Below are 124,573 nucleotides of genomic sequence, written 5' to 3' on the forward strand. Positions count from 1 at the left end.
CCAGGAAAATACCAGAGCAATCTTAGAGCATTGAGAGAATGCCAGCGGGTGCAAAGGTGGCACAAAATCGGGATCCTCTTCGCAGGCCTGTTTCTGAGTGTGAAGTATGGTTGATTACCAGCTAACTGCCCTCACCGAGAGAAAGGGGCTAGGTTGTTCCGGTTCAGGCCCGCTACAGAAACCACTGGAGAAAACAGAAACACCAGTTTCTTTCTTTTTCAGTTAAAAAAAAAAATGCAAGAAGCGTGAACCATACCCAGAAATGCTTCTGTCAGTGCAGCTAAAAGGAGGACAAGTTGGGCAGAGTTCATGCATCATATGAGTGTAAATCTGCATGTGTACACATACACAAAAGTACGCACAGTCTTGAAATCCACGAGTGTGTAAGCAGACCTAGTCTCCTGCAGTTCAAGCCCGAATGACCGCGAACGGCCTCTTCTGCGCCTGCGCAATAAATGCGTTTCCCCTCCTCCGGCTCGCGCCCCTCCCCGGAGTTCATTCAGCCCCGCCCACTTCCCCTCCCGTTCCCCAGCCCGGCCGCCCGCGCAAAGCATTGTGGGACACAAACAAAGTGCCCCCAAACAGGCTGGAGTGAGCGGAGCGGCAACGGCGGCGGCGCCGGCCCGCACGCGCGCGCGGCGGCGGCTCCCTCCCAACCTCCCCCTCCCCTCCCCTCACTCCCCTTCCCCTTCCCCACCCCGCCCCGCCGGGAAAACGCGAGCCGTCGCCGCGCTCCCTAAACCACCGCCTGTCTCCGGCCAACCGCCCCCAACGGCCGTCCCCTCGCTCCTCCCCTCGGGCTCCTCGGAGCGCCGCGGGCGCTTTCCTCCCGCCGCTTCGCACTCTCTGGCCTCGCGGGCACGCTGCTGCTGTGTGCCGCCATGCCCCAGCCACGGGCCGTCCACGGGCCTAGGCGCGGCGGCCCGAGATAGGGTCTCCTCAGCCTCCCGGGGGAGGAGAGAGGCAGCGAGCTGCGCGCTCCGCCCCCTCCCCCTGGGCTGTTGCCGCCGCCGCCACCTCGCCGCCTCAGCCTGGCGGGGAGGAGGAGGAGGAGCACCAGGCCTCCGGGCCCGGACACCGCCGCCCGCAGGTAATGAGGGAGGGTGGGGGGGGGGCGAACGGGCAGCCCGGCCAGATCCGGAGCATTGGCCAGCGGCTGCTCGCCGCCTGTGCCCTCGGGGTGCGCCCGCGCAGGAGCTGACACTGCGTGTCCCCCATCTGGGCGCTGGACGGGAAGGAAAGCTTGGTCTGGTCACCTCACCCGCCTCGGGAGACACCCCACAGAGTCCCTTCAGTGGCATTTAATTCTTCGGGGAGGAGACTGGTCTTGGAGTCACAGTTCAGGAGAAATTACCCCGATCTTCCAGGATGTGCTTCCCGTCGTTTGCATGCCCGTTTGCCCAACACCCTAACCCAAAGAAGACAGGTTTTACCTCCGCTCACCTGGGCGAGGCGGGGAGCCCGAGACCCCACTGTTTTTTTCCCTCTAGTGCCCTGCTTTTTATTTCCCCTCTGATATTGGGGAAAAAGAAGGATGGCACTTATTTAAAAAAAAAAAAAAAATCACCTCTTTTTTATCCCTATCTGAGGATCACTCAGCATCTAGTCATTTTTTTGCTGGCCTAACCCAAAAATGATTACCTGAAGTGAGATTGACAAGTACATTAGAACTGAGGAAAGGAAATTACATCCCGTGTTATATTACTCTTAACCAGAATTTAGAATAAAGCCCAATAATTGTGTACTTTATTGGAACTTGTTTATAAAAATGAAGGCAAAATTTTTTTTTCAAACAGGTAGATAAGTAGATCTGTTGCGTTCAGGAAAAAAAATAACTTCCACTTATTTTCTTGCTGTTTTATTTGGATATAGGCTAATACCAAAAGTAAACTTCATAATTCGATAGATGGCAAATAGTTTGGATAGGTAAGATATTTTTATGGTTTCCTTTTGCCTAGGGTTTCAGTTGGAATTATTGGATTTTAAAAAATTTTATACAAATCCTCATTTTCTCCATTCACGTTGACTGCCAATGGATATTTAATTTTACCTAATGTAGTTTCTTTATCATGGAAAGTGAAAATAATGAAAGGAATGTGTTCCTGTAGTCTTGTATTTTAGGATGGTTACATTAATTATAGAAACCAGATTTACTTATTTTGTGCAACATCGGTAGGCATTTTACAGTGTACTTACTTCTCAGAACATCCTAATGACTTAGATATTATTTCTTGAGTTTTATAGATGAGACAGAACTTGTGATATTAAGTAACTTGCCTTAAGCCACACAACTAGTTAAGTAATAGAGGTGAGATTAATACCCAGATATAATTCCAGTGTTGGTGTATTTTCTACTGGACCCCTCAGTACAGTTTTTTTTTTTTAACTTTATTATAAAAATTTCAATCTTAATGGAACTTGAGAAAAAAAATGAATACTGCCACAACCTAGAGTCAGTGATTAACATTTTTGTCTTATTGTTCCCCCTCTTTTCTCCCTTTTCTGTCTCTCAGTGTGTAACCATTTGAAAGTAAGTTGCAAACATCATGCATGCATTCTCTAAAAACAATCCGTATTCTCCTAACCCCAATTATCAACATATGCAAATTTCCTCAGTATTCCAAAATCTCTTTAGGATACCTTACCCTCTCCCCTAGCTTAATTCAGTCAAGAGTCATGCATTTCATTTGATGATTATGCCTTTAGTCTTTAAAAAAAAAGTATCTATCTCCTTTTTTTCTGGCAGTTGACCAAATTAGTTGTCTTACAGAATACTCCCACGTTTTGGATTTGTCTGTTTCCCTATAGTGCCATTTAATTTATTCCTCTGTACCTCCCCCCCCCCCCCCAAATTTCCTGTTACTGCAAGTCAGGTCTAAAGAAAAGCTTAATTAGCTTAAAGTTAAACTTTTGTTGGCAAGAATGTTTAATATATGATGTCGTGTACTTCCTTTTGCATGATATGTCAGCTAGCCACACTATTAATGATGTTAAATGTGACCACTTGATTAAAGTGACTACCAGATATATTACAGAGGTGTAGTTTACCTTTTTGTGATATGTATGTAATCTGGGGGTAGTACTTGAACACCAAGCGAATATCCTGTTTCTGACTTTTGCTTAGTGATTTTGGCACCCACAGGTGACTCACATCAGTTATTTTACTGGAGATTTTCTGTAAAGAAGATTTCCTTTATTAACTAGAGGTGAACTAAAGTTTCTCCTATAAATGCAGAGCAAATGTTTAATTTCTTCTCTTTAATTGTCAATATTCAGAGTAAAGAGCTGGGGAAATAGTCACCCCCAGTTGTGGCAAATGAGATTTTTTTGTTTTCTTTTTAATGGAGATATTACTATGAGCTCATGAGCTCTTTCAAGCAGACTCCTGTTTCTTTTTAATACTCCTGCTCTCCATTAGTCTTAAGAGTGCTTTTTGGCATAAATTATCCTTAGCTTACCTTGTTACTTTCTTTGTTCTAGATCTGTTTATCTAAGGAGTCTTGGTGAGAAATGGTATAGAAACTAAGATCTGGGTGTTTGGCATATTCATTGCTGCCGGAATGGCATTGCTTTTAGGCCCTTTCAGAGGGAAGAACTACTAAACTTGGTGTGTTAACTTGTTTGAATTTATGAATCATAAGTTCATAGTGATATATCCAGTTCACATTTAACATAACAGACTTTCTCTTGACCTCTTTAATTATCTAATTTTCTCTCTGTCTTAGATGAAATTCTTGGTACCTAATAAAATTAACATACTTTATCCTATGTATACATAAAATCATTTCAAAATTGATATTACTACTCACAGTAAACTTCTGAGTAAAGTTAAAGATATATATATTATTTATTATTATTTTTTGCATTTTTCTCCTTAGAATATATTACATGAAAGATGTATAACCAGAGTACTTAATAGTGTTCAGAAGTCACTTGAAATACTTTTCTCTATTTGGTTATGCTACCAGTTTGATATGGTTCGTTGGTTTCATTTTTTTATTTTAGGGTTTTCTTTTTTCAGTGTTATTTTTGAATATGTAAAATATATACATGGTTCAAAAGTCTAAATAATGTTTTTAAAGTATGCTTAAAGAAGCCTCACTCAAATTAATTTCTAAGGTAAAGTATTCTTTACCTTTGCCATACCTTTTAATAGCTATTATATTCTCATATATCTTAACTACAGAAAGATTAGCAGTGACCAAAGTGTGTTACTTATTTGAAGCAATATAGGAATACTGCTTTTACATTTTGCAATTAGATTTTGATTCCTCCAGCCAAAAAAAAAAAAAAACACTAAGACTTTAGAGATAAGCAGAGAAGTAGATTTCAAGCTTGATTTTGCAAGTTTTTCTTGAAAATCATTTCTTTAAAGAGGCATGTAGTTGGTAGTTTTATGAATCCACCTACTTGTATGCACAACGAAACTAACATATATATGCAATCTGCAAATCTAAAAGGAATTTGGACATCAGTAAAAGCACATTTTTGGATTGGCAAAATTTAATAGAAATTATATTTATGTCTTTAAATAAGAATTTAAGAGGGGTCAGTGGTTGTCTAAAATAACAGCACAGTAAGGATCAGCCAGGTGCCGAAAAACGAATGTGTTTTTATGTGTACACCACCACTGCCTTTAGTAAAATAAAGGGCATCTGTTTTCTTTAGAAAGTGGAGTGGGAAAAAGGAGAATATGTGTGCTTCGGATCCATTCACCCTCATTCTGTCTTTATCTCAGTAGACTGCCCAAGATTCTTAGAACACATAAAGTGATGAAAAAAAGGCCACAGATAGTAGCATAGATATGTATAACCGCAAAGCAGCTAGAGCCTGTTGTGTTAGATTGAATGAAATAATAATGATGGTGAGGATCGTACTAACTTTCGTTGAAACCTTTGATAAATCAAGCACAGTGCTAAACATTTTATCCATCATCTCATTTAAATCTCACATTAACCCATAGATACCGCTGCTGGTGTCTTATTTAGCAAGTAAGGAGCATGCTCAGTATCTAGGTTTTAAACTCGGGTCTGTTGGTCTTCAGAGTTTAGTGCTGAACTACTTTGCTACAGCTGACAACTAAATGTAACATGTTATAAAATTCAATATATTTTTATTCACCTTGAATTAAAGGAACTACATGACTGATTTTTGTCCTGTAGCAACACTGAAGATTGCCAAGAGCCCTGTGTGCTTGTCATGTGTAGTACAAATCCTTAGTGTATCAGATCTTGCTTCAGAAACTGCATTAAATACCATTTTAATAGGTATTTTAAAGTAGAGCATCAAAAATCATTTTGAATTGATGGATTGATATATGATAAAACAAGTATAGTAGAACATTAATGGTAGACTCTAGGTCTAGCTCTTCGGGCATTAACCTGTAAAATTCTTTAAATTTGCTGTATCTGAAATTTTTTATAATAAAACATTGGAATGACTAAAATATATCATTATAAAACATTCACAGTTGTATAAAAAACAATAACTTGCTATGCCCTCTATGTTTACAATGGTTTTTTTATTCAACTTTTAGTAAGTCGTCTTGACCTTGTGAAGGATAAAACTTTTGTCACTGAAAATGGTAAAGCATCTAAGACTATTGTAAAGGAGTTTTCTTTATTAGTTAGATGGCTCCTAATTAATTAGGTTCCTTCCAACTATAATTTTTAAATATGTTTAAATATTTCATATATTAAATACATATGTGTATATATGTTTTCCCCCTGTTGTTTCTTGTATTTTGCTGACTACTATTGTGCATGCTCTTTATATAAGCTTTATGGACTGTTTTCACTTTAAATGCCAACACATTCATGACTGAAACAGATAGTTCTTCATGTACCTCAGAATGATTGCTTAAAATTTATTTCCTGTTAACGCTGAAAGCAACATTAATTTTTCTTTGTTCTTTAAAAACATTAAAAATACTTCACCCCATTTTAGGCAACTAGCTAGAAATCTCTTGATTCTTAGTGACAGGATCTAAAATAATAATTGTATATATGCCTTTAAAAAGATAAAGATGCATTAGGTTTGTATTATACTCTTGCTTGAAGGGCACATTGAGTATTAACATTAATTTCTTCTCTAACATTTATTATTAGTGCCTGGGATGACCTTAGCTAGCACATTTTTACATAACTGATCCTGAAGTAAATCACTGACTTGTATCGCCGTATTTCACATTGATAATTCTATCTTATATGAGCGAAAATTGGTGGATGAAACTTACTAATGTCTCATTCTTCTTGGAGAACATTTTCCTTATCTCTACATTGAATATTCTTCCGTTTTAATAATTTTATTATAGCTTTAAAAGAAAACCTTAAAATTACAAGTGTTTGATACCCAGTTTGCCATTTCAATATTCTATTGCGCTATCCTTCTATAAATGTTAAATGGTATATTTCTTTATGTTGACATGATTTGCTATTCATTTGGTTTTGATAGTTTTTGATGTGTTTATCATAACTACAAACATCTTTGGGTAGCATATAACCAAGACTATAAATCTCTGGAATCAAGATTTTGTGAAACTGCTACCTTCTGGCTTCTTGAAGCAATTTTAATTCCTTTTAAAAATAATTTTCTTTCTTAACCTGCCAAGTATCTGATCCTAGCCTACTCTTATCAAGCAAACATATTCATTACTACCCTTTATTAAATATTTTATTTATGCTTCTTGATAAAATTAGGGAAATCTTTGGTCCAAAGAAAGAAAAAAAAAATGTAAGAGTTTTTAGAGATACAGATATACTTGCTTTGCTTCCATTTTTCTCTTTTACTGGTGCATGTCATATGTGTTTTCTTCCACTTTTACCTTTTTCTCCTTTTTACATGTCGACTCTCTGGGTTTTACCTTTTCCTTGGCTCTTTGCTTTTCTCTCTTACTGCTCTAGGTCTTCCAGCACTGCTCATTTACTTTTTATAGCTTTCCATTGCTGTATGAGGACAATTTCTTTTATCTTTGGTGCCTTTTACACACAATATAAAACTACAAATCATACTTCTATGAGAGTTATTTCTACTTACTGGTATCACTGTCTCTGTTTTTAGCCTACGTGGTATGGTTTCTTCCTCATTTCTTTCAGTTTTCTTCAACTAGGTTTACTTAGCTTTACTTTGAGAGGCAGTACAGCATAGTATTAAGAGGACAAACTAAGCAGCCACCTAGGGTCAAATCTTGACACTGATACTTACTAATTGTGTTGCCTTGGGTTAATTCTTTAACTTCTCTGTGTTTCATTTTCCTTACTGATAAAATACAGATACTAAGTAATACCAATTTCTAAAGGTTGTGTGAAAATTAAATTATTTAATATGTAAAAAGTACTTTAAAAAATGTCTGGTATGTATTAAGTACTGTGTAAGTATTAACTATTAACTAATGATTATTGTAATTACTTTTTTAGAAACTGATTCAAAGCTATAGATTGTTGCCACTACAGATTTGTGGTCTCCAGTTTCATTTGGGTCTTCAGTGCCTCCTAGTTATCCTTCTTTTTCTTTTTTCCACATATTGCTCATTTTTCATTTTTCTCAAAATTCTACTTTAACTCTTCTCATTTGAACAGAGTGCCTCTACCTATAACTTCAAAAAGAAATAAAAGTCAAAGCTATCAGACAAGAACTTGTACTGCTTCTAACTATCCATCTATAAACTTAACGCTAATTTGACACTTTCTTTCCTCTTTTTTGCTGTCACTGGGTTTCCATCTGTTTAATGCTAATTTTTTCATTCATGCACTGAATCCAGTTCCTTTCTACATATCCAGAGACCTGATGATATCTGCTGTCACCTGTTCATGTATCTTTAACTTTTTCTTCTTTGAGTCTTTTTCCAACAACAATCAAAACATTCTCTGTATATTTTACTATAATTAAAAAGTATATCTGGGGGGAAATTTGTCTAGTTTCTCCCATTGTACAAAAATACCAGTATCTTCCCTTAAACACTTATTTCTCTCTTACTCTATCTTTAGAACCAAACTTCTTAAGATTGAATCGTCTATACTCACAATTTTCACTTCCTCATTATCTTTGTCTATTGCAATCTAGCATCTAACTCTGCTACCTCTTTTTTATGTGTTTTTATAAGGTCATCAGTGACTCCTTGTGACTAAATTGAATAAACTTTGGTCTATATCTTCTTTGACCTTTCAGCAGTATTTGACACTGTCAACCACTCTTCCTTGAAATACTTTACATCCTTGTAATTTGGAACTTCCCACCATCCTGATCTTCTGTATATCTCTCTTCTGGAGTCCCACCCCCTTTTTCCTCCTCTTTTTTACCTTGCTAAGTCTAGCTAAAGATTTATCAATTTTGGTTATCTCTTTAGGGAACCAAGTTCTGGGTTTAATTTTTTTCCTATGGCTTGTCCATTTTCTATGTCATTTATCTTTGCACTTTATTTCCTTCTATTTATTTTGGGTTTGTCTTCCTCTTTTTGTAGAATCTTATCAATTTTGCTTATCTCTTCAGAGAACCAAGTTTTGGCTTTAATTTGTTTCCTGTGGCTTGTCTATTTTCTGTTTCATTTATGTTTGTACTTTATTTCCTTCTCTTTATTTTGGGTTTGTCTTCCTCTTTTTGTGGCTTCTTAAGGTAGAAGACTTGGTCATATTTTTTTAATTGTAATGAAATACACATTAAAAACTTAACACTAACCATTTTTAAGTGTGCAGTTCAGTGGCATAAAGTACATTCACTTTGTTAGGCAGCCTCACCACCATGCATCTCCAAAACTCTTCATTTTGCAAAACTGTAATCTTATCCATTAAATAATAACTCCTCATTCCCCTTTCCCCCCAGCCCCTGCCAACCACTCTTCTTTCTGTCTCTGAATTTGACTACTCTAGAGATCTCATATAATTGGAATCAGACATTATTTGTCTTTTTGTGAGTGGCTTATTTCACTTAGCATAATGTTCTCAAGATTTATCCTTATTGAAGCACATATCAGAAGTATTGACATTTACTTCCTTTTTAAGGCTAAATAATATTACTTTGTGTATATATACCACATTTTGTTTATCCACTTATCTGTCAATGGCTATTATGAATAATTCTCCTGTGAACATTTGTGTACAAATAGAAGTTCATGCGCCTACTTCCTACTTTCAGTTCTTTGGGATATATACCCAGAAGTAGAATTGCTGGATTATATGTTAATTCTATTTTTAATTTTGTGAGGAACCAGCCCACTGTTTTCCATAGTTTCTACACTTATATTCCCATGAACAATGCACAAGGCTTTCATTTCTCTGTATCCTTGCTGTAATGCTTGTTATTTCCTGGGTTTTTTGTTTTGTCTTTATTTTGATAGTAGCCATCCTAATGGGTTTGAGGTGGTAGAGTGTGTGGTGGCAGGCCAGTAATTTTTAGACCTTTTTATTCATAGATAGTACTATAAATTTTATTCTAAGTACTACTTTAGCTGTATTCCCCAAATGTTGATAATATTGTATTTTCAATACGACTCAGTTAAAAATACTTTCCAGTATCTCTTGTTGATTCTTTGATCAGCCTATGGCTTACTTAGAAGTATATCATATTTCAAATATTTGGAGTTTTCTTGATAACTCATCAATTTCTAATTTTTTTTATTGTGATAAAATATATTCTGTATACATTGATTCCTTCAAAATTTATTAAGATTTGTCTTACGGCCCATCATATTGTCTATCTTGGTGAACATACCATGTTGCTCTTGAAAGTAATGTATATTCTGCATCATAAATATTAGTTAGGTCTAGGTGGTTAATATTGTTCAGATCTTTTATGTCTTTAATTTTTTTCTTTGTCCAGTTCTGTCAGTTACCAAGAGGAGTATTAAAATTACCAACTATTATTTTCAACTGTCTTTCTTCTTAATTCTGCCAATGTTTGTTTCTTATATTTTGAAGCTTTGTTATTAAGTACATGCCCATTTTTTATTGTTATACATCTCTCTATTTGTGGTGCTATTTTTTTTGTCTTGAAGTCAAACTGATATTACAAATAGCCAACTCCAGCCTTCTTCTACTTATTGTTTGCATGGTGTGTCTTCTGACATACCTAACCAAAGTGTCTTTTTTTAGTTAAAGTGGGCTTTTTTTTATACCGTTAATACAATTTTATTTTTTTAATTTTTAAATTTTTTCAATTGCAGTTGATATCCAATATTTTATGTTAATTTCAGAAACAGATAGATACAGAGAACAAACTGATGGTTGCCAAATGAGAAGGGTTTAGGGGGCTGGGCGAAAATGGTGAAGGGATTAAGAAGTACAAATTAGTAGTTACAGAATAATCATGAAGTATAGAATAGTGAAAATAGTATTATAATGACTATGGATAGTGCTGGGTGGGTACTAAACTAATCAGAAGAAATCACTTTGTAAATTATATAAATGACTAACTATAATGCTGTAAAAGTGGGTTTCTTATAAAGAGCATATAGTTGGGCTTGCTTGTTTAATCCCAGAGTCCCTTTTGGTTGAAATGTTTAGTCCATTAAAATTAAGGCTGTTAAATTTTACATTATTTTGAAAAGCAGATGCATTAGTTTGCTAGGGCTACTGTGACAGAGTACCACAAACTGAGTGGTTGGCTTAAAGAGAAATTGCTAGTCTCACAGTTCTGGAGGCTAAGAGTCTGAAATCAGGGTTTGGCAGGATTGGTTCCTTATGAGGGAAGGATTTGTTCTAGATCCATTTTCTTGCTTCTCAAGAGTGCCTTGGGTTGTGGCAGCATAACTCCAGTCTTCACATGGTGTTCTCCCTGTGTACAAGTCTGGCTTTGAATTTCTCCTTTGTATAAGGACATCCTAATTACCTCAGTTTAACTTGATTACATTAATAAGGAGCCTGTCTTCAAATTAACCTTCTGTTTCTTCATTTATAATTGGATTTTTAAAATCTTTTTTTTCTAGAATTGTGAGTCCAGAGTGACATAAAGGCAATCGGTGGGAGTTAATATATATTCTTCCCTTATATAGAAATTAACAATCAGCATATGCAACTGTGGCTACCAGTGGGAAGAAATTCTAATGATTTAACATTATTGGTTTAATTGAGTTATCATTTAACTCCAAGTAAATCTCAATCCTTCTCAAAAATCTAAACTAGAAAGGACTTATTTATGTAGTAAAATAATTAAAATCTTTATTTGATTAAAAAATAGCTTGTTATATAAGTTAAATGAATAAATGTCTAACCTGCAACTAATGTAAAATAATATCAAATGTCAACAGTAATTGAATTTTTTTAATTTAAAAAATAAATTTAAACGATTTATTTTTTAAATAAATCAGATACATTAACCCATTTGGAATTCTTCCTGAAAACTTAATCAACACTTAAGGAAGACCCTTGGGAAATAAGCCATGGTCAAATAAAGATCATGTGCATTTTTATTAGTGTTAAGAGTAAGTAAAAGCATATTCTCAAATATGAGTACTTAGTGTGAATCCATCTACAAACTGGTTCCTTTCTTGAACAAATATCAAAATTTGTTTTTGCTTAATTGACAATGGAGTGACAAGTTTTATTAAAACATAATTTAAAATACAAGGTACTGTATGTTTGTAAAGAAAACAATAGTGAAAATCATCTTACTTTAACAGCAGCTTTCTAGAGAAGTAGTTAAGTTGTTGTTTTCACTGTTCAACTCATAAATTTTCTGTATATAATTTTAGCATGAAGTTTTTACTTTGAGTCAGGTCTCTTCCTTTCTTAAACCTGCTATGTTAACTGGTTTTCTATAAAACGTTTGCATGTTATATATGTTAAACTCTTTAAAATATTTCATATATTTTGTCTCATGTTTTATTTTGTTCATCCCTTGCTGTTGTACTTTTATTAATGATGTGATCAAACATTAAAAGAATATATTTATTCCAAAAATAAGCACCATAAACTACAAACATTTATTCAGCATTTTTTAAATGCCCTCTCTTTGTTAGGCAGTTATAGAATACACACAGGCTCAGTCTCTTCCTTCAAGTGGCATATAAAAATGGATATATAGGAAAGCAAGATCTGTAAATGACTAATTGATCACCTATTGTCCATAAAATACTCTAATGAATAATAGAGCAGTGATGTTTTTGTGGCCAAAAAGGGATGCCCAGTTAAGAATCACTGCACTATAATAATCAGTGTTACTGTTAAGAGTATAACACTTGTAAATGGTGTAGAAATAGCAATGATTAAGAACCTCTGCTGATGTATCCACATGAAGATTTATACACTCATGTTCATAGCAGCTTTAGTTACAATAGCCTTAAACTGGAAACAAAAGTCCATCCATCCATGGTTAAATGGTAAACATATTAGGTATGTCCATACAATATAATAGCACTCAACAATAAGAAACAAAAAATTCTTGAGCCTAACAACACAAATGAATCTCAGAAATAATTACATCAATGAAATAAGCTAGATCAGAATGAAAATATGTATTGTACAATTCCATTTACATAAAATTCTAGAAAAATGAACCTAATCTAAAGTGAAAAGCAAATCAGCGGCTCCTGGAAAGAGGCAAGAGGGAAAAAAAAACGTATAGGGGTCATGGAAATGTTCTTTATCTTGATAGTGGTGATAATATATATGTCAAAACTTATCAAATTGTACATTTTAAATATATGCATCAATTATATCTCATCCACACAAATGATTTTTAAAGAACCAAGTATTATAGATTCCAAAAATATATTGGAATTATCCTTGTAAAGACAGGGTACATACTCTGGTAAACATAAATTGATTTTATATCAAATGCCAGATCAGTAGTCAAGACAAAAAAATATTACAGGAGTTCAGTGGAGGGAAAGGCAGCATAGTGTAATAATAAAATGAGGACAGGATTTAATTAAAGTCAGAGTCCCTGATTTTGAGCCCCTATTAGGTCATTTATTTTCTGTGATCTTTATGTTCCTTGATCTTTAAAGAGTTTCCTTATCTACTTTGTAAAAACCCAAAGAAAATATATTTAAAAACACAGTGTAATCTGAAAAGTGACATCAAATGGAAGGTATTGCTGACATCTAGGGTGGAAGAACAAAATAGAGTAGCATTTGACCTGCTGAGAACAATAAGGAGTAGGTCCCAAAAGGGACCAGAGTGAGGAAGTGTAAATCTCTATGGTATATTCAGAAAATGAGCCAAAATCATTTTGACTGGGACAGCACCCTAAAGCGGAAAGAATATGAGATATATAGCAAGAAAGCTTAGCATCAGGATGTAAATTGCTATTTACTAGCTTTATGATCTCGGGTAAGTCATTTATTCTCTGAGTTTCAATTTCCGTATCAGTCATGAAAGGATAACAGCCTGCCTGCCTTATCTCAAGGATTTTATGTATATAAAAGTGCTGAAAAGAACAAAGTGCTATTAAGAGTTTTTCAGTATGATAACAAAGGCATAAGGTAATTAGCTGGACTCAGATGATTGTGTTTTAGAGGATATTTGAATAATTCAGGATTTATTCAAAGCTGGTGACACTAAAGGCAAGAAAACCATACAGGATGCTGTTTAAGTAGTCTTAGTGGCTAATGGAGAAAACAGGATGGATTAGAGAAAGGTCTTAGTGTCTAAGTGTGTTGGGGAAAAAAGGGAAAGATAGAAATTATATTAGTTTCCTGTGACTGTTGTAATAAATTATCATAAACTGATTGGCTTAAAACAACAAATTTATTCTCTTACAGTTCTGGAGGTCAGAAGTTCAAAATCGGTATCTCTAGGTTGAAATCATTGTGTTGGCAGGTACCCACACCCTCTGAAGGCTCTAGGAAAAAATGCATTTCTTGTTTCTCCCAGTTTCTGGTGGCTGTGGGCATTCTATGGCTTGTGGCCAAATCACTCCAATTTCTGCCCATGTCTTCTCTGATATGTAGGTCAAATCTCCTTCTGCCCATCTCTTCTAAGGATGCTAATGGTTATATTTAGAGCTCACCTGGATAATCTGGGCTAATCTCCCCATCTCATGATACTTAATCACACCTGCAAAGTCTTTGTCATTAAACATTTCACAAATATTAATGTAAAACAGTAAAATCCAGGGATTTGAACGGGGACGTATTTTGGGGAAGTGACCTTTTGTAGTCTACCACAGCAGTCAGAGATGACACCCAGGTTTTATACTTTTTGAAATGATGTCATCATTGGCCAGAGAACTTGAAGAGAAAGAGTACATTTGTAAGAAATGATAAGGAATTCATTTGAACCTGCTTAATTACCTATGGGATGTCTGTATGTGGGTACTCATTTTATGTATCAGAAAATCTTGAATCAAGTGGCTTAAACACTAAGGACATTTATTCAAATAACAGAACAGTGAATCCTGGAGTAAGACAGCTTCAGACTTTGGTTATTCAGCAATTCAGTGACATCATCAAGGAGACCTGCGTTCTCAACTTTTTGCTTTGCCATACTTAAGCTAGTTTTCCTTATGATTCCAAGATGCCCCCCACAATTTTAGGGCTTAAATCCAGGGATAAAAACACCTAGGTAGCTTGTTTAGTGTGACCTGTTTTATCAGCAAGGGGACCTAACCCTAATCCCTGAAGCTCCCTAGCAGGCTCTCTTCCTCTTGGCCAGATAAACATTTAAAACATTTTCTTCACTACCTTTTACCTAAATAGACCTGTTACATCTACACTGCCAATTTGTTAAGGTAGGTAACCCCCCAATCCACCCCCCACCCCCCACACACACATACACACACTATATAGATACTCATCTTTTAAGATTTTTTTAAGTGATAAGTGGATTTTAGTACTCTTTGATGTGCACATTTGAAGATAGGAAACCAACTTTTTCTGGCCTGGGTAGAAGTTTAAATAGCAGCTTTCTTTAAGTTCTTGTCTACAAAGTCCTAACCATCTCCTGATTTAACATTAAAGCAGTGGTTTAGTGTGGTGTGGGGACTCTCCTGGGGATTCCTGGAACCTTTCAGAGGGTCCAAGGGATCAAAACAGTTTCATAACAGTATTAAGATATTATTTGTCATTTCCATTCTTATTAAAATATTTGGTAGAGTTTTCCAAAGGCTACTTGAATGTAATATCACAACAGACTCAATGCAGATGCAGATAAGTGAATTCAGCTGATCTAATAAACCAGACTTTAAGATATTTGAAAAAATCAGTGCCATTTTTTCCAAGAAAATGTAGTTCTTTAAAAAATACGTTGTGATAGTGTAATAACTGTGTATAGTGCCATAGGCTTATTGAGGGGATCACTTTATAAATTATATAAATGTATAACCAATATACTATATACCTGAAACTAATGTAAAATAATATTGAATGTCAACTCTAATTGAAAAATTAAAAATGTGCTCACATCTAATGGGCTTATTTTTAAATACATAAATTTTTACATTTCTAAATTTTAACTTATAACTGTTCGTAGATATAGTTCACATAAGCAAAAGCTCTTTGAGATTTTTGGTAAAATTTAAGAGTATAAAAGGATCCTGACTAAAGAGTTTGAAGTTTTGCCATCTAGTGTTGATGCTACTCTAACCACATACTCTAAAGTTTTTCCATTTCCCCATTTTTCCTTGTCACTTGCTGATTATCATCAATTATGTAACCAATAACAGCATCTCGTAACATTTGTTGTGGGTACTCTAGAATCATTCATACTACTCAATGATTTGTCCCATTCATGGGGGCAGCATACTTTCTCACTCTTTAACATATTTAGCTCTTCATTTTATTTCCACCATAATCACATACCTCTGTTTATTAACACTTTCAGCTTTTTGCACTTATTAACTATGCTGGATTTAGTCATATCCATAACTACCTCAAAACTAAGCAGAGATTGAGCACACTAATGAAGACTAGAGGGCAAAGATTAAATGACCTTGCAAGACCATTATCATCATCTCTTGGTTGTGAGCATAATTAACTCTCTTACTCTGGAGAATGACTTCGATTTATCAATAAACATTCCTAAATAGTAGAGTATCTAATATTTCTAGATTTACCTCTGAAAGGAGAGTATTTGAGGATAGATTTCCAAGTTTTGACAGGAGGCAGGAGGTGGTGAATCAAAAATGAGTAGTAGATTTTAAGTTCTGTGTGACTGGGCAATTGAGAGCATCCATTATTAACAATTAGAAATTCTTCAGTGGAGTATCAGTTGAGGAAGAATTTATGAGTTCACTTTCAGATGGTGAATTTGAAAGATAGCAAAGACATTCAGATGGAATTGTCTAGCATTCTAGCTGGTTATTAGATGCCCAGAATTGAAGTTTAGGAAAGATGATGGGGTTAGAGATTTGAGATGAGTTGATATGAGTCAGAGAAGACAGTACAGTTAAGAGTGTGGCAATTATGAATTATTGAAGTATTTGTCATTAGAGTTACTTCATTTTCATTTAATTCATAAACATTTATGAGGGATGAGTAAGCAAAATGAATTATATATTCATTGTCTATAAGCAAGAATGATAATGAAAAAATTTGCAGTAACATATAATGTAATTATATAAATTTTATCTACATATTTGTTGCCTTTTAGTAAATGTGGGGTAGAGAGTCAGAAAAAAAAAATCCAGATATGCTCACTTGGGCAGCACATATACTAAAACTGGAACAATACAGAAGATTAATTAGCATGGTCCTGTGCAAGGATGATACACAAATTCATGAAGTGTTCCATATTTTTTTACTCAAGATTACTTCTCAGCATCAAAGCTTAATTTTTAAAAGTGAGATTGAACACAATTATTTTCCTGATATAAAAATGAAAATCTTTAATATATTTAGATGGATGAACAAATTTCTTATATACTTAGTAAAACCCTTTAGGGAATAGGAAGCCAAAATAAAGTCTGATGCTATTTGCATTTGTTCCCTGAAGTTCTTTTGAGTGTTGTCAAAATCTGGCCTTGTCAAAGAAAAAGTTTTGGAAAGAGGTAATGGTACTGGTTGCACAACAGTGTGAGTGTATTTAATGGCACTGAACTGTACACTTAAAAATGGTTAGGCCGGCAAATTTTATGTTAAATATATTTTATACAGTTTTTTCTTTTTCAAGTGGCCTTGCCAGGGTGTTTGGTATAGTGGTTAGCCTTCTAAAGTGGCCTCGCCCATAGAGGTGTATCAACACATATGAACATCTGTCATGTGTCATGGCTAAATAAATTAAAATACTGATAATTTCCAACTTGGAAAAGAGAAATGTGAACAGTTTAAAGTGGTAACCACCCATATTCAAAATGGTAACTGTGAAATGCCAGAATTTTATGGTTATGATAACTTCCATCAAATAATTTAAGTATTCGAAGGCTGCGAAACCAGACGACCTCCAATATTCCTCTCTTCCTGGAGATTCTTTGAATTTGTCAATAAACCTTGCTTTCATTAGTTTAAGTAGGGGGTTGAAAACCTGTGGAAACAACCCAAATGTCCAACAACAGATGAATAGATATATACACAATGGGATATTATGCAGCCTTTTAAAAGGAAGAAAATTCTAATACATGCGAAAACATGGACCTTGAAGACACACGCCAAGTAAGCCAGTCACAAAGGGTCAGATATTGGATGATTTTACTTATATGAGGTACCTAGTGTAGTAAAATTCATAGAGACAGAAAATAGTGTGGTTACCAGAGGCTGGGAGTATTCCACTTTTTTTTACTTCTCAAAATCATCTTATGTTTATTATATATGTTATATACATAGCACTTAACTATGCTAATGGGAGAAATAGAAGTATATTTTATCTTGGCTCAGAATCAAAAGTCTCTTGCCCATTTTTTCATTGAGTTTTCTTACCATTTAGTTGTAAGAGTTTTTTTTACATATTCTGGATACAATTTATTTGACATGTGTAATTTGCAAATTTCTTTTAATGTAATGTTTTCACAGAGCGTAATTTTTTTTTAAATTTTGATGAAGTCCAGTTTGTCATTTTTTTCTTCTGATTGTGCTTTTGCTTTAATGTCTACAAACTCTTTTCCTAACCCTTTACCCATTGCCCAGTCATAAAGGTTTTTTTCTATCTTTTATAAATGTTTTGTAGTTTTAGCTTTACATTCAGATCTGTGATCCATTTTGAATTAATTTTTAGATAGGTTTCAGTCAAGGTGTTTTTTGTTTGGGAGGGAGGGTGTATATAGACGTTCATTTGTTGCAATATTTATTGAAATGGCTATCTTTGTTGCATGGCTTTTGCACCTTAGTAAAAAATCAGCCATGTTTGCGTGGATATATTTTTGAACTCTGTTCTGTTGCATTGATCTCTGTGTCTATGCTCTGGCCAATACCACTCTGGATTACTGTAGCTTTATATAATAAGTCTTTAACTTAGTGTGATTGTTGTAATTTTTCCATTTTCAAAACTGTCTTGTCTATTCTAGTTCCTTTGCCTTTCTGTATAAATTTAAGAATCAGCCCATCTATATCTACAAAAAATCCTGCTGTAATTGTAACCATGTTAACTCTCTAGATCAATTTGAGTAGAATTGACATCTCTACTATATTGTATCTTCAATACATGAACATGTCTCTTCATTTACTCAGTATCACACCCTCTAAACCCTTATTTTTGCTGCATCTCATAAATTTTGATGTGTTGTTTTTGTTCAGTTCAACATACTGTCTAACGTCCCTTGAGTCTTGCTCTATGATATATTATTTAAAAGTGTGTTGTTTAATTTCCAAGTGTTTGGGATGTTTTGTTGTTGTTAGCTTCCTGTTATTGTTTTTTGTTTAATTTCAAGATTAGAGAACATACTTTGGAGACTATGTTAATTCTGTTAGTGGATGGAATGTTTTATAAATGTCACTTTTATCCAGTTGGTTGATGGTGTTCAATTCTATATCCATCCTAATTTTCTGTGTACCTGTTCTATCCATAGCCGAGACAGGAGTGTTTTATCCAGATAAAATTGGGAACTTGTATTTCTCTTTTAATTACTGTCAGTTTTTGCTTCCTGTATTTTGAAGCTCTCTTTTAAAGAATATGCACATTTAGAACTGTTTTACTTCTAACTCAATTGACTGATTCAACCTTTCTTTTGATTAGTGTTTGCATAGTGTATGTTTTATCCAGCCTCTTCCTTTTAACCCACCTAAAATATATTTGAATTGAGTTTCTTCTAGGCATAATATGTTTGAAAGATGGTTTCTCTCTCTCTCAAATCCACTCTGACAGTCTCTGTCTTTTAAGTAGTATGTTTAAGTCATTTACATTGAATGTTACAGTGAGTATGGTTGACAGGTAGGGGCTCCCCTTCTTTCACTTATCCCCCAGTTACGGAACCTTGGACACAACATATTGAAAATACTGGGACCTTATTTATCCTTGTTGCAGCTCACAAAGTGGTGATTTCATCCAGGTAAGTCAAGCCTAGAAGGCCTCTAGCTGCTGTCCCCACTTCATCAAGCAGTAAGTTCCTAGAGCAGGGGGATTTCTGACAGAGAAGCTTGCTGTTATTTCCATCTCTGACTGCAAACCTCTATCTCTGATTTTGCCCTGAGGGAGAAGCAAACAATAAAACAGATAGCTCCTAATCTCTTCCCAAAACAGCATAGTGTATAGAACTTCAGGGCTACAGTTGGTGTCAGGAACAGTTTGTGTTGAAAGGCAACTGGGAGAAGATTGAGGATTTAATAAATATATAGCCTAGACAGTATGCTGGTTAGTCTGCAGGAAGATCCAGAGAATGAGACAGCTGGGAAGAGACTTCCTGTGGTCAGAACAGATATCAAAGAGGGTTCTCAGAAACTAGTCCTTCAGAGAAGCCACAATTTGAGTACTTTGTGGAGCAATTTGTGTCCCAGGGCATTGTCAAAAAACAATAGAGCAATTAGTGGAATTTAACACTTAGGTGTGTTTAGAGAAAGAGAATGAGCCCTGCCAGTATCACTGTAAATCCAGGGTAACTGAAGATGCACCTCTCTGAGGAACAGCTGGTACCTAAAAAATAAACTAGCAAATGTCAATGACATCCTGAGAAGTAAGGTGTGGGTACAGTAACTGGAGTTGCTATAATACATTATTGAATACATTTAGTTTCCCAAAAAAGTATGAAGCATGCAGAGAAACAAGAAAGTATGATCCATACACTGGGGAAAAAAGCAGGCAACACAAAAATTGCCTGTATGAGAGAGACCAGACAACAGATTTAACAGAAAAGAATTTCAAAGTAGCCATTATAAGTATGTTCACAGAACTAAAGGAAAGCATGATTAATAAAGGAAGATAAAATGACAATTTCACATAAAATAGTATCAGTAGTAAATAGAAATTCTGGAATTGAAAAGTACAATAACATTTAAAAATTCACTAGAGGGACTTGACAGTAGGTTTGACTTGGCAGAAGAAAGATTTAGCAGACTTGATCAGAGCTCAATAAAGATTATGCAAACCAAATATGGGAAAAAAGGATAAAGAAAAATGAACAGTCTCAAGAAAATGTGGACCACCATCCAGGACCCCAACAAAAATATAATGGGAGTACTAGACAGAAGAGATAGACATAGAAAAAATATCTGAGGAAACAACAGGAAACTTCCCAAATTTCTTCACAAATAATAACCTATACATCGAGAAAACCCTATGAATTCCAAATAAGAAAAATGCTAAGAGATTTACAAACATACACATCATAGTAAAAATGTTGAAAGGCAAAGACAAGGAGAAAATTTTGAAAGCAGCAAAAGAAAAACAGCTTGTCATTTAAAATGGAATCCCCCTCCCCAAGTAAGAGTAACAACTGACTTTTAGAAATAAGAGAAGCCAGAAAGCAGTGGGAAAACATATTCAAAATACTCAAAGGGGGAAAAAAACTCAAACAAGAATCCTATACTATCTTTCTAAAATTAAAGCAAAGATTTTCCCAGATAAATAAATTAGTTTCTTGCTAGCAGACCCACCTTACCAGAAATACTAAGAGAAGTTTTTAAGGCTGAAAGCAAATGATCCCCTAGATAGTAATTCAAATGCATACACATAACCAAACAGAACACTGGTATAGGTAAATAGGTAATTATACCAAATGGTAGAAATTAGTATATTTTCTTTCTCTTCATAACTGATTTAAAAAGCAACTTACAAAAATATGTGCCTTATGTAATGTTGGGACTATAACATAGACATGTAATGGATATGTAATATATTTGCCAATAATGCCATAAATACAGAAGGTGGGAGCAAAGCTGTACTGAGCTACACAAATGACTACAACTGGTAAAATGATCATTGTAACAAAGTATTATTGTGTTTGTAGCATTAATATATATAGTATAGTACATATATATATATATGTATAGTACTAAAAAGGAGGAAGGTGTAGAGCCATATAAGAGTAATGTTTCTAAGATTAGGATGGTAAACTTGAGCAACCACTGAAAATATGACTCAAGAAAAATGGAAAAAATATTAAAATGATAAATTAGAAAATTCTCACTGGCTGGATTCAAGATGCCAGTGTAGGAAGATTCTGAACTCAACCTCCTCCCATGGACATACCAAATATAGAGAGCTACATATGGATTGGCTCCCTCTGGAAAAGAAAACTAGCTGAACAGCTCCTCCACAACAAAGGGTAAAAGGACCACATTGAGACTAGTAAGAGTGTCAGAGGCATGGTCTCACAAAAATCCCACCCCCATCATGATGACCCACAGTTGGGAGGGATCTCACAAATACAGAGCTTCTTCCTGAGGAGCAAGGAGTTTGTGTCCCACGTTAGGCACCCCAGTTCTTGGAACCTGCACTAGAGAGATAAGCTCGCTATCTGGCTTGTAAATCAACAGGGCTTATGTCTAGGATACTCAAAAGGCTGTGAAGAATAGACAGTCTGCTCTTAAAGAGCTTATTCACAAACTCAGTTATCCTGGGACCCAGCACAAAAGTAGCAGTTTGAAAAGGGTCTAGACCATATGTGAAGGAGATTCATTAACTAATCTTAAAGCATTCACTGGAGGCACAGGGGCCTACTGGGTCTTCCTTTAAGGATGGAGACACTAGTGGGCACCATTTTTGTGCTCTCACTCCACCTTGCTGGTACTGACACTGGTGGGTGCCATTTTTACACTCCTACCTTGGTAAGGCCAGCTGGCGTGCCTAGCTTCAGATCCAGCCTGTGGAAGTCACTGGATGCACACAATCCACACAGGGGATGCCCCTTGAACACCTGGCTCTGGTGGTCAGAGGGGCGTCGTTGCTCGGCCCCAAGGTACTGAAACAATCAGCCAGTTCTTAGCAAGCTGCCACCGCAGGGTATGGTAAAGACAACAGACTGAAACTTATCCTCATTCTACCTATGAAAAAAGGCCTATTTGCTTATTTCGGAGCTTTAGCCTGAGGGGCAGGCTTCAGGTCTACCACACACCTAAAGGCTATGGAGAATCTCCCAGGGAAAATAGACCAAAAGACACCATATTTGCACCGTCTCTTGGCCATGCAGCACCTTTTTAGAACCTCCCTAAAAAGAGTTTATACATTTGTCTGGAACCCTGATTTTTACAACCGTATTAAGGGGACACCTTCCAATGTGCAGGTCTATAGATGAGCAGGATTATGACTGTATTCTAACAGGACTGTATAAATTCACATGCTTTAAAAGCTGCTACATGAGAATTTAGCTTCCAGTGAGCCCGAAACTAATTACTGACTGAGATCCCTCCCTTTGGAATACTGACAGGGCTTGGCACAGCATCAACAACTAGGACCTATTAAGAATAAATCAGGCTGCTTAGACAATCAGAAAGGTTCCAGATTCAACCTAGCACTAGGGTAAGATTGGACAATAAGGTTCAATGACTTCACAAGGCCACTTCAAGACTGGGAGAGGTAGCTCCCAGAGAAACATAGGGAGTGAGGCATAATGAGGAATCAAAGGAATGTGTTCGAAACAAAAGAGCAAACTAATCCCCCCCCCCCCAGGTGTGGGGGGGCAGGGAACTTAATGAAACAGAGAAGTAATTTTACCTGATAAAGAGTTCAAAGTAAGGGACATAAAGATGCTCAGTGAACTCCGGGAGAATGTATGAACAAAGTGAGAACTTCAACAAGGAGAGAAAATTTGAGAAATTACCAGACAGAAGTCCCAGAGTTGAAGAATACAATAACTGAACTGAAAATACATTACAATATCAAATGAGATGATACAGAAGAACAGATCAGTGATCTGGAAGACAGGGCAGTGGAACTCAGCCAAACAGAGTAGAAAAAAGAAAAAAAATAATGTTTAAAAAAAAAATAGCTTAAGAGACCTATGGGACAACCTCAAGTGGAATAATATTCTCATTATAAGGGTCCCAGAGGGAGAAGAGAAAGGGGCAGAAAACTTATTTGAAGAAATAATGGCTGAAAACTTCCCTAACCTGGAGAAGTAAACAGACATCCAGGTCTAGGAAGCTTAGGGATTTCCAAATAAGATAAACCCAAAGAGATCCACACCAAGACAAATTATAATTAAAATATCAAAAGTTAAAGAATCTTAAAAGCAGCAAGAGAAAAACAACATATTACATGCAAGGGAACCCTCATAAGACAATAAGCTGATTTTTCCAACAAAAATTTTGCAGGCCAGAAGGAGTAGCATGATTTAACCGGAGTACTGAAAGGAGAAAGCTTACAACCAGGATACTCTTATCACACAGAAAAATTTTCAGTTCTGTCTAGAATTGAAAAAATTGTTATTCAGATAAGCAAGAGCTAAAGGCGTTCATCACTGTTAAACCAGCCTTATATGAAATGTTAAAGATACTTCTGTAAGCTGAAAAGGGCACTAACTAGTAACAAGAAATGTATAAAAGTAAAAACCTCACTGGTGAAGGCAAACAGTAAAGGTAGTGGATTTGCCACCTATAAAATTAAGCTTAAAAGATAGAAGTACTGCCATGCAGTGCTTAATAATAACAAATAAGTTCCGAAAAATACATCATTAGGCAATTTTGTCATTGTGCAAACATTACAGTGTGCGCTTTTGCAAACCTGGGTAGTATGACCTGCTACTGTAATTGTATATGCTATACTTTTATATGAGTGGCAGTGCAGTAGGTTTGTTTACCCCAGCATTAACTTCAAACATGTGAGTAATGCATTGCACTGCAACATTTACAGTGGCTACAGTGTCACTAGGCAGGAGGAACTTTTCAGCTCCAATATAATTTTATGAAAGTACCATTGTATATGAGGTCCATCATTGACAGAAATGTCACTAATAAAATTAACTATTAAGGTATACATAAAATAAAAAGATGTAAACTATGACATCTAAAACATGGTAAAAATAAAGAGTTTTTAGAATGTATTCAAACTTAAATTGTTATAAAAAAACTTCTATATATAGGCTGTTATATCTGAACTTCATAGTAGCTACAAAGAAAGAGAGTAAACATAATGCTAAAGTAAGTTATAAAACCACAAGAGAAGAGAGGAATTACGAAAACAGTCATAAAAATAATTAACATAGTGTCAGTAAGTACATACCTAGCAATAATTACTTTAATTGTAAAGGGACCGAATTCTCCAATCAAAAGATTATGGTGGCTGAATAGATTTTAAAAAGAAAAGAAAAAGATTCATCTATATGTTGCCTACAAGAGACTTCAGATCTAAGGATACATGTAGACTGAAAGTGAAGGGATGGAAAAAGGTAATCCAAGCAAATGGAAACAAAAAGATAGTAGGTGTAGCTATACTTTCATCAGACCAAATAAACTTTAAAGCAAAGACTAATATAAAAGACAAGGGTATTACATAATGATAAAGGATCAATCCAACATGATATATTATTTGCAGGTATTCCCAACATAGGAATACCTGAGTATATAAGGTAAATATTAATAGACCTAAAGAGAAAAGTAGCAGTACACAGATAGTAGGGGCCTTTAATATTCCACTTACATCAATGGATACATCATGCAGACAGAAAATCGGTAAGGTAAGCATTGGCCTTAAATGACACATTTGACTATATGGACTTAATGGTTATATACAGAACATTCCATCCAAAAGTGGCATATGGAGCATTCTCTAGGCTAGATCACATATTAGGCCACAAAACAAGTCTTAATAAATTTAAGAAGATTGAAATCATGTCAAGCATCTTTGACTACGGTGGTATGAAACTAGAAATCAATTACAAAAAGAAAACTGAATATCACAAATACGTGGCGATTAAACAGTGTGCTCCTGAACAACCAATGGATCAGCCAAGAAATCAAAGGAAAAATCAAAATACCTGAGACACATGAAAACTGAATTACAGCATTCCAAAATTATGGAATGCAACACAAGCATTTCTAGAAAAGTTCATAACAATACAGGCCTACCTTGAGAAACCAAATCTCAAACAATCCAACTTTACAACTAAAGGAAATGTTCGAGAGAAGGACAAATGAAGCCCAAAGTTAATAGAAGGAAGGAAATAGTAGAGACGAGGGCAAAAATAAATGAACTAGAGACTAGAAAAACAATAGAAAAGATAATGAAACTTAGAACTGTTTCTTTGAAAAGATAAACAAACCTTTAGCTAGACTCACCAAGAAAAAAAAAAGGCTTAAAAAAGTAAAATTAGATTATGAAGAAATTATAACTGATACCAAAGAAATACAAAGAATTATAAGAGACTACCATGAATAATTACATGCCCACAAATTGAACAATTTATAAGAAATGGATAAATTCCTAGTAACATACCATCTTCCAAGACTGAATGAACCATGATGAAAAACATCTGAATAGTCATGGTTCTAGAAAAGGCATTGAATCATTTATCAAAAAACAACAAATAAAAGTCCAGGACCTGATGGCTTCACTGGTGAATTCTACCAGGCATTCAAAGAAGAATTAATACCTATCCCTTTCAAACTCTTCCAAAACAATTGAAGACAACACTTCCAAACTCATTTTACATTCCCCTGATGCCAAAACTAGAAAAGCACACCACACAAAAAAGAGAATTACAGGCCAATATCCTTGATGAACATTGATGCAGAAATCCTCAACAAAATATTAGCAAACTGAATTCAACAATATTAAAAAGGATCATTCACCATGATCAAATGAGATTTATTCCAGAATGAAAAGATGATTCAACATCCACAGATCAGTCAACATGATACACCACATTAACAACGAAAAAAAATCATGATTATTCAGTAGATACAGGAAAGGCATTTGAAAAAATTGAGCATTCATGATGCTCTCAAGAAAGTGGATATAGAAGGACTATACCTCAATATAATAAAGGCTGTATATGACAGACCCACAGGTAACATCTACTCAACAGTGAAAAGCTGAAAGCTTTACCGCTTAAGATCAGGAATAAAACAATAATGCCCTCTACTTTTATTCAATGTAGTATTAGAAAGTCCTACTCATAGTAATTAAACAAGAAAAAGAAATAAAAAGGATCCAAATTGGAAAGGAAGCGGTAAAACTGTTTGCAGATGGCATGATACTTTATGTAGAAAACCCTAAAGATTCTACCAATAACCTGTTAGAACTAATAAATGAATTCAGTCAAGTTGCAGGATATAAAAGTCAGTATACAGAAATTAGTAGTGTTTCTCTACAATAATAACTGTCAGAAAGAGAAATTAAGAACATCTCACAGTTGCATCAAAAAGAGTAAAATACCTAAATAAATTTAACCAAGGAGGTGAAAGACTTGTACACTGAAAACTATAGCACATTAATGAAAGAAATTGGAAAAGACAAATAAATGGAAAGATATCGTGTTCGTGGATTGGAAGAATTAATACCATTAAAGTGTCTGTATTGTCCAAAGCAATCTACAGATTGAGTGCAATTTCTATCAAAATTCTAATAGCATTTTGCATAGAACTAAAACAAAGAATCTGAAAATTTATACGGAACCACAAAAAGCCATGAATAGCCAAAGCAATCTTGTAAAAGAACAGAGTCGGAGGTATTATGCTCTCTGATATCACACTCTGCTACAAAACTATTGTGCTCAAAACAGTATGGTACTTGCACAAAAAAAGACACAGATCAGTGATGGAACAGAATAGACGAATATATTTAACAATGTGATCAATTTACAAAAAAAGAATATACAATGAGGAAAGAAGAATCTCTGAGATAAATGGTGTTGGAAAAACTGAACAGTTACATGCAAAAGAATTAAACTAGACCACTATCTTAGAACATACACAAAAATTAACTGAAAATTAACTAAAGACTTGAGTGTAATAAAACCTGAAACCATAAAACTCCTAGAAGAAAACGCAGTAAGCTCTTTGCTATTAATCTAGGTTTGACGTTTGGAATATGACTCCAAAAGTAAAAAATAAACAAGTGGGACTACGACAAACTAAAAATCTTCTGCACAGTAAAATAAGACATCGACAAAATGAAAAGGCAGCCTGAATGGTGGAAAATATTTGTAAATTATCTGTATAATGAGTTTAACATCCAAAATATTTAAAGAGCTTAAAACAACTTAATAGCAAAAACAAACATACTTCTAAATAGTGGGTCAGAAAAGAAATCAAATAGGAAATCAGAAAACATTCTGAGGTGATTGAAAATGGTATGTACAGTATACCAAAATTTATGACATCCAGCTTTAGCAGTGCTTAATTAGAAATGTATGTCTGTAAATGCCTATATTAACCAAAAATAAAGACCTCAGATCAACCTTCCACCTTAAGACACGGTAAAAAGAACAATCTAAATCTATAGAAACAGATGGAAGGGAATGATAAGGATTATAAAAGAATACAGTGAACAATGAACCATTGAAAATGAAATTAGGAATACAGTTCCATTCACAATAGCACTAAAAAGAAATAGGAATAAATTTGACAGGAAGTTTAACACATACTCTAGACACTGCAAAATATTGTTTAAGGGAATTAAAGACAGTCTAAGTAATGGAAAACCACCCCTTGTTCATGAGCTGGAAAACTCAACATTGTGAAGTGGCAGTTCTCCCCAGTCTAATCTATAAACTGAGCACAATCTCTACCAAAATCCCCACTGACTTTATAGAGATTGACAACCTGATTCTAAAATTCATATAGAGTTGCAAGGAACCCAGAATATTCAAAACAGTACTGAAAAAAGGATATGGAGAAAATCAGAATTTTCATACATTTTTGGGGCAATGCAAAGGTACAGCCACTTTGGAAAACAGCTTGGCAGTTTCTCAAGAAAGAGTTACCACAGGATTCAGTTCCACTCCATACATATATGTGCAAGAAAATTGCAAAAGTATGTCCACACAAGAACTTGTATATGTTTATAGCAGCATTATTCATAATAGCCCAAAGGTAGAAGCAACCCAAATGTCCAACCGATGAATGGATAAAAAAAATGTACTATACCCATAAAACGGAGTACTATTCGTCCAGGAAAATTAATGAAGACTGATAACATGCTACAACTTGGATGAGTCTTGAAAGCATTATGCTAAGGGAACAAAGCCAGCTCTAGTCACAAATTATATTCTATCCATATGAAAGTCCTGAATAAGGAAAGTTAAGACAACAAAAAGTAGATTAGAAGGGTGAGGTGTGTTGGGGAAGGGGAGTTGATAGCTAATGTGTACAAGGTTTCCTTTTTAGATGATGAAAGTGTCCTAAAATTGATTGATGATTATTGCACATATCTGAATATACTAAAAAACGTTTGAATTGAACATTTTAAAAGGATGGCTTGTTTCGGATGTGAGTTATCTTAATAAACATGTTTTATAAAATACATAGCCCTGTTATCACATTAAGAATTAACAATACTTTTTTGACATTCTGAAATGGTCAGAAACAAATTTCCAATTAACTCACATTTACTTTTTATACATTGATTTTTTCAAATAACATGCACACAGTCTTACTGGTTCATAAAATCTTTTGCTTTTTTAATCTACATGTTCCCTATTTTAGTTCCCCATTTATCCTTTTTTTTGCCTTGCTGTTTATTAGTAGGAAAAACCAAGTCTTGTTCTGTAGAGTTTCTCACTGTCTAGATTTTGTTGTTTGCATTGCAGTGGTGTAGCTTAACATATTTCTGTCACCTCTATTTCCTGTGGATTGGTGGTTAGGTCTGGAGATTTGAGCAGATTTTGTTCTTTTGAATGTCTTATTGCTGCTCTCTTTTTGTGAAGTTATGTCATTGAAGATCAATGCCTCTTCATAGTAGGAAGAGTGCAAAATGGTGATCCATTAATTCTGATTCTTCTTCGTTTATTAGCTGGACTAATTCTATGAGCTACCTCTTTCATATTTCGATTACCTAGAAATGACATTTGTATCGGAAATTTTTTATTTCTCCTTTTTTAAGAGCAGTTTTCAAGATAATTTAGTTCAGAAGTATCTTTTAAAGGTGATAGATTGGCTTTGTCTTCATTTCTAGTGTGATATGAACTCATGAATCTTAAACATTTTGTGTATTTCAGTTTATTATTCCGTTTTTGGCCCTTGAGACCCTCCTCAAATTGACTTGAGTTTTGACTAACCCCCCGGTATCTTTGATAGCTACCTTGCTCTTTGGTAAGATGTTCCAGGTGGACATTTAGTGACTCAGAAGTATAATCAGCCATTTCTCTAAGGTGCCATGGTTTCTTTTAATGGGAAAAATGGAATTTGGAAGCCAGTCTGGGTTCTGGGGATATTCATTCCTGAGGATTAACTACATTATGAGTTCATGCTGATGCTTTTAATTCAAATTCAAGACTGTAAGGTCAAATTGCAACTTTTCACCTTTTAACCACTGATTATAAATGTAGGCACTTTAAATAGCCAGATCAGATAGAAATTTCATGACATATTTATCCATTCACATATTACATTGCCTCTTTTGTGTGTATTCTAAATACCAGACAGGATCAAAAGATAAATTAGGCACCATAAAATGTTTTCACTGAATCCTTTTGCTCTTCCTGCACTAAGCTTACAACTTGCATTTCTGCCCTCTTATTTCTGCCCTCTTCTCCACACATTCTTCAGATGTCTTCAGCTCCTACATTCAACAGAATGAAATTTATAAGTGACTTACATAAAATGCAGTATTTAGGTCCAGCTCTAACCTCTTCCCTGAACTCTAGACCAGAATGGACAACTTCATATATAAAGTTACACTCCGGTATTTCTCTCTGAAGTATTTTCAGATTTAGCATGACTAAAAATATTTATTCATTATTAATCTCTACCAAAACTAGTCCTTTCCCTCATTCTCTGTCTTTGGTTAAAATACTATGTACTCAATCATCCATGCTGGAGACCCAGGGTCAGATTCTTCTAGCTACTCCCCTACCATATCCTCAGTAGACTCATGCCCAGATGGCTTTACCTCCTAAATATTCTTAGGGGTATTTTCTCCTCATTGACACTTGATTTGGTTCAATTTTATCATATACTTGCACTGCTGTAATAGACACCATTAAATCTACCCTTTATATTGCCACCAGGATAATCTTTTCAAATTTTAGATATAACTATACTATTCCCCAATGGCTACCTATAAGGTCCTTAGTATGACATAAACATAAGTGAGTGATCTTGAACAAAGTAATATTCTGAGTCTCAATTTCCTCCACAAAATTAGAATATTATTCATCTTACCTCAGGTTAGATACTATCTAAAGCTAGTGTTATGTCTGCTACATAGTAGACAGTCAACTAGTACAGACAACTTCATATATAAATTTCTATGTGGATATACCTTTTATAACACTATATTTTTCTCCTTAGCCTTTTCTGTCCTTGATTGGTTTTAATTAGAATATACAGTGGGAATGACATTATCTAGGTTCAGTTTTAGGGTAATTCAAATCTTGTCTCATTTGTAAACATCCAGTTTCGAGATGTGGCTGGGTACTTAAACATACAAATTATTATTAAATATCATGTTTTCCCATCCAAAATTACTTTCAAGGTTAGCAGTTTCTCATTACTTTCTCTTTAATTATTTTAGGCAGCCACGTCACTTTATATGCTGAGAGTTACTACTCCATTTTAATCGCAGATCCTCTGATAATTCTTCCCATGAACTAATCTTTATAGCAAAATGTACATAATTAAGATGTGCTCTGTCATATAAGAAATAGAGTAGACATTTTGAAATTCGATCTCCATTTTTATTCACATCTTTTCTAGGGTAATAATAGTAGCTAACATTGAATGGTTACCTTGTACTAGGAATTGTGCAATTTAATCCTCTTGATTGTCTTGAAAATATAATTTTCCATTATTCCTGTTTTACATATGAGTAAACTAAAGCAAATGAAGGTAAATTAACTTGACTAAAATTTAATGCCTGACCAGTAAATAGAAGTATTGGAATTCAAAAAGTAAGATTTATGTAACTGATATCATTATCTTTTAACTAGGCTTATACCTTATTTAGCAAAAAATTTTCAACCCAATTACAAAAAAAAATCATAGGTTTTTTTTTTTTTCTCCTTCAAGTTTATATTATTAGCAATTACCTCTTTCATAAGCATATGTAATATCCCATCAATAATTTGGAATCAGAGGAGGAATGGGAAGAAAACTATTTCTGAATTATTAGTTCGAATTACAAACTATTACACAAATATATTTATGTCACTCTTAAATGTTGCATAACCTCTGCACTAGTAATTGGATTTAAGTAATATTTATCTTCTCAGTAGTTTTAAATGAGCTCCAAATATATAACTACACACATGCATATTCATCTACACACATGGAGAGAAATGAGATATTTCTTTAACAGTTATCTAATTTATAAAAATTTCAGGTTATCCTTTCTGGCTTCTGAATGATCCATATTATGTATGACTTTTTAAAATAGTGTAGTTTATCCCAGACTTTGCCTCAATATGTGATATTGCATTATTTTCAAGTTATATTTGTCTAGTTTCCACAGATGTGTGTTGGAAAATTCATGTAATAAATACATAGCATGCAAGGCATTTTCCAGTCTATTCTTCATCTTTCTCTCATCCCATACCTCCAGCTATATCAGACTTTTATATGTGTAACCATTCCATTGAACAAGTTTGACTTACAGAAGGTACTCAGAGTCCATTTAGTTTTTGTCTTCCACTGTCCATTTCAGTTTATTCTACAGTGTTAGTTCTCCCTCCAGCTCCTTGAAAGACACGTCTTAATAACTTTGCTGGTCACTTTCAGGAAACATTACTTTCAAGAACTAATAAATGTAACTCAGAGTCAAAGTTTTCTCACCGCAGGCCTGAAAGTAGAAGTGAGGTTGTTTGACTTCTTTTTTCTTTCTCCCCCCCCCCTTTTTGCCCTTTTACTCCTCCTCTTTGCTGACTATAATTTCTGACCCCTCCAGAATTGAGAGAGGCAAGATTTGAGTAAGAACAAAAGGTCTTTAATAGTTGTAATAGCAGCAGCAGGAGCAGCCAGTGTTTATTTAGGATTAATTTTGTGTTTGGTCCTATTACAAGCACTGTATATATGAAGCCAATTAATCCTCAGAACTCTCTGAGATAGGTTCTCTTCTTTATTGTACTGCTGGAGAAATTAAGATACAGTTTAGTGACCTGCCGAAGGTCACAGGTATAAATGGCAGAACCAGGATGCAAACCTTCTCAGTCACTGCACTATTTTGCTTTTATATACTGTCGGGAAATGGTAAGCAGTCTTCCTAGTCTAAGCCAGAATTTAAATCAGACTCATACCTTTCAGATTTTTTAAAAATGTGGCACATTTTCCATAGACCTGAGACAAATAGCAAACATGCCTCAACCCTTTTCCTGGCAGTCACTCTCTGCAAAAATTCTTTTCTAATGTTTAACTCTTTGAATGTTGAAAGTAGTGTGACTCAAGGTTGAAAAATAGTTTTCCACCAAATCCTTGAATAAGTGGCCTTGCACTTCACTTTGTAATATGGTATCCGTTGTTTGGGGCCTCTACCCAAACGAAGATTGAAATGGTTTATTTTAACACCCTGTTGCACATATTCTCCAGATATGTTGTTTAATTTCTTGCCTTTATACCTTTGTTCATACTTAAGGTCCCTAGATTAAGACTGTCACTTGCCCTGAAGGCATGTTTCCTCTTTGAACCATATCATCCTAGTTAAACTAAGCACTCTTGATGGCCAGACTTATTTAAAGACACAGGTTTATTGGAATGCAGCGAATGAACACAAAACTTTATAGCCTTTCCATTTTCTTCCTCTTCATCTCATTTTTATGAGAGAGAAATCAGCAAATACATTAAATGGTGCTTGGTTTGCTTAGATCAATTCTAAATGTCTACTGTTAGTTGTGATTACTTTGGGGAGAAAGTATATGAAGCAACTTTATATTTGAATTTTTAGCTCTCGTTATAGTCAAGATAACTTTCAGAGACCTTGCCTGGCTGTCTTAGCACAGGCTATTATTCCTTTTATCCTTTCTATCATGTGTTTCAGACAGGGAAGAGTCCCAGATTGATCATTTTGTCTTCTCATATTAGAATATTCAGTGACCTTTGTACATTGATTCAGCTGGAAATCTTTAGGGGTTTCTTTTCATTTTCTCCTTCACATATACATTTACCTGCATAGAACATTTGAAGGGACATTTGTGTAATGGATTGTTTGATGCTTGAACTGACATTGCCTTAGAATATCTTATAGTGCCTGTTTACGACAAGTTATTGGTACAGCACACACATTGTACGAGGAGGCACATCAGAATGGAGCCCTCACTGAGATCCTGTATCATCCCATGGTAGCCTGGGACTCACTTCGGCTTCATCACCTGGCAAAATTTTACTTTCATTATGCCTTGCCCTCTTCCACCTTGCACACTGAGAATTAAATATTTCATTCGTTGCTTTCACATAACACTGCAGCACACCTCTTGTAGTCTTAGACACTTATGTCTTCATAAATACTGTCAGCTTATTGAGGTCAAGGACAATATTCTATTTGTACTTGTGTTCTTCCCTTCACATAATAGAGTGCCTCACATCTAGTAAGTCAGTTATTGATGATGTAAACAAAATCGTTGATATGATTTGTGTCAGAATACCTAATTTAGAGGATAGGGGGTGGAGGAGGGGAAGAAGTACACAGGGAAAGGGAGTCAATTTAGGGGATGGAGGAGGGTGAAGTGGGTAAAGGGGATCAAATATATGGTAGCTGGAGGAAACTAGGCTTTGGATGGTAATCACACAATAGAATATATAGATATCAAATTATAATGTACATCTGAAAATATATAATTATATTAATCAGTGTTACCCCAATAAACTTAAAAGATAAATTTTTTTAAAGAATGCCTGACTTAGTCTTAATAATATTTGTGTCCAGAACAGGGAGGTAAAAGTACTGAAGTATGCTCAGTTATAATCTTACTATACCTATTATATTGTGTGGAACCAGTTATAAAGGAGTATTGAAAAGTGGAGATTGTTCACAGCAGAGCAACCTGGATAGCAAGGATATGAATCAAAATTTTTTTCCCTGGCTTTATTGAGATATGATAGACAATAAATTGCTCGTATTTACATTGTACAATTCAGTGAGGTTATTTCAGTTATAGTTGGCATGCAATAATATATTAGTTTCAGTTATATAGCATATTGATTAGAGATCTGTATAACTTACAAAGTGATCACCACACTAAATCCGGTACTCCTCTTTTTCCTTACATATTTATTACAACATTATTAACTATTTTCCTTATGTTACACTCTATAGCTCCATGTCTATTTTGTAACTATCCATTTGTACTTCTTAATCCCTTTGCCCTTTTCGTTATCCCTCACAATTCCCCTCCTATCTAGTAGCCCTCAAAATATTCTATCTATACGTCTATTCTGTTCTTTAGATTCCACGTGTACATGAAATCATGATATTTGTCTTTATCTGACTTATTTCATTCAGCGTAATACCCTCTAGGTCCATCAGGGCATTATCTTTTTTCCATCCCCTTTTTTTTAGTCTGTGTGTCTTTTAATCTGAAATGAGTTTCTTGTAGACATCGTATATAGGGGTCTTGTTTTCTTATCCATTCAGCTGCTGTATCTTTCCTTGGAGCACTTAATTCTTTTCTGTTTGAGGTGCTTGGTGATAGGAATGTAGTGATTAACCATTCTTTATTCTTGTTTTTGATACATATTTTTTCTCAAAGAAGTCCCTCTTAACTGAATCAAACTTTAAGGTACACTAAAAGGGATTAGAGTTATTTAGTTTAAAGAAGAGAAACCTTAGGAAAGAGGGGAATGTGATTACCATATTCAGTTTTTGAAACCCTTTTCAGGGGGAAAGAAAAAGTAGACCTACTCTGTATGACTTTAGAGTTTGAACTAAAAGTACCTGAAACCCCAAGGTTTCATAGCAGTATGCTGTCATTATTGTTGCTGTTGTCATTTTAAGAAAAAGTTTGTTTAATGTGCAAAAAAGAATAAATACCCATACTTCTACCAATGATTTTCTTAAATATGAGGAAAGCTACTGTATATCCATGCAGACATTACTCCATACACAGTTTCAGAATGATCATTGTAGGGAATCCATGCATATCTACTTAAGACCTCATGTTCTCTTGCTCTGTGTATGTATACAGATAGACACACACACATATATTTCACAAAGATGGGATCATAGTCCATTTTTCTTTGATCGCGTTATCACTAATGTGTAATAAATAATAACTACCACTATTGAGTGTTTACTATATGTCAGTAATTGTGCATTCATATAATACTCAGAACCAAACATTTTTCCTGGTCCAGTAAATATTCATCTTTGACATAATTTTTAATTGGTGGCTATATTTTTGAAGCATTTGGTATCTTTTTTATCTAACTTACAAAAAGTATTTCCCCAAATTTGCTTTGTTTTGCATCATTTCAGTATCAGTTGACTAGTGTAGAACCAATCTTAAAGGACTATTGAAAAGTGGAGATTGTTGACAGCAGAGCAATCTGGATATCAAAGATACGAATCAAATTTTAAGGAGTTATTTATTTAAAGTTATTTATCTTAGATAAAATAAATGATGTACATAGCTGTTTTTTTTTTTTGCATTGGAAAAGTACTATGATTTAAGAGTTAGAAGACTCAGTTTTGCTTGTCATTTGGGTAGTCACTTAACTTCTCTGAGCATTAATTTTCTTATCGTTGTCAAAGGGCTAATATAAACCTCCCTGACTTCACATAGAGGGTATAAAAAGAGGTTAGAGGGAAAAAAACTGATCATTGTTAGATTGGCTAACTTCACAGTATTTGAGAATGTCAGTTCTTTATATTTTTAGTAAATAAATGTAAAATCTGATGACAGCAAACCAGCTGTCTTTTTTTAAAAAGAAAATTCCAATTAGTTGATTGATTCCTAAGCATTTTTTAAAAAATAAATTTACTTCCAGAAAGGTTGTTTTATTGTATTAGTAATAAAAACAACAGTAACTGCTTTTATCTGTTGAGCTGTCATAGAGTGCCAAATACTGTGGAAGTATTTACAACATACATTGTTTCATTTAGTCCTTATAAACAGCCTTGGAGGAATCGTTGAGGAGAGAATTCAGGTCTATCATGTTCTAAAATCTGAACTTTTAATGATCTAATCTATATTTACTCACTTTATATCCTAAAAGAGGCAGTAAATGGCATTGAGGTTAAGAGTATACAGGTTCTAGAGCCAGCCTGCTTGGATTTAAACCCTGGGTCTGCCACTTAATAACTTTTTTACTTCAGCAAGGTAATTACCCTTTTCTTTCAAACAGGGATAATAATGCTCCTGCTGATAGAGATGTCATAAAAATCAAATAAATGATCAGATGTGAAGCATTTAAAATAATGTCTGCCACATAATCGTCATTATTTACAAACTTATTATTTAAAACTATGCAGCTCAATAAACAGTTCATAGACTCCACCGATTGGGCAGTCGGGTGAACTAGTTAGGGGGAATTTTTGTTTGTTTTGGGTTTTTTGTATGTGAAGTTTTCCATGAAGAGATTTTATTTATTTTTTATTCAATTTATTGGGGTAACATTGGTTAATAACATTATATACATTTCAGATGTACAACATTATAATTTGATATCTGTGTACTTTATTGTGTGCTCGCCACCCAAAGTCTAGTCTCCTTCCATCACCATATATATTTGATCCCCTTTACCTTCCCCTGACCTCCCTTCCCATCTAATAACTACCATCTGTGTTCTGTATCTGTGAGTTTGTTTTACTTGTTTTGTTCATTCGTTTGTTGCTTTTTGGTTTTATCCCACATATGCGCAAAATCTTAGTTTTTGCCCTTTTCCACCTGACTTGTTTCACTTAGCATAATACTCTCAGGATCCATTCATATTGCCACAAATAGTAGTATTTTTTATGGCTGAGCACTATTCCATTGTATATATGTACCTCATCTTCTTTATCTAATCACCTGTCGATAGGTTGTTTCCATGTCTTGGAAATTATGCTGCAGTGAACATAAGGGTACATATATTTTTACGAGTGTTTTCAAACTTTTTGCATAAATACCCAGAAGAAGGATTGCTGAGTCATATGGTAGTTCTATTCTTAATTTGTTGAGAAAGCTCCATACTGTTTCCCAGAGTGGCTACACCAATTTACATTCCCACTAGCAATTTGTAAGGGTTCCCTTTTCACCACATTCTCTCCAACACATGATATGTCTTGTCTTACTAGTAATAGCCACTCTCAACAGGTGTGAGGTGGTATCTCATTGTGGTTTTGAATTGCATTTCCCTAGTAATTAGTGATGTAATATGCGTCGCTGATCTGTATGTCTTCCTTGGAAAAATGTCTCTTCAGATCCTCTGTCCTCTTTTTGATTCAGGTTGTTTGGGTTTTTTTTGTTTTGTTTTGTTATTGTTGAGTTGTGTGAGTTCTTTATATATTTCAGACATATAAAGAAGTATACATACTACTTTATCAGAAGTACCATTTGCAGAAATCTTCTCTCATTCGGTTAGTTGCCATTTTTTGTTTTCTTTTGCTTTGGAGAAGTTCTTTAGTTTGATATAGCCCCATTCATTTATTTTTGCTTTTGTTTCCCTTGCCTTTGGAGTTATGGTCACAAAAACCATCTCTAAGACCAATGATCATGAGCTTAGTGCATATGTATTTTATTGTTTCAGGCCTTACATTCAAATCTTTAATCCATTTTGCATTAATTTTTGTGTATGGCGTAAGATAATCTAGTTTCATTCTTTTGCATATGGCTGTGAAGTTTTCCCAACACCATTTGTTGAAGAGACTTTCCTTTCTGCATTGCATATTCTTGGTTCCATCAATTAATGCTTATTGTATGTATTTTTTAGGTCATTTCTGATTCATTTGCATCTTTGAAGAGCATCTGTAGAAGAAGGAAAAGATGGGTGTGAAAACGTTTACTCATAGCTCCTCTTCCCACAGCCAGGAAATGCTTGGAAAGCTAAATATGCTGCGAAATGATGGACATTTTTGTGATATCACTATACGTGTCCAGGACAAAATCTTCCGGGCACATAAGGTGGTACTAGCAGCTTGCAGTGATTTTTTTCGCACCAAACTTGTAGGCCAAGCAGAGGATGAGAACAAAAATGTGTTGGATTTGCATCATGTTACAGTGACTGGTTTTATACCCCTTTTAGAATATGCTTACACAGCCACTCTGTCAATTAACACAGAAAATATCATTGATGTTTTAGCTGCAGCCAGCTATATGCAAATGTTTAGTGTTGCTAGCACCTGCTCAGAGTTCATGAAATCAAGCATTTTATGGAATACACCTAATAGTCAACCAGAAAAGGGTCTAGATGCTGGACAAGAAAATAACTCTAACTGCAATTTTACTTCTCGAGATGGAAGCATTTCTCCAGTGTCTTCAGAGTGCAGTGTGGTAGAAAGAACCATTCCTGTCTGCCGCGAATCCCGGAGAAAGCGCAAAAGCTACATTGTTATGTCTCCTGAAAGTCCTGTAAAGTGTAGCACGCAAACAAGTTCTCCCCAGGTATTGAATTCTTCAGCTTCCTACTCAGAAAATAGAAATCAACCAGTTGACTCTTCTTTAGCTTTTCCCTGGACTTTTCCTTTTGGAATTGATCGAAGGATTCAGCCTGATAAGGTTAAGCAGGCAGAAAATACCCGGACTTTAGAATTACCTGGCCCATCTGAGACAGGTAGAAGAATGGCTGATTTCGTGACCTGTGAGAGCACAAAAACTACCTTGCCTTTGGGTACTGAAGAAGATATCCGGGTCAAAGTAGAAAGGTTAAGTGATGAGGAGGTCCATGAAGAAGTATCCCAGCCTGTCAGTGCATCTCAGAGTTCACTGAGTGATCAGCAGACAGTGCCAGGAAGTGAACAAGTCCAAGAGGACCTTCTGATTAGTCCACAGTCTTCCTCTATAGGTATAATGTCTTCTGTGTTTTTCATAATGTTATAAAGTCAATTCAAGCATTTTTAAGTACTTACTAGATAAAAAGTTTTGTGCTAGGTCTTATAGGAAATATTAGGAAGAATAAAACATGATAACTGGATTTTTTTACGTGCTGCTAGTACTCTAAATTTTTTTCACAAGTTATACATTGGGGAAGAAAGAAAATAGTTGAACGGTATCTGATTGGACAAAGGCAGATACAGATATAGATGAACGAATTGTGAATTACTTTGCAAAAAATACCAGTTTAAAAAAGTCCAGTTAGTGTTTTATTCTATATTAAAATATTGTTTGGGAACTTAGCATGTGCCAAGCATTGAGTATACATGATAAAAAATGAGTTAGTTGCTGCATCTGAGGAATTAATAGTATAATTGAGGAAGCAGATGTATAAATCAACGGTTAATAGTAGGCTAGAGATATGCACAAAGTATTGCGGCTCCATAAGGGGAAAGAGCACCTTAATACTATATATTTGAGCTGGATCTTAATAAGGAAGAATTTGCCCAGGTGAGGGAATGACATCTCTTCAAAAATGTGTAAAAGCACAGAGGTGTGGAAGAGCATTGCATGTTTGGTATGCAGTGAATATAATGCAAAATGGTGTGAATAAAGGATGGAAGCTCTCCAGCATGGAAATTAATGGGAGATAAGACAAAATGAGTGGTTGAGAACATATTGTGAAGAGCCTTGAACACGAGTTTCAGTTAGGATTGCATTCAACTGCATGTAACAGAATTCTTTCAGAGTGGCTTAAACCAAACAGGATTTTATTTTTATCACATAAAACATTCAGAAATAGGAAGTCCAGGACTGGTAATGTGATCAGTGACCTAGGCCCCTTGTATATTTATAATCTACCGTCCTTTGTCAGTTTTATTTGACTGCTTATTGCTTCATGGTTATAAAATGTTTGCTTCATCTTTTAGCCTCATATTCTAGAAAGGAAGGGGTAGTGTTTATATCAAGAAAGCACAGATGTTCCCAGAAATCCCTAAAAAAACTTCCACAAGATTGTGTCACATGGTTTTTCTAGCAGCAAGAGAATCTGGGAAGAAATGTATATTAGTTGGTTGTATAACTGCCTCAAACAAATATAGAGGAGAATGGATATTGTATGCAGCTAGCAGTGTCTGGCATAGCTAGGCCAACTAAGCTTGGATCCAATCCTAGTATTGGTAAGGAGTTTACCTTAAAAGGAATAAAAAGAAAAACATTTACAGATATTTTAGGAAAATTAATTTGGTATTGACATGCAGGGGATTTTACTGGGCAAAGACAGTTTCAGAAACCAGTTACTGAGTTGTCTTTGTATGAATGAAGGTGCTTAGAGTAAAACTATAAAGAAAATGGGTATTAAAAGGCTTTGTAGAGGAAGAATCATTACTACCTGATATTTGAATATATGAATTAAGGGAATAGGAGGGGTCAGGGTACTCTGGATGACTAGGAAAATATTGTTAATGTTATAATTAGTGATTCTAAGTCACAATTTTTCATATCTGAATTCAGATGTGCCTTACATTAAGTCTTTTACAGTTTTTCTTAATGGCACAAAAAATAATGGCAATCATATAAAGGAGCCTATTAAATGCAATAACTACAATATGAAAATCAGAAAGAAGTGGGAACCCAATTTTAAGAGTAAGTCAAAAAGGTTAAATTTATGTGATTTATGCTTGACTGCTAACCAAATAGTATTATGCCACAGTGTGCTTAAAAAGGCAGGATTGGTGAGATCATGACTAAAGATTACCAATTTGGGTCTTTTAGGTCATTTAGCACTGACAGATTGAATCTCAACGTGGTGGGGAGAGAGGGAGGATACATTAATATACTTATAAACATATATTTGTGCATATATATACATATATTCGTCAAACACAAAGGACTGATCCTTGATAAATATTTATATTCAGAGAGTAAAGAAAAGGTAACACAGATTAATAAAGAGGATTTCTCCAAAAGATGGAAGAACCATGAAGTCCATAGTAACTTCGTTATTACTTTCTTGAATTTTGACTCACTATATGAGTTACCCGGTGCTGCCACAACAAAGTACCATAATCTGAGTAATTTAAACAGCAGAAATTTATTCTTTCATAATTCAGGGGGCCAGAAGGTTGAATTTAAGGTGTTGGCAGGGCCATGCTCCCTTTGAAGGCTATAGGAGAATGATTGATCCCTCCTTGCTGCCTCCTATCTTCTGGCAGTTATTGACACTTTTTAACTTGTAGTTGCATGCCTCTGATTTCTACCTCTGTCTTCATGTGGCATTCCCTTGGCGTCAGATCCAAATCTCCCTCCCCTTATCAAGACACCAGTCATTGGATTGGGTCCCACCCTATTCCTGTATGAGCTCATCTAATTTGATTACATCTGCAAAGACCCTATTTTCAAATGTCAAATTCACAGGTACCAGGGGTTAAAACTTGAATATGTCATTAGAGGGGACACAATTCAATCCACAATGCCAATTAAAAATCATATTCCTGAATTTGGGTCAAGATACATTTGAAGAATTCAAGTGACCACACATCCAACAAGATATTTAATGGCAGGAGATCATAGCTACTTGTTGATGTGACCCAAGTTTTTGTTAAGTTACTAGAATCTTTCATCTTGAAAACAGCTTCATTTCTTCTGAATAATGAGCTGTTCAATGAATAATTACTATTTTAATCATTTATCTGAGAACTTAGAAACCAAATATTAATCTAACTGAATATCTTGCTAACTAGACATGTGAAATAGTCTTATTTTACCATTCTCAAGGATATTAATCAGCTCAGATTTTGCCTGTACTAGATTAACATAAATAGAGAAGTTAGGAACATAAGTGGAATAAATATTTCAGTTGTATAAGCATAATTTCTAATATATTCTGTTATAAATGTGGGTTCTGTTTTAAAGCAGACATGTGAACAACTGAGCTGAATATCGTGTAATCAAATTATCCAGGTGAGATTTTCCTCCTTGCCTTCATAGCAAATGTATTCATCATTCTCAACTAACCTATCTTAACTCTAAATTTATACACCAAAACAAAGCCTTACAGAAAAATTAAGTTCCTAGTATATAATGGGCAGCCAAAAGATGCAGAATGGAGAAAGAGAAGATGTATATGATACTTTCTTCCATGTACATAGAAATACTTCATAAGAGTACCTAATTTTACTGATTTATTAAAGAAGATATCTAAGAGGTAGTTTGTCAGTCTAGAGAGTGAGACATAATATTTAATATAATCATTATGATATTCTAAAATAGATTATCCATGAAATTAATTCAAATAGGATATTACCTATTCTTTTAAGTTCCCTTTTATTACCAGTTGCCTAGCAAAAGGTTATAAAATCTAATACAGCAAACTTAAAAAAGAGACTGCTAAGTTCAGGTTAGGTTTTGCTACTTGAAAAGGTGGCAATCAGTATCTGATACAGTTTAAGAAAAAATTTATAAGTGAGAAGGACTTCATGATATGGCTTCATTATTTATCTTGAAGTATTCAGTTATCTATATGCACCAATAACAAATATAACTAGTTCTAGATAATCCATAGTTTACCATATTAGCAAAGGAATTCGTTGTTGTTCTTTTTTTTTTTTTAGAGTCTAAAATCTGCTATTAAAGGAAAAGTGATCATTGTGGAAGTCAATGAAGATACTAAGATATATTTTAACAGTTTTCTCAGTAATGGTCATGAATAGATAAATTTGTTGAGATGAGCAGCTAAAATAATGGTGGAATTGCAACACTGATCTTATATGCCATATAGCATAATGATGAAAAGTTCAGGACTTAGAGTCAGACAGATCTAGATTCCGCTACTGATTTCTGCCACTTAACAGATATGTGACTTAATCTCACTGATTTTCTGTAACTTTAAAGCAAAGATAGTAATACTTATTAAGTATGTCAGCCAAAGAACACAAGGAACACATCTGTAGTTGAACAAGTTGGGGTGGGTGGTGGTTTTAATATCTAAAAATCCCTAACAGTAACTCTAAATACACAGGATAAGTTAGTGTGCAGCAGGAGCGTGTAACTCCTCTGCACATAAATAGTATCCTACTGATAGGAGTATTGGAAATATAAGTATTACTCATTACAATAGGAGTGAGCCGATTTCGTGTCCCTTAAAATGGACAGAATCCCTGAATGGAATTGTAAACAGTTTCTGTAAACCAGGCTGAGGTGTCTCTGAAGAAAACAAACTATCATAATTAGGATAGCCCCAGTATTAGCATTTTTCTGATTGACTATGCCTTGCTGCTAGGATTGCAATGACTTCAGCAAAAGCATTTTGCCGATGTGAGGTCAAGGCCACCTCCCCCACCCCCACTCTTTTTTTTTTTTTTTTTTTTTAAACAAAAAAAGGCTGAGGACTGGGATGTGGTGTGATACAAGGGGCCTGTAAAAGGGAATCTACCTTCTGAAGTGTTTAAAGAAACAGTTATTAAAAGTGTTGTTAATGGGTCAGATGGTGGATAATAGATCAGCAATCTGTTAAATTCAGAATAGGACCTGAAGAAAACATAGAAGAGTTTTGTTTTCCATTAAGTGGCAGAAGGAGATCTTAGGGAGTCAAAAACAATAGGATGAAGATGAGAGATAGTAGTTGTAATAGTCAGGATTAATAGTGATTGGTCATAAAGGGTCAGAAAAAAGTACTGAAGAATCAGAAAATTAATCTGATTTATCATCTTGGGTGGAGCTGTCCCCTTTTGAAGTCAATATCTTTAGAAAAATCCCTCAGAAGGAAGGAAAATACAATATCTTTTAAGTTGGGAAACGTGAAGCCAGTGAACAACACCTTGAAGTTTTACTGCTGAGTCAGTTAACAGTATCTGATCACTTTTTATTGATACTCAGTGGCAAGTTCTCTCTGGCATCTTTGCTGGAAGACCAAAACTCTGGATTAGTGGTCTCCAACCTTTTTGGCACTAGGAACCTATGCTCCTATGAGACTCGAATGCCTGATGATCTAAGGTGGAGCTGAGGCAGTGATGCTAGTGCTGGAGTATGGAGCGGCTGCAAATAAAGATAAAACTTTCCTTGCTTGCCTGCTACTCAATCTCCTGGTTCCTAAGAGGGCACAGACCAGTAACAGTCCTCAGCCCAGGGGTTAGGGACCCCTGTTCTAGATTATAAATGATTCAGAACCTGCTTTAGTGAATGTGGCTCATAACCTGTTTGTGAGAAAGCTGGAGACAATATATAAATCTCTTGTAGTGTTTAATCATATCAGATGGTAATAGGACAAAACCTAAGACTTAAGCTACAATTCACACTTTTGTAAAAGACAGCCTATTGTTAACTCATAAGGAGTTAACTTACAGATCCTGCAGAGGGTTTATCTTATTGCCATCAAGGCTTTTGGCAGTACTTGGAGCTTGGCCATACTTGAAAGTTTGAGGGTGTTTAAGTGCTTTGATAATTACAGTTTCAGAATTCCATTTGTTTTCTTTATTTTTCCTGAATTTTATGAATAAGTACAGTGAAAAGTCTGATTAAAAGATAAAGATTATGGAGTTCTTTAACAACAATACCAGTGTAATGTGTTGTCCTGCTACTGCAGAAATAAGTTGGGATTTCCCTACTCAGGAAAACAGAATCTAGTACCTTTTTCCCTCCCATTACAGCATAGTTCTTTAGCATGAGAAAGCCTCAGTCCATCCTAAAAATAAATAATAAACTCAGCTTCGTTGGAGGTGTTTAAAAATGTACCTCAGTGCTAGGTTTCTGACCTCGTCTTAACAAGGTTGTGTCATTGATAGGAAGAACGTAGATTGGAAGCATCCGCAGCAGTATCTCTTAAAATTCATATACCAGTATTGGTACAGTGCTGATGTATCCCAAATGAACAGTCTTATTAATGGCAGAAACTCCCCCCAGAAAGGCCACTTGTAACTCCAAGTTATCCTTGGTGAAACTGAGCCAGTTGAGAGATAAGTATAACTGAGATAGTGTTACAGTGAGAAAACGTGTAGCAGATGTTTGGCCTGGAAGAGGTACAATTTTAGATTGAGACAACCCATGAGAACTGCAATGGTTCATAAGAATAATGCTTGTGTAACTTTTTATTTCCAGGGCTTGACTAAAGGCCAGTTGTCATTGATCAGGGACCAGAAGAAACCTGATTTGGACATTTGAAACTAAATAAGTAAAGCAGTTCTCAGGACACAGTGACAGAATTGAAGGAGTCCTTATAAGGTGTTTTTAAACATCTTCAATGAAATAAAACTTACATATCATAAAATTCACTCATTTAAAGTATATCCGATAGTGGTTTTTAGTATATTCACAGAGTTGTGCAACAATCCCCACAATCTAAATTTATAAAATTTTCATCACCCTAGAAAGAAACTGTGTACCCCTTAGCAGTGACTCCCTCCTCTCCTACTCCCAGCTCTAGGCAACCACTAATATACTGTCTCTATAGATTTGTTTATTCTGGATATTTCATATAAATGCTGTCATGCAATATGTGGTCTCTTCTGTCTCTCTGCTACCATTTTCCATATTTTCAAAGTTTATCTATGTCATACCTTTCAGAGTTTTGAAATGTTTTTGCCAGAGATCTCCTGAACTCAGTTCCAATGCCAGTTCATTTGGACTAATTGAGCTTATGTCCATCCTCTCATTATAGTCTATTCCTCTTGTAGAGGAATAGTGTGTCTGTCAACACACTAGACAGACAGATCATAGGAGCAGGTGTTAGAAGTCTAGAAAAAAAAAATTAATCAGGGAACAATAATATCTGATTGGATAACCAGGATATTCCCAAAAGACCTTTTTTGGGGGAAAACAAACCCAACACTGAAGGGCTTCAGTGAAATATTTCAGCTCGATTCAACATGAACTTACCTCCCAGCCAAGGGCAGGTTGCACCTCAAAAGGAATTTTAAATGTGTTACAGAGGTTCCCAGGGTAAGGCAATGAGAACTTCAGCTGAATTTCTGTGAGTTCATTTCTGCCAGTGCCCTGTTACCAAAGTCTACCAGGAGCACACCTGTAACTAAACAAGTTGAGTTCATTGCTCATTTGCAACATGGGAGATCACATACCATGGGATTTTTAGGGTTTCTTAGTTAAGAGGATGTTAGAAAGGACTTAGAGAATTTCGGCTTGTGTTAGGTGATTTTTAGGGAGGATTCAAGGAAATGGTTTTCTCAGGACTCACCTGATGTCAAAGCAGGAATAATTCTGAGTATCTTAACAAATGACTAGAAATGTAGACCAAAGTGAACCTAAAGCAGCAGTGACTTTTAGTTATAGAGGGAGATATTTGGTATTTTTGTGATTGCACAATGACCTTGTTTTTTCTGTGCTTAAACAAAATTATGTGTTTTATCAGACCAGTGTGACCTGGGGTGATGTTGGTGTTCTGTGAGATTTGTTTTATGTCCAACAGGAAAACACCAGGGCCTAACTGTGAACACCAGGCTCACTCCTCTAAGTCACTAGGCCAGTTCCTAAATATTAGGGTCTGCTTTTCTCTTGATTGTGAAATGAGATATTGTATTTAAAACATTTAGAACAGTAGCTGGCACATGGTAAATGCTCAGTAGTGTATAACCACTTTTATTTTTTACCACCAAAAGTTTTTCCAACCGTCTCAACTAAAACAGTGGTTAACAGAAAACAAGAGTCAGTTTGATGCAACAGAACTGTCAGACAGCACTATTTATTGGTGGAAGAGAGTAGCATCTTTCTTGATAAGATAGCCCTTATTATGTAAAGCTGATTGTTTCTGTACAACAGCTTTCCTGTTTTCTAAGGTGAGAGGGCTCTGTTCAGAATTCTTAACCCTGATTTACCACTGAGAGGAAACCTAATTTTAATAATTTTAAGAAATGTGACTATCCCTTCAGGAATGTAATATTGCTGTATATCAGCATTAAATCAGTTCAATTAAAATTCCAGTTTATATATTTACTTGTGTTATCATTGGTAAAAACCATCATCTCAGGAAAAAAGAGTTTACAAGTTTTATTTTTGCCAATAGTTGCATAGGTGTTATTACACTATATTATAATGTTCACAGTATGGATAGAATTCTAAAAATGTATTTTGTTTCAACTTAGCTTGGAGTGGTTTTTATTTTTAGCTTTTGGTGAATTTATTAGCCATGGGCAAGAGGAGAATGCCCTTTGTTTTACTTTCCATGCTCACTATCCATCAAATTAGGACTCTAGAGGCCAGGCTTTAGATGATATTTCAGAATATAAAAATAGTTTTAAGAGAGACCTTCTGCTAGATGTATCTTGTACTCCATTTTAGTTCTTGCTGACCAGCTTTTTAAGCAAATCTTGACAGTACTAGAATCAGTCCAAAGCAGAGGTTTTTTATTTTCACCTAAGACCCACCCCCTTCTAGAAGTAGTATAGCTTGCTTGATGGTTAGAAGCAAATGTCACTTAGATCAATCTTCTTGCCCTGCCCTAATCACACTGCCAGGCCTTTTTTCATGTCTATGCCTATAAGCTTTACTACTGCCTATAATTCTGAATAACTGCAGAATATTGCTATAAAACATTTTTTGTGTGTGTCCATGGTGATCAGGTACAGATACTGGGATTTTTTCCCATTTCTATCCTAGGATAGATTGAAATGTTAGTCTTCTTTTAAGGAAAAAAATGAGCATGGGAAATTGACAAATGAGCAGTTTTTTCTTAAACAAAATGCAGCATTATCTGGCCTCTCAGCCCACATCTGAATTAAAAAACAAATCGGAAGGATTGAGAATAAGTTGTATAAGTAGACATAGAAGAAAAGCATAAATGTCTTTGACAGTAAGGGAGAGAGAAAAAGAAAAAGCATGCATAGAAATGCTAAGCTCACACCAGTAAGGGTGAGACAGTGGTGGGGTGGGTGGTCAGGAAGAATGGGGGTGCAGTTGAGGATGAATGTAAATGGATACAGTCTTATCTCCTCTCAAAAACCTCTATCAATGTAATAGAATATAGTGTAATAATTGGTGTTCTTGATGATTTTCATGAATCATCAAGCAACAACAAAAAAATTATATTTAGTATTCTTTTATTTAAGAAGTCAAGACAAAATGTAACCCTGTCACAAATTTTCTAGTACAAATGATTTCATAAAGTAAATTTGGGTGCCTTAAAAGGGATTAAGTTCATTTTTTGGAAATTTTTACTTAAGTGGAAAATTATTCATTTTCTAATAATGTTACCTAATTGAAGTGGTCCAAAGGGAAAACTGAAGTATTAGATTCTAAATTTTCACTGGAAGGAAATTTTATCATCTATGTCTATTAACAGGTGACACTTATTAAATCTTCCCATATACAGTGTTGTACAAACTGTTATAATTAGTACATTTTAGCTTTCATTAAAATATTTCAATTAAAACCTTGCTTGTTGTTAATGAACCACACAGCTTCAGTTGCTCATATTTGAACATGGTTAAGACATTGGCAAATTACAGTACCTAATGATAACAGATGAGTTTGTTTGGATCTTCCCTCCCACTAAAAACAGTGACTTTTTAAAAGGCACCTTGAAAGTTCAGGGTACTGTCAGGTTAATTTTAGGCCAATAGCCTGCCCCAGAGAGAGAAGCAGATAACAGAGCACTAAAACCAGTCTTTCTTTAAGACGTCTGTCAAAACACAGTGGGCATTTTTTCAACTCAGAGTGAGGGAAATAGAAGTCAAGACCCAGAGGATGTGAAAGACCCCGAAGTTCTGTACTGATACAACTAAACCTGCTCTGCTTCCTCCAGACTCCAGGAGATTGTACAGATAGCTGTCTTGGCAGTAGGCAGAATAGAAGATGAAAAGGGGAAAACGCATTTCTGGAAAGTGTGGACACTGCCCAGCCCTCTTACAGATTTACATCTTGATTATGCCAAAAATAAGTTTTAAAAAATGAAAACCGAGTGGTTCCTTAAGTGGTTATAACATTTAATTATGTGTAAATTCTCATAGTTTACATTCGTATTACTCCACTTATTTCTATTATTTATATCAAAGAAATATTTCTAAAAGAATTTAAGTAGTAATATAAGGCTGTTGTCTTATATATGATTTCTTTTTAAATCACATAAACGTTTAATTAAAGTAAAATATAAAACACTTATATTTGATTAATAATTCAGGATATATGTATACATTAGTCTGTGTTTAGAGGCTTGGAGGTATAGCTTGCAATTAATATCTTGGCTTATTTACACCAAAGTATTGACAGGTGTCCTCTTTTATTTGCAGGCTCAGTAGATGAAGGCGTCACTGAAGGGTTACCTACACTTCAGAGCACTTCTAGCACTAATGCTCATGCAGATGATGATGATCGGTTAGTACTAACATAGTATATCATTTTCTTGTAAGGGCTGTTCTTGCAACTCTTAAATTTAAGCATTTTACCTTGGAATCATATAAGAAGTTTTTTGAGACCTCACTGGTATATTTTTCAGAATTTAAGGTGGCATCATCACATCATAAATTGGACCACTTACTTATATGAGGGTAATTTGGGATTTCCAAAACTGCCTAATCCTAGCACTTTAAATAGTATCTATGTCAAGAGTTGGCAAACTGTGGACCACAGACCAGTTCCAGCCCAGCAACCTTTATTTGTAAATCAAGTTTTATTGGAAGATAGCCACATTCGTTTACATACTATCTGTGGGTGGCAAAGTCGAGTGAGTGAAACAGACCATGTTGGTGTGCAAAGCTAAAAATACTGTCTAACCTACAGAAAATATTTTCCAAACCCTCATCTATATACCCATAATTCCCAAATCATCTTCAGATTGACCCTCCCCACTTGATATTTTCAAATAGGTATATAAGGGGCATTTCAGACTTAAGATGGCCAAGATAGAAATCTATATTTCTAACTCCTCTTCAAAGCCTGCTCCTTCAGTCTTTCCCATCTCAGTCAACAGCAGCAACATCCCCCCAATTTTCTCAAGCAATATCTCTGAGAGTTATACTTGATCTTTCTTTCCCTTATCACTCTCTATTGCCCCGCCCCATATTTAATCGTTAAGCATGTCCTGTCAGCTTTACCTCCAGAACATATCCCATATCAGTCTACTTTTTCTCTGCCTCCACTACAACCACCCAAGTCACCACCATCTTTTGCCTAGACTACTACAATAGTCTTCAACTGACCTCTAATTTCATTCTTCCCCTAGTCCAATCATTCTCCATGTAGCAGCTAGAATGATCTTTTTCTTTCCATTGTCAAGTTATGTTGCTGTTCTAAGCAGTAGATTCTTAAAAATTTTTCATAAATTCATACGTAAATATAAACTCCTTGGTATTCCTTTTAAAGCCCTACATGATACAACTTCTGCCTAACTCCCTTCAGATCATTCTGTTCCTTGCATACTGTATTTTAGCCATATAGATCTTCTTTCTGTTCATAGAATAGTCCATATTTAATTCTCCTTTTGGACCTTTCTGCCATTTAGGGTCTTTACTCTCTCTGAAGTGCTTTCTCCGCTGCTTTTTACATTGTTGACTCCTTCTTGACCTTCAGATAACAGTCTAAATGCCATTTCTCAAGGAAACCTTTCCCAACCACCAGTCATAAAGCAGCACCAGTCACTATTGCATCACCCTATTTTAATTCTCTGTTGTGAAAATTTTCTTGAGTATTTTGTCTTTGACCACTGAATATAGACTCCACTGAATGAACTCCATACAAAATCCAGGACAGACTTAAAAACTGTTAGTTGAAAACTTGAAGGGTTCAGAGAACTCAAAGTTTATTCTTGAATAGCTAAACCTACTAGAGCAGGTTATATACTAGAGTCATTTGAATAAATTAGTGAAAGTGTAAACAAAGGAAAATGTGCCTAGGCTCCTTAATTTCAAACATTAATGAGGCCATCTGTTCTATATCAAATACTTTGCTAAGTGGTGGACATATTAGAGGTGAAATATGCAGTCCTTGTCCTTAAAGAGATCAAACTGTTTTGTGGAGAGGGAAAGAGGTAAAGACAGAGAAGTAAACAGATAATCATGAGTGATCTGCAGAGGGTGAAATTGCTCTACGTAGGAGGGTACCTACATAAGCCACTGAAAAATCAAAGAAGGCTTCCAGGAGGTGGAGGTGAGTTTGCTACATTCATCAAATGACTGGGCATTACCTCAGCAAAGAAGGTAGGCTGGTAGAGGAAGTTAAATTTACAAAAGCACAGCATCGAGAGAGAACTATTAGGAGAAACTGCTTGGTGTAGTGTCTTTAAGGAGTATGATAAGACATGAGGCTAGAAAAGTACACAACCCAGATCATAGGGAGTGCCTTACAAAGAGGTTTAGACTTTATTCTGAAGATAACAGTGAACCATTGCAGGAATTTAAGCAGGGGACTGATTGAATTAGATCACTGTGAAACAGTGAGAAAGATGGATTGGAGGACTGTGGGGCTAAAGAGAGGAAGTTATTAATTCAGCCTTGTATTGATGAGGACTGAAACTAAAGCAGTAGTAAGAAGGAAAAAGGATTAGAAAGATTAAGGATACCTAAAGTAAAATCATTTGTGATGTGTTTTACAGCCATACATCCTTGCTTAACTTAAGATGCTTGACATTCTTTTTGATATTGCTGTAGATTAAACTTACCATCTACCAGTTAAACTGTTTCAGAAAGCCTTTTAAGTTTTTTTTGATCATTTAAAGTTGTACAGAAATGTTTATTCAACTTAAAAATCAGAACCTGGTTGCCTTCTTCGGTCTGTTTTTTAGATTGGAAAATGTTCAGTATCCCTACCAACTCTACATTGCTCCTTCTGCCAGCAGTACAGAACGGCCAAGCCCAAATGGTCCAGACAGACCTTTTCAGTGTCCAACTTGTGGGGTGCGATTCACCCGTATTCAGAACCTAAAACAGCACATGCTCATCCACTCAGGTAATGTCATTTTCCCTAATGTGGCATAAATGAGTACTCTAAAACATTTCATTTTGGAATCTCAGTTAAAAATATAGGAAAGAGGTAGTTTTGAGTTAAAAAGCATGTATATATCTCTCTGGAAAGTCATGAGAACAGGTAAGCCTAGTTCTATTGCTGAAATGGCTCAGTATCAGAAAGCTATTTACTCTACATGTCTTTCCATATGCCTAAGTATTCTGATTAAAACCTAGAATAATGTATGTGTAGAATATGTAAATAAAAAAGATATTGGATATGTTAGGTGTGTGTGTATATATACATATACACATATACACACACATATATATATGTATGAGGTAGAACACAGATGATAAAGAATAAAGATAAAGCAGCTGGGGTAAAAAGGGTATAAGTTAGTGTTTGTACTATTCTTACAACTTCTCTGCAAGTTTGAAATGATTTCCAAAAATTTTTTTTTTTTTAAATTTGCTGATTATTTAATTACAATTCTGCAATTTTGAACTTCTCTGTCATAGCAAGTTAGCTTTGTAGTATTTTTTTTTTTTTTTTTAGTATGAAAGATTTTGGATAAATGATGAAACTTAAGTTCAGTGATCACATAAAGGTAACAGAAATCTTATGGGTGAAATGATGAACTCTGATAAGTAAGAAATCTTTGCTACCATTTTCATCTGTTATCTCACTTTCCTCTTCTTTCAATAGGTCTAATAGTCCCTGTGACTAACACCAATCCCCTATGATTTTGTTAAATCAACAGATTATAATTTGAAGTTTTTAAACAATTTTTGCCACAACAGTGATAATGAATTGGAGGTGGCCATTAATATAATTTATAAATCACATATTAATTTCTACATATTTTTTCTATCACTATTACATTAAATGCCCAGCAATCCAAGTCATCAAATGATAGACAGTTCTCTCATGATCATTAATTATGTTAGAGATGTTAGAATTTTTCTTTTATCTTCTCATTTTTCTCTGAGATAGGGAACGAAGAGAAGGTACTAATGGTTTTCACATCTTTGCAATACAAACCTCTTTAAGAAAATGAAATAAATGAGATATGGGGATTTGGGCTCTGTTTAAATAGTCATTAAATTGTGTTTTGAAGTCTGTAAAATAGATAATTTAGAAGCATATTCAAAAATCAGAACTGAGTACATACTACCTATTTATCCTACCTGCTCTTTTTTTTAAGCGCTAGTACTTTATTCTAGTGTTCTATATACCCTTTCCAGATAATGAATTGGAATTTATTTTTGGTGGTGATTTTTGTCTTTTCAAATTAATTGTTGCTACAAAATTATAGTTCAGAAATTTGTGAGATTTATAATCTTTTAGTTTATTTCGTTTTTAGATAATATTTTCTTTTGCTTTATTTTATAGGAATTAAACCATTTCAGTGTGACCGCTGTGGGAAAAAGTTCACCAGGGCTTACTCGCTAAAGATGCATCGCCTAAAGCATGAAGGTAAACGCTGTTTCCGGTGCCAGATATGTAGTGCCACTTTCACTTCCTTCGGGGAATATAAACACCACATGAGGGTTTCCCGGCACATTATCCGCAAGCCTCGGATTTACGAGTGCAAAACATGTGGCGCCATGTTCACCAACTCTGGAAATTTAATCGTGCACCTGAGGAGTCTGAACCATGAAGCGTCAGAGCTAGCAAACTACTTCCAGAGCAGGTGAGGTGCACAACGAAAACCGAACCAGGAAAACTGCTTTCTAAACTCTCTTTTCCTGCATTTAGGGTAGCCTGCTGTGTTTTTAGCAGGTTGCCAGATAATCAGTCACATTCTTTTTAAATTCCCACTGTCCATACTCTGATCTCCCGATCTAATAAAATTTTGCTGAATCTTCTAAGTATATGCAATTAAAAATACTGTTATAGTTAGAATTAGAAATATTTTCCTACAGACTACTATCCCATTAGGGTTTTTTTTGTTTTGTTTTTTGTTTTGCTTGTTTTTAATAATATAAAGTTAAAATAATTCTCTAGTGGATCTTAAATAGACTTTTTGGAAAATATACCATGTTAAATGATACTTAGTGATATTAGATTACTTCAGATTCTTTGGATGTTAATAAAATTTTTGACCTTTTTTTAAATTTTATATAAAGGACTATACAATAAGAAATTGCAATAGCAATTAAATGGATATGATTATTTAGATCAAGTGAAGTTTTTTTTTGTTTTCAGCTTAAAGTTTCATGCTTTTAATATTAATAATTTAAAATAGTTACCTTTCTCATTTATAGTACATCCAAAGAAATCAGGTTCTAGTTCTAGCTCTGCCACTCACTGTCATTATGATTGAATATGTCACTTTACAGATGAAGAAGCTTGAAAGTAAGAGGAGAAAATAAAAGCTTTAGAGGTGATTTCTAAGATTTCCTCTAGATATGAAAATCTGTTTATTTTTAATACATTTGTAGAAATCTTTAGTTTCTTATAAAATGAAATCTTAAATTTTAAACAATTTTTATCTTTTAACCTTATTTTTTAATAAATTCCCAACATATTGCATAGATTTTGTTTTTCTCTTCATATCAGACATTTATTTTGTTTAATCACTTCTAGCTGAACATCTGTTTGTCATATCACTAAATTTAGATTATATGTGTCATATTAAATATTGTTCAGGATGAAAATAGTCTCCCAAATAACCATTCCCATCATCTGTATCCTCCCTATACAGAGCCCTCTAATCTCCAGTCCTCTTGTTGTAACACTTGAAGACTTTTTATAAAATATAACATAAGATGTCTTAAATTGCTTTGCAGATGAGCAGATTTTATTTTTTTCATTAATACTGAGCAATCAAATTATAGAATAACCTCATTAAGTGTATTAGTTGTTGACATTCCTACTATAATGAAGAAATAAAGATTTAAATAAAGCATCGAAGACATTTCATAATATTATTTTAACTACAAAAATGCTTGTAGTAGAAATTTTAGTAAATATAAAAAGGTATTAAATATAAGAAATTAAATGTCTTTTTTGATCTCTCCACTTAGGAATAATACCCACTGTTGTTAAAGTTTTGGTATATTTTACTGTCTACTTTTAGTAATTAATTATTGTATCAAAAGAATATTAAATACTTTTTATACGAGTAAATTAAATACTTTCTGAGGACTAACATGTAATTAATCTCATGGCATTCATTTTTAAATTCTGAGTCTAAGAAAATTTATTACTATTTTTGTGTACCAAATCTAATAGCAGAACACACATAAATTAGTTTTTTATACTTCTCTATGTAGATTTTGTATAAGGTCATTTATGCATAAGGATTTTGTTTCTTAATTTAATATTCAGGAAGTAATAAAACTAGGTTTGTATACCTTTTAATTAGAGTATATAATCCAAGAAAAGTTAAGCATGTATTATTCAAAGTATCTTTGCTTAAATGAGCATACTAATTGTATGTATTTTGTATACAGAAACTCTTCTACATAAATTAAGAATATTTAGATATCCAAGGTGACAATGAATCTTACGTTGGTGGTAGTGAGAGTTGATGCACTTTGGTTCTAATGAATGGCTTTGGTTCATATTTAGGAAAGTTTAAAATTTGAAAATTCCTAAGTTAAATCTTCATTCAAGAATTAGAAAAATGATAATTCCCAATCGTGTTTTACAAATCAGATCTTTTTATTGCGTCTTCCTTATTACTGGTTTTAAAATTAACTCCCTGTTTTATCCTTTGCCTCTTATCTAGTGATTTCCTAGTACCGGACTACTTAAACCAGGAGCAAGAAGAGACCCTTGTTCAGTACGATCTTGGAGAACACAGTTTTGAAAACAACTCCTCTATTCAAATGCCTGTAATTTCACAGGTCTCCTCGACCCAGAATTGCGAAAGCACTTTTCCCTTGGGGTCTCTTGGTGGGCTGGCAGAAAAGGAGGAAGAAATGCCAGAGCAGCCAAAGACCAGTGCTTGTGCCGAGGCAACCAGAGATGATCCCCCCAAATCAGAGCTTTCTTCTATAACTATTGAGTAATTTTGTGGTTTGGCTTCATTTTAGGTTTTTGGAAAGTGCCTGTGCTTGGTCTTGTACATTTAAATTTAATTTAATTTTCTAAACAGAAAAAGGTTTAGAAAGAATTTCCCTTTTTACTTTGTAAACCCTGCAACTGATGTTTTATTTTTCATGTCTGAGAGATTACGCCTCTATAAGTGCACAGTAACATGATGTTGAAACAATAGAAAGGAGAACCAGTTGACTTAAAACATATAACAGTTTCTTCTTCCATTGTTAAAAGTAGGCTAACAACAGATCATTAGGTAAAGAAGAAATCAGATGAACATTGACCTTCCTGAGATGAAAAGGTACACTAGAAACAAATTACTAAAAAGAATTTGTCAAATGACCTGAACAGATGTTTACTCTTATACACAGGACATTGTATAATATTTTATAAAGCCTGTTATTGTTTGGGAAGTATTTATGGTAAGCTTTCTTAAAAATTATTAGAGTAAACACTTCTGAAATCCAGTGTACTTTTTTTTTAAGCTTTGTCATTTCTTATTTTTCATGAAAATTTGATATTGGGGTAGCCATTCCCTCTGTAGCTTTATAGTACCACTCATTCAAAAAAATCTGTCTTCCTTCTATAAAAGAAGACAAAGAACATGATTGAGAATTGTCAAGCTATGCATGCAATGACCAGGAATGGAGAATGTAGTATGTAAATCCCAGCTTCATAGATTCTTTAATCCTGCTTTTCTGACTAAAATTGTTACTTACCTGGTCTTTGAATGTTAATGCCTGACTAATTAGGTCACTGCCTAAATCATTTTTACTCTTGCCCCGTCATTAATACTTTCTCTTGCATATCCTGGCGTGATACCATATAAATATTGGAGATATTCTATATTTTATATGTAGGATTATGTATTGTTGAGGATATTTTTATTGTGCTGTTTTGGACAAAATAAAGAATTCTGTGTTAAGGCTACATTCTTTATCCCACTAAGATTGTTTACAAAAATCCAATATGACAGCGATACATTGTCCTTGTTCTAAAATATTTTTGGACATTGCCAAGTTTATTAAAAGCAGTTAGTGTAGTTTTTACACAGTGTAAGCAATAATGTAAAGACAAGGGAAGGCTATAAAATGATCTATGACATAAGTCTGGGGGGAAACTGTTGAGACTAAAGAAAAACTAAAAACCTTAAATTAATGAATATCACCTGTTTTGCTGCTAAAAAAAAAACTTGGTTTATTTATAGTTGAAATTTATGATACTCTAAGCTGGAGTATACTTTTAATCTAGTGCCATTTAAAGCATCACTGACATTGATCCTAAATATTTATGAGTTCATGAACAGTGAACTTCTGAGTGACTCTATGTATATACCCAGAGTACAATAATTATTAAAGCCCCTGATTAGATCAGAAAAAAGGAAAATATAGTTTCTTATTCAACACACATGATTTGAATTTTGTCCAGGTATTAGACCGTAATAATATATTTTTAAGTTTTAGTTATTTAATTTTTTATTTTTTTTAATTTGCTCATTCTGTCATTTATTTTACCCCCTACAAATGTAAAGGAAGGGAAAGTAAACTCATTGGAGATTTGTTTAGGCTCATGTTCTTTCTGTCTCCACATTCTGTCTTTATATACTTTCCAACTCCTTATTTCACTCATGAACCTGTTTTTATCCCTTTGTTTTCAAACATAGGTGTATCACTTTCAGGACAGTCAACTTTCCTGATGAGCTTACACCATTTATGCATGTTTACTAATATGATTGAATTACATTCTACAACAGTCTGGTACTTAACTAGTAACAAACAGTACTGCTGTGTTTCAACTGGAAAGGTCAGGAATTTTTATTTTTAATGTCATATATATTTGAAAACTATTATGCCTACCAGTAAATAAATGTCAAAGTTAATTTTAAAATCTTATGTGAACAAGACAAAGAATAGGTAAAATTATGACCAGCAATGTTGTTCCCCTCAGTTCCAAACTGTCTTTAAAAAGGGAAAAAAAGAAGGAAGAAAAAAGGAAATAAGTAGGGTTAGAGAAATGTATTGGAAACGTGGGGATTTTTTTGTTAAATGTGTTTTAGCACATCTCCTGTCCTGAGAACCCTGCACAGTTTTGGCAGGTCCAAGATATTCTTTGTTCTCAGAATATAGAATTACCACCCCTGGTTGTTCTTTCCCAAAGAAGAATTTTAGATTTCCATTGGTAATTATAAATTGCAAAAATTTCCAAGTTTTATGAAAAATTTAAATATAGTACTATGGAAATGCAAACTTGATTAGCAGTCTACTCCCCAATCTTATCAATATAGTTAACTAACTAGTATTTAACATAACATGATATAAACAAAGGCCTTTTTACTATTTCAAGGAGGCTCTACATTTTTCTTAATACACAGTTTAAGAATATTTAGCTTACCAATCTCTTTTCAGAAACTAAGCTGCAAGGGATAATTGTATTTTGTGTTATTTAGATTTATTTAAAATTCATCTAAGAGAGGGACATTTAAATGTATAATTTTTACCAGAATATATAGAAAACATTACAAAGAGATTTTTTTTTTAAAGCCAGTTACATCATCTCATTCATTAGAAACTACCAGTATAACTAAACAAAAAATTCCAGTTTAGATTACTTAAACATAGCTATCTTAAGGCCCAAGAGGGTAACTGTGATATTTAAAAGGGCTTACATTTTAGGATGCAGGATAAATTGCCTTTTTAAAACCAAGTATTTTATACAAGAAAAGCATTTATTTTCAATTTTTAAGCTACCAAATAGGTATGATATACTTTAGAAATGAGCCAAGATGTTTGCCATGATACTGGATATACAGTTTCTAGTCATTCTTTCCATTTTTGAGGGCATATTCTAATAGTGGAAGCATCTATCTAGCATGTTAGGTGATTATACTGATTCTGAAACAAAGGGGTTTTTATTTTTCTGAATTTTAAGTTTTCTATAAAGGGAAGGAGATGAAGTTTGTTACCCACAAATTAAGTAGATTTTCCTAAATTTGAATTTCAAGTAATCTTAATTTTTATTTCAAGTAATTATACATTTAGTACGTTGTCAGTTTTTAAAGTTCTCAGTTTCAATGAGACAAAATATACTAAAATATTTAAATATCCTCATTCAGTCTTACATTTTAACATTCTTGCAACCATTCTGGTTTACAGTAATTTAGTTTCATGTTACGACATATCCTTTGGCTTTAAAAACAAAACAAAAAAACACTTCCATTACCCTAGTGGAATGGACTAGTCAGCACACATAACGGACTTTTATCATTGGTAACTGTTACCTTCTAGGTACTGAGCCAGTCTTTCCCGATTTTTAAAATGTTTTTCTGGGAGGCTTTGAAAGCTGTATTCTTTCAAAAGGCCTTTTCTTTTTATCTCTTCTTATTCAAATAGAGGCCACCTATCTAGTTAATGGCTTTTATTTTGAAGATTCTCAGATCATGTTTTAGTCTCTTAGCTTTGTAGTCCCTGAAAAATACATTACTGTGTGGCAGTTTGTACTAGTGTACCACAAGGAGAGATTTATTCTTTTTACTTGAATGAATAGTCCTAAAGTTGTAATATTTTACTGAAAGGAGGTTGAGATTGGAGGAATTGATGAGAATTAGAAACTTTTATGCAGCACTTATTCTATTTTCACTCATCTGCAAAATGTGAAGTTAGAACTCTGAAATATACATCCAAGTGAAGGGAAAATAGTTTTCTAGATGTTAATATTGTGGGGAGGGGGCGGGAAGGACTAGTAAAGTTCACTTTGGAAGTGACCCAAAGTTGCTAAAAAATAATGTGGTTTCTTCACTGTAAGTTGAAAGATGCTTTATTTATATTTATATTTTGAAAGTTACTGAGAAGAATATATAGAAACTTGATTTTCTTTTCTGAAGCAGAGAAACAAAATTGGGGGAAGCTCTAGTACAGTAAACATATCTATGGGTAAACATAGTCCTACAGGCTTTAAGCTAAAATCATAAAAATTTAAGTCATTCCTTATTTTGCCTATACCCATTTTTATCTTTCAATTGCTTAACAGAATATGGTCACAATAGAGTTTTTTGTTTTTTGTTTTAATTTGGAAAGTCCTCACCAAGACAAATTTGCCAAAAGCAATAATGGTTCAAATTAAACAATGAAGTTGAACTGATTTCCAGGTTCAACTAAAGAACAGACGCTATATAGATATTTCATTTTCAGATTATAAATATGTTGAGATTTATTAATAGGGAGTTAAGTCTATGTCGAATTATGGAATAAAGATTCTTGGCGACATCATAGTTGTACTTTTTTTTCATGCTAAACTAATACAGTTAGACATTTCCACTACATCATAGTGATTATGTTTTCATGATAGAAAAAAATCATAGATCCACGTCAGGTGATATTATTGGACTTGCAGTTTGGCAGTATCCAAAAAATGCAACTGCCTTAAAGTGTTTGTGCTGCTGTAATTAGTAGGCTCCCTCTGCATAGGACCCAGGCCAGTTCCAACAAAGACCAAGGTTCCTGTTTATATAATAGTTTGCAAAGAATTTAAGAGTTCATACCATTGAGAGAAAACAACTATTTTAAAAATTAAACGCAATTTTTTTCAGTTTGAAGTGCCTGGTTTATAAAATCAAATTCTTTGATTATTGCCCTTTCTCTTTTCAGTTGACTAATTTTGCTGATTAAGCTTAAAGTCCTGGGCTTAACTGTGATGATTTTTAATAAAATGCTGCTTGATGGTTTGAAGGGCTGCAGTTTCATAAGTTTTATTAAATTGTCCTTGTTTTTCAAAATGCCATCTAACCATATTTATATTTCATTATTCAGTTAAACAAGTTAAAGAGTCTTCCTGGAAAGCAATGTTCAGGTTACCAAAGTATGTCACCTGCTGAGGAATGCTGAATCTTCCCTACTTTGAGAGGAGCCAGTCATCTCCTCCCATACATTGTTTCTCTTGGTATTAATGGATGCTTTGTTCATTTAAAGATGGGAAGTCTTTCGTGCAGTTCCTAGAAACACCTGTTTTCTAGAGAGAACCTTTTCTATGATTAGGTTATAAGTGTGTTTCCTCTAAGAACTATCTTTTATTTCAGTTATCAGTTGAAGTTTCCAGTTGACAGATGCTATGTGAAATCTCTCATACTGAGAGTAGTCCATCAAGTTATTGGGAGTTGCACTGTTTTTCATCTTTCAGGTGCCTGAAATGAATGCCATCACGTATTTGAAAGGAGTCAGATCATTAAACTTTATTCTTTTTCTTTCTTTTACAAAGTGATGGTTTCTAATGCCTATACTTCAAGATATTTTTTAAAAAAAACAGCCCCTAAAAGGGTAAAATTTGGTTTTCAGTCCAATTCCTAATAATATATTTGATTTTTCTGTTACTGGTGCCTCTCGTTGCATTAGATAGAGATTGTCTGCCTCTTTGTAGGGCACTGTTATGGCACCTTATGTCCAGCCAGAGGATAGTATATGGCTTCTTGGTGCCTCTACTATCTTTTCAAAAGCCATTTTATAAAAATCCTATGTAGCCTATTTTAATAATTAAATATATATATTTGTGAGAGAAACTTTTAGAACAGACTTTTTTTTTTTACATTAAAATACCTGTATTCCCATTTTTTAAAGTAAATTTAAACTTTCCAGGATTAGGACTTATCTTTTTCCACATCAACATAATGAGAAAAATTGACCATAATTCAGTGGCAGAAGAAATTGATATCTGGTTAAAGAAGACAGATGTGAAGGAAAAAAATTGATGTAACAAGTGAATTTTTAAATAAAGTGTTTTTGTTTCAGTAATTTCATATTTGCTGCTATATTAGCTCAGTGTTTTACCAAGCTGACATATAAATCTAGCTCCACTTAAAAACTGGAGTACTCTTTAGTACAACTAGCCCAGGAGGAAACTGTACCGCCACCGTCTTCCAGATGGGTGACTGCTTTATCTGATGCATGTTTTAACATTTGCCTATAGCCCATATCAATGAAGTTTGGGGGAAACTTGTACCTTGCTAGTTATATCATTATGATTCTTTTGGGGCACTGGCATTTCGTGAAACCCTTTGGTGAGGGTGATGCTGGGGAGGAAATGTGAGTTAAATTATGTAGATGGATGTTTTTATGTCTTCTACCCCTCTCCTAGAACCAGTACAACTATTAACTGTGCCAGCCCCCAATTCACCAGCTTTGTATCCAGTTGTCATCTCATTCAAGTATGGCTTTTACTTGGTGACAGTGGCCATAGCTAAGTTCTTGGCATGTTTGACTTTCAATAATAACAAAATGGTTTTGGATTTTGTTTTGTTTTATGTATACCATGTCAGACTTTACATTTTATATATTAGTATCTGGCTATTAGTATTTTACAGGAACCATAGTTCTTGACAACTACATATATGAATATATATATATATATTTTTTGTGACTTTTTTGTAAACTAAGTGCCGTTTGAACGTTACAATCATTTTTAGAGTTACTGTAATCAATGTGAATTATCATGTTTTTAAAATCTGTTCTGAGCCTATAGTGTTTGCTTTGTGAACATATGTGTATTGTATATATTCTGTATAGTTACATTGTACTGAAATATTAGCTTGTTTGATATAAGGAAAGTATGTATTGAGTACCTTTTTGCTAGCCTGGTTGTTTAATCTTTTTTAAAAAGGTTTAAACTTTTTAAAAAATATATCTTTAAACTGGCCTTTATTACATGGTCACAAAGTTACAGTTAGAAGGGATGGGCAGGGAAAAACTAGTTTTTGAGTGTCTTTGAATAGAAACAAGACTAAGATATGGGTTTTTTTCCTCATTAAAATATCAGTGCTTTATGGAGTAAAATTTCCTGCTGTTGTTATTTATTGTTGGTTTGAAGGAAGAATTGATGGTGTTGGTCGAGGTCACGTAGATCAGAAAAGTCATCAGAATGGTGCATTACCTAAGTAAACATCCATCGAGTGTATAGAGACTAGGGAGTGTTACATTCTACAGCACATGTCTGCTCCTGGGCAAGAAAAGAGCTGAAAGTGCAAAGATTGCCCAAACACCGTCCCTGAGATCGAAAGGGGGATATAAAGGAAGCTTGGTAGAGAGTCATCAAATCCTACAGCTATTGAACCAGCTTCTTGTGTAAAGCTACTTCCTGAGTAGTGGGTTATATCTTAAGGAGTTGCTCTGAATCTTTCTGAACTTATACTTAATTGATTAGAGACCTGTTGGTGACCTTTCAATAATGTCTTACAATCAGGAAGTAGAAAATGGGTACTTCCCAAGAGAAAGCAGTTCACTGCATAGGTGATGAGCATATAAACACCTAAAGGAAGGGCTTTCTAACTTTAGATTTATCTTGGTATGAATTTTGACAATAACTGGTCTATAGAATGATAGTTACAAGTAAAGAAAAATATTTCATTGACCTCAGGTTGCAAGGATAACGTTAGAATTAACTACAGAGAGAAAGAGGGTAAATTTTAAGAAGCATTCTCTTTCAGTGAGTGTGTTGAGTGATGTTAATGATGGTTTACCAGAGCATTCAAGATCAGCAAACTGTTGGTTTTTTCAGTACTTTCACAGACAGATGATATATATAAATGTAGAACTTAAAATAATTATATCCTAGAGTTTGGTTTGCATATGAAGTACATATTGGAAACATTCCTTCCAGAGAATGATACTAAAAGTAATAACAATCTCCTTAACTGATAGTTAAAACTAATAGTATGGGCATTCTCTTTTGAATGAAAGTGTTTGTTCTAAGTACTAAACTGAGAAAATGAACAAAATGAAATCTACAAACATACCAAGAGTTTAAGTAGGGTAAACTTGCTCATTAACATCAAATCCCAAAATTTAATGTAATTAATTTTTTGTATGGACAAACTTTTATACTGATGGAAAAACTAAGGGCACATTCGATTTAGAAGGAAATTCTTTATCAGCAAACTGGTTTAGATCTAGTGTTAGAATGGCCTTGGGGTCAAAGCAAAAGCTGTTTTATTGTTTTACACTCTGTTTTACTTGAATTTTTTTACGAAAAAGGTTTAGAAATTTCTGTACCTACCCATTTTATAGGTACATGAACAAGTCACTACAGGGGCTCTGGGCAGGGTGGGCATTAGTCATTTTGCAGGCCGTACACTCATAATCCCACACCCTTATTTCTATCCCTGCCTAATTTTTTCCACAGCTAACATTTCTGGCCACCTTTAGCTAGAGGTCATTAGTGAATGAGTGGGTCACTGACCAGAGAATTAGAAAAGTTAGGTGTAGCTGTGTATGCACACAGACACACACACACCCAGGAAAGGGCCAGCCTCAAGTGAATTGCCACTGATGATTCTTGCTGTCTAGAGACTATTAGAAAAGTTGCTTTAGAACATAAAAAGAAATGATCACAACCAAATTTCTATAGTCCATTTTAAATGAGGGACGGAGGCAGATATGCTTCCTTTGGCAGTCCAGGCATCAACAGTACATATAGTAGGAATTGTGTACATGCTGTTTGCCCAGGAACAGAAATCTTTGTTGAATGCAAATGAATCTGCCTGCAAGATTTGTAAATATTCCTTTTCAGATGTTTTACAGTTCATAAAATGCTAGCACTTTTAGTTGATATGGGCTCTAAAAAGCCAGTGAGATAAGCAGGGAAAGTAATAATGTAGGGTCCACATAGAAATTGTCTTTCCTACCCCTTATATAAAGGCATTAGATCCACTCTAAAATCAAGCAGCTAATAGGGCTGGAACCTCAGAGGTCTTGATGTGGTAGAACCTCTATCTTTGTGGACTGGGTAATCTCCCAGACACAGTGATTAGAAGAGCAGCCAAGAACCTTAACCTGCCAATTCTAGCATTATGATCATTTTTGGGCACTGGCATTTTGGTAGACCCTTGGTGGAAGAGGGTAATGCTGGCAGGAAATGTGAATTAAATAATGCAGTTGGGTATTTTTGTGTTTTATGTGAGGACTTAGTTTTCTTAAAGGAGGTAAGAGGTTAACTTTTTTCTTACATTGTGAAAAAGATTGCATGTGACTTTGTTCTAAAGATGTGCTTTCCTTTGTGTGCTTTAATACCTCCAGTCGATTATCTTTCCCACCCCTGTTGATAACAGTTTCCATCATTTTCTCCATTCCTACTGCTATTAATTTAATACAAACCTTTGTTTCCAGCCCAATAACAAAAACAGTCTCCCAACTGCTATTCCCTCTCTCCATCCGGGCGCCCTCCAGTGACATTGCTGTCAGAATCATCTTTCTAATCAGGCCACACTGCCTGACTTAAACTCTGCCTCCCTCTCCCTAGGATAGCCCTTCCCAGCCTGCTCTGCCTGTTCAAGACACACAGATCAAGCAGCCCCGTGGTGTTCCCCCCGACCCCAGCCCCACCTGCCCCTCAGCCCTCACTCTCACTCCCACCTACCTCCAGTTTGGGATTAAGGTCTCTCCTGCCTATTCCCATAGCAGATTTTGTATAGCTCCACCAACCCACTTCTCAATCACATTGTCTTGAATAGCTCTTGGAGTAGTTGTGAGAATTAAAAGAATTATATCTTAAATGCTTAGAGCAGCACCTAGTATATTGTAACCACTTTATTTAAGTCTTCTATATTATTACTAGCGTGTCTCCACCTGACTAAATTTTTGACATCAGAGACTGTCTTTTATTGTGTATCCCCTGTAGTGTCTGGCACATAGTAAAACTCAGTGTTTAATGAACATATTTTGCTAAGAGATAGTCAGAAGCTCAATTTAGCAGAAGCCCCAGAGGTCCTTATCAGAGCATCTTAGGACAACACCTAGAATTGTTTTCATCATGTCACGTGATGATTTGCCTGACTTCTCACTTTATATATATCAGAGCCTTACTTTTAAGTGAGGGTCTTAAATATAAAGTTATATGGTGTTATGAATGAGTATTAACTTTAATCCTCAGAACAACTGCCATCGCCTGGCCAAAATTTCCCCAAATCATTCTCCAACACTGGTGCTGCTATTGTCTTACCTTCCTCTGGTCCACTCATCCATCAAGTCCATACCTAATATCACTTCTTAAAGAAGCTTTCCCAGAGCCTCTCACACTGGGTTGGGACTTCCTATTAGGTTTGAATAACATCCTATATTTTTATTACACTGATATGTTTTAAAAATAAGTTGGACTAAACTCCATTAGATTAAGTTCCACAGGGACAGCAACCACTTCTGTCTCATACATACATGTCCTGATGGCCCTGGATTGGTTGCATGAATAAAGTCTCTGATCTTAGGAGCTAAGGTTTCTGAAGTAAAGAATTACAGGAATAAAACTACTATAGAAATGACTAGGAAATTTGAAGGAGGGAGAGACCTGGCTAAAGGGGTCAGGGAAGGCAACATGCAAGGAGAAACATTACAGCTGAATCTTCCTTGAAAAGAGGTTTAGAATTTGTACAGGCAGAAATAGGAGGTAGAGCGTCCAGGGAAAGGAAGTACCTTGATTTGCTAAGCATTGCCAGATCCCTAAAGGGGAAGAATGAAAGAAAATGTTATAAAGAAGGCTGAGACCAGATTAGAGAACTTAAAAATTTGAACTGAATTTAGTAGGAAGTAGAGGACCATCACACATTTTCAGGCAGAGGAACAGCTCAATCGGAGCTTGCTCTGGAAAGATTGAGAACAAGCATAAAGTAGATTCGTGGAAAAGCATACAGACTGAACTGAGTTCATAGAAGTTCACGTAGGCATTGGAAGTGGAGATACAGGGGCCGTATAGGGAGAGGTGAGCCCATGAAATTAAGACCAGGTCCTGTTTCTGAACGGTGAACAGTGCCCTTCAAAGCCTATCAGTACTATTGGACCTGATCAAATTCATTGGCAACCTCCCTTTGCTTTTTGTGTCTTAGAGAAAATAAGGCTAAGAATTAGGTGAAGTTCTGAGCCAGGTTCTACAGTTGAGCTCAGAGGCTGAGGAGAGATTTTTTTTCTCCCTAGGAACAGTCATGCAAATAAACTTATTTAGTTGGGGCCCTTTCTAGTATAACTCAGCTTCTACTAAACCAGGTTGGTGGGGTTCAAAGTTCCGAAGACATTCCTCGTGTCCTCATTCACTCTGCTACTTATAATCCTTCCTCCTACTTTTCTTCAATAAACATTGAGTGTCTGCTACACCAGACACTGCAAATAAAGTATTGACTGGAACAACAGAAATCTTGCCCTCGTGGGGTTTATATTCTTGGTGGGGGAAAGGATCAGGAAAGAGGGTATGACCAACAATAAATGACATAAACAGTGTGTTAGTGGACAGTGAGCGATTTTGGATAGGACGGCCAAAGTGATAGAATGACATGTAAGTAAAAGTCCCAAGAAGGTGAGGCCAAGTGTGCTACAAGCAGAGGGAACAGTGAATGCAAGGCCACTGAGGAGACGTGCCTGCTTGCTTGACAGGTCAAACTGCTAGAAGGCCAGGATCCCTACCCATATGGGTTTTAGTTTGAGGCCCCATGGGAAGAAGCTAGAGCAGAACAGGGAATGCCAAAGACTAAAAAGTGAAATAGAGAAACTGGACATGGAGCAGGTTTGTTGCTAGGCATAATATATTTCTTTTCCTCATATCTCAGAGGAAGCCTATTTCCTCAGTACAAGCCAAGGAGCAGGTTGCTCTGAGTTAGAAGCTGGCAGCAGTTACAGGTTTTAACGTTTTTATGTGTAAGCTCATGCTCCCTAACCAAATTTTGGCTTACGTGAGTTTAAAATGCCATTTCAAAGACCTGCATGTGTCAAAATCCAGGCATATCCTTTTCTACAGGAAGACTGACTACATACGCACCCCTACATAGGTACTAAGCTCAGAATTGCACACGTGTGTCTGCATTCTCATAAGCACGTAATCTGCGTTCATCCAGTTAACGTAAAATGGCTTTTGTAGGACAATTTCTCTTCTCCAAGAACTTCTGTACATGTTCAGCACAGATGGAACCATCCAACCATCATAGGCCTACCCACGTAATAGACGTAAGTGTAACTTTCTACAAATATTTTTGATCTGAGCTTGGAGGGCCAACAGAGTGTGTGTGTGTGTGTGTGTGTGTGTGTGCGCGCGCGCGCGCGCGCGCGCCTACTTCTCAATGAAAAGTAGGGATATCTGAAGAAAGGGGTGGTCTCTATTTCAGTTAGAGGGTACATCTGTAGCTCCAGTTCTTCCCATGTTGTTGCAGTGCTACTGTAACCATTGTGCCTGCCCAAGTGCCCACTCCCCAGGACTGCCACCAGATCCTTTCTAGTGGGGCCCTGAGCCTCCATCCCTGAAGCACATGAGACCAAAAGCCCTTTCATGTTCGTTGAAAATGACTGCTCCCAAATGAGCTTGCCATGCCCCTTCTCACACTTCTCTCCTTGCTGTCAGCAGCAACCACCATTCCAGAGTCGGACTAAATGTCTAGCCCCTTATTTGCCTCTGTTTACAGGCACCGGGTATGGAAGGTTTTTCCCCAAACTGCTGGTTCTCATCCACCTGGACTCTTTCACATTCAGTCATTGGTTTATCCCAGCTCTTTTGTGCGTCAGTGGATTTTCCAGTTCCTCTCCCACCATAAAGTGCAGGTTGGGAGTCGAGGGTGGAGGGGATGAGCAGAGCCAAGAACAAAGGAAAAACCAAGCAACTCAGTTTTGCCCAGTCTCCAATGAGAACCAGATGCCTCGTCTGGGCCCCGCCAACAGCAACAACACTCAGCACCTGAGTTCCTAAACCTTGGAACATGGGCTTCCTGCCTGCTTCTCCCTACACATCATTCCTAGAGGCCATCTTGAAGTGTGTTAACTAAGAAGCTGTGGAACCTGTTTTCAATATAGACATGAAAGTTTGGTCCTTGCATCCCAGAAGTTATCAATAATGCAAAGTATGGTGAGGTCTCCCATGGTGTGTTGAAAACAGGTATTCACACCTTGGGGTGAGGGGTTAGGAAGAGGAGGAAAGGCTGCCTTCACAGTGGTTCAGAACTGGTGTTTTTACTCCTGGGAACATGGGGCTTCACCAAGGCTCACCATGAATTTGATGGGATGGGGCTGTGGAGAGGGATGAGCTGCCCAAAAACTTCCTTTCGGACTCCTGCTTCAGCAACTGGTCTTATGAAACTGTGTGTGAGCGCCCCCTACTGCTGTCACCTAGAATGAGCCCCAAGGCAGGGACTCCATCTTTCTTTGCCTTTAATCCAAACTTACAAAATATTTTTAAAACCAAGTTAAAAGGCTTTTGTTTAAAATAAATACCCAATGAAACAGCTCAAACTGTTAGCTGCTTGTTTTTCAAAAGTGTTTGAACTAGAACAAAATGGAATTGTCTTTTCAGCTCTAATTGCTACATTCCCTAGGTCCCAGTGAAAATCCATGGCATTGGTGATTCAGAAAGAGTTCTGTACCCCTACACAGCCTCATTTTGTGGGTCTTCTTTGGGACTGGAAAGTCTGAGCAGAGGGGACTCCCCCTGGGCTCAGCAGTACCCAGTATGTGCTCCTTGCCCAGGCAGAATTTCTATCCTTTTCCACTTACTGGTCGGTCCAAGCCAAGGTACCCCATCTTTGGCCTGTGTTCCCTTTGCCTAAGCTTCACTCAGGGCCAGCCAACAGTCAGCAAAAAAGAATGGCGCAAGGGAAGACAAGGAGGGGCAGTGGTCAATCCTTCTGAATTAGAGGTCAGAACCCATCGTTCTGTGGCTCCCCGCCAAGTTCTCAAGGAAACATGTTCTCCCTCATCCATGCTGGCTCCAGGCAGAGGAATAAGAAAAAGCAGATGGTTTGGCCCCTAAGGAAGGGACATGCCCAGGGGCTGCTAGGGGTAGCCAAGAAGATGGGATTGGGAAAGACCGTGAAATGCTGAAAGAGCCATTTCGGAGCCTGCTAGTAGAAGTTCATTTCGGCCTTTTCCATGTGCGCCTAAGCCAGCGGGTTTATTATCGGGCAAGAGAGGTCCCGGAGCCAGCATCCCAAGACTTTAGGTGGAGAGTGCCTTGCTTCCAGGTGAAACAGGGCTTTGGAGTGCAGCAACTTTGTTTGCATCCTTTCTCTTCTCTTACCGAGGAACTTTAAGCAAGAGACAGGGCCACCTCTGGACCTCCAGTTTCCTCTCATGCAACGAGAATGATAAAATCTACTTCATAAGACTGGGACGAGGATGCAATGAGATGAAGTATATAAAGCACTTAGCACACCCTGCTGGTTGTTCCTGACACTTTTTATATGTTATGGAGTAGATGGTCTTCAGTTCCTGTCCAGCACAGACATCCAGTGGGAGAAACATCAAGATGAGTTAGAATACCATTTGGCAGGGCAGATATGTAAAGGCAGCGAATTCCTACTCACTAGAAGCCTGTCTATGCTCTCACTACATTCAGGAAAGGACGCAAACACCTCAGCTACAGGTTGGGGGTTGTTTCAACTGAGGTTGAATGGTGGCATTCTTCCAGTTCTAAGAAGGTGCCCCTCAGGCAGCTGTCATCCCAGGAAATACTTCTCACTGAACAATCAAAAGATCATGGGAAAATCCTTGCACACCTGAAAAAGGCCCCACGCATAGCCGCTCTCCCCTGCACTTGGCACAGGCAGGTAGCCAGACCCTGTGACCTCACACCTGCTGGCAGGAATGTGAACTCTCCCCCAGCCCCGGACCTGCCTGAGGACCCACTTCCTAAGTGCCCGCCACATCCTGAAGCAGCCCGGGGTCCTACCTTCCTACATCAACTGCTCTTCTCCCCGGTCACAAACAACAGTGGTCCTCAGCAAAGACTTTCCTCATCCTTTCCTCTGGCTTCTATAAATAAGCTCATCACATTTTTTTCAAGTTATATGTTTCAAAAATAGATTTCAATTTTTTTCTAGTCTGTTTCTATCCATTTTTCCTGTTTTATTAGGTATTTTGACAGTACTTAGATTATGAAATTTAAAGTAGTATCTGATGCCATTGATTTTGGGAGCTGTTCTCTTAATGTATTGCTGTGTGAAGAGAGGAAGGGAGAGCCATGCAAATGGGAGCTTCCCTCCTCTTCTCTACTGGACTCGGTTTCCTCTCTTCCAGCCCTTCCCCCCCCAGCACCCCACGTTCTCGTAGCTCTTTGGAAAAAGAGCACAAGCTAAGAATGGAAGAGTTTCCTTTTCAAGTTAAACAAGTCTACATGAAGTTCCAGAAGAGAAGTCTGGAGACAGTTATTCTGTCCTAGGGGTGTGGGCATGGAAAATAGTGCCGCCTCCAGGGTGAAAGCCCCTATGGTGAATGGAAAGCAGAGCAGCCAGGCAGAAGGGAAAGTTAGGTTTACATCCCAGGGAACACACACATCCCTCCTGCTGGGGGATTCTGAGACAAGGGGACAAATGCTGGAATTGAGTCCACCTCTGCTTGGAAACAACTCTGGATGGTGACTTGTTAGGAAACATTGGGAGATGAGGGGCAAGGACAGAACAAGTAGTTTCCACGCTGCAGGCACAGGATGATGGAGCTCGGGGTGTAGGGAAAAGGAGGGAAACAGGAAAAGGATAATGGAACTCATTGAAACTCTAATTAAGACTTCATCAAAATACGGTGTCATCTCTGTAGGTAGATAGGCCACAAGGCAATTAGTGTGCCATACATGCAGTACTTTGAGAATCAAAGCTGCTCTTTGTTCAGCATCTTTCTTGGGTGGGGGGGAGGGGGAGTGGGGAACAGCCTGAACATAAAGGTATTATACACACGGGCCTCCCCTTTATGGTCTGCAGGATAGGGTCCTGCTCACTCCTGCTCTTCCTGATATGCCCGTGGCAGTTCCCTCTCCTCTCCTGTCTCTGCCACAGTTCAGAAGCGCTCATCCCAGGAAAGCCAGGCCAGGCCCCAGCTGGGTTGCAGGAGCCTGTGCCATTGCACAGACCCAGAGGAATGGCCACGGCTCAAAACCTCTCTGACACCTTCCCTCCCCATCATCAATGCCAGTGCTTGTCATCCTGCAGAAGAACAATCTGAGCCATCTTCTAGGCAATCCCACAGTATAAAAGCAGATGATATTCACATTCTTGCTTTGAGGTTTGGTTTCATCATCCTCAGTGGTATTTTGTGGCTTTCCAGGCTCCCTTCTTGATTGTCACCCTGGGGAATCCCAGCCCAGTGACCAGAGACCTGACCTGAGATAGCAGTTACCCCCCATCTCTCCCAATAGACATTCTCTCTCTCCCTTCCCTCCCCCAACAGATTAGGCAAATTGAGATGGCATGATGGCTACTGAAAACTACCCTCCTGCTGGCTAGGTTGCAGGCTGACAAAACAGATGGAAGGCAAATACATCACCAGCCTAGAAACTGGGTCTTATGGTAGGAAGGTCTTGTGACCAGGTTGTCAGAATTCTCAAAAGAAAGGGGTACTTGTGCTTAGAGGAGCAGTTCCTAAATGCTGGTCCCAAGTTTTCTACGAGTATGGCCTACCTTCATTCTACATATTAACACTGCCTTTCTTTATGAAATGATGGTATATGAATGACCACACGTGCATGGTGGGACAGGGACTAAGAGTACTGGCAAGCACTCAAATCCTAGACCCGATCGTTCCTACATGTGGGACCTTGCAGTTATTTAAACTTTTGGTGCCTTCGTTTTCTTTCTGTAAAATGGAACACCCATAAGGTTGTTGTGAATTTAAATTAGACAAGTAAAACACCTAGAACACCGAGGAGGCATTCTTCATTATGTTAGATATGTTGGATCCATGTTCTCTCATAATTTCACAGTTTCAAGAAATTCAAATGTCTCAGAACCACTGGCTTAAAGATCCAATTTCCCTTAAATGTGGTTACAGGTACACAAAACATTGACACATACAATTCCAAGCCTGACAGTGCAAAGCATCATTCCATCACAAAAAGGTGGAGGCCCCCGAATTAGTCTGTAAGCACCTCGGGTCCCTTGGGGAGGGAGAGGGTGCCCTGGTTTCACAGCCAGATCCCATTCCTATGGCACAATCTAATCAGTTTATTCCCTAAAACACACAGCTCCCTCCTCCCCCAAAACGTCTGTGTGTGTGTGTATAAGAACACACCTGTCTACATGTCACAGCTACCAGTTGTAAGTGTTCAATAGGATGTTTCATACTGCTTGTTACTCTCAGAGATAACACCCACCTACCCATGGGGTGCCTCTCTTTTCAACCTCAAAGGCCGTCTTTGGCCCTGCCCTGAAAATGTATGTCCTCCAGGTCTGAGGGTCAGCTGGTCCTGACTGCAGATGTGGGCGAGGTGGGGGGTGGGAAGGGGTGGGGTGCAGAGGCAGGGGACCGAAGGGCCAAAGGACTGACCACGGAGGGCTTCATGCTGGGACCTTTTGGCTGCGTACTCTGAGGTACAGCACCAACTTTGCTGCATTACAAAGCAACAGGAAAGCAGCAGAGGGCAGCCTTCTGAGTGGTTGAACTTGGGGTCCTTTCCTGTCCAACCTCACCACATACCCTCAGCCCACCCCCAGGAGGCAGGGAGCAGCCCCTAGCCCCTGTGAGTACATCCTCCCAACACATGGCCCGAAGCCTGGAAGGGAAATCCTGCGATGCCATTCATAGTTGAACACCTTCCCTCCCAGCCTTTCAGGTTGCAGGTCTCTGGATCTTTGGAGGCTTCCAAACTGGGCCTGTATGCCTTCTATAATGCCTGTCCTAGCCATGCAGATTTTGCAGTTACTCCTGCAGAATTTAGGTCTGGATCAGACTCCCTGTTCATGCAATCAGATTAACACTCACTACACTTTAAATGTTTTTGATTGGTGGCTCGAACGAGTGAGTATAAAGTAGTTTTGGGGAGGCGAGGGAACCAGAGAGATGGATGGTTTTGAGATCCTAGGAACAAAAAAAAGGCTAGTCAGCAAGGAAAGGGCCCTGTGGTGGTTCACCGAGCTTGTGGGGGAGAACCACCCAGCAGCAGTGGCCCTTCCCTGGACATCGGCACAGGATATCAGCGCTCACGTGAACAGGAATGCCACTCCCTCGGCCTCGCCCCTGCCACCTGCTCCTCTGCAGACCTCAGCTGCACCTGAGTTGCCGTAGGGCCCCACCTGGAGAGGAAGCAAAGGATCCTAGGGTCCCCCTCACTGGGTTTGCTGAAGGGGTCTGTAGACCCCTCAGAGCGTACGCAACAGGGCAGCAGCGAGAGGGCTGGAAGAAGTCATTTCCATCTCTCAGTGGACTCCACACCTCGCTCCGCCCCATCAGAGCTTTTGCAGGCCCTGCTCCCCACCCAGTTCACACCCTATGACCACCTGAGGGTCCCCAGAAATGACTATGTGCATAAGGCTGCAGGACTAGCTAAATATTTGGTGGCCCAGTACAAAATAAAAATGAGGGGTCCCTTGTTCAAACATTATTAAGAATTTAAGGAAGGCAACATAGAACATTAAACCAAGTACTGGGCCCTTCTGAGCAGGGCCTATGCATCATCCAAACAGAGACATCCCTGACTAGCTGTTTGGGGCAGGTGAAGGGAAACTGCCTTGCTCTCAACAGCTTGACTCCAGATGTGATTACACGAATGGGTCCACAAATACACTTTTCTCCCATGCCCTGAACTGCAGACCGGACTAATGCACTAATTCAACTAAATTTTAATTTATACGCTTGGAGCTATACTTCTTGGATTTCAAATGCAAATGTGTGCAAGATAGTTTTGGCCATTAGTCCCTCCCCCATCAAACCCCTAAGTCAGCAGTCCCCAACCTTTTTGCCACCAGGGACTGATGCGCCTATGAGAATCTAATGTCTGATGATCTGAGGCGGAGCTGAGGCGGTGATGCTAGTGCTGGGGAGCGGCTGCAAATACAGATGAAGCTTGGCTCACTCGCCCGCCACTCACCTCCTGCTGTGTGGCCCAGGTCCTACCAGGCCACAGACAGGTCTCAGTCTGTGGCCTGGGGGGGAGGGGACCCCTGCCCTAGGTGAAGGAACGGCTGACTAGCAGCTGGCCAGATCAGGCCTCTGGCCCCATTGCACTCATCCCCGCCGATGCAGTGTCTGTGAGCCTGTGCCACTGCTACCGGCTTGTGCTGCTATCTTCAACAGGGAAGGGTGGACGCAAGCCAGTTGTCACTCCCATTGTCAATTCAGACCCTGTATCAAGTGCCTCCTGTCTTCATTAGAACTATCAGTGACAAGTCTCAGAGTGACCAGTTTGACTTTCCACAAGTTAAGGAATCTTAGCTTGTTCTCATCTCTGGTCGGAAGTAACACTGGATTTGGCTCTAGTCTTTACATGTAAAGGCACTGACCCTTTGTTGAGTTTCCAGGTCTCAAACGTTTGAGGTTTCCAGGACTCTGACAGGACTGTAGAACACACCTGCAAATCACAGTTCTGGGATCCCGGCAGGGGACCCACTGAGGCCGACGCTATTAGCCTGTGAACACACTGGTCAGATGGTGGTTCTCAAACTTTATGTGCATTAGAGTCACCTGAAGCACAGACTTCTGGGCCCACCACAGAATCTCTGATGCAGGAGGTCTGGGTAAAGGGTGAGAATTTGAGTCTCTGAGACTTACCAGGTGGTGCTAATGCTCCCGGCCCAGGGCCAGGCCACCCTGTGCGAACACTGTCACAGATGATATGCCCAGTCCTCACACCAGACCATGAGACTACTAAAGAGGATGGGGTGACCCTGAATAACTAACCATCTGCATGTTTAGCCTGCTCCCTAGATAGAAAACAATTAGACTAAGAAACCACAGTAAATTAGAATAGGGCGTTGTAGAGAGACACCGTGCCATTAAGAGACAAAGGTTCTTTGCACTGAAGTCTTCTGATCCTGCCTGCGTTTCTGACCTGGGGCGGGAGTTTTTAAGACAGTGGTAGGCCGTGGAGGGAGAACAGGTGCTGTGGACAGGCACAGGCCAGGCTGGCCTCCCTGAACCTCAGTGTGTGGGCAAACATATCTACACTGGGCTAAGGGCTGGCTGCCTGAGGGGAGTGTATACTTGGGAACCGGACACAAATGAGGCTTTGCTCTTCGTATCAGCCGTTCACAACAGGGCACCTTCTGCACAGGAGTCTTCTGACAGTGCCTTCATTCTTCTCTTTCCTACACCTTGGTAAGAACAGATACTCTCTCTCATTCTTGGACAGATATTCAACATGGATACTTCCACAAGTGTTATAATATTTCTCCCTCCTCCAGAGAGTAATGACTCAGACTAAAATGAAAGTAACAGCTCACCTCCTCCAAGAGGCCTAACCAGATTGCTCCAATCATACTGTGATTCCTTAGGTTTCTAAAACTCACGGCGGGCAAAGACCATACAGCAAATATGTATCAGTATCTTGTAGGAGTCAGGCCTGAGCTGGGGATACAGCGACGAGCAAAGACACCTGGCTTCCCTCAAGACACTGACCATCTCATTTCTCTTCCTAGGTGTGCTGCTCTCTCCTGCCCCAGCTCATACAGTGCCTCAAATGTCCCTTCAAGAACTCCAAGCTCTCCCCAGATCCCTGACACTGTCCCTCTGGGTCACCCCAAGCAAGAGAGAATATTTACATTAACGAGTTAAACTCAAAGGAGGATGGATGGCACTAGAGATGTGAGAACCTGTGAGCACAGCAGCATCGCTCCTCCAAGGCCTCGGAACTCCTCGTGCCTGTGTGTGTAAGCACACATACACGAGCATGCACGCGCATGTGCAGCTCACACAGTCACACAATCACTTCCTCACCTAACAGGAAGTCCTAACTCCGCCTTTCTTCCTGGCACAAAGCTCCTCCCCGCTCTTAGGGTGCTCAGCCCCGACAGCTGCCACACACCCTCCCCACACCCCCATCAGGTCTCCAAGCTGCAGGTAAGAGCAGAAACATATAGCCCCTTGCTGGCCTAGAGAAGGCTACAGGGGACTGTGCTCCCTGTTCTTAGCCTGACTCCAGGGTCTGTCTTCAGGAGAATTTAAACCCAGTTTCTTGAAACTGGGGTGAGGAGGAAGGGCAGCCTATCCACTCCAGTAAGAAAAATGCATACTTAAAAAGAAATAAAGTGTTTTACTCATATACACAAATACACACTCTAAACCGCACCCCTTCCCACCCTAATCCCACCCCCCTTCCCCGTAGCTGGTAAAACAATTCAAATCTTAGACTCATTTGTCTTCCAGGGGCCCTCTGGCCAAGGTTTCCTAAAGAATGTGACCCTAGGAGCCCACAGCACTCCACCAGCCCCGCCCAAAGGGTCCCAGAAGGAACATTCCAGCTGCTCCTGGATCAGAGAGGCAGAAGAAACAGCTCTTCAGGAAACAGCCTCAGCCCTGCTTGGGGTAGGAGGCTATAGGCTGTGTCTTCAAGCCTCTGACCCTTCGGCACTGCCGGCATCCTCTCCGCCCAACCTCCCAACCCAGCTCTGGAGGCTGAGCGAGGTGAGAGGCTCTGCAGGCTGGTCCTCCATCTCCAAAGTCCTGGGGATTCAGCTCACAGTCTGAACTCCAGGGGGCCCGAGGCAGGGGTGCAGGTAGAGATCTTGTTCTCAGGGTCGCACACTGTGGTGGCAGGTGGATGACCCTTGCATCTACACCCCAGTCTGCTCTTTAATCCAGTCCCGCAATACAGGGAGCCTTGTGTACACGCCTGGCTTGTCCCTCTGCGCACAGCCGTCACCCCAGCTCACCACGCCAGCCTGGAACATGCGACCATCTGCCTCCATGCTGGACAGGGGGCCCCCGGAATCGCCCTGAGGGGACACAAGCCTTGAGTGCCTTGTCTGCCTCCTCAGGCCCGCCCCAGCCCAGGCTCCCCCATGACACCCACCTGGCAGGCATCCACGCCCCCGCTCAGGTAACCCACACACATCATGCGTGGGGTGATCTGCTGTGGCAACAGCTTCTCACAGGTTGTCTGGTTGATGACACGGATCTCGCCCTTCTGCAGGATAAGCACCACGGTGCCTAGGGAGAAGGCAGGACAGGCTGACCCAGGCAAGCGGGGCCCCGAGGGACCTGTGCTGTGTGGGGAACAGCACCACCCAAGATGCTCGCACAGGAGTCACTGGACCCCAAACCCTGGGGACATCCCAAAGGCCTGTGGCTGACAAATGGCTAAGTAACTGATGACACATCTACTCGACGGGATATCATGCAGTCATGTGGAGTCACTGGGTAGCAGGCTGGAAATGTGACAGGTGATATGAGACTGAATATACACTGTGGGAACAGCATGTGAGAAGTAACAGAAAGACTAAAAGGAAGCATCACAAAATGCACACAGAGGCTTTGTTAAGGCAGTAGAGCCTTAAGTCGGGTTATTTTTCTCCTCTCCATAATCTACATTTTCGGCAGGGTGCTACATTAATATCAGCACTGATTTTTTTTTCTGTTTGACAGTTTAACTAATGGCCTACAGATGGAGGCAGAAGGACAGAGGCGGCCTGTTTCCCACCACCGGTCTCAATCCAGGCATAGCCTGGCAGGCCTCTCTAAATTCTGGCGTTACCACAACGATGTTCTTACACTCACTAGGTACCATTCGGGAAGGTGTTTTTATCTTCGTTTCACGGGCCCAGAGTTTAAGCAACTCATCGAGGTCACCCAGTGAAGTGGCACAGGCCTTCCCGCATCAGGCCCTCAACATCGTCACAGCCCTAGGTCACAGCCCTAGCCTCCTCACTCCCACTTTCACTAGAAGCCTCCATTTCCTCCCGGAAAGCCTCATCCTGCGGGACACAGTGGGGGAGGGGGGGAGGGGTGGGGGAGGGGGCCTGCTCACCGCCCTCATAGGTGTGGCCCCAGCCGGTGACCCAGATGGCCTTGCCGGCCGGGAAGCTGTGCGAGGCAGCGGGCAGGCAGATGGGCCTCACGGTGCTGCTGTACTCCACGGGCTGCTCCAGCTCCAGCACTGCGATGTCGTAGTCGTAGGTGAAGTCGTTGAAGAAGGGGTGGCTGATGATGCGTTTGAGTTTGCGCTCCTGCACCCCTGGGGCGTTACGCTTGCTCTGGTCATGCAGACCCAGGAAGGCGGTCCACATGGTATGGTCGGAGTACCTGTAGAGGGAGCACCAAGGGCCCCCGGGGTGAGCGCGCCCCCCAGGACAAAGCCACCACACGATGGGGGCGGGGCTCCTGTGTGGCCGCCACCCCCGCCCGGAAACTACCAGGTGCCCCCCGACACCGCACTCACCCTCCCAGCCCTTCGTTGTTTTCCTCCCTTAATTCGTTTTTATCTGATTACTAAGAAATACCTTATTATGCGATACTAATCTGATTTTTCACAGAAAGACTAACACACAACTCACTAAGAATACTTTTCTAACACAGTGGTACATATTCTAAGTGCCATATGAATTGAAAAATAGATTGAACTTCATGTGCTAGGTTTGTTGTTTATAGCGGGGTCAGTGTAGCAGTTCTAAAACTGTGTCATGTTTACTGGAGGAATGAACAACTAAGGACAAAACACGATGTTAGTGGAAGCCAATTCTGGTGTGGGAAAAGGAAGCCACAAATAAGGAGTAGGGGGTGAGGGGAAGAGCCCCGTGTTGCTGAACAGCAATCGGAAGTGGCAGTAACAGCTCATGATTTTTCAAAAAAAAAGCCTGAAAGCAATGATATCCCCAATAACACCCAGGCTTGGTTTCTAAATATCCTTCTCCATTAAAAGGAACCAGGGCTCCCTGGAGAAATGGTTGATTTCGGGTCTAGAACAGGTAAAGCATAAAGTGAACCTAGAACATTTGTTTCATCAGAAGTAAGTGAGTCCTCAAACAATGACGGACCCAGTAGGAAGGAAAAGGTACTGGCCAAAATCAGGATCATCTGAACATCAAAATAAACAATAGGATTAAATTGCTATACATGCTGAATAATAGAAAAGGGGGAAGGGAAATTCCTAAGTACATCCTGAATCTAAAAAGTAATTTCAAAAAAATTTATATAAGGGGAGAAGGAAAGCTATTCTTTACAGAAAAACAACAGCTAATAAATAAAAGATGTGCTAAGAAATCACCTACCATAACAATAACCAACACATGTAACAATCATTGAGGAATGCTAAAACCACTGGGTAAAAGGTTGTTGGGGAATAAGATATTCACACTGATTCAAAGTATCATTCAAGATTACTTATTCATAACCAAGGGAGGAAAGTATCTTTACAATGAAGAAACTCAGGGACACCACCTTAACTGAGTAATCAGATTTTTCTCTCAGTCATCCCCATTAATAAGATATCATATGCTCCCTAAGAAGGACACAAAATCAACTAGGTAGTATTTCCTATAAAAAAAAAAAAAAAAAAATGTGTAACCTAACTCTAAAAAAAAAAAAAAAAAAAAAAAACAAGCAGAAAAATCCAAATTGAGAGACATTCTGGCCTGGACTTTTAAAAAATGTAATGCCATAGATGGGAGGTCCCCGGTCCCTGGGCCACAGACCGGTAGCTGTCCATGGCCTGTTAGGAACCGGGCCACACAGCAGAAGGTGAGCAGCAGGCGAGCAAGCAAAGCTTCATCTGTACTTGCAGCCGCTCCCCCAGGGCTAGCATCACCACCTCAGCACCACCTCAAAGCATCAGGCATTAGATTCTCATAGGAGCAATGGTCCCTGGTGCCAAAAAGGTTGGGGACCACTGCTATAACAGACCAAACATAAAAGGCTTGGGGGAACTATTTTAGATTTTTAAAAAACTAAAGGAAACCAATGAGTAAATACAAAGCATAACCCCTGACTGGATTCTAGATTTCTGGGAGGGGGGAATAAAAGCTGTAAAGGACAATGTTGGGAGAATTCAAAGACATCCGATATATAGATAGTATGCCTGCTAACAGTACTATATCAACACTGTCATTTCTGGATGTGATAACCATACTGTGTGTTATCTCCTTGTTCTTAGGAGATATAAGCTGATGTATACTTAGGGAAGAAGTGTCATGATGCCTGTACCTAACCCAGAAATGGTTCAGAAAAATATATGTGACTGTCTTCAGACATCTGGCTTAGAAGGATTTGTGTAATCAAGCCTATTGAGGAGTTGTGTAAAAAGCTGAAGGAATTTGAGGGGAAGACTTTAGTGTCAGTTAACAAAGAGGGAGTGGACCTTTCAGAAGATGAAGAAAAGAAAAACAAGGAAGGGAAAAAAAGTTTGAAAACCTCTGCAAAATCATGAAGAACATCTTAGAGGAAAAAGCCAAAAAGGTGGTCATGTCCAACCGACTACTGACACCCAATGCTGCATTGTCACAAGCACATATGGCTGGACAACAACTACGGAAAGAATCTGGAAGGCCCAAGTCCTAAGAGACAATTCAACAATGGGTTACATGGCAGCAAAGAAACACCTGGCGATAAACCCTGACCACTCCACCACCGAGACCTTAGGACGAAACGGAGGCCGACGAGGTCGTGTCTGTGAAGGATCTGGTCGTCCTACTCTGTGAAACCTCACTCCTGTCTCCCAGCTTCAGACTGGAAGATCCCAGATACATGCTAACAGAATCTATGAGATGATCAAACTTGATCGCAGCAGTGATGACGATGACCCCGTGGCTGGTGGTAGCAACGCTGCTGTAACTGAGAAGAGATGACGACACATCGTGTGTGCGAAGGAGACGAAGCTGTGCCTAGAGAACGACTCGGTCTGTGCTTTGTCTTCATTCCCTCTGATAATATATTTTCAAGGATTTTTTCCTTTATTTTTGTTAACATTTAAAAAATCTGTATGGCATAACAATAACTACTTACGGGGAAGGTAAGATTTCTTCCTACTTCTAAGTGTAGCACTGTGATACTTACGGCACTAAAGCTGAGCTAGTTATTCTTTTCTAGTTTCCACGAGCTTATTTTAACAGATTGAGGTAATATTTGTTGTAATGTATGTGGAATCTCACGTTAACTTTGTGGTCTAAAATGTTTTGCTACCAGCAGATTCCTTAGTAGACCAACTCTTTTGTCACTGGGGTGTTCTGAAGTACCCTGATGTTTAAAAGAAAACAAAATATGTGGATGTACAGACACATGTGTGAAGAGAGAAAAATGAAACCAGTGTGATAAAATTCAACAATTAGCGAATATAGATAAAGAGTATGAGGGTGTGCACTGTAATACTTTTCTTTCATTGTATTTGCAACTTATAGGTTTGAAATTTTTTCAAAATAAAAAACTGGAAAATCTATCTTTAAAATAAAAAATGTGTATGATAGAAAAAAGCATAAAGATCTGCCTCATTTTCTCTAACCTCTCAAGTCAAGAAGCTATTGAAGTAGCCTCATCCCGATCCTGCACCTCGGACTCACCCTTAAGAGTCTGTCTGTCTCCCCATCCCTGCATGGAACCCTGCCCAGCTGCCCTCTGCTGACCCCGCATCCACCCCCTCCTCTCCATTCTTGACGTCCCCTCCCCAGGGCCTCACACCCAGACCGAAGCACCAGCCTCCCCAACCTTTTTGCCTCTGGTCTCTCTTCACTCTAACCTGTTGCTGCCAGAAACAGCTTCCTAAAAACTGCTTTGGTGAGAACCTCTCACGTTGTCTTATTCAATAACGTGAAATGATTCCTGGATCCTATCAGATCAGCCTTTCCTCCCTATCTGGGCTATCAACATCTGCTGTTAACTCCGCTTTATCCTTTTTAATGTTTTCTCCCAATCATCCTCATATTCAACCATGTACTTATTTGTCCATCTATTCATTTATTCAGTAATTATTGGCCGTCTCTGATTTTGCAGGAATTGCACTAGACTGTCTTCACATTCGCAGCGTACTTGGGGAGAGAGCCAGGAAAACCACCCATGACAGCACAAAATGAAAAGTGGCCTTCAGAGGAATGGGTAGATGCTACGGAAGAGCATGAGGTGGGAAGTGTGAGCCAGGAGAGGAAGCAGGTCATGAACCAGGCCTCGAAGATCAACTAGGCTTTGGTCGAAGCCTGTAGGTTGGGGAGAAAGCAGCGTATTCAAAGAGAGGAAAGGGAATGTTTAAGGACCCCTCGCCCCATCCTGGCCAAACTGAACATATGCGCGGTGTGAGGCCCGGACAGGAGACTGAGGTTGGAGAGATAGGTTGAGGCGTTCCTACGTCATCCTGCAAGCCACAGCAGGCACATACATAAGGGACTAACAGGGTCAGCTTAGTCTTTGTCAAGGCCGCTCCAGCACTGGGGAGGACGAACAAGAGTGCTGAGAAGGAGGCCAGGAGATCAGGCAACCTATGACCACACACGATACCACCTCTCGGGTACACCCTGTGAGCACTTGCCGACTCAGAGACGTGTCCAAAGTAACTGCACCCCAGGCCCTTGCACACTTCACACCTGCCTGCCTCTGCTCACAACACTCCCTTTGTCTGGAAGGTCTGAGTCACCGTCTCCAGTGACAAACACCCTCACATTTCACCACTCAGATCAGACGCCCCACTGATAAAGGCATTCCTAATGTCACTGTCCCCAGCACTCAGGCAGGACTCTAAAGGTCACACGTGGCCCCTAGGTAATCTGTCCACAGTTCGGGCCTAGCACTTACTGTGTGCATGTGTCTGCATGTGTGTGCATACACGTGTGCAAATGCACATGTGCACACATAACGAATCCTGTCACCCTACCCTAGGAAGTCTGTGAAGTGCAAGGAGCAAGTCTTATTCATCTTGTCTCCCCAGTGCTCACAACAATGGCTGTTGCATGTATTAATTGGCAGAAGAATGATGATCAACAGAAGATGAAAGAAGAGAAAATGAGGAGAGGATGAAGCGAGGGGAAGAGGAAGTACAGTAGGCTGGGGCGGATTCCTCAGGGAGTACACTTAGCTTGCCCTGATAAGGAGCCTGGAAAGTGGAACTGAGGTGACAATGAGGATACTAAGCACCCAAATCTTGTTTTCTAAATACCGTTCTCTGCCTAAAGGGCTCCTTGGAGGAAAGGCTCATTCTAGGGCTGGACCAGGGAACATACAACATGAGCCTAGAGCACCTGGTAGTGCTAGAAACCAAGAAAGTGGCTCAAATAAAGAAAAGGATGGGGCCATGTCAAAGGGACACAGGAGCCAAGCTCAGTGAGCTCCTAACAGCCAAATCCCAAACAACTTGAGCAACAAAGTCACTAACATGGCATTGGATTACAACCCGAAATATAAATACACATGAGTCCATTGGAAAATAAATAGATGGTAAAATAAAGGGGAGAGAAGGGACAAATCTTCCTTACAGAATTCCAAATTAAAAGATAGCCAAAGCATAGCACGTTGAAAGGGAGAAAACAGGTACTTCCTAGTGGAAGAAGCTGACAAATACTATCTTACCAAAATGACAAAGATTAGCTTTACCGGCAATGTCATGCTGATATATTTTACCTGCTGATATGATGTGCTATGCTTTCAAACTGCATAAACACAGTCTCATCATAGAACGACAACAGACAAACCTAGGTGGGGGACATCCTACAGGATACCTGGCCTCCAGATTATCAGGGTCACAATAAACAAAGACCGAGAAACTGTCACTGACCAGAGGGCACTGGGGCGACAGGTCAACAGTATGTAACTGGCTCCTGGGGCAGCAAGGACGTCAGTGTGAAAACCGATGTCCTGGAGGAGAGCCTAGAGGTGAGGCGACAGCGACGGGGCACTGCGAGTTTCCAGCGCTGACAAACTCCCCGCGTTAACAGCAAGGGGGCGTGGGCGAGGGGTGAACAGGAATTCTGTACTGTCTTAGCAACTTATGTAAATTCCAAAATAAAATTTAGTTTTAAAAATCCTTAAGGAAACTTCCATCACTCCAAAAAACAAAAAAAGTCACTTCTGCCCAGGATGAAGTTGACAAAATGGGGAGAGAAAGGACAGCCCAGCAAGGACCCAGGGATGACAGCACGGCCCTCACGCCCTCCGGACCTGTGGTGTCGCCTCCACCGCCCACACCCACGCGTCCGTATGGCCAGGCCCCATATCTGCTCCTGAGGCCCACGTGGTGTGGTAGGCCTTGTCTCTCCTGAAATCCAAGGTGGCTCCCCTCTCCTCCCTGCAACAGGGCATCACGGCAGCCGGAGGGCCCCTCATGGAGCTGCGTGTGGCAGGAAAGCCTGTGCCAGCAGGAAGTCCCCGAGGGCAGGAATCCCCTGGAAGGTCTGCCCACCCCCGTGCCCCCTTCTCCAGGAGCAAGGTGTCCCCTTAGCCTCCCTCCCTCAGCCAACGGCCAGAGGGCCCGAGTAGGCTGGAGCTAAGACACAAAGAGCTCAGCCCCAGGTTGGGCCACCTGTTCCTGCTAATCCTCTGACCACCCCATCCTGAGAAGCCAGCACAGCCCTTCCTTAGCGACCTTCCCTGTGCCAGGCTCAAGTCTGCCCTGGACCCGAGGCTATGACATGCCAAGCACCTATTGCGCACCAGGCACAGGGCTCGGTATTTCAGGAGCATCGTCATATTTAATTCTCACAATTCTAAGCATAAGAACTCACAGTGTCACCACCAAAGAGCCCAAGGCCTAAAAAGTGTGTGTAACTCAACCCAGGTCACCTGGCAAGCCTGAGCTACACTGCGACTGCAAGGCTGGTCTGAACCGATCCCAGGGTGTCCCTTTAGTGCAGGGACTAACCACACAGACTGTGGAATCCACACATCTGGGTTCGAGTCTGGCTCTGCCACTTAATAGCTGGGCAACCTCAAGCAAACGTCCTTACCTCTCTGAACTTCCATTTCTATAACGGGGACATAACCAGATCTGCCTAAACAGGTTGTTAGGAAAGGTACTTAGATGGTGCTTGACTGAGAGGGAGCACTAAGAGATGCTCATTTTTATTATTACTGTCAGTAAGCCCCATCCTGGGGTGTGTGTCAACCCCGCCCGAGCCCAGCCCTGCCCCAGTGCCATCCCACCTCAGCATGACTCAAAGACACAGGGGATTGCCAGAGTACACAGAGGAGGGCCTCCAAGGAGGCCTCCCTGCTTCCACCCGGTGGCCCACCTGAATCCTTTGTCGTTGATGAAGCAGTGAGCTGCAGACACCATCCAGCTGGGAGAGATGAGCGAAGCCCCACACACATGGCCCTGGCCCAGAGCATGGAGGCTCACCTGCCAGGGCCATTCACCTTCATCTGTATCCTTGCCCCCAACGACCCGAGACTGCCTGCTGAATGGCCGAAGCCCACAGTCTGGGAGGAGAAGAGAACCGGAAGGAAACACAGTGAGTCCAGGCGAGGCACCAGCCCCAGGCTGCACATCAGGCCCAGCGAGAGCCCGTAGAGTGGTCGCCTTGCAGTGGGCCCAGCACTGCTAGAGCAGTTGTGGCATAAGGGACCCCCTACGAGTAAGTAACTTCAAGCCTCAGACCCACTAACTCCACTGGGGCCCCCTTCCCCACTCCCAAGTTCAAAACCCTCAAAGTCTCACCTCCCCCACCCTGCGCAAATGCTTTCAGGGGGCCTCCAGACACCTGCTTGTTTGCTTAGATTCACTATGGGTGTCATTTGCCTAGATTTCCTTGTCAAATGCTGAAGGACACAGCTCTCAAAGGGAGCAGCGGATGGGTGACTTGAAGTCACAGAACAGCTGCAGCTATGCTCAGTGCTACGCGGCCAGTGCTTCTGAAACACACAAGAGGCTACAAATTAAAGTATCGGGTTTTGCAGGCAAAACCCTGCTGAGTGCTCCAGTAGGCTGCGCCCTCTCTCCTCCAGGCAGGACAGGGAAGCCAGGGCCTGCCACTCCCCTGTCACCGGGTCTGTGAAACAGCGGCCAACCCAGCACCACAGCCAGGACAACAGCCCTGCAGGAGAGGCGCTGACATGCCGGCTGCCCTAGGCCTTGCCTGCAGGACCACAACAGGCCGACACGACAGTGTCTCAGTGCCCCGGCAAAGCCATCCTTTCCTCCGGGCAGAGCGGGGCAGAACTGGGCGAGCGAGGCACCGGCCGCCCTGCTCACCACAGTCCTTCTCGTCCGAGCCGTCGCTGCAGTCCTTCTCCCCATCACACTCAGGGTTTCCCTTGCTCACACAGAGCCCGTTGTGGCAGCGATAGGTGTGTTTGGTGCAAGTGACGACGTTCACTGCTCAGGGAAGACACATGGGAGAAAATCAGCTCCTCTGTGACACCAAACCGGAAGCCTGGTGACCCGTCCACCTCGCACCCCTCACTCAGGCTGCCCCGACCACCCACACCAGTGCCCGCTGTCCTTCCAGCCCTGCCAAAGGTTCTCCACCTCCCAAAGATTCTCCCCCTACAGACACCTTTTCTCATCACATTCCCAAAGAGGTGGTTTGTGTTCGTTAAACTTTGGACACGCTGCACATGAGTGTGCGCATGGCTGCTCCCTTGGGTAAAGGAGGAAAAGCCCCCTGAAGGACAGCGGGCTGGCCTAAGCCTCACCGCTGTCACATGAGGCCTCATCGGACCCGTCCCCACAGTTGTCCTTCCCATCACACTGCTGGCTCTTCGGGATGCACTTCCCATTGCTACACTTGAAGGTCTCAGCTGGACAACCTGGAAAGCACAAAGCACTCAGCAGGGACTCGAAACCCCCGCTGAGTCAGCTGCAGGAACCCGGGCGGTACCCCAAAAGCACTCACTGCACTCCAGCTCATCACTGTTATCCCCACAGTCGTTCACGCTGTCACAGACCCAGAAGAGAGGCTTGCATAATTTGTTCTTGCACGTGAACTGGTAGGTGGCATTGCATTCTGGAGGGGGTGAGGACAGCAGTCAGCTGGCGAGGCTCAGTGGGACGCGAACCCCCTGGTCTCTCATGGCCCCCTGCTTCCCCTGGAAGCTGCCCGAGGACACGGTCCCATCTGGAGAGTGGGTCGGGTGCCCCGTGTCACTGGCTGAGGAAGCTGACCTCAGCACAGCAGAAAAGCTCCACTGCCTCCTCCACAAGAGAGCAAGCGAAGGGGTCCAGATGTCTACATGGGCATGGGCACAACCTCCCAGCCACCTCGGGCCTTCCTCCCGCAAAGGCCGGCTGGCAGGTACCAGGACACAGCACGGACAGAAGGACATCACGGCCGGCACCCCACTCACTGCAGTTGAGCTCATCGCTGTAGTCGGCGCAGTCGGCCCAGCCATCACAGCGCAGCTCGTTCCTGATGCAGCGCCCCGTGTTACACATGAACTTCCCAGGACACGCTGCAGGGGAGAGGGCAGGCCTCAAGTCCATTGCCACCACTGCAGCCTCCCACAGCTGGTTCCCTGACACACCTCCTCTCCCTCACAGCCAACCTCAAAGCCACACTGAGGACCGAAGGGAAAATCCTCACCAGTCCAGCCCTCAACACAGAGAGGAGCAGGGCTGAAGCTGGCACCCCAGGCCAGGGGTCTCCCAAGCCCACCAAGCTATGGCAAGGGGGTTCCTGCAGCTGGTAGAGGGAGGACTGGCTAGGAGTCCCTCCTGACTGCTGATGACCAGACTCTGGGAGGCTCCGGGCAAAGTGGAGACGGGCTGGCTGAGTATGCACTCAGTTCTGCACCCCGTTTCCTTGGCCGGCCACATCCCGGCTCCCTGTCAGCAACACAGAGCAACAGTAGCTCAGCAGTTCAACAATGTGTCCTACCACATTTTCTTAATTATGGTATTTCCCACATTTCCATGTTTCTGAAATTGGAAGGTGTCTGACAACTGATGTCATCAGGCAGGTGACAAAGTGGAGAGAAGGCCATTGCCGCTTTCTCCGCATAGGTAGCTTAGCCACTTATCAAAGGAGTTTGCTCATCTAATACACTTTTGGTGGTAAGCCATGCAGTTGAATTTTAACTTTAGTTTGCATTCTTGCGTATAGGAATTTAACTTGAAGTCTTCCGAAAGGTTATTCTCTGATGCAGGGCTGTAACAAAAAACCATTGTGTATGTGGAAGAACCTACTCACACTGATGGTGAAATTGAAGGCAACAGAACCTCCCATTTCTCTTAGGTGTAAATCACAGAACTGTCAAAACTAAGAGTAGTTAGTGTGATGTTCATGCCCCAGATTTTTCTAATGTGTTTCAAAATCATGCTATTAATCCTAAAGATGCTAAAGGACCACAAATATCAGAGCCACAGTGGTTTGGAACTAAAGGGACAGGTGGCCCAAAGGAGCTCAGGGTCCTTGGGCTCACGATGCCTCACACTGGAACTGCAGGGCATGGTGTGTGCCAGTGTTCACTGTGGCCTTTTTTTTAATAAATGCATTTAAGGTAGTCTTTTTTTTTTCTCCTCAAAAAGCTACAAGAGGAATCTGTATCTTCCATTCTCTGGTATCTTAGAATCAGGAAAGCACAGTGCTAAGAAGATGAAGCATGGAGAGTGGAGAGTGCATCCTGGCCCCCACCCCCAGCCAGGCTCCCCCTTCTAAAGCAGTTACTCACGATCACTGGAGTCATAGGACAGGTACTCGGCCAAGAAGCCCGTGTCGGTGTAGGACTGATCCGAATGGAAGTGAACAGTGATCTTACTGTTTTTGCTGGCAACCACAAACTGGGACTTCTCTCCGCAGAACCTGGAAGAGGGAGCCGACAATAGGAAGAGGACCTGCCCTGGTACTTGGGCAGCCCCTCCACCATGGGCACAGCACGAGTCGGCTCCCCAACTCGCCTGTCGGCCCCCCACAGCCCGGGACTCACTTCTCCCCATTGACCTCCACGTAGTCCTTTGGGCAGGTGCCCACGGGCACACTGGGCTCTAACAGGTAGAAGAGTTTGAAGAACACCTTCACGTTTCGGTTGTTGGGCACCTGGGGAGAAAGTGCTGCTAGGCCTTTGCTGCTTCTTTCCCTCTTTCCTAAACCCAAGGACATCGCATGGTGGCCGTGGGGGCTGGGGAAGCAGGGCACGTAGCACGGCTGCGGTGTTCCTCCTCTCCAGTCCCCGCGGCAACACGCAACACAGAGTCAGAGGGGTCGGAGTCCACGTTTGGAAGAACTTCTAGACTCAGAGAAGGCTGAAAAATTTCCCCAACATTATCAAAGGCAGCAAAAAGAGATGCAAGTCTGATTGGGATGGAACGAGGAGCAGTCCTGTCAGCAAGGCTCCTGCCTCACGGCCGCTCAGCAAGTGCCTTCTGTGCTGCACACACATGCTGACCGCATCCCAGCTGCACCTCTCAGAGGCAATCACCAGCACGCTCAGTTACCTGGAGCAACCCAAGGGCCCTCATTCAGCCATGGAGCAGGAGCTAGGACTTGAGTCTGGGTCTGCTTCACACTGCAGCAGGTCAGCCCTGTGTGAACCTGCCCGCCAGGGGGATTCAGACCCGCAGCCTCTTCAGGAGCTAAGGAGCTCATCTCCCCTCTGTCCTCCTCATGTGCCATAATGGAGCGTCCTTTCGTCTCTCTCTCTTTCTCTCCCTCCCCCGCCTTCTCTTCTGTCCCTCCCCCTGCTCCCTCTATCCTCTTTCCCCCACAGCTCCTACCTCGATGTCCCATGTGCAGTTGATGTTGGGCGGGTAGTGGCCTGGATAGTAGGGGCTGCTAAATGTCCCTTGGGCTTCACGTAAGTAGCCTCCGCAGCCTGAGAGGAAAGGCAGGAAAAAGAGCATGAGGACTAAGGACCTGCTCTGCCAGACAGGCAGGCAGAGGGACGGTCCAGAGGAGAGCCAGCCTGAGGTAAAGCCAGTGTTCCTCTCAGGCTGCAAGCCTGAGCACCTGAAGGCACCACAGCCAGCTGCTGACAGGTCCCAGGGCTGTGAGGCTGACTTCTTTAGGAAGGGCTCATGACCCCAGTGAGGGGCAAAAGAGCCTTTGGCTTAAGCTTCAAAACTCTGTCACTGACCTGGGCTGACCTGAACCAGTTCACCACCCACTGCTGAGGACTGTCCCCTTCTCCACCCCATGCCTGCCCCTCCTTACTGCTCATTTTAGGCAGCTGGAAGAACATGGCCTCAAAGCCAGGATGTCGCCGCCCAGTGCTGGTTATCAGAGTGACGAGCAGGACATTCTGGGAGGAGAGGAAGGTCAGGTTGTAGGAGGGCGGGTAGGTACCACACAGCCTGTAGGAGCAAAGGGGGCAGGCGTCAACAAGGACAGACAGCACCCAAGCAGAGGGGCTCAAGGACCCCATCCCTAACCCTGGTCTTGTTCACAAAAAGACCAAGAGTGAGGTCATAAAGCCCCACCCCACACAATCAGCTGGCTTGATTGCAAACTTAAGTTTTAAGACTTTGTCTAAATTAGCAAAAACTCAGAAACACTGACTGCCTAAAATTATTCATGAAATGAACTATGGGCTAAATAGTAACAGTAACAGTAGCAGTTAACAGCATGAACTAACACTTATTAAGAACATGCCAGGCCATATTCTTCATGCTTTTATGTCTACTAACTCAGGTATCTTCATAACAACTCTGAAGTAGATATGATTTTCCCTGTTTTACAGATAAGGACACGGAGGCATGGAGAAGTGAAATAATGTGCCCACGATTCCACAGTTAACAAGTGTCAAGGCTGAAATTGGGACCCAGGCATCAGGCTCCAGAGCCCACAGGGCCAACGACCGTGTTCCTCCGCCTCTCAGCCACACCTTGTCACACAATCGTTAAAAATGAGGGTCAGAGACAGGACTATTGACTTGGAAAAACTATCATAAAATACCTCATTTTTAAAAAACAGATAATAAAACCAAAGGTGCTGTATAATCTTATATCTAAACACATACACAAATACACACATACACAGCAGAAGTCTGAAAGAATATACATCACAAATTTAACAATGATTGTTTCTAGAAAGTAAGATCATGAATGTCTTTTGTCTTCTTTGTGCACGTCTGTTTTCCACTTTTTCCATTCAGGTTGTGTATTTATTTGTTATGCAATTAATGAATTAGAGAGAGGGAAAGAAACCCTGCAGAAAAAGGGTGTTTAGACAGAAGTCCTGGATGCTATGGCAGCAGATGGTCCTATCCCGGTTTCGGCCTGAATTTTAGTCCATTATTAATCATGAAGTGTCTGCCCAGCTCATTTCCACAGAAGGCTCCAGCACACTGAGTCAAGGAGAGCTGGGGGAGGAGGGACAGTTCGCCCCCACCCACAGAGCCTCTGAGAGGCATGCTCCATCCTGACAAGTGGCCGGTTAGGATGGTGTTCATCTCGGCACCCTTACCTCCTCAGCAAGTACATTATGCCTTTTTATTTCCTGTAACCCTGATGCTTTGACATCTGCTGCCTTGCTGACTCTAGAGACACTGCCCTCCCAGGATTAGACAATTCCTAAAATAGTACAAGACCTAAGGCCAAGCTTTTCACATGCAAACCAAGCAATCCAGAGCCCACCAAAACCATCTCCTTTCTCTTAAACTCCAGGCCACCATCCACCTGCCCTAATCACCTCAGAACCCAGTACCAGACAAGCAAGAGACAGCCCTATGACCCAAACTGCCAGTCCTTAACCTACATACCCTGCCTTGCCTTTCCTGCAGAAACCACAACAAAACAGAATTGCCTGCGACTTCTGCCTGTATCCTCTGCCTTCTGACCAACCTTGCTGTTTCCCTGTGGGGCCCCCTCCTCTTGGGGACTGTGAGTAACAAACTATCTTTTCCATGGCAGCCACCTCCTGATCTGTCGGCCTCAACACGACCGTTTTACAACAGCAGGCTGCACTTTTGCTCTGGCAGGTAAAGGCAGCACACCTGCTCATTGGCATCTGGGGACCAGCGAGCCTCCCTCACCCTTGCCGAGGTCGGGAAATCACCTCAGAGATGCTCCGCTGGGGCACACTCTGCGGATCGCGCCACACCTGTTCTCTGCTGCCTGGATGTGTGCAGCAGCCTGTGGCCAAGAGTCACACGCTGTATTTCCAGCCCACAATGCGACTCGCTCCAGAGGCCCAGCCCACCAGGGGCAACCACCTAGCTCCCACAGCCCACCTGTGCTCTCCCGGGACACTCACCGCACCACAGCGCGGGGCTCCACAGGGCTCAGGGTGTCGTACACCACAACCAGGTCACTGCCACGATCATCGCAGGTCGCAACATCAAAGCTTCGGAAGGTGAGGCTCAGCACAGAGCTGGCATCCCCACGAAGGGTCCACTGGCAGCGGGAGAAAGCTGGGTAGGGGCTGTCAGGGAAGCCAGGCGTGGTGAAGCGGGTCAGCTCCCCGCTGCGGGCATGCAGGGCGAATCTGCAGCTGTCTGCACAGGACACAAGAGGACATGGGGCAGAGCCGGGCAGAGCCAGTGGGGGCGAGCAGCCCAGAACCCTACTGGTGGTGCCCCTAGACTTGGCCTCTCCAAGGCACCCCAGGCTGACCTGGACCCGAGAGAGACCAGGAAGGGGGCTTTTCATGGCCGGGGAGAGGCAAAGAGATGTGCTGGCTATCGATATCGTGTAACTTTTGGGGACTCCTTGATTGAAGGGGTGTCTGACCATATCCCAAACCTCTTACGGGAAGAGGGTACGATACTTACTGTCTCGGCTGCTCTGTACTGTTCTGGGGTCAGTGGCTGAAGAAAAAGAGAGAGAATAAAGTATTTACTGATCTGATCTATTTCCTCATTCCTGCTTCCTTATTCCCCCTAAGGGAGGTGCCAGCCAGCACACGGTCTTCTCTTCCCGGCACTGGCTCAGGAGCTGTGGTTCCCCTTGCAACGGTCTCTCTGCCCCACCGCAGGCTGGCCGGTCAGATGCCCACCCCTAGAAGCCCTGCACTCACGGTAGGCCACCACCGACGTCAGCGTGAAGGAGCGCAGGGTGCGCGCGCGGGGTGGCAGCTTGACTGCGCGCTCCTCGGCCATGGCGCGCTCCGCCTCCTCCACCAGGTAGCTGGGGATGCTGAACTCCGACCAGTAGTAGGCGATGACGCTGCCCTCGCTGCGAGAGAGGGCTGAGTCTGAGATGTGGGCGGGCTCTGGGCACTTGCCTGTCCCCACTCTTCCAGATGCTGGGTGTAGACCCGAACTCAAATTTGGAAAAATAACAAAGACTACCACTCCTGAGTGGCTTATGTGGCAGGGATCGTGCAAAGCACTCCGCCTACCTCTGTGCCCTTCATCATAGCAACACTACCCGCTCATTCGTCTTGGAGACAGAAGAGCTAAGCATGCTAAGTAACGGATATGAAGGACAGAACAGGACTGGTGCCTTGGCGCTCCAGGTCCGGACCTCACGGCTTCCTCACCCTGCAAGCTTAGAGGCACTTGTCCCACATACAACACCACACGGATCCCATTCCTAGCACTCCGCTCACCCAGCCTTCTCCCCAGCACCCACCTGAAGGCTGTCACGGCTGACTCCTTGTGATAGGGGCCCAGGGCTGGGATCCCCCTGTACAACAGTTTCAGCTGAAAGAAGAAGAGAAGACTCAGGGCAGGCCAGAGAGCAGCGATGGCCCCCTGACCACAGCCCTTGCTGTTCCCTCTCTCCTGGGACTTGGGCGTCCTTCCCGTTTCCTATGCCAGCCTCGGGAGCAGACAGCAGGGACACAGCTGCAGCCCACGGACTAGACTCACCGCCTCCTTCACTTTGTTGGCCAGCTCCGCAAACTCAGTGGAGTTTGGGTTTTCATAGGCATCCAGAAAATTCTCGTTTGTGACCCTCAGGTAGCCATTAAAGATCTTCTGGACCCTCACGTTCCGGTCTGTGCGAGACCAGGGAAGGAGAGTCGTCAGCGGACGTCACGCAGCCCCTGTCCCGACCCCACTATTCGCAAGCTGCCCTCAGCAACCCTGGGGGAGCTGCTGCAATGAAGGACTAGAGGCAGGCGGGCCAGGTCTCTACTGGAATCCATGCCTGTGCTCGGACCCAAGGGCACGAAAAGCAGTACAAGTTCCCACAGACAGGTGAGTACATGCCAGGAGGGGGTGAGTGGACCTACGAGCCCCACAGGCCAGCTCTGACCAACGCCTCATCCCCCCTTATGGTTCGAAAGAGCCAAGAGAGACAGCACCCTAGACCCCTCTTTACCCACCCCCAGTGCACCCTCCGTTTTCTCCCTCGTGTCCATAAGAGGCAGGCCTCGGGTCTGTCCATTGAAGGAAGAATACAGCCACCCCCACATCGCCTTCCCCACAGCCATCCCCCCTCCGGCTTTACTCACAATGGAAGTGCCACACCAGCAAACCGGCCATGAGAGAAAGTAAGAAGAAGCCGATCAGCACGGCCACCGACACAACACAGGGCTTGGGGCCTCGCTTCTCGACCTTCTTGGAGTTGTTCACCGGCAAGAACTCCAGGCCTTCCTCAAAGCCATTCATGCTCTGAACACAGAAAAGCACTGCAGCTCAGATACTCTTGCCACAACAGCCTGTCTAAACCCACTCACTGAAGCTCTCCACTTAAATGAATCATCTTTGATGCAGATAGATGCCCAGGTGTGGGGAAGGCGGGCCCAACCCATGGCCATGATTGGCTACCAGGTGCCTCTGTGCAAGCTTCTAAAGGCAGTCCCCACCCAGCCACTGCAGCTCTGGACGTGGAGCAAGGAGCTCCCACAAGATCCAGTCCCCACTGATCTTCCCGAGCCAGGAGCCAGTGGGCAGCACATAAACTGTACACCTTACTCAGTGGTCTTGCTCTGCCAATGTTTAACCAGTCAAAAGTGAAAAGACAGTAAACCTGGGCAGCTCTGCTGTGCCACTGGGGAACACACTGCTTTTAGCCTTAAGCGTCCCAGCCCAGGATGTCGAGGTGAGGTGAGAAGGCCAAGTCCTTCCTGGAATCCACACCTGTGCTCAGACCCAAGGGCATGAAGAGCAGCAAAACTTCCTACAAACAGGACAGCAGTGTCCCTGGTTCCTCCCTGCCAGGGGGCATCCCAGAAAGGGGGGCGCGAATGTGGGCCCAGCAGGTGTAGGGTCAGCAGGCAATGACAGGCAAACTTTACTGCCATATAGCACATACTCTGTCCGCCTGCCCTCGGTCCTGGAGAGGGGTTGTGCCTCTTACAGGTTTAACAACCCCATACTCACTGTAAAAGGGTCTGTAATAAAAGCGACAGCCCCCACCCCAAATTCCACAGATGTGGCCATTTTTAAGTTTCCAGATGTGGTTCTGGTGTTAACCTCATATCTCTAATGTGCTTGAACTGACATTTCTTGGTTTGTCACATTTTAATATTATCTATTAACTCATTATATGAAAAATTCTCCCCACTCCTGTCACATTTGGATACTTTTATCTAATTTTGGTTTCCTAAGTGGTTATATTTGTGACTTTATCAAATATCGCACTCAGAAACACACCTCATAACTAACCCTACCATGGTAATCATTTTGCAATATATAAGTGTTATCAAATCAACACATTGTACACCTTAAACTTACACAGTTATATATGTCAATTATATCTGAATAAAAATATATTTTAAAAAAGAAACAGCCCAGAGGCAACTATTTAAAATGTTTTCGAACTGCCTGTTCAGGAATATGTCTCTGTATTTCTAAATAATATGCCAATACCACTCTCTCTTGATTCATCTATTTAAAATAATAACTAATTTTCTATTATGATAATGTGGATTTTAATGTCCTCCCTTTGCCATCTCTCAGCCAACTTCCTAATAGTTAAAGGGCTAAAGATTTTTTTAAAAAGTATATCCATACTCTGTTTTCATTATTAGTCATTGAAAATATTTCCACTATCATTTCCTTCTCAGTATAACTATTTTGTTTTTCCTGCTGCAAATATCCATTTACTTGGGTTTCTTTTTAGCACATACCAAAGTGTTTCCTTACATTCTAAGAGTTCTGTAACACTTTTCTAATCTTTCACATATAAATTATGTTAAATAACCTCTCATTTCACTTTCCTCCTGGATGCCTTCATCCTATACCCGCCTGTCCTTTCCCATAGCTGTTGTCTGAAACTTCCTTCACCATCACCCTGGCAATTCCCTTCACCTCCCCCTTGTGTTAAAACACCCTGTTTCCTGAATTCCATGTTTTCATCACTCGGCTTCATTTTGGTGAAACACATAAGTCAGTAGCTTCCTGAGAAATGTTTTGAGAGTTTGCATGTTTCTGAAAGTACTTTAATTCTGCATTTACATTTGGTGATAGTTTGGCTGGGTATAGGACTACAGATCTCAAATAATTTTTACTTAGAAGTTTAAAAGCTCCTTTGTTTTTTAGCTTCTGATTTTGATTTTTAGAAATATGACAGTACACATCCATTATTTTTTATTCATGATTTGTTATCTTTCTCTGAAAGCCTTGAGGATGTGCTTTGAATTGAGTTTTTAAATTTCACGATGCTGAGGCTCTCCACCTGCCCTTTGAATCTGGAAATTCATATCTTTCAGCCTGGAAAACTTTCTTGTATAATTTTTTAAACTACGTCCTCCCTTTCATTTTTTCTGGTCTATCTTTCTGAAATTTCTATTATATTGATCTTTAATTTTACTTATCCTTTCTCCGCTATTATCCATCTCTTTTTTTAAGCTTTCTATTGAGTTTTTTCATTTCTTCTATCAAAATTTTAATTTCCGAGAGTTCTTTCTTGTTCTCCGAATTTTACTTTCTCGTTCTCTGAATTTCGGATGCAAAATCTTCTCATTTTTATATTCCTATTGAGTACTTTTTCTGTTTTTCACTTTCTCTTTCATGATGAAGACTTTTCTCAAATCCCTGAGGATGCTTGGTTGTTCATTCATATTTAGAAATGAGGTCCAAAAGGCCCTTTGGAAGCTGTGTGTGCATGGTTTGCCACAAGTGGCTTTACTGTAGGCCAAAATTGATGATTTTTTTTTTTTTTTAAACTGAGCACTCCCAACAGTTAGGTTACGTAGATTTTTTCCATGGGGTGGTTTAATTGCTCCAGAGAATAATTTCCTAATCTCCTGGATGGAGTGACTTAAACACAGTCACTAGCATTCCAGAACATTTGAGAAAACAGACCTTCGCCCTTTTTTTTGCTCCTCACTACAGCCTTCCTCTAAACTTGGTGTCCTCAAATCTGGAGAAATCTATTTCCCACCCATTATGGGGGACTAGTGGGGTAGGAGTATTTATGTTTGGGGTAGAGGATCTGGAGATTTTTAATAATGCCCTTCCCTGGCTCACCTTTATCTTTTATAACACTGGAGCCCAATTCCTGAGCCCGGCAGAGGATATTACCGAAGAAATACTGAGAGAATATTTTTAAGAGCTAGAGAGGCATATCTCTTTAATTCAGAGGGTTCACTGAATGATGAGAAAAATAAATGAAAAAGCAAACATAACTAAATACATTGTGATGAAATTTTGGAACACCAAAGATAAAAGAGCAAGTCCTTTAAACCTCTATCTGGCTTCCTGCCCCCTCATATTTTTGCATTTCTTCGTAATTTGGGATTATGGGAGTCTTCATTATCCTGGGATTTTTTTTTAACTTACATTTGGAAACCTACAGAATTTAAAAATTAGCTTCACTAAGGTATAATTGACAAACTAAACTGTACATATTTAAAGTGTATAATTTTTGACATATATATATATATATATATATATACTCATGAAACCATCACCATAATCAAGATAATGAACATATCTCTCACCTTGAAAGGTTTCCTCCTGGCTCTTCCCTCTCACTCCTCCCTGATTCCCTGTCCAGCCCCCAGGAAACCCCTTATCAGCTTCCTATCAGTAAAGACCAGTTTGCTTTTTCTAGAATTTATATAAATGGAATTATATAGCATGTACTCCTTAGTGTCTGGCTTCTTATACTCAACACAATTTTTTGAGATTCATTCCCATTATTATGTTTACCAAAGCGACTAAACTATTTTACAGACGAGGATTTCAGTTGTCCTCATCCTGTCCAACATGTTAGCCATTCTAACAGATTTATAGTGGTATTTTGCTATAGTCTGAAGTTGCTTTTCCCTAATGACTAATGTATGACGTTGGGCAACTTTTCATATGCTTAATTGCCATTTGCTTATCTTCTTTAGTAAAGTGTTGTTTCAAATCTTTTTAAAATTGATTTTCTGATTTTCCTATTGAGTGCTGATAGTTCTTTATATGTATTCTGGATATAATCCTTGTCAAAAATCAGTTGTCCATATATTTGTGACAACTTCCAGACTCTGTTCATTTCCATGATCTCTGTCTGTCTTTATGCTAATAGCATACTGTCTTCATTATTGTAGCCTTGTAAGTCAAAAACGCTATTGAAATCATAAATGAGTTTAACAAAATTGCAGGATACAATAGCATCTATAATATGAAATACTTAGGGGTAAATCTGACAAAAGATATTCAAAACCTATATACCGAAATATACAAAATGTTGCTGAGAGAAATTTTAAAGACCTAAATAAATCAAGCAATATCCCATGTTCATGGACTGGAAGGTTCAATATACTTAAGATATCTATTCTCCTCAAATTCATCTATAGACTCAACACAATCTTGATCAAAATTTCAGAAGCTTTTTGTAGAAATAGATGGGCTACTCTTAAATTCATATGGAAATGCAGCAGACCATGAAAAAGAACTACAAAACTGGAGGATTAACATCACCTGATCTCAAGACTTATAAAGGTAATGAATGTCTTTCTTTAAATTTTAAAAATCATGTTTCATTGCCAAGAGTGATGTTTTATTCTTTGATAGTTACTTTTTTTGAGCAGCCTTTTCTTATTTTATGAACGCACTACCTTCTTGCTTTCTTAGGATATCAACTAGATTTTTAAAATTATCTTCAGAGCTTTGTTTTTGCCTTTCTCTTTCAGGCCGCAGGTTTTCTTTGAATAGCCAATTGTCCTTGGTTGTCTAATCAAATTTAAAAACAAAAATAATAAGGCTTTAGCTAGACTCTCTGAACAGACTGTGTGTTTGTGTATATATGTTAAAAGAAATGTAACAAAATAATTGTTTATTGTGTTTATTTTCAATTTAAAGAGTAATTTCATGACTGTTTTCTCACCTGAGCCTCACAACAATTTTGGAATCATTCTTGACTGGTGCCATCACCCCCATTCTACAGATAAGGCAGGAAGAAATCATGACTGCAAAATCACACGGCCAGATTTTATTCTGGTTTTTGCCTCCCAGTATGGTCAGTTTCTAGAACTCACGAAGCAAGTATTTACGGGATAAGGAAAGCAAGCTCTGTGGGACGTGGGAGGTGGCCAACAGCATGGAAAGTAGACCCCAGAGGTCACCCCCAGCCTGGCCATGGAGCAAGGCCATCAGCAGTGGCACAGGTTCAACAGCAGGGCCTTGACCAAACGTGCAGTGTGAGTGCTGGGATCCATTCAGCCCAGAAATGCTGTTTAATCAGTAACTAGACTGCTTCCTTTTATAACCCAACACTCGGCTCCATTTTCAAGCATATTCTAGAGATCATCTTTCCTAACCCAGTCATGTTATTGATAAGGAAACTGAGGCGGAGAGAGACTGACTTGTCCACAGTCACAAAGGTAATGAAGTTAGTAAAACAGCAAAGCCAGATGAGAGCCACACCCTTCCACCCTAAAAGGGTTTCATGCAAGCACATGGTAGAGGAGGAGGGGGCAAGGAGCTCGCATCAGCTTAGCTTAACTGCATACATAACCATGTCTCTCACATAACAATCTTTCTATAGGGCCACAAAGACAATGAAGAGAAAATATGCCTGTGCCTGCTTTTGCTTCTCCTTTCTCTCTTTCTTAAGTAAAAGTAAACACAATTGCAGGTGCACATACAAAAACCCCAGTGCTACAAAGCCAGATTCTTGCTTACCACAAACAGAGATAGAGGCCACATAACTCTCATGGCCAATTCCCACTGGCCAGCCAGAGCCCCCAGAAACACAGCAAGGCTCAAAGCTAGCTCAGACAAGAAAGCAAGGGATGACTTCCTGGAGGACAGGTGGGGCATTAAGGGCCTGGGATACATGCAGAGTGAAGACCCTGGAAGAATGAAAGGAGAGAACCCAAAGTATAAGTTGCAGGGTGGCTGGCTTCATGTGCCACTACCAACTCTGCCACTGGTTTGCAGCAGGTGCTCTTCATAGGTTCGGTGACTCAGTGTACCCACTACCAGATGGGACAGACTTCAATTTCATGATGTTATTACTGTCACTATGGTCATGAGAACCATAAATATCTCTGAGATAGTTCAAGCAAGAAAAGGCAGTCTGAGTATCTGCAATGATTTCTAAGGTGCAGAGGTACTCCATGGCATCCTAAGACCCCTTCCTTTACAAGGGGAAAGACAAAGCCGGCATAACTCTCCTGGCCACTCCCCGATGCCAGTTCGTGTTAGATCCTGGCCAAAGTCCTCGGGATCACAGCATAGCTCAAAGCCACCTGAGATGACAGAGCAAGACCCGAATTCCAAAAACTAACACTGTATTTCTCATTCTAGGTGCTGGTGAGCACGGCAGAAGTGCATAGCACTGTGATCCCAGAAGTGAAACTGGACAAAGGCCTCCTTTTCAAGTGGCTGATTGTGCAGAGACCCTATTCTCCAAACAGGAAGCGCCCTCCTTAGAATGGGCTCCCTCTGCTTAAATCACCTCCCATACATAGGGAAACTCGAGTGGCTGTGGACAAAGAGCAGCCAGCCCATGTGCAGGCTCATAAGGGCAAGGCTTCACCTGACCTGCCACCACTGCAGTCCCAGCCCAGCACAGTGACCAGCAAGAGAGGATGACGGAAGGGACAAATGAGAAGGGGAAAGAAAAGCCCACATCAGAATCCCCTACCCGCTCATCAACCCAGGATGACTGGTCTCATAAGAAGCCCACAGAGGCTATGGTTCCCATTGATTGTGCCACATTAGTATTTCCCAGACTAGTCTGGGCATGAAATACAATAAAAAATAAAATAAAACAAGCACAGAGCTTGCCCAGCATCCAGATTCCCAAGCTCCTCTCCCTGGGGATGCTGACACAGCAGTCAGGGGCAGGGCCCTGGGATCTGGAAGTTCAACAGGTGCCCCAGGTTGTTCTTAGGAACTTGAAAGTCTGAGAACTCTGTCTTTCATTTCCAAAAGGCTGCCGCTTGCTCACCCACTTCACTCCCCTCCCACCAGGTGAGAGGAGCCAGCTAGGTCGATGTTACAGTTTCAGTCCTGCTTTAAGCAACCACTCAGGATGCAACGCCCTCTCTGTATAAGGCTGGACTTTGCTTCCGCGCCCTGGGGCCATCCCACAACAGGCTATGAGCGTCACCTAGAGTCTCCTAGATGCCACCAGAGTTCCTCAGAGACACACACTCCCAGCCAAGGTCCTGCTGGCAGTGGACTCCCTGAAAACTCTGCCTCTTGTTGCCCATCCCTCTCACCCTTGCCCTTTGACCCCCATCACTGTCCTCCTACCGGAAGATGGAGCTCTGAGGAGGACCCAGAATTACCTGCAGATCTGTGACCTCAAGCCATCTAGGGGAAGAGAAAGCCAATAGTTTCTACTAAAGGAAATAAATCAAAACTTCACACCTGGTCAGAGCAGGAAAGAAATTCCCAGGGATATGACTCAGCCAGCCTCAGGCAACCTGTCAGTACAGAAACCCAGTGGTCCGCCAGCCAGTATCCAGCTCCTGCAAGTTTCACACCTGTGTCCCTTCCCCAACTGCTTACACTGCCCAGGGCCCTGCCCACATAGCATGATACTGGGACCACACACAACTGCATCAAAATCCCCAAAGGGGACAAAGAACAGATTAGGTGGAGGACTGCTGGGTACAAGTCTCTTCTTTCCTTTTTGAGGGTTTGGGGTGGGTGTGACCTAGATAGGTAGTCAGGTCTGAGCCAACAGGGCAAATATTTCTCACTGTGCCTCAGTTTTCCCCTCTAAAAAGTGGGTTAATAACCCCTTATAGCCTTCTAAGTAGAGGTGTGATAAAACATAATTAGCTGATTCATGCTAATGACAGTGGCCTACCTATAATATTGCTTCGATTTTGATTTCTCCGCCCACCATCAAGGTAAGGCCCATGCCTCCCTCTGGTCTCGTGGAGCAGCTGGAATTCAAGTTAAAACATTAAAATGAACACAAACAAAAATCCTTTAACAGCACGAGTCTACCTTGTGGGCCTCAAAGGGCCAGGCAAGATCAGGCCTGGCAAGTCTTCCAGAAAGCTCTATGGAAAGACAAATCAAGGCCGGCCTGTCCACTGCACAAGAAAGGTCTCCTGCACTTCCATCTCCTTTCTGCTCCACTGAGGAAGGCAAGGACTGGCCTGGGGGAGAGAAGAAAGCCTTCCCAGGGGTCTGTCCACCCACTCACATCCCAGAGGCAATTTACTCAGCAAAGCCAGCACTCTGGGTCTCAGTTTACACATCAACTTCCAAAACATTTTTTAAAGCATTAAAATCTTATTTCAAATGTAATATTTTACAGCATCTCAAAATAATAAGACAATAAATGTACTGGTTGAAGTAGCAGCAGCATCTAGAGGGCCTGTGGACAACTGTCCTTGAGAGACATTGCCCATGACAGGCTTCAAAAACCAGAGTGAGAGTTACTTACGTACCCTAAGGTTCTCTTGGGCAGTGTCAGAGAGGGGTCTGACCAGGGACCAAAGCCCGAGGGAGGATGACCTAACAGCCCCTAGGGGCTTTCACACTCACAGCTCTGACTCACAGGTCTGTGTGGGAACCAGAGGCCAGGACAAACATAATCCTTATTTTTGTGCATCTTGGTGCCCTGTTAAACATTTTTAATATATATCATCTCTAATTCTTACAACTAGGTTTCATTTTCAGATGAGGAAACAGGTTAAAGGAGGGTAATGCATCAAAAACCCAGATAGTTAAAAAGGGACAGGGCTGAGTTCCATACCAAGATCCGTCTGACTCCAAAGCCAGTGTTTTTCTCAGAATAAACACTCTGCTGCTTCTCAGGGGGAAAACTATTGCCCCTTCCATTCCCCAGACAGGGCATAGAAGCTCAGACATTAACTGCCTTAAAGGACACACTGCAACACTCTAATTATTACAAAACCTGCTTCTTGGGCACTAGAGGGGAGCATGCTGCTGTGCCCAGCACTGTATACAGATTTCTACCACCTCAACACTTGGGTGTTGAATGCCCCCACCTCCAACCTTGCCCCTAGCCAGGTCCCCAAACCTGTGTGGAACCCAGAGATTCCATCCTGCCCACTGAGAATGGCTCCATACCACTCGCTACCTACCAAACCTGTCTGCCCTTGAGTCAAGCGCCTCTAGGAAACCTCTGCAGACCACCTCATCCACAACACTTTCTCCCTGAGACCTTGCCTCCCCCATGACCTGCACTTGGCATCAATGATACCCCAATGTCACAGAAGTCAGACTAGGTAGCCCAAGGTCAGGGTGTCCCTGTTCCTCTTTGTTCTGCTTCTCTCTCCCATCTCCTCTACCCTTGACCTTGCCAGGATTAGCAATCGATTGACTGACTGATTGATGGATTGATAGACTGAAAGACTTCTCTCTCCATAGCCAAACTTAGATGGATAGCATAACCAGGGCAAGTTGGAATAATCTCCCAGGTGCCAGGGCCCAGGGAACTTTCCAGTGTTCACCTCTGGAAAGGAGGAGAGTGCTCAATCCACACTCCAGAGTTCTGCTTACAGCAATCCCTTCCCCCAGCCTGAGCCCTGGCTCAGCCACCTGCTGTACTAAGCTCCATCTAAGTCCGCCCTCCCCCACTCCTCAGTAGAAGCTACACAACCTCTTTTGTAATTCCAACCAGAGAATTCCACCTCAGTTCCAAGACTTCCCCAGCCCCCTACTCCCACCCCCCACCCTACCTGGTCCACCCTGACCCCTCTCCCGGCTCTTTGATCCCAATAAGTCTGCAGTGGCCCCGTCCTTATTTTCCAGAGGTCCTCTTCCTGGCCCCAGGCCCACCCCTCACGCCCCGCCTTTCTCCCACCTCAAGTCACCAGACTCTGGGAGCAGAAGCATCTGCCTGAAATGGTACAACCAGGCGGATTCCCCCAGAAACTAAACAAAAGGAACAAGAAGTGAAGTCACCACCATGTAACTTCTTTTCATTCTTTTTCTCTAAGCTTTCATTTTGATTTCACAGGTTAGTGCTTTCAGATTGTTGAAATTTTTGTTGAGATCATTGTAGATTGATGTGCCATTGTAATAACACCAAAATCCCTTGTACACTTTGCCCAGTTTCCCCCAATGCTAACATCTCATAAAACTATAATACCACAACATTGACATAATCCACTGATCTTATTCATATTTCCAATTTTGCTTGTATTTGATTGTGTGTATTAAGTTCCATACAATTTTCTCACCAGTGTAGGTTCCTGTGTCCACCAGCACGGTCAAGATTCTGATCCTTCCTGCTGCCCTGGTGTGGCCACACCCACCTCCCTCCTGCCCCTCCCATCCACTGACCTATCCTCCAGTTCTATGGCTGTCATTTCAAACATTATAGAAATAAATTATCCAGTATTATAACCTTTTGGAATTGCTGGCTTTTTTCACTCAGCAAAACACCCTGGAGAATGACTGCATGTGTCAGTAGTTTGTTCCTTTTTACTGCTGAGTGGTATTCCATGGCATGCAGGTACCACAGTCTGTTTCAGCTACTTTGTTAAACAGCTACCTTGGTGGACCCCGGTAGTGGAAAAGCCCCAACCCACCTGCCTCCTGGAATTGACCACATTACAAAACACCTCTTTCACTTCTTGAATAGCTCCAAGGCATGATAAGAGCTACAAATCTAAGACACTCTTTGGGTGAACTGAATATGCAAACAGCAAAGTACCGCTGCCAGGGGAGGGCACCAAGGGTCCCAGTCCAGCATCACAACCCAGAATCCCCACAGTGGAAGTAACAGGATAGGAGCCAGGCGAGAACTGCAAGACTGTATCCTTGAAATTGGATACTCAGAGCTGGGAAAATTTTTAGACATCATGCCATCTTCCATCCTCCCAGGGCCGTTGTTTCTGGGGGAAATAGTATTTTCATTTCATGCCAATATTACAAAGTTCTTTCTACCCCCAAGTGTGATCAGCATCACAATGACCCCTGAACATTAGCATTGCAATGGAACTAGACCGACTTCTCTGGCTCCGGGCAGCTACTGAAATACTTCCAAGTCGGCATGCATGCTCTCCAAGTCAGCTCTTTCTCTGGCTTCAACACACTCAACTCAATCATTCAAAGTGTTTTCTAAACCTCTGGCCATCTGGTTCAACCTCACAATATTATGAGTAATATTCCTGTTAAGAAATGGAAACCAGAATTCAACAGCATAATCCAAATGAGGCGTGACCAGCATGGTCTTCATGGGGGCTATTCATCAGTTACCTCCCTGGTCGCTCTATTTCCATTAATTGTCCAATAATACATTCAATTAGCACACACAAATAATAAAAATAAATAAAATAATAAAGAATGATATATCCACTTGATGAAAGTTTATGCAGTAATCAAAACTAGTTTTTCAAAGAGTAGGTAATAATATGGAAAAACTATCTAAAATACAATGTTAATTGAAAAAAAGGTCAGAAAGTACAAAGGCACTTTCTGACTCACTTCAGGTATCTCCTCTGAGAAGCTCTTAAGCAGGGCCCCTCCCCCACTGTTTCAGTGCGATGACTTCCTCTGGGTTTTCCTAGCACCCTCATCACACCAACATTCCAGTCACTAGGTCTCAGGGTAAACCACCTGCTCCTTGAGAATGTGGGGGTGGGGGCTGTGTCTTTCCTCTACAATCTTAACATAGGTTAAGACAGTTAATAAATGTGTGATGAATAAGTTAATTACAACCATGTCTTTAGCTGCAGAATAGGAATGACAGTATGATTCCATTTAAGGGAGAACCCATGTACACATATACATTAATATCCACTTAAGTACATATTAGTATATGCATAGAAGACTTGTGGGAGAATATAAATTGAACTATTTTTAGGGGTTATAAAATATGAAAGAGAGAATTTCAGAGGAATTTCACCTTCTACTTTGTATATTTCCATAACGCTTGACTTAAAAAGAAAACAAAACAAAATAAAGCCCTTCCTAACTTTTATGATGAGAAAAAAAAGCAACTTCCTTTAGAAAACATGTATAGGTAATACCAAATTAGTAAAATGCTTCTGTAGAGTACTTTACCCCATTTTAAAATTCTTTCTACTTATCTGAGCTAAATTTATTTTAAATGTGTCTATATTAGCTTTTTAATAATTTAAAAGTTATAACCAAATAAAAATATAGAAGGGATTTACTTTAGATTCTAGGAAGCCACATTGTATGCCTGGCTTTTACTGAACTTGGTGTCAACTCAGAATTCTGGATCTCCACTTGTTCCTTATCTACCTGGCCCACATCACCACAGTGGGAGAGACGTGGCTTTCGTTCCTGCTGTCAGGGTGGTGCAGTAAGCACGGCACTTACTCCTAACGCAGATGGACACAATTCTGTTTCTGGCAGCCTATCCTGCAGGCTGTCCACGTCCTTCTGACTCATAATTAAGTCATCCGAGGTCTGGCGTTTCCCTCCCAGGAGGGTGTCATCCACAAAGATGATAAGCAAATGTTCCAAGACCTCATTGGAGATGCTGCTAAATAAGAAAGAGTCAGGAACAGCCCAGAGTGACTTGGGTCTGGACACAGACCCTCTTGGGCACAGTCCTTAGGTAGGCACAAACCTACCAACCCCAGTCCTCCCCAATGAAACACCACCTTTCCGAGAACACAAATTGTATGCGCACGGCAACAAACTAGGAGTGGGAAAAGGCATGAAAAATATAAACAACCTGATTACTTGGCTTGGGGGATGAATTACTTTTTTCATTTTTAATTTTCCATTATGATTTCTGTTCATGTATATAATAAATAAAGGTACATTTTGTTCAAAGCCTTGTTGAAATCACATCTCCAACAGGACTCCTGGTCCACCAAATGAGTAACCACATCAAAAGAGGAAACCAGATGAGTCTGGAGTGAAAGGTTTTTAGTGGACTTGTGTTGGCGCCTGGTGCTCACCACTCTGTTTAATGATGTGTTCTTGGAGTTTGCTGGGGATGTGCATCAATCACCATTGTCTTTGGAATACAACTGTATGATGGCATTGAGGTTAAGATGGTATGTTTTGAAGTCTCACAGATCTACGTTTGAACCCTTGTTCTACCTCTGCCTTTGGGCCATTACAAAAATTCTTAGAGCCTCAGTAATCTCATCTGTAAACTAGGCATTTTTTTTTTCACATAGCTGCTATGATGATAAAGAGAGATAATGAATTAAACTGCACATATTTAGTGATAGGTAGAATGACTATCATATTCTTCTTTTCACCATCATCATCACCATCACAGACAAAGGAGCCAAGATTCTGATCAATTAGAAAATTGTCACAAGGATCTTAAGGATTCTGTTGCTAAGCTTGGACAGAATAAGCCAATTCTTATTTGAAAATATGAGGTTCCAGGACAGAATTTTTAGTAGGGACCTGCTTCTAGAAAAGTGCTTAACAAAGAAAAAAAGGAAATTACTGGACATGAGCTCTGAGCAAACCCTAAACATGCCTCTCACCACTGCCAGCCAGGGTGAGAATTCTCTGAAAAGCCTCAAAGTTCCCATTCTCATTCCCGTACTACCAAATGCTATTATAATTTTGCTAAGCCTCAGGCAACTCAGAAACATCTCCCCAAAAGAAATCCAATTTCTTAACTACATCAAATCGATTCCTACCCTTAGTAATTCATCCTATCCTGAGCCCATTGGGCTGACAGCCCTGTCTTGGGCTGGAGTAGTCCAAATAGAATGCAGCAGAGCCAGAATACCTGGGTTCAAATCCTTATCCCATTATTGTTTCCCTCTCTGACCTTAGGCAAGTTACTTAGCCTCTCTGTGCTCCATTTTCCTCACCTGTAAAAGGGTAAATAGCAATAAGAGGCGTAATACAAGATACATGTTCAATAAATGCTGGCAACAACTGAGACTCAATACTCTAGCAGCATGTGCACAATGTCAGAAGCAATATCTTTGGGCCCTGGGCACCTTGAGGGCTCCATCTCATTCTCCTTCCTCTTCCAAGAACAGACTTTCTCTCTCAGGAGAGACATGAGCCAACAGCCTGGGCAGAACCACAGTCCAGAGAAGGAACTGACGCCAGGGAATCTCCAGGACCACAGTGGCCACTGGCCACAGCACTGGCAGTCACATCTCCTGGGGAGCAGAAAGGCTCAGGTGGGGGAAGTTGTGATGACATGGCATCTCCACCAACAAGCCTGCTTACGGCAGGCCACCTCTGGGCAGATTCTCACAGCGAGTAGGCAACTTAGGCTGCTATCAAGTGAGAGTTCTTCTCTTATGCCTCAGTTTTCCCATTTCCTACATGAGGGCCATGAATTTCCGGGTCTTTTCCCAGGGACACCCCTGAAGAAGGCAGGCGTCATGTGCATTCTGAGCACCTGTGAGACAAGTCCCCACCTAAAGAACAATTTTAGTGTCCCACGGCTGACTATACTTTCCCTACTCACACCCTGCATATACCTTCTAGCACATGGGCCTTCAGAGAACCCAGCACACGCTCAAAAGACCCAGAAGGAAGGAAGTCTTTAAGTTTGTTTTGTACGGTGGGAGGGGGAGGAAGTAAATGAGAGGGAGAAAGAGGCCAGTAACTGATTATATGATCTTGGCACGCCATTCCTTTTCATGGAGGATCTTTGTCATAGAAGCTGCATAAAGGGAAGGAAATAAAAACTGGAACCATAGGTAGAGGGTCTCAGTCACTGGAGTTTGTTTCCCAACACCCCTCAGAGAGACTCTGTGTCCAGCAGGGCAGGCCCAGCACAGCGCTTCGGTGAGGTCAGCGCCCCACTGACAATCCAGCTGTGAGCCTCTTCGCATGCATCCATTCTACTACCACTAACTACATCACCTCACTATTTGTCTCAAGGCCTTTTCTAACTCAGAAATTCAAACTGTGTGATTTGTACACCATGCTGCAATTTACCAAGAGCTTCCCTTTCAATCCTTGCAACAGACCTGTAACATATATGTCACCTCCATTTTACAGTCACAGTAACAGAGGCTTAGAGAGATTAGGTAACATCTCTGAGATCATCTGACAGGAAAGCAGCAGCACCACCAGGTCCTGGCCTCATTTTGGACCCTCTTGTCACCAGATCACACATAGCCTCTGGCCCCAATTCACTTCCCCTAGCCTTTTAAGCCTGGGTTAGACACGCATCTTAAGTACCCACCCAGGTTTTCTCTGGAATCTAATTCTTATCATACAGAATTTAATACTCTGTATCCCACAACACACTGGGTGTTCCCTGAAGGCAGAGACTGTATAACTGGGATCATTCCCAGTGGTATTGCCCTGTATGTGGCACATGCTCGGTCAGTGGGTACCTAATAAATATGTTACGTGGATGTGAATATTTGACCAATTAACAAAGAGATGACTCTCTGAACAGCCAGAGCTGTATAGCCTAGCCCCCATGACATCTGATTTTGACACCACAGCATCTGATTTCCTAATCCTGGTTTCCACATGCCTATGGTATACAGAGTCTTACATGGGGCAATTCTGACTTAAGAAGGAACCAATGGATGCCAAAGCAACTTCATGGCTACCATCAAATATTTAACAGAGCCCAGGACACTGAGTAAGGCAGACTTCCCAGTTCTTGTTAACAGCCATAATAATTGGCATCTGTACACCTGCTCTCATGCAGACAGGGCTCACACAATCCCCAGATACAGTTGTGCATCAGGGTTCCAGAAGTGGTAGGGAACACAGAGGTGGCCACTTCCCACTGGATGGGAATAGGTGGGGTGGGGTGTGTCAGGATCCGGAGTCATCAGCCTTGGGAAGGACACAGCAAACACAAGAACACCAAACAGACCTTTTCCCAGAAACAACAGGACCCCTGTGGGACCTGCATGAGCGCAAACACTGTAAGGTGACGTAGGGAGTGAGACTGCTGGGTAAGGCATGGAGTGGAGAGGACTATGGAAGACTTCCTGGAGAGATGGAAATAAACTCTGGGCACAGCACACACGGTGTTGCATCTATTTTACACATACCTCTTAGCATGGATCTCGAGACTGTACGTTCCTTACAATCATATCTCACTTGCCTTGCAGAGCCCTCCCTGCACCAGTGTCTGTCCCAGAAGGAGGCACAGAGTTGGTTTAATGGAGTTCAGACAGAGTGATATACAGGAAGGGAAACTGCAGAACTGGAAGTGGAAGGACGAGTGCAGGGGAGTAAAATATGATCGAGCTCCACAAAACATGAGAAAATGAGCAGCGGCCAAGGGGGAAAGAAAGCAAGGGCTTGCAGGTGACAAGAGTAGTCAGTGGGTGCTGGGAATTCAGTGCAGGCTTGGAGGTGAGCCCCAGGCCTGGCCCTGTTGTGGGGAGGGAACGTGGGCAGTAGATGACTCCGGGGATCCAGGAAAACCCAGCTCTCCCAGTGTCAGCAGGAGAGAGTCCCAGAAAGAGAAGTCATGAAGAAAAAGTGCCCTGAAATAACAAATATCTGTGCTGAGGAGGCCAGAGTCCAGAGCCCCAGTAGGCAATTATCAAGGGTTCATAAACGTGGCAATTAAAGAAAGAAAAATAGAAGGCGTCCTTCCAGGTGAATCTACCTCAAGCAGGCAGAGGCTCCGCAGGAGCACAGGCACACCCTCCAGGCTGGCTGCCAAGTCCACCGGCTCTTCCCCAAGGTTGGGAGTGAAAAGTGGAATTAACAAGTTCTGTTTGTGGTTCACCTAGCTACAGCAGCCCCAGAATCTGGTCTTCCGCAAGCTGCCTCAGTCAAGATCCCGCAGCTTGAAGAAAAGGAACTGATTTCAGAGCGCTCCAAAATCTGAGCTGACATGGGAGCAATGGCCACAGTGTGAGGACAAACAGAGTGGAGGTTCTGGACCCAAGAACAGCAGAGAAAATGAGAGCCAGGGCACATCACTGGCACATAAAACAGCCCCTGCCTCTCGATGCCAGCCCTGACCTGGTGTGCACTGGCCTTCTAGGAAACTTGTGGACCCTGCTAGACAGAGAGGTGGAGGCCTGGCTGCCAGCCCTGCCTGGGCACTGTCACCTACGTGTGTCCTTCAGTAAAGTAACTAATAACCCATCCCCAACTCTCTACCTTAAGACACACTGTCTTTTGAGATCTCTCAAGAGGTCTCTCTCAATTGTTCTTCCTGCCAAACAAGGGCTGCCAGCTTCCGGGTCTTCTAAAAGGCTCAAGACACACGTTTCCACACCCCTCCCCGTGGAGTCACCTTCCCAAAGAGCTCTCCCAGAAGCCCGGATAAGCCCCACCCTGGAGTCCTTAGCTCCAGTCTCCATGGAAACCAAAGCTCTGTTCTCCCACGTGTCCTCTGCAAAAGGCCCAAAATGCCTCACCAGGAAGGAAAAATTAAATTGCCGCAGAGTACAAGAAGGACTAGACTCCAGAGCCCCCAGGAAGCCTCCTTTCCCACGCCCAAACGATCCCACTCCGAGCTTCCGCCCGACTCCTTCCGGAGGTGCTCTGACAGAGCGGAGTCCACAGTGGGACCGAACTGGTTCCCATTTTCCTTTGGAGATTCGGAGTCTCCAAGAACCTGCGCGGTCCCGCCTCCCCTGTGGGTGGTGGGCAGTAGGGCAGGTACCAAAGGTCCTCCGGCCAGGTACCCGCCAAACAGGAAATTCCACCTGTTGGGCCAGCGCCCCGGCCAGAAAGGGGCAGTGGAGCGGTCCCTTGGCCAAGACAAAGCACAGCGCGGCGGAGGCCGGGGCGCCCGCTCCAGCGCACAGCTACACCGGGGGCGCCCCGGCCCCGACGGCGCCCGCAAAGTCCGCGCCGCTCGCCCCCGGCCGGGCCCGCTCAGGGCTGCAGCCCGGCGGGAGGCGGTGCTGGCTGCCCCGCCGCCCCGCGCCCTCGCCCACCTCCGGCCGCGAGCTGTACTTGAGTCCCGCGCCGAGGTCCTTGGAGCCCCCTGCGCCCTTGCGGCCCTGATTGCTCTTCATGGTCCTGGTGGCCGGTCGCAGGTCTCAGAGGCGTCGTCCCCACGAGCCACTGGCTCCCATCGCCGTCGGGGCACCGTGGACGCGGGACACTGGGGAAGGGGCGCGGGGAGGTGAGGCGCGGGTCGTGGCGAGCGGCGGTCGCAGGCCCGGCGCCCTGGCGGCGGCTCTCGCCCTCACTCTTCCTGCCCCGCGCAGGTAGTTTCAGGGTGTGGCCTCCCGGGGCCCGCCCCGTCGCCGGCAGCTCTCACCGGCACCTTTCTCAGGCCGGCGCCCCTTCGCTCGTTCCCGCCTCCGCCAGAGCCTCCGGGAACCTCCGCCCCTCTGGTAAAGGGGAAAATAAGGCCCGAAAGTGACGGAGAAGTAAAAGCTGTGGCAACTTGATTGGTGGTGGCCATTAGCGCTATGCCGCGCACATAACAGTAAGATCTTAACAACGAAAGCGATCCCCGCGCTCGCTTCTTCACCTGGGAAAAGTGGCCCTTACCTTTTCTGCTGGAAGAGGACGCTTCCATCTGCTTCCTGGGGGCCAGCCATGGTTTCTTTCCCTCCCTCTTGCAACTTCGATCTCTCCCCACCTGGCTACAAGACTAGGTCTCAGTGACAACACCTCCAAACCCAAACAAAAACCAGAACTGCCCCTTGCCCCAGGTTTTCCTGTGGCCAGTAGCTGCTCCTTCTTCATTGTCAGAGGCTCTTGCTGGCCTCCTTCCAGCTTTCCCTGGGTGGGTCACCAGACTCCTGAGTTGCCAAACCAAATGCCCCCTCATCTGTTCCTAGCATCCTTTACACATTTATAGTATCTGAGATAGATTGGTCCCATCCTGCCCTGGATTCTGGTCCTATTTCCTGGCTCCTAAATATCATGGTTTTCAAAGTTCTCTCTTCAACTTTCTCCCCTTTGTCTCTACACTTCCTTGGCATCTTATCTTATGGCTTCGAATAAGTAAATATGCCTGCCTAGCATTGACATCATGAAGCAGACCCAATTCTGCATTAACAATTGCCTGGGAACTTCCCCATTTGTGTTCTACTGGTTTTATGTAGTCAACAAATATTATTGAGCACATATTATATGCTAAGCACTCTTCTAGGTGCTGGGAAACAAGAGTAAATAAAATAAAAATCTTTTTGCAATCCACAAGCCCCAAACATCCTTCCTAGACTTGCCCATCTTCCACTCTTTTCTCTGGTTATAATAGTATCATTCTCATAAGCTCAATACCTGGGAATCATCTTTCGTTCTCTGCCTCCCATCCCTCACATCTTATATTCAATTAGTCTCAACGCTGGTTAAGCCTTTCAAGTATCTGATATGAAGAGTTCTTTCTTTCCTCTCCATGTAGAAGACCTCTACTCACGTCCTCATCACCCTTTGCCTGGATTTGTGCAAGAAGAGAGCAGATCTGCCTCCAGTTTGCCACCCTCTGATCTCTCCTACACATGGCAGTTGGGTTCATTTTCCTCAACCACAGCTTCTTTAAAACCTTCAGTGTCTCCTGGATCAAATCTAATCTCTTTAGCATGGCTTTCACAATGCAGTCTGTCTTCCTTTGCAGCCTTGCCTTCCAGCATTCCTATTTGGACCCCTTCTCTGCAGCCAGGCTTTCCAACCTTTGCACCTTTCCTAATGCTTCTTATTCACTGAGAAGCCCGACTCCTTCACACTCATCTCTACATGTACAGTAGTCATTAGTGGTGTTCACTGAATGTTTCTAGCTCTCTACTTTCTAGGTACAAGCAAGGATTGCACTCCTTCCCCTATGAAGTTAGGTGTGGCAATATGGCTAGCTGTGACCAAAGAAATGTCAAATGAGGGGATACACACCACTTCCAGGTAGGAGCATAAGGAGGAATCGCATAATTCCCATGTCCCTTTCCCCTTGCAAGGTCATCATCGCAGCACATGTTAAGGTAAAATCTTTATCATCTTGTGACTCTAAGTGGCTGCAATGTGCAGAGACCCCTGGGACCGGGATGTGTAGCATGAATGAGAAGTAGGCTTTTGGGATGTTAAGCCATTGAGAATCAAGAGTTGTTCATTATTGCAGCAAACTTAGCCCATCCTGACTGATAGTTTTCCTCCTCCATGAGATTTTCCTACCGTCTAAATCACAACTAGATCTGTTTGCATGTCTGTCATGGAATTTATCACCTTTTCTTTGCATCCCTGTCAGTGTCTTACTCACTGCTGAGCCCTCAGAGCCTTGTACAATGACTAGCATAATAAATGGTGTCCATCTCATAATGGAAAATCAATCTGCTACCTTTCTTTCATCATATATAGCCTTCCAAAGCTAAATAGAAGATGTCAAAAAATGACAATTGGTACTACAATTACCAATGACACAATACCCTTCAACTAATGTGGGTGATTGAAGGTAGCTGGATCTGAAGTAACATAAATGAGATGGCAATCATGGCACTAAAACATGCTGTTTTGCTGCCAAAGGAGTGTCTCATATCATCTTCCAGGTTCCTAGAGCGTCATCTTTTAGCTCATAGAGCTAATAAATAAGTGCTTTGACTTAGAAGGCACTCAGTGCTGTCATTTGGATGTAATACATATGCAGTGCATTTACTGCAAATCCAGATTAAGAGAAAGCGATGCAGGTCAAGAGCCTTCCCCTATGATCGTTGACAAGTCCATTTACATTAAACCCATTTGGTTTAATTCTCACAACATTATAATATGTGAGGTAAGTACTTTTATTCCTAAATTGTAAGTTAAGAAACCCAAGAGCAGATACCCTAAAGGACATAGGCAGATTCTCACACTCACGAAGGGTAGATCCAGACTCAAATCCAGATTTCAGCCTGAAGCCCATTGTCATTTGTGTGCAACAATGAGCAACTTGCACAGCCTCCATCCCCATCCTCCTCCCCATGCCCAAATACTCTCATTCCAAACCTGTCATCTCTCTCAGAAGCCCTTCTCTTGCCCATCTCAGGACTCTGCCTGCTGATAGGGCTTCCCCAATTGGCTGCAATGACCTTGGGACCAGGGCAACTTCCAGGGCGTGGAAATGTGGACCTGACCACGGGCCAGAAGACATTGGCTTCAACTAGTAATAACATGGGAGAGAGTGAGGCACATCAGGCAGACCCAGCCCAAGTTCAAAATCACAGAGCTCTGTTACTGTCCAAACCCAGGCAAACCCAGCCAGAGCAGATTGTGCCAGGCCTGCGGGCAAATCCCACTCCTGTAGGAGAGAAGTCTGCAGACAGGGGTGTGGAAGAGGTTTATAATGAACTGGGTAAAGAGAATGAACCAGTTATGAAGCCATCACCTTTGAATGCTTCATCTTCTGGAATAACAAGGTTTATATATTTGACACTTGGGGCCACTTTGTATTTTGTGTTGGTGCAGATCTCGCATGGCTCCAATGGAAAGGTGCTCCATGGAAGGTAAAAATGTACCTTCTAAATACCAATTGTTTAGTAGCCACAAGGTGATGCTGTCTTCTCTTTAGACAAACTCTCCTTACCCATTGCCCAGTGTACAGCTGTAGGACCCTGAACGCTCTCCCACGCCCCTGGCATTTATGGTGCCACTCCACCAGCCTGAATCCTTCCCACTTCACCTCTATGCACTTTGTCCCTTTTCCTGATGAAATCGAAATTCAGCTAAAATATCACTTCTATGGAACTTTCTGCAGGCATAGTTATTATCTCTTCCTCAGTTCTCCCAGCACTTGGTATGGTCCTCAGTGAGAACTTATATAACAGGGCATTTTGATTTTCCTGGTATACATAAGAGCTTGAAAGAATGTTGTTGCAAGAAAGAATGCGTGAAGCCTGCCCATGTCAGTAGAGTAAGCCTGAACTCAAGCTTCTGCTCTTGTTTCTTCACTTAAAATGTAGGCATAAAAGCACTTACAACTTATGTTATAATTTTATGAAGCTTATACCAAATGGGTTTAATGTAATGAATGACATATGGTTACAATTCCTCCTCTGTCACGCACACAGCACACACTCAGTAAGTTGATGTTACACAAGGATCACTGGAGAAGGCTCTTGACCTGCATTGCTTCCTCTTAATCTGGATTCACAGTAAATGCATTGCATGTGTATTGTGTTCAAATGACAGCACAGAGTGTCTTCTATTTGCAAGGCATTTATTAGCTCCATGAGATAAAAGATGGTACTTGAGGAACCTGGGAGACAATATGAGACACTTCTTTTACAGCAGAAGGGCAGGTTTTAGTGCTATGAATGCCATCTCATTTATGTTACCTCAGATTCCACCATCTTAGTAAATAACTTCATCATCTGTTGAGTCAAACAGTTCTAAAGATATTATAATGTCTTTCTTGACCCACCCACAACAAAACAACGAACAAACAAATCATCTGTCTGTCAGTTCTATCACTAGAATGTTTTGGGATCTATATACTTCTGTATTTTCCTACTGCAGTCTCCTTATTCCTAGCCCCCATCATTTCCTCCCTGGACTGCACATTGCCTCCTGAAAGCTCTGCCTTCTTCCTCTTGGCTCCACTCCAATCTAATGTGGTTACCATGAGAGATACACCGCATGCATCACTCTCAAAACACAAAGCTTTTGAAGGCAAGGATCAGTATCTGTTAGTTTCCCCTTGTAATCGCCACTTGTGAGGAAGCAAAAAATTGCTGACCACAGGCCAGTCCACTTCCCAGTCCCAACCCTTTCATGTGCCTGTTCTCCAAACTGCCCCTATTCTCCTAAGAGCAGGCACTCCACTGGCTTTCATAATTATTTTCTCATTTTTCTTTATATAGTTTTATCAACCAGACCTGAATCCCTACACATGCAGTTTAGCTTTGGCCTGTTTTTTATTTGTTTGTTTTAGATATATCTTTTAGGTCTCTTTTAATCCAAAGGTTCCCACTTTGTCTTTTTTTCCTGTTCCAATTTATTTACTGAAGAAATCAGACGATGTGTCCTGCAGACTCCCCACAGTCAGGATTTTGCTGATTGTGTTCTCAAAATGCAGTCTAGTCAGTTCCCTGGCTCTTAGTATTTCCTGCAAATTGTACTATCTTGAGGCTTAATCAGACAAGGGTTTGATTTTTTTGGTGGAAAGATTACTTCATAGGTGGTGGTGTGGTTTTCAACATGAGGCACATGTTTGGCTGTCTTGCTCCAGGCTTAGATTCTAATTTCAGTAGGAAATACGGCTGTAAAATTTCAATTAATCATTCCTTGTTTACTAACTTGCTAGAATACTCATCTCTGTGCTTACCCAGTGGTAACATTTGTACAGAAAAGGAAGGAGAAAGGCCTGAGTCTTTCCCCTTATATAGCAGTTTTCAAAATACCTAATTCTCTCACATCTTCCGAAGGGACCAATTGGGTTTTGCTTATTTTTGTGTTATTATAAACTCTTGGATTTACACGTGCTTGATGTTTTTATTCATTGCTATTTTTATGCTCATTGATGTTTGTATTGTCCCCTTGTTGGTCAGTGGAAACCTCTTCCAATTGGCTCTGAGTTCTTCTGACCCAACCCTACTAATTTTTTATTGTTTTTGTGCTTCCTGGTAAGATGTTCCAGGTTCATCTTGTACATTTCCTGTCCAGACATGAAGTCAGCCATTTCTTTAAGACATCTTAGTGTCTGTTAGTGCAAAATGGTATTTCAATGCAATCATCTGGGCACAAGGGATGTTCATTACTACTAAGTTGGTCATTGTTCTGGGGATTTCTGGTGGATACAACTAGGAATTTTTTAAAGACATAAAATACCTAACAAGTTCATGTTGATACTTCCAATTCAAATATTGACTGAATTTATTCTATCTTGTATCTGTATTTACTTTTCCCCACACTGAGCATCCTTGTTCTCACACCAGTGTGTGTGTGTGTGTGTGTGTTTAAGCTCCATCTCCTTTATTAAATAATAGGTACAATTTTCTCATTAGAGTTCAGTGAATTTGCCCTTAATGGAGTTTTTGTAAACTTGCCAGCTCACAAACAGAATACTCTAATTTGAGAGAGAAAAAAAGATGAAATTATTAAAAATTTTGGAAGCTCACAGAATCTTTGGGAGGGCCAGAAAGGCAAGAGGGGAGGAGACACAGCCAGGAAGGCCAGCCCCACTGCTCCCATCCCAGTGAGACCCACCTAGACACCAGTGATGCTACCACTGCTGGCCGAAAGCTGCAGGCCTTTACCGACATCCTAGTCAGAGTGGCCTACTTCCTTTCTTTGTTCCCTCTTGAATAAATCTGCTGTGAGTGCATCTCATTGGTGATCCTGTTACATCTTTGCCCTACCTACAAGCCAGCTGAGAAGTTGAGCTCTGGTTTCTGCTTTGGGTAGGCAGGACTTATAATATGGAAATCCTCTGAATATAGTAGCACTGCTCACAAGACACCCTCGATGTCCATAAACTGGGTAAATGCAGATGCTCTGAGTTGGGAGTCTGGGAGTATCCTTGGAGCCTTTCTGGAAATGCACTTTGTTACCCTGAACTACTTACTTGATGTTCTATCTTGATAGCATCACTGAAAATTTCCTCTTCTCTGACTTCCCCTGCTTTGTCCACATAATCAGGACGTCCCATTTCATCCCATCTCCCATCTGATAATATGTAGTTATGCCCAGCCTACTCTTTGACCCATGGTGCTGACCAGCCTACTATTCCCTGACCCATGAGGCCTGCAGGGGCTTTTTGAGAGTCAAAGTAGGCTAACTCATTTGTTTACATCCTGAGCTCAGTGGTCAAGTGCCTAGTTAAAGGAACTTGAGTTTTAATCAAATAATGTAAATATATGCGTGTGGCTTTAAACAATTCTTGCAAAGTATGTGACTGAAGATAATATTAATACTTGCAATAACAGAACAAGAGAATGGCTGAAGTCGACATTTCTACTTCTAGTACAGACTCTTCAATGGCTACATTATGGGGTTAAAGTAATTATCATCTGATGAGAACTTGGCCAAAAAAGTTTTAAATTATCAAGACCATGGATTCACATTTACTACTAATAAAGATGTTCTTCTCCAAGTGCATGTTGGGTTGAGGCCAACATGATTAATGAGACTTAAAAACTAAATGTCCAGAGCATGAAGACAATTCTTTAGTGCTTAAAGTGACACAATACTCAATTTAGTAATTTACAAAATTTCATTAAGGAATGATAATATACAGCTTGAATTTTCTTAATTAAAAGCTAAAGACAAAATGCCATAAATTAATAGAATCACTTTTTCCCGTCACAGTAAAAATGACTGAAACAATATACAGAAAACAATATGGCAACTCTGTAATCCATTCTCCTGAAAATAAATGCTGTTGGGAGATGCACTGATTTAAAGAAACTAACCAAAATCAACATTAGAGTATGGAAGGTTCAGATGAGAGTGCCTGCCAATAAGCGTTCCTGTCAGCTAACTGGGCTCAAATTTATAAAGAGCCTAGCAGCTGTTGTTAAACAGGGGCCTCTTGTGAAAGCCTCACCTCAGATAGAAGCCTGCACGAAACTGCCTGCCTGCATTGTGTTCCTGCCTACTGAGCCAGCCCTTATAAATTCCTAGAATCAGTTTTTCAACCAATAGGATTGAGACTTTCCCCAGAGTAATGCAGCTATTTCTGTCCCTCCCCTCAATTAGCGTCTTCACTGACCAATCAGAGCTGCTCCATGCCAACCAATCAGGACAGTACTTTTTGGACCAAACTATGAGGATTTGGAGTCCTCATTTTTATGAGGATGGGCCAACCAGGGACCAGGAGCAGGACTTCTACTTGTCAGCTCCTCTGTGGTTTGGAGAGTGCACTTTCTCTTTCCATTGAAGAGCATTTTCTGGGCTGAAACACCCAAGACTTCTCTGCAGAATAGAGGCAGGGCAGAGCAGCTTGGAGTGGGCAGTACCTGAGTGGAACAGACTGTTTTGTCAGAGGGGCCTTGCCTGAGGGTCACCTGGGTCACCTCGCAGCTATATTTTCCACAGCCATACTGGAACAGCCATGCTGTTTCACAGTTGAGCTGTTTGCACAGAATAAAGTTTCTTTCTTCAATGCACCCCGAACTGGGGATTCCTGTTGGCATTGAGTTGGTGCCAATGACCATTGATTGACACTATTGTAGCCCTGCTTATGGTCTAAAATTTGCCACCCATATTAATCATGAAGTACACAAGTACTATTTTTCTTTCTTTTTTTTTTTTTTTTTAGTGAGCCCTATGTACTGGAGAAGATATGTTTTCAACAGTTAAAAATAATACCTAACGTTCATTGAGCACTTGCTCTGTGCTGGGCACCAGTCTAGGTTTAGGAGCTTTACCTGTGGTCATTCACCCCTCACCCAATGAAGTAAGTACTATCACCATCCCCATTTTTTTAAATGGAGAAGCAGAGTGGTTAGATAACATCCCCAAGGTCACTAAGCTAGTAAATGGCCAAATTAGAAAAAGAACCAGGAAGTATTCCTGCTTATAACATTATAGCTGACTCTTCATATTTTATGGAAAGGAATGTATTATGAAAAATCTGGGAAAATTGTAATATTGAGGGACTGACTGCTTTGATTGGAGTAAATATTTCCAGATAAGATTTTGGTGCTAGTCCACAAGGAAATCATAAATGCACAATATGCCACAAAACATTATTTTGATAATAAAATTTTTAATATTTTTAATGATTAAGTGACCAATAAAACATTTTATACCAGAGATTCTTCTTGTGACAAAGTATATCAAGAGTTGTTGAGCTTCGAAATGTTACATTATTTTTTCGTTTTGTTTTTTAAACTAAAAAAAAAAAACCAAAAAAAACAAAACACGTTTTAATTTTTTCTAAAGAAATTCATGTTATGGAGAGTTTTGAAACAAATGTCTGGACAGATTTCCATTTCTGGGAAATTTTGCTGTTAAATTTTGATGTCTCACCTAAAAGACCTATTTGTATTCTTAAACTTGGAAACAGAATTGGTTGAGAGAACTGGAAATGTAGTATTGTGCTAAAATAGGCACAGCCAACGAGGCACTTCTTCCATTCCAGCCTGTTTTGGGGAGGTGTCTCTTCTGGCTATTTCTAGAAATAGCTTTATTGCCGTATAATTGACATACAATAAAAGTGCACACACATATTAAAAGTGTACTATGTGTTAAGTTTGACGTATGTATACACCCACGAAACCATCAAGAACTTTCAGCTTTGATAGCCATTAATTACAGTAACGAAAAAAACAGACTTTAGAACCAGACTTTTTAATTGCTCAGTGTTGAAATACAATTTTAAAAATATTAAGGTATGGGGGAGCATAAGTCTCCACTCCTTAAGTGTTGGCGGAAAATAGTGTGACCTCCTTCCAAAGTGGGAAGAGAGAAGGGGGAGTAACTTCACAGTGGAGAAACTGAAAAAAACTGCTTTCTTCCTCTCACCCTTTCAACTAAAGTCCATAGTTTATTCAGATTTCCCTGTTTTTGCCTGATGTCCTTTTTATGTTCTAAAATACATATTTAATTGTATCTTTTTAAGCTTTTCTTGACTGTGGCAGTTTCTCAGACTTTTCATGTTTTTGATGATTGTGACAGTTTGGAGGTATACTAGTTAGGTATTTTGTAGCCCAAGATTTGTCTGATGCTTTTTTCACAATAAGACCCTGGGGTTATGTTTTATTGGGGAGAATGACCAGAGATTAAAGTGTCATCATACCATATCAAAGGTACATAACTGTCACCATGACTTGTCAGTGTGGATGCTGGCCTTGATCACCTGGCCGAGGCAATCTCTTTGCTTGTACTGAAACTAGTAGTATTTTACTGGACCCAAAATGCTTTGTATGTCCCCTTAATAAAATTTGGGGAGAAATCATCTTTTTTATGCTTTCCAAGTTTCTATTTGATAGTGCATGTACGTAATTTTTAATAACTGTACATACAAAGCATATAATATAAATGTTTTATTGATGGAGGTTGCTGCTCTACTGAGAAAGAGCCAGTGATCTCACTATTTTAAGTTCAACCAGAACTGGCTGAACTTGGCCAGAGAACTCCTGAAGATTCCTCAAGAAAGTCATGCCCCACCCATTTCAAGGAGTCTAGAAAAAAAATTTTAACTAAGTCTCCTGTCCCATTCTCTGGATACCAGGGCTACTCCACAGTGGGCATGCATTAGCAGCCTATAACTGTTAAGGCCTGCTTGATCTAAGTATCCATAGCGGACAGACACGATATCCCCTTTTATCATAGGTAACAAGGTAAGACACCATTCTCCTTGTTTCAAAAGTGCTTTACCCTCAGTCCCAGGAAAAAGAACCTGTTGTACACACCTCAGACGTTGGCTCTATACTGAAAAGCGTGGGGCTTTGTGTCCATGCTACAACAGTGAAGTAAGAGGACAAGCATAAGGGCCCCTTCAGTTCCTTCCTTCATTTTGTCCATGGCCATCACTTCTAATGAGTAACACAAGCTACAGTAAGTTCCCTTTAGAGTGGACCCCTGGACCTCCTCAAATCTTAAGGACTCATGCCAAACTGGGTATCTTCTAAAATTTTCAATGTCACAGCAACTGAAGCCAGCCCAGATTACCAGGACATCTGGGTTGGCTTCAATTTATAACTGTGAGCAGACAGGGAGGTAGAAGTATCTCATAGCAAAGTCAGCTGAGAGCTCTCGGCACCTGAGACTGACAGCAAGGTGGGCAGGGCCACCATATTCCTGAGAGCAAAGGTGAGTCACCAAGGCAGAAACCAGATGAGTAAGTTTCTTTCATTACATGATGAGGGGACAGTGTGGAGCTGGTCTAGGGTGAGGCCTGTTGGCCAGTCCCTAGCTTACATAATTTCTATAGCATTTTCTTTCAAAATTAAAAAAACTTTATCTCTACACGCATACCATAACTACAGATTTGTATCAATCCAGAGTAAGGGAAACATATGAGCCTGGTTTCCACAACATTCAACTCTAACCCTGAATGCCTCTGTACTGACCTCATCTGAGTAATAAATGTGTTAACAGAAGCCACGGCAATTTCACCAGCCCTGAGCTTCTCCATGGTCCATTATCAACAGGAGTGTTGGTAATGGATCAAAGTCCCAATAGCTGACCAGCTGGATGGGTCCTAGTTGACAGGCACCAGCTTGTGAGGTGACCCACTGTCTTTCAGGACCAATGTGTCTACCGAACAAGGGACTGACTGTAGGGTTTGGATCTGCGCCATTCCTTAACACTAGACCAGAAAGACCTCAGCTTTCTGTAAAATACTCATGCTATAAAAGTTAAGACAATAAATGAGACAATGCCTGTAAAGCAGCTAGCAGATGGTGGGCACTAAAATTAATGAAGCTGGAATCAGATAATGAATGTTAGATACGACTTTCCAGCTGATATGGCACAGGGTCAAGTGGCAACAGTCTTCTGAGCACCCTGGCAGAAACTGTACTCAAAAAATGAAAAAAAAAAAAAGTTTCATCTTTTCCACAACCTTTCTTGTAGCAACTTGAGTGGCCAATGTTGGGAGAGAAGCAGATGGGGAAGTGCCAACTGTTAATGAAGAACCAGGCTGTTTAACTGGTAGTCTCAAGGGGCATCCTGGCCAGAGGCTCACAAAATGCACACTTCCTACTCCAGTACCCTAGGAAGATACATCACATGTGTACCTACATGTACATTTACACACACATGTATGTATATGCGATATTAACTGCACCAAATAA

General features: G+C 40.6%; 2 protein-coding genes and 1 non-coding gene across 7 annotated transcripts; 2 read left to right on the top strand and 1 right to left on the bottom strand.

Annotated features, from left to right (window-relative positions):
• Positions 1-682: 682 nt before the first annotated feature.
• Positions 683-63,074, top strand: ZBTB44 (zinc finger and BTB domain containing 44). Of its 5 annotated transcripts, none has more exons than XM_016136958.2 (6): positions 872-1,090; positions 38,231-39,301; positions 49,563-49,647; positions 52,052-52,215; positions 53,608-53,908; positions 55,952-63,074. In XM_016136958.2, exons 2-6 carry the CDS (start codon positions 38,284-38,286, stop codon positions 56,232-56,234), a joined length of 1,851 nt encoding a protein of 616 aa, XP_015992444.1. In that variant the 5' UTR covers positions 872-1,090; positions 38,231-38,283; the 3' UTR covers positions 56,235-63,074. The 5 variants fall into 5 exon arrangements, with proteins under 5 accessions (XP_036076261.1, XP_015992444.1, XP_015992445.1 ...); XM_016136959.2 differs by having other exon boundaries at positions 52,103-52,215; XM_016136960.2 differs by having other exon boundaries at positions 52,106-52,215.
• Positions 16,563-16,670, top strand: LOC118603274. Its single transcript, XR_004951155.1, has one exon. It is a non-coding gene; the product is annotated as a U6 spliceosomal RNA (small nuclear RNA).
• A 14,206-nt stretch (positions 63,075-77,280) lies between the features above and the next one.
• Positions 77,281-113,090, bottom strand: ST14 (ST14 transmembrane serine protease matriptase). Its single transcript, XM_016136962.2, has 19 exons — positions 112,850-113,090; positions 95,141-95,300; positions 94,554-94,681; positions 94,315-94,385; positions 93,758-93,915; positions 93,513-93,548; positions 92,996-93,236; positions 90,956-91,095; positions 90,520-90,617; positions 89,733-89,842; positions 89,478-89,608; positions 88,155-88,259; positions 87,704-87,814; positions 87,504-87,617; positions 87,061-87,183; positions 86,102-86,288; positions 78,931-79,205; positions 77,977-78,113; positions 77,281-77,899 (listed from the first exon to the last, which is right to left on the bottom strand). The coding sequence occupies exons 1-19, from the start codon at positions 112,928-112,930 to the stop codon at positions 77,738-77,740; spliced, it is 2,568 nt and encodes an 855-aa protein (XP_015992448.2). The 5' UTR covers positions 112,931-113,090; the 3' UTR covers positions 77,281-77,737.
• Between the last annotated feature and the right edge of the window lie 11,483 nt (positions 113,091-124,573).

This window comes from Rousettus aegyptiacus, unplaced genomic scaffold, assembly GCF_014176215.1.
Source record: "Rousettus aegyptiacus isolate mRouAeg1 unplaced genomic scaffold, mRouAeg1.p scaffold_m13_p_5, whole genome shotgun sequence".
NCBI classification, from domain to species: Eukaryota; Metazoa; Chordata; class Mammalia; order Chiroptera; family Pteropodidae; genus Rousettus; species Rousettus aegyptiacus.

What these genes read in the sequence shown, in the direction of transcription:
- ZBTB44 (XM_016136958.2), top strand. Translation starts at nt 38,284, where the DNA reads ATGGGTGTGAAAACGTTTACTCATAGCTCCTCTTCCCACAGCCAGGAA. An exon ending in CATGCAGATGATGATGATCG is followed by an intron (nt 49,648 to 52,051) that starts GTTAGTACTAAC and finishes TCTGTTTTTTAG; the next exon opens with ATTGGAAAATGTTCAGTATC. An exon ending in GCAAACTACTTCCAGAGCAG is followed by an intron (nt 53,909 to 55,951) that starts GTGAGGTGCACA and finishes CCTCTTATCTAG; the next exon opens with TGATTTCCTAGTACCGGACT.
- ST14 (XM_016136962.2), bottom strand. Translation starts at nt 112,930, where the DNA reads ATGAAGAGCAATCAGGGCCGCAAGGGCGCAGGGGGCTCCAAGGACCTC. An exon ending in AGTACAGCTCGCGGCCGGAG is followed by an intron (nt 95,301 to 112,849) that starts GTGGGCGAGGGC and finishes TTCTGTGTTCAG; the next exon opens with AGCATGAATGGCTTTGAGGA. An exon ending in GGGGCGTGGATGCCTGCCAG is followed by an intron (nt 77,900 to 77,976) that starts GTGGGTGTCATG and finishes GTGTCCCCTCAG; the next exon opens with GGCGATTCCGGGGGCCCCCT.